The following is a 144179-nucleotide window of genomic DNA, read 5'->3' as shown; positions in this document are numbered from 1 at the left end:
TTCCTCAAAAATCAGCCGAACTACGAATTCCGATTTACTCACCTGTAATCAGGAGCGACCTCGGTGCTGCATCTTTCAGCCCACAATTGATCCTGAAACATAATTCTAATCCCAGTTACAGTAACTTGAATTTCCTTCACAGGCTGACTGGTTTTACTTGGAAGTTCTTCTGAGTGTGGAGTTTTAAACTTAAAAAAATTCCTCAAAAATCAGCCGAACTACGAATTCCAATTTACTCACCTGTTATCAGGAGAGACCTCAGTGCTGCATCTTTCAGCCCACTACTGATCCTGAGAAGTAATTCTAACCATACTTACAGTAACTTGAATTTCCTTCCATAGGTTAACATTGACTGGTTTACTTGGAAATGTTTCTAAGTGTGGAGTTGTGGATCATTAAAAAATTCCTCAAAAATCAGCCAAACTGCGAATTCTGATTTACTCACCTGTTATCAGGAGAGACCTCAGTGCTGCATCTTTCAGCCCACTGTTGATCCTGAAAAGTAATTCTAACCATACTTACAGTAACTTGAATTTCCTTACATAGGCTAACATTGACTGGTTTCACTTGGAAATGTTTCTAAGTGTGGAGTTTTGGAACTTTAAAAAATTCCTTAAAAATCAGCCGAAGTACGAATTCTGATTTACTCACCTGTAATCAGGAGCAACCTCATTGCTGCATCTTTCAGCCCACTACTGATCCTGAAAAGTAATTCTAACCGTAGTTATAGTAACTTGAATTTCCTTCCACAGGCTAACATTGAATGGTTTCACTTGGAAATTCTTCTAAGTGTGGAATTTTAAACCTAAAATTTTTTTAAAAAATCAGCCGAACTACGAATTCCGATTTACTCACCTGTTATCAGGAGAGACCTCAGTGCTGCATCTTTCAGCCCACTACTGATCCTGAAAAGTAATTCTAACCATACTTACAGTAACTTGAATTTCCTTCCATAGGATACCATCGACTGGTTTCACTTGGAAATGTTTCTAGGTGTGGAGTTTTGGATCATCAAAAAACTCCTCATAAAACAACCGAACTACGAATTCCGATTTACTCACCTGTTATCAGGAGAGACCTCAGTGCTGCATCTTTCAGCCCACTACTGATCCTGAAAAGTAATTCTAACCATACTTACAGTAACTTGAATTTCCTTCCATAGACTAACATTGACATGTTTTAATTGGAAATTCTTCTAAGTGTGGAGTTTTGGAACGTTAAAAAATTCCTCAAAAATCAGCCGAACTACGAATTCCCATTTGCTCATCTATTATCAGGAGAGACCTCAGTGATGCATATTTCAGCCCACTACTGATCCTGAAAAGTAATTCTAACCATACTTACAGTAACTTGAATTTCCTTCCATAGGTTAACATTGACTGGTTTCACTTGGAAATGTTTCTAAGTGTGGAGTTTTGGAACTTTAAAAAATTCCTCAAAAATCAGCCGAACTACGAATTCCGATTTACTCACCTGTTATCAGGAGAGACCTCAGTGTTGCATCTTTCAGCCCACTACTGATCCTGAAAAGTAATTCTAACCGTAGGTACAGTACCTTGAATTTCCTTCCATAGACTAACATTGACATGTTTTACTTGGAAATTCTTCTAAGTGTGGAGTTTTGGATCTTTAAAAAATTCCTCAAAAGTCAGTCGAACTACGAATTCCGATTTACTCACCTGTTATCAGGAGAGACCTCAGTGCTGCATCTTTCAGCCTACTACTGATCCTGTAAAGTAATGCTAATCATACTTACAGTAACTTGAATTTCCTTCCATAGGATAACATCGACTGGTTTCACTTGGAAATGTTTCTAAGTGTGGAGTTTTGAATCATTAAAAAATTCCTAAAAAATCAGCCAAACTACGAATTCCGATTTACTCACCTGTTATCAGGAGAGATCTCAGTGCTGCATCTTTCAGCCCACTGTTGATCCTGAAAAGTAATTCTAACCATACTTACAGTAACTTGAATTTCCTTCTATAGGCTAACATTGACTGGTTTCACTTGGAAATTCTTCTAAGTGTGGAGTTTTGGATCTTTAAAAAATTCCTCAAAAATCAGCTGAACTACGAATTCCGATTTACTCACCTGTATTCAGGAGCGACCTCAGTGCTGCATCTTTCAGCCCACTACTGATCCTGAAAAGTAATTCTAACCATAGTTATAGTAACTTGAATTTCCTTCCACAGGCTAACATTGACTGGTTTCACTTGGAAATGCTTCTATGTGTGGAATTTTAAACCTAAACAATTTCTAAAAAATCAGCCGAACTACGAATTCCGATTTACTCACCTGTTATCAGGAGAGACGTCAGTGCTGCATCTTTCAGCCCAGTACTGATCCTGAAAAGTATATCTAACCATACTTACAGTAACTTGAATTTCCTTCCATAGGATACCATCGACTGGTTTCACTTGGAAATGTTTCTAGGTGTGGAGTTTTGGATCATTAAAAAACTCCTCAAAAATCAACCGAACTACGAATTCCGATTTACTCACCTGTTATCAGGAGAGACCTCAGTGCTCATCTTTCAGCCCACTACTGATCCTGAAAAGTAATTCTACCCGCAGTTACATTCACTTGAATTTCCTTCTTTAGGCTAACATTGACTGGTTTCACTTGGAAATTCTTCTAAGTGTGGAGATTTGGACTTTTAAAAAATTCCTCAAAAATCAGCCGAACTACGAATTCCCATTTACTCACCTGTAATCAGGAGCGACCTCTGTGCTGCATCTTTCAGCCCACAATTGATCCTGAAACGTAATTCTAATCCCAGTTACAGTAACTTGAATTTTCTTCACAGGCTGACTGGTTTCACTTGGAAGTTCTCCTAAGTGTGGAGTTTTAAACTTAAAAAAATTCCTCAAAAATCAGCCGAACTACGAATTCCGATTTACTCACCCGTTATCAGGAGAGACCTCAGTTCTGCATCTTTCAGCCCACTACTGATCCTGAGAAGTAATTCTAACCATACTTACAGTAACTTGAATTTCCTTCCATAGGATAACATCGACTGGTTTCACTTGGAAATGTTTCTAAGTGTAGAGTTGTGGATCATTAAAAAATTCCTTTAAAATCAGCCGAAGTACGAATTCCGATTTACTCACCTGTTATCGGGAGATACCTCAGTGCTGCATCTTTCAGCCCTTTACTGATCTACTACTATTACTATTGGGCGTACTATTGGGCGTCGCACCTGCGCTTCATACCGGAATGGGCGGCGTGGGAAAGCGTGAAGGTGTAGTTCCATATGGATAGAGCGGTCACCTGTCATCCTCTCTGTCACCTGTCGTCCTCTCTGGGTCCACGCATGGCTGCCACGCGAAGCGCACCATCGTAGCGCGTACATGGAGAGTTCCTACTAAAACTGTCCTCGAAATTTTGGATAAGGTGGCGGTTCGCAGAGGACTCACTACCTTCCCGTCTACGCACACTCCAATCGCTCGCAACCCGCAGTTCCCTCCTTCGTGTCATCCGCCTTACTTTGCAAACTGGACAGACAAGGACTGCAGAATGATTCGAGACCTATTTATCGGGGAAGACCTCAAAACGTTCGCCCAGTGTAAAGAATAATTCCGGTTAATTGAGAAGGACAGGTTTCAGTATATACAACTTTGGCATTGGGTGCAGGGGTCCAACCTAACATCAGCGGCCACAAGACCTTTTACGCCATTTAAACGGCTAGCACGTACCTTTAGCTCCTCCAGGGGGTTAATATCTAGCATATACCAGATTCTCCAACACTCGCACCGCTCGGACCTCCATCCCTACCACCGGCAATGGCAATCTGTCTCGGATGCCGACATCACTCGCTCTCAGTGGGCGCTCATTTGGCGTGATATTCCCAAAACATTTCATAGCATTCCCCAGCATGAATCCGCACTACAAGGTGATGACCCAATGGTACTATACTCACTCTCTGCTCCAAAAGATGTTCCCTAAAGCATCGTCTCTGTGTTGGCACTGTACATAAGCAGTCGGGGATTTCATACACATTTGGTGGGCGTGTCCTCTCCTTGCTACATACTGGAAAGAGGTTCTCAGCCATATCAAACAGGTGTTAGGCCACCCGTTACCTGAGTGTCCGCTTGTCATCATCCAGGGCCTTAAGCCAGTGTAACCTGCGAGCAATGACCTGCCAAGATCGGCCCCTCAGCCTACACATGCTGGGAGCTGCGAAGCAAACTGTTGCGCTGTTTCGGAAGAAACCAGAAACACCTTCCATCAATGTATGGTTCACTCGCCTATGGCACACGGTGGCCATGGAACTGCACATGGCGTGACTGCAGCTGCGGGAAACTAAATTCACGAAGCTGTGGAAGCCACTGCTAGACCACCTGGGATGTCTGGAAAACACCAGACTGCAACCGCCAAGACTCCGGGCCCTACAGCTCTTTGATGACGCAGTATCCCCCACGGATCCGGAGGTTTTTGGGAATTCTGACACCTAACTATACACTGCACTGTCCCACGATATGCCTTCAATTCAGACATCCTCCCCAATAGTGCGCAGGTCAATACTGTTATTCACGAACCCCCAACTCACGCACATTCAGAGGCACTGTTGGCGGGTGCTGGAATGGTGGTCCCGTGTGGTGTGAATGGACATGGAACTAACATCAAAGCGCTCCTGCCCCCCGCTGCCTGCTATCCCTTCTCTCCCATTTTCAATATCCCACTCTTTCTATGTGCATTCTTGTCAGGTACTTGTACTTTCTTTCCTTTTTGTCTTCCTTCATACATCTTTTGTTCATGATGTGCAGCGTATAGATACAGTGCTGCAATATACCTCAATCTAGGCATGTCTATTCGGAGCAGAATACTCACTTGCTGGAGGGTCTTATTGTCTTGTAGCCTCTTGACACCGCCCCTCAACAGTTGTAGCTCCGTGCAGTCAGTTGTAGACGCAAGTGCAGCTGTTTCAGACGTATACCACTGGTAGGACACGTTCGGAACATGCATGGCGGGGATGCCAGACTGCTTTGGTCCACTACACTGACATTTTCTGAAACATCATTGGGCTCAAGGGCCTTGGCTATCATTTCCCTGCTTGTGATGCTTTGAAATGTCCACACAGTAGTGCGCTGAATGTCATGATGTATTTGCATTTTCTTGCTTTATGCATATAAATAAAAAACGTTTTGAGAAAAAAAAGAGCCAACACGAAAAATTAATTCATCATCTCTTAGAGCAATCACCATCCCATAAGCTGCCTTACAGTTGATTTTGCATGAAGCCTTAAAATAAGGAATCAAGAATCTTTAGGTAAAAATTAAATAATAAGAACAAAAGAATAAAAAGTGCACATCGACTGTTTGTGTTGGTTATTGCACGGACAGATTAACAGTTCGAGATTAGTGGAAAAAACCCACACGAAATGAGAGCATAAATTTCATTGTGTCAGTCCTCAGCTGAAAGAGAAAACCCCTTTCCCAACGGCCAATTGGTTTTAACAAATACCTTGATACCGCGGGAAGGACAGTCTCAATATGCATCTGTCTGGCGACTGACAATTTTTTCCGCTCTGTGGCCAATCTAGCACTTTTGTATGATGCATAAAGGGTTCTTTGGAGGGATTTACTACTGATGGAGCCAAGGTTTGAGGTATTTACAAATACAAGTTCATAGTTCACACTAGCTGAGCTTTGGCGGACGGCAGCCAGCCATGGTATGTCCACCCCCCTGTCTCATTTCAGACAATCTAAGATTATCTCTCTGGTGAGTTGGGCAGTGGGGTTTTTCAAGTTTCTCAACCAGAATAGGGCTGGGCGAGCCTTAATGTAGTCTTCAAAGTACGGCAAATTTAAATCACAATGACTAGCATTTTTGGATGATGAAATGGGTGCACCGAGGATTTTACGTCAAAATCTATTCTCTTCACCCTGGAGGGTAGCACTATTAATGTGCCCCCAGACTTCAGCACCGTAGGTTGCAACTGGTATACATTGAAGTCTGAAGATCTTAAAAATTGCGGGCACCACCTCTATGTTCCTTGGCCTAGGAATCCCAAGTATAGTTTTAATAGAGTTAATGGAGTTTATAAACTTCCTCCTACAGTAGGCCACATGATCAATCCACGACCCGTTAGATGCAAATACCAAACCAAGGTATGGGAAAGTGCGAGTGTTCAGTAAACAGTTGGAATTTAAAACTATGGATGAGTTAAAATGCTCCTTAGACCCACGCGCCATTAAAAAAGATGTTTTAAAATTGGTGCATAAATCCAGGGCTCCCATAAACTCTACAAAGCCATGGACCAAGGAGCGGAGATCTTTAGGGGTATGCCCCATCAGCACTGCATTGTCGGCATATAGCAATGCAGGGAGTTTATTACCATTGATAAATGGGACATCCTGAGTTAGTGTTGCCAGAGACTTATTTAAATCGTTAATGTATAAAATAAATAGGAGGGGGGCCAGGACGCATCCCTGCCTGACCCCCCTTCCTAACTCAATGGCTTTGGAGATCTCACCATCCCTGCTAATGCGCACCTGGGCATGTAGATCTTTGTGCAAATAAGCTAAAAAAGAAACGAGGGACTCGACCAGTCCATAGTTTAAAAGAGTGGCCCAAAGCCGAGATCTGTTAACAAAGTCAAAGGCCGATGTAAGGTCCATGAATGCCAAATATACAGGTGTTTTCTTGGCTATGTTATATTTGCTGATAAGCAAGTTGAGGTTAAGGCATTGTTCCACAGTAACAATGTTACTCCTAAACCCCAGCTGACACGGGCCTAAAATCTGGCGTTCTTCGGCCCAAATATTGATTTTGTTATACAGTACCCTCCCCAGAATTTTCAAAGTATTATCAATCAGGGCGATCGTCCTGTAGCAACCCGGGTTTGAACGGTCCCACTTTTAAAAAATAGGCACTATAATACTGGATGACCAAGTATGAGGTATGGGATAATTAGTTAAGTTGTTAAAAACATTTAGCAATAGTGGGTGACTTTTGATGAGATCGATAGGCAAACCATCAGTCCCGGGAGCTTTACATCCTAGGCTCTGATCAATGGCCTCCTCTACCTCCGATAAATCAATCTGGACCATAGTAATTGGTATCATCTCTTCAACAGGAGTAGGGGGAATCAGGGCAGCATAGATCTTACTGAGATGAGCCTCCCAGGACTCACTGCAAATATTGCAGCTGATTGACGACATACAGTTACCCAGAGACCTCATGCCTTTCACAGCCAACCAAAACTCCTTACCATTTTTTAGAGTATTGGCCCACATGAGGTTATCCCAATGCTCTTTTATAATCTCCTCCTTTCTAATTGCAATGGCTCTCTTGTAATTCTTCCTAAGTGATTTAATAAGAGAGCTATCTCTAGGTTTATTAGCAAGCGCCCTGCGAAGGGCTCTATTAGCTGAGGAGCAGTCTGCATTAAACCAGCCTAGATCCAAATGAGTTTTCTTATTGGGCCTAGCAATAGGGATTTAATACTGGTACAGAGCTCTGAGAAAGCGCAGACTACATCAGGGTTAAACTCTCTGAACGTCAAACAGGTGTTAATCAGGTCGAGGTAAGATCTTACCATCCTGTAGAATACCGCTTTGTTATCTATACCACGCCAAACCAGTCTAAGGTTGTCAATGGTGGGAGTCAAATCACTGCACCCTGCATATTTCATAGGTTGGTCTAGGCGTAGGGCTCAGAGTCAAATTGATCGGGTTGTGGTCACCCTAGTGTGTTGGAATTACCACTGCTTTTAACACACAGTTTCCCAGACATGCAGTAATGAAAATGTAATCAAGGGTAGAGTTTGAACCACTGCCTCTATAGGTGAGTTCTATGTAGCCATCTCTAGTGGGCACAGCTACAAGCTCAAGTCAAGTCAAGCCAAATGATCTTTATTCGGAGTAAAAAAACGTCCATAAAAGTACAGTATACATAAAAATCATCATAGTTAAAACAACAGGTACATCATATTAGTGCAATTAATAAACGAATAATGATTTGTACAAGAGTTATATTAGGGTAAAAAATATCATTTCATATAGAGGAGAGCTTACACATATACAATCATAAACATACTCCCTTCGAAAATGTGCAAAAATAGATTTGTGCAAAAGATGCGATTTCACTCTTTTCGTCATACTACATCCATAGAAGCACGGGAGTGGACAGCAGCTTTAAGGAAGCTGCTTGCACAGAATGTCTCCTCGTCTGACTTTAACATTTGAAAAGTTTTTATTGCCAGATTAAGGTCTCTAAGTTCATGTCTGCGGCAATACGGCATTAAGTAACGAGTGGTGTACAACCTGTAAAAGTTACAAAAAAAGAGAAAGTGCACCAAGCTTTGTTTAGCACCCAGCAAACATGGACAATCCAGCTTATCAAGATGTTTGTTGTATCCCAAGGGAAAATTTTACAGATTCACGATACTACCATCCCGGAAACGGAACAAAAGACTCCTATTCCATCTACCTAATGTGGTAAGGAGATATCTCTGTGGTGTCACTGATAGACCAACATTAGAATCACAGAGGGTAAGATACTTAATAACAGATGGCTTTAGATATTCGAGTCTTGTCTGCTCCATGTTATACAAGTTGTACAGAGCCCCTTTGATTTTATTCTTATGGGAATGGTCTATGTTATTAGGGGAAGTAAATAAAGAACCATACCCCACGCTGGTCAGACTCTTTTCGACCGTGTTCAACCATGGGATATGGTGGGACCTATCACTTTGTAGGCAATCCATTAGTATACTGTGTGTTAAAGTGGCCGAGGGATTAAGCCAAATTTTTAGCCAAAAAAGTGCTGGTCTTGATCGGATAAAGTCTTCTATGAATGGTAGGTTAAGTTCTTTGTGGCAAACATACGTTGCAGCAAAGACAACTCCCCTCAATACCTTTCTACAAAATCTGTTTTCCTCAGTTTGAATAGGGGTGCAGTTAGAATATCCCCACACCTCTGATCCATACGTACCAGTAGGTTGGCACTGGGTACGGTAAATCTTTGTAACTGAGGAGACAACATCTGCATGTCTGGGTTGGTGAAGGGAAAGAACTGAATTAATAGATTTCCCAATCTTGTTTCTCCCATACGCAACATGTGGTTGCCAGGATCCAGAGTTTGAAAAAAGTAGACCCAAATACGGAAAAGTGCTTGTGCTTTTTAAGGTATTTTCACCAGATTTAATTGTAGTAATATTATATCTTTTGGGGCCGCAATTCATAATATATGATTTATTAAAATTGGTAGATAAACCCAAATCTGCCATAAAGGAGACAGAGCCTGAAATTAAAATGCGTAAGGCGTTTGGTGTGCGGCCCATTAGCACAGCGTTGTCCGCATATAATAGGGCGGGAATGGGGGTGCCATTAACGATAGGGACATCACTAGTAAAAGTGCATAGAGTGTTGCTCAACTCGTTCATGTACAAAATAAAAAGCAGGGGGGCGAGCACACAGCCCTGTCTAACCCCCCTGCCAATTAAAATATCCTTAGAAAGCTCTCCCTCGCTATTGATGCAAACACGGCCTTTTAAATCTCTGTGCAAATAGGAAAGAAAATAAACCAGGGAATCATCTAAACCATATTTAAGGAGTAATGACCATAACCGCGAGCGATTAACAAAATCAAAGGCAGAACTTAAATCCATGAAACCAAAATACAGGCGGGACTTTTTAACTATAGTATATTTTGCTGTTAGCAGACTTAAGTTCAAACATTGCTCAACAGTACCTATGTTGGCTCTAAAGCCGAGCTGGCATTGATGTAAAATATCATTATCGTTAGCCCAGCTATTTATCCTCTTGAGGAGCACCCTCCCGAGAACCTTTAAAGTATTGTCAATCAGTGATATCGGGCGATAGCAGCCAGGGTCAGATCTATCGCCTTTTTTAAATATCGGGACGATAACACTGTTAGACCATGAATCTGGGATGGAGTTATCAGATAAATTATTAAAAAGGTTACAAAGGAGAGGTGCCCAAAAACTTATTTCAGATTTGATTTGATCTATTGAAAGACCATCAGGGCCCGGGGCTTTATTGCCCGCGCTTTCTGATATAGCGTCCTCTACCTCATGTAACTCAATATTCAATGGCCTGACAGGGAAGGCAGTGTCAAGGAAGGGCCCTGAAACAGCATACATTTTAGAAAAGTGCCCGGCCCATGTATCCCCCGTGATGTTACAATTAATAGGGGATAAATTAGAGCCGAGTGATCTAAGGGCTTTAACCTCCCTCCAAAACCCAGTAGTATCTTTTAGGACGGCAGTGCGTACAAGAGCCTCCCAATGATCCTTCAATAATGCTTCAGAGCGGGTTTGTAATGTGGACTTGTATCTTGCCCTCAGTATTCTTACAAGTGCCAAATCTCTCGGTATGGTCTTGATGGCGTCCCTCAGATCTCTATTGGCCCGGGAGCACGACGAATCAAACCAGCATGGGTTGCTAGTTCTATTGGTTCATGCAGGTTTAGAGATCTCTCTTTTGATGGCAGAACAAAGTTCGCAAAAAGAGTCAATGATAACGTGCCCCGGTTTATCGCAGGCCTGGCAGTTCATAATTAATGTGAAGTGTTTATGAATCACATGTGCTAAAATGCCCTTATTGTCCACTCCCTTCCATACAACCCTTAACCCATCAGTTGATGCTTCCAAATGTTTTATTCCGATCGACCTATTAATATCAACTTGATTACTCCCATGGTTTTTTAGTTGTATTAATAGTGGGTAGTGGTCACTGTATGGGGAACAGACAACCTCGGCTTTTTCCAAAATGTCACACAGTGTTGGGGAGACAAATATATAGTCTACAATTGAGGGAATCCCCTGGCCAATATATGTAGGGGTAGAGACATCATTCCCCTTGGTGCCAGCAATTTCCATAACATTTAATAAAACTCGGGGGGCAAGATGGTCCCTTAATTCTTCTCCACTCCTACACGTATAATTGCTTCGGTACATATGGGCGTTAAAGTCTCCACCAATACAAATGCCATCAAAAATTCCATGTTTTTGCCCGACAATCACATCATCAATAAATTTAAACAATATTAAAAAAAATTCATTTGGGTGGGATATAAAATCATTATTATAAATATTGATTAAACATAACTTTAACCTGTTGGTGTATATCAAGGCCATAAAACACTTTGCATTGCTCTTAATCAACTTAGTTTGCACTTCAGCTTTTATCTTTACCCAGATTGAAAGACCCCCGCTTGGTCGACCCTTAGGCGGGGCATTTACAGTTTGATTATGGCAGCAGAACCCTTCTAGTGTGAGTGGGGTGGTACACCAGGTCTCCTGCATCATTAATATGTCAAAGTTTTTTATCCAGTCTGTCCATTCTTTGATTTTTAATTTGGACTTAAGGCCAGCTATGTTCCAGCTCATAAGGGACAGGTCAGAGTTCTGCCCTGACGTTTCTATTGTGCATGACAATTTATTTTTAACAATAGGTAAAGTGGTCACGGAGGTCACTTTACTAAATCTTGGTTAGCTGGCACTAATAACTGATCAGTCACTATAATGGATGCTGACTTGACTACTGGTGGTCAGTCTAGAGTATCTAGGTCTGATAGGGGTGCAAACCTATTAAATAACCCAAAGGGAGAGAGTACTGGATATAGTGGCCTTTGTGGGGGTCTATAAAAATAACTTAGGGGGAATGGAATTACAACAGTGGACGGGCCTGGACATGCCGGGTTTGTATTAAGCAAAAATCTGGCTGTGCCGGGATTCCTAAAATGAATGACAATGCAGTCACCTTGGATGTCTTTAAATAGGGGGCCTACCCACGATACCCTGCGGGCTGAGACGATCTCATTTGATATATCGTAGCCTACCCCTTTATGCTTTGTCAGCCAGTCAATGCATTTGTTGTTTAACTGGACCCATGATTCGCCTTGTCCCTCTCTGAGTGATGGAACGCCTGCCAGGACCAGGACATAAGGGCAGGCATCAGGGGGCAAGTGCAAAGCGGGTCCCTGATGTTTTATAGGTCTACTGTCACTAGCCCGACCCGTTGTACTGGTACTGGCCAGATTAGGCCCTAATCTTGCTGGTATCTGAGAGTCTTTCAGATTATTAGTGGTAGGGCCGGCACGTTGTGAAGTGCTCGAAACATTAGGTGTGTTAATTTTAGGTTGCAAACTAGTTGTGGTCTTATTCTGTCCAACACTGTTAGTTGTAACAGGAGGGGGGGTGGGTGGTTGACTAGGTGTCTGGGTGCCACCAATGGTGAGTGCATTGACAGATTTAGTACTAGTAGTACAGCGAATAACAGACCCCCCAGTAGATAGGGTGTTGCTTAGTGACTCCAGGTCTTTCAGTAAACGATCGCCCCTGATCTGGTCAAGAGCAACAGTTCCCTTTCTTTTGGCTTCCTCATTTTTTACCAGGTTTTCCAGCCTATCCAATCTCTTAAAAACATTCTTAAACTGTACGATCATTTGACTCTCTAAACGTTTAAAAATAGTGTCCACAATTGTCTCTATTAGATTCCCATTATGCTTAGTTAAGGGGTTATTGTCCCCTACTGGGGCAGTCTGTGTCCATATTGTATTGTTGTTGCCAATAGGGATATCAATAGGAGTAGAAGTAACCTCGAGATTAACAAGTCCTGAATCAACTGTGGAAATTAATGGCCCAGTCAAAGTTTGTTGTTTCTGCTTGGTCCACATACTCTGCGGTGTGGGTTGATTCTTATTACAAGTGGGTTGTCTCCTTTTGTTGGCAGAAGGTTTAGTGGTGGCCCTTTTACGTTTTTCCCCTGCTGGTTTGTTACTTCCATTCTCCAGATTAGATGTAATGGTATCGGACTGAGAATCAATAATTATGGCAGAGCCAGTTTCGTTCAGGACGGGCTCCACAGGGGAAATAGGGACAATGGAGGTATGTGGTTCCTTAGAGGTTATGTTGGAATTGCTCATTGACATTTTCCTTTCTGTGTTGGCAATTTCATTGGACACCATATTTAAAGCATTTTCTAATAGGGTTTCGAAAGAGGGGGGAGGAAATGGGAAGTCATCTAGGTCAGGCGTGATAGCAGTACTTGCCATGTTCGATGGGACTTCACTCACCTAAGATGAAATGTCAGATGGGTGGGCCGGCCGGCCGCTGAAGTCCACTGACGGCCCTGCCCTTGTCCCGGGCTTCTCCCGCGCGCGACTCGTGGGGCGAGAGGCGTACCTCTGTTCTTTAGCGCCTCCGGGCGCTCTCCTGTGACGGGCTGCGTCCGCGACCGCCGGGGCACCTGGGGCTTGGAGTCCGGCCCTCTTGGCGGTTGCGGTGGAGATAGTGACTGCAGCGCTCCTGCCCTGGGTCTGATCAAAGCAGTGTTGCCGTTTCCCTCACGGCTCGTTTCTTCCGATTTTGCCCCCAATGTGCGCTCGGCGCACCTCTGTTCTTATCGCGCCTCCGGGCGCTCTTCTGTGACGGGCTGCGTCCGCGACCGCCGGGGCACCTGGGGCTTGGAGTCCGGCCCTCTCGGCGGTTGCGGTGGAGATAGTGACTGCAGCGCTCCTGCCCTGGGTCTGATCAAAGCAGTGTTGCTGTTTCCCTCACGGCTCGTTTCTTCCAATTTTGCCCCCAATGTGCGCTCGGCGCACCTCTGTTCTTATCGCGCCTCCGGGCGCTCTCCTGTGACGGGCTGCGTCCGCGACCGCCGGGGCACCTGGGGCTTGGAGTCCGGCCCTCTCGGCGGTTGCGGTGGAGATAGTGACTGCAGCGCTCCTGCCCTGGGTCTGATCAAAGCAGTGTTGCCGTTTCCCTCACGGCTCGTTTCTTTCGATTTCGCCGCTAATGTGCGCTCGGCGCACCTCTGTTCTTATCGCGCCTCCGCGCGCTTTCCTGTGATGGGCTGCGTCCGCGACCGCCGGGGCACCTGGGGCTTGGAGTCCGGCCCTCTCGGTGGTTGCGGTGGAGATAGTGACTGCAGCGCTCCTGCCCTGGGTCTGATCAAAGCAGTGTTGCCGTTTCCCTCACGGCTCGTTTCTTCCGATTTTGCCCCCCTACAAAATCCATAACAAGCTCCGTAACATCTAAGAGGGTATAGGCACTTAGGAGATCTAGCAGCTGCTCTCCTCTACAACACAACCGTGTTGTGTCAGTGTGGTCAATTGCTAAGTGGATACCCTTTGGGATTTTTACATTAAAGTCTCCACCTAAGCAGATGCTCTTCACTTTGACACCATAATTAACTGCTTGTAAATTAGAAATAAAATTAAACAGATTGATAAAGTTCATATTGGGTTCATTTTTAAAACCGTTATTATAGAAAATAATAAACTAAAGGGGAGTCCCTCCAGTATAGATTGTGACCTGGAAATTTTCATTATTAGCGTCTAGAGCTCTAGCACGTCCCCAGGCCCTGATATTGACCCACATCGAAAGGCCACCAACTGGCTGTCCTGAGTCTGGGGTAGGGGATATGATCTTAAAACACCCCTCCAAGAATAAGTCTCGGTTTGCCCAGGTCTCTTGAAGCATTAATATGTCTTGGCTGTAAATCAAGTCCAACCAATCAGGTGAATCTAATTTAGAAGCCAAACCCGCAACATTCCAGCTCAATATTTTGAGAGTAGACTCATCATTAAATACAGTTGAGATGTTGGGTTCACAAGACAGGGGGCAAGTTTGGTCGGGTACAGGCTCTTCTACCTCCGTTGGCACTGAGTTTTTAAGAGGAGTGGGTAGTCAATCTTGACAATCTAAACCTGATAAAGGCATACATCTATTAAGTAGGGAGAAAGGCTGGGGAGTACAAGACAGGTCAGAGCGGAGTGCCTCTTTTAAGGGCTTATAGAAATAGCCCAATGGTAAGTCCCAGATACTGGTAGTTGAATTAGCTTGCTCCTCCTGTAGTGATAGTATTGATTTTGCCACAGATGTTCTTCGGAAATTAATGACTATACAATCACCCTTGAACATTTTGGGGACGTACCCACCCATCCTACTCTCCGTACCATGATGATATTCTCAATTAGTGACGCCCTAAACTTTTATGTTTGGAGAGCCAGTCCAAACTCTTATAGCGTAATTGCTCCCATGATTCTGTCTGGTTAACCCTTAGAGGGGGGACACCTGCTAAAACCACAACATATGGGCACGCTTTTGGGGGTAGATTTAATACCTCCCTATTGCCCCTATGGTCTGACAAACAGGTGGGGTCAGTAACGCCCTCCCGCAGTATGTTACCTACAGCCTGAGTATTAATTGGGGCCGCAGGGGATATAGAAATAGTTGGCGTGATTTGTGTGGCATTACCTTCAAAAATTCGGATTGTCCCACCATTCGCAATATTCATATTTGACCCACCAGCACCCCCAGGTTCAAAACACAACCGAATTTTGTTACACATATCACACTGAGTATACCTTGACCCTGAGTTCAAATTGGAACATCAATCGGGGCCTGTTGGTGGATTGGGGCATTATTAAGCGGCTTAGCTGACATTCCCAAATCGGAGGACACAATCATACTGGGATTTGCGGTCGGAACAGTGTTGGAAATCACAGGCTGAGGCATAGATGGCACAGATTGTGGGACAAGCAAACGATCCCTCAGAGTAACAAGGAAACTATCAAGTGCAGTCTTTATACTATCAGTGAAGGTGTCCACAGTATAGCTTTTGGCCATGTCGCTCATGTTGCTACTATCAGTAAAGGACAAATAAATCTCAGTCCGAGTTCAAATTGAGCGACTGGGGGAATTAATAGCTGGTGTGTGTACCTGGGCCGTGGCTGTTATGTGATTAGAAGGAGGGCGTATCCAAGAGTTCAGTGTTATGTGTGATGAACAGGGACGAGTCGGTTGCTTCCTCTTGACGCTTACTGGTTTAGCTGGTTTCCTTTTACGTTTTGCTCCAATAGGTGCGTCAATGTTCTTTAGGGTTGCTTATGTGTTAATGTCTGATGCAGGAGCATGAGATATGGTGTCACCTCTGGGGTTCGCATAAGTAATGGTGGGATAGTCTAGATTGCTGGCATTCAAGTTAATGCTCTCCACTTTTGGAATTGAAGATGGCAATGATACCCCCAAGCCAAGAAGGAGGCCCCTCTCGGTCAGTTCAATCTCATTGCTGACAATGCTGACTGCTCTTTCAAGCATACTATCAATGCTTGTTGTGGCAGGCCGAGATGCCGGTTGTCCCACGCGCTTCCCCATTATCACGTGCACTTGTGAGTATAAAAGTGAATGTAGGCTCACCTAGGGGATTGAAATCAGCAGAACACCGATAAAAGGGGGGTGTCACAGCCCGGCCTCCTCCGGACTCTGACGGGCACGGACGGGCACGCCCTTGGCCCAGGCTTCGCCAGGGCATGCCCGCGCGCATCCCACGCTGTGGGAGCCCTGCGTTGTTTTTAAGCGCCTCCTGGCTCTTTGCTGTGATGAGCGTGGCGTGGGCGGCGTTTGCTGCCGCTGAGGGTGCTGGGATATGTGGTCCCGGCCGGCACTCTCCACTCCCAGCCGGAACCGGGACAACAGGACTGCCCAACTGACTCAACTGACGCCACAGACATTGTGAACTTTGAATTTGTAGTTGGGACAATACCTGCATCATCGTCCGCATTCCTTTTGCTGCCGGCGGTATAGCTGTGCTGCAAGGGTGAGTCAATCTGCTAAGTGTGCCTCTAGTCATCTGCGGACCACAGGCTGCCCGACTACAACATCCAGTGGGCAGCGCGGTCTCGCGTGAGGTGCCTGATCGAAGCCCCACCCCCCCCCGGGGACCTTTAAAAGAAGAGCGGGCCAACGTGCCGCGGGATGCCACAGACATTGTGAACTTTGAATTTGTAGTTGGAACAATACCTGCATCATCATCCGCATTCCTTATGCTGTCGGGGGTATAGCTGTGCTGCGAGGGTGACTCAATCTGCTAAGTGCGCCTCTAGTCATCTGCGGACCGCGCGCTGCCCGACCACAACATCCAGTGGGCAGCGCGGTCTCGCGTGAGGTGCCTGAAAGAACCCCAGCCCCCCCGGGGACCTTTAAAAGCAGAGCCGGCCAAGGGCGGGCCCGTCCTTGCCCGTCACTGGCCAGAAGAGGCTAGGCTGGGCCTAACCCCTTGGCTTTCTGTACCATTTTTACATCTATGGAGGTTCGTATGATCTAAGCCGCTACTTCCTTGAAAAACGGACAGACTTAGATCACATAGCCTGTCCCTATATTGAAAGATGGGAAAAAGGAAATTAGCAAGCCCCAAGAGGAACAAGCCCACCCCTGAAACTCAGCAAACGTTATTAAGCTATTTAACTGGGGCTGTGGATGTTTTGGAAAAAAAGATTCACTCAGTGGAGGAATCCATTGCGAGTTCCTCCTCTGGGCTGAGTCAACCACTACTCTTGAGCGAAGATCCAAACAAATCTACCACAGAGGGGGATAACATCACTTCAGCAAATTGCTGTATCCAAGTACTTACTGTTAATATTCATTCAATCGACAGTGAGTTTCTTACCCAACCTCCCCAGAAAAAGCAACGAAAACGAAGAGCAAGAGTGTCAGGGGCTCGAAATTCTCAAAAAGAACTCAATTCAGTCACAGTGCACGCCCGCCCAGCCGATTCCATTGACCAGCAGAATGTACCTCCCAAAAGGAAACAAGTAGAACCCCTTAAATAATAAACTAAGCAAAAAACTACTAATCAAGGTAACAGACCCACTCAGTCACAGTCTGACATTGAGAAATTAACAGCACTAGTGGAAAGATTAGACTTGTATCTAAGAGTCAGATTAGATCAACTAACCACTAGGGTGGCGGGTATAGAAACTCTCCTTTTGACCAAATCTAGTGTATCAAATACAACCCATGACACATGTCCAAATACGGCCATAATTACCCAAGTAAAAAGTCAAAACATGTTGATAAATGACAGGCCAGGGACAAGAAGATCTACATTAGCAGATCCCCTGAACATCCCCCCGGCGAACATAGTATCGTCGAATTTAAACCAGCCCCGCAAAGGAGACCTATACACGTCATCAATGGATATTAACAATCACCCAAACCCGTTTTCACGGGGAAAAACATCACAAACGTTAATCCCTTTGCAAGCTTGTACTCAAGACCACATTACTACAACTTCCACCAGGGAACAAAGGCCAGCAGACGCACATTTACATCTACCACCAGAGGCTACCCCATATGTTGTTATATAGGAAATGTCCCTTCGAACCATCATCCCAAAGAAGAATCTTGGATAGCATTAAAGAAGAAATCGTTGCATTGGCTAAGCAATAGAACAGGGCTGTATGGTCAACTTTTCCATGAGTTTAAGATGGTCAGACGAGTTCAATGGGTAGGGACAAGGGAGAAGGACATGAAAGGGGACTGGATCGTTATTACATTGAGAACACCAAGTCTAGTAAGGGAAATCCTAAATACTGCGCGAACCCATATTACAACTGTGGCTGGGATCAGTATTCTTCCACTAGGCTATTTATACCCCCCTCCAAATACGAACCATGGCCCCAATCACCGGCAAAACTCCCATAATCTACACTGGCCATCCCAAATAGTTCCCTCTTACAATAGGTTTAGTCCACTGTCAGGCTTAGATGACAACGAATGACTGGATGCAGTCCCAGCAGACATAAGAGTAGAGAGTCCAACAAACGCCCTCTTAAAACTGACAACAGAAGGGACCCACAATGATCTAGCTGTAGTCCTCCAACCTCCTCTTACTTACAATGATACAATTAGTATGACATCTGAAGTAGACTTGGGCTCCCCCACTGAGAGTATTGAAGTTGGACATGTCAACCCAGTTTCAGAATTACAGAAAGATAATCTTTTTCAGAATCCCAAACTTACATTAAAGACAGGCAGTAAGCCCCAAATATTAGACTTTATTTTCTGGAACGTGGCAGGCCTACAGACCAAAATTACAAATAGTAATTGGAGAGCATTAGTCACTAGATATAATATCATAGGATTACAGGAAACATGGCTTCGCAACCCAGTTCATATCATGGGTTATAAAACTTATTTTTCAGAAGCTGTTCCCTCTCCCTCTGGACGGTCAAAAGGAGGACTTATAATATACATATCTAACACCTTGTCAACTACTAAAATCGAAGTTCTGAGACTAGAATCTAACTATCAGGCACTTATGATAGTTTGTAATAAGGCGTCTATCTATTTAGTGATACACTAGCAGCCCGCCCCAGCGTTGCCTGGGGCAGAAGGGGGCTGGGGGAAGCATTTCAGGCTTGCGTGCACTCCCGCCCTGGCCCCCGGCCGCCACGACATTTCCACTCCTCCCCACGCTTCACTCAGCCGCACACGTTCCACCTTGCGTGCACTCCTGCCCCGTCCCCCACGACATTTCCACTCCTCCCCGCGCTTCACTCAGCCGCACACATTCCGCCTCCTCCCATCGCTCCCGCGCTTCACCTACCTCAGCCCGACTTCACCGCTCCTCGTTCCGCCTCCTCATATCAGCCCGACTTCACCGCTCCTCGTTCCGCCTCCTCATATCAGCCCGACTTCACCGCTCCTCGTTACGCCTCCTCCCATCACTTCTCTGAGCCGCACACGTTTCGCTCCTGCCCGCGCTTCATGTTTCTCAGCCCGACTTCACCGCTGCTGTCCACCGCTCCTCCCCACTCTAGTTGATGTCAGCACGCACGTCCACGTTGTTAGCGCACACGGCCGGCACTACTTCTTAGGGACTACTTTTTTTTATTGTTTATTTTTTAAATAACGTTTATTTTTATATTTTTTATAGCCTATGTCCATCTACAGGACCCCCCCTTTCCAACGCTGATTTGGGTGTTGCAATTGGTGGTGTACTTTTCGAGTTTACCTGGCTCAAAGGATACAGTTCTCTCTTTATAATAGTAGTATAGGTTTTTATAACAATTTGAAGTCAGTAGATTTAACTGATGTTTTAAACAAGGTTACGAGGTTAATCCAAGATGTACGTGCACAGCATACTAATACGTTTGTATCATTAATTTGGGGCAGCAATTTTAATTTGTCATTGTGCAAAGGAAATAGCACCAACAATTGTGGTATTCATGATGAAAATGGGAATAACTCAACACATTTTGTACATACGTCTACTCGGGACCGCATGAACGAAATAATGACTCTTGCAGACTTGGGATTCGCAAATGAACTGGTTAGCTCCCTAGTCCCTTTTTCCAGCACCTTCAATGGGAGAGGTTTAAATTGTATAATTGATTTCATACTAGTCTCCCAGTGTTCTGCACCAAGATTAAGTAAATTTGAAACAATCATAAACACAGTCAGTGACCACTACCCTAATAGTCTTCAGATTAACATCCCCTCGACTATGGCTGAGAAAGTATTTTGGAGCCTTTTGGACCAGTAATCTCTAAATTTAGAAAGGCTTAACGGTTTCATACTAAAATGGGGCAAGGTAGATCAAGACCTAGTAATGGCCAACGTAATAAAGAAAGCTTTGCCTGCTCTTTACATCTGCTTAGATATAAATACCAGCCCCAAGCAAGTACTCTCTAGCTATGATACCATCACTAAATTAATAAGGGAAGAGCTATTCTGTACTAAGAAACCGAAAAGGCCCATTACGAGGGGATTGTTTAATACAAACTGCACAAAATCATACACTAGATTAAAGGTAGCTTTAACTAAGAAAATAAGGGACAGAAATGAGGTAGTAGAATTAAGAAAAGCTTATAATTTAGCATTAAAAAATTGCAAAAACCAGATTAAAGACTCCTTATGGAATCAATTGCAACAGAGCTGCTCTATGAAAGATTGCACCACTTTCTGGAGAATAGTGAAATCCCGCTTTCTTTGTGTTGATAGTAACCTCCCAAAGTTAGAAGTGGCGGTGACGCCAATGCGTGGGTTGATCATTTCTCAGCTATCTTCAGACAAAATTAACATAGTACCTTGGGTCTAGCTGAACCCCCCAAGCAAACAAACTATGCAATACACTTGAAATTTAACCACAATGAAGTCATCAGGGCCCTTAAAACATCAAAATCTGGTAAAGCCCCTGGCCCGGATGGGGTTCAAGTTGACCTGTTTATGCAGAATTTAGATTTGTGGTCCCCCAATTTGAAGAGAGTCCTGGAAGCAGCTACCATGACCGGTTTACTCGAGTCTTGGTCTACCTCAATCCTTTGACCGATCTTTAAGAAAGGCGACCGCCATAGTACGGCCTGTTATCGGCTCATATCGCCCCTGGACTCTTTAGGGAAGGTGGCTGGCCGCATTCTTTTCGACCGCCTCCATGATTGGGCAGCTGATAACAACATACTATCAGACCTGCAATATGGCTTCCGAGAAGAGTTGGGCACAGTAGATCAAGTCCTCAATCTCTCACTTTTAATGGGAAAATATGTTTCAGCAAAGGGAGGATCCCTGTACATGGTTTACGTTGACTTGACAGCAGCGTTCAACTGCGTTAGTCACTCCAAACTGTGGGCAATAGTTTTAGATATGGGGGTTCCACCCCCACTGGTAAATCTCTTGAGAGAATTATATTCTGATGCAACGGCGAGGGTGAGGTACAGGGTTGACGGGGAGCTAACCAAGCCCTTTAGGATAGAGAGGGGGGTCAGACAGGGGTGCGTTCTGGCCCCCTTCCTATTTACACTATATACCAACAGGCTGGAATTTGATATGGTAAAAGAGAGCCAAGACTTACCAGCAATCGGACGTCGAACAATACCGGCATTACTTTATGCCGACGATGCAGTTATTCTGTCAAAAACCTCAGTTCAACTCCAGCGATCACTAAATAGATATTGTAACTATATGAGCTCCCTGAATTTAAAAGTTAACATAAAAAAGACCATTACTATGCACGCTGGTCCAAGACAAAAAAAAATCAAAGAAATACACGTCAACAACTCAAGCTTAGCTTACATAACACACTATCCCTATTTAGGGATTGTGATAGATAACAACTTAAAGTGGACAAAAGCCATCCATGCTAGGAAGCTCGCTTTTCTAAGGGCAACATCAGCACTGACGGCATTTGCACAAAAACTAGGAAAGAGACCAGAAGAAGAGATGATACAGATTTTTAAAGCAAAATGCGTCAGTGTTGCTAGTTATGGTGCTGGTCTATGGGGGTTATTAAATACAGATGACCTACAGAGAGTAGAGAAATCTTTCCTTCGTTATCTCCTCGCTGTCCCCCAAAGTACCACGACTTATGGGTGTCACTTAGAATTAGGGCTGGATCATATTTCGGACATCTTAAAGATCCAACCAATATTATTATGGCAACGTATTTGGACAAACGACCAGTGCATGTTAACTCGTGCCCTCATAGAGGATTGCATGACACTTGATAAAACCCAAAAGATAAGATGGCTTGAGTATGTAAAGACCTTTTTTTAACGATCTAGGTCTCTTGAGATATTACACCCAACCATCCACGATCTCTAAAGTGCCAAGAAGGGAGCTAAAGAAGCTGTGTATCCTCCATTTGGGTGATCTCCGACTGACTCAAGCAGTGGGAAAAAGCACAGTTCAGCATCTGCTGGCCATTCAAACTACCTTCTTAATACAACCATATCTAAAATACAATCTAAACCAATATGAAAAATTCGTACTTACAAGATTTAGATTAGATAATTTCTACCGGCTGATTTCTTTTCCAAAACAGAATGACTGGACGAGTACTCTTTTACAATGTCCATGTGATTCTAATTCGAAGCAATCCTCTATTCATATAGTATAGTTCTGCAAGTTCTTAGCACTGCAAATGTTGGATAACGAATTATATGCAAAATCAATTGTTTTTTTTTTTAATTTTGTATTAACCACCGCCCTGATCCTAATCTTAATTAATTTGCCATCTTTATTGAATTTTGTGTCTAAATTATGTCATTTCAAAAGATTTTACTGAAAATGTGTTTTACATGTGCTTTTATGGTTTTCGATGAATTATGGAAATCGAATAAAGATGGTTTTGACTCAACTGGTGGTGGTCGGAAAAGGAGCAGCGTTTCCCCAGGCAGGTTGCACAAATTGGAAGGGACTCCCACGCTGCGGGAGCCCTGCATTGTTTTAAGCACCTCCTGGCGCTTTGCTTTGACGAGCGTGGCGTGGGTGGCGTTTCCTGCCGCTGAGGGTGCTGGGATATGTGGTCCCGGCTGGCGCTCTCCGCTCCCAGCCGGAACCGGGACAACAGGACTGCCAAACTGACTCAACTTGCAGTGTATGACAAAGGAGCAGCGTTTCCCCAGGTAGGTTGCACAAATTGGAAGGGACTCCCGCACTGTGGGAGCCCTGCATTGTTTTTAAGCGCCTCCTGGTGCTTTGCTATGACAAGCCTGGTGTGGGTGGTGTTTCCAACTGCTGCCGCCGAGGGTGCTGGGATATGTGGTCATGCCTGCACTCCCTGCTCCCAGCCGGAACCGGGACAACAGGACTGCTCAACTGTCTCAACTGGCGGTGGACGACAAAGGAGCAGAGTTTCTCCAGGTAGGTTGCACAAATTGGAAGGGACTCCTGCGCTGCAAATCATGTTTTGGAGAATTTTTTGCGATATTTAAGAAATCGCTAATCATTAGCAATTTTTTAATACATCCTGTTTTGCAAATCAAAAACTGCAAATCGCAAAATCTCGCAATTTGAGATTTGCAAAACGGGATATTGATGCATATGCTCCATAGACGGGAATGTAGCAAAAAATGACATTTAATTTCAAAATAGAAAAGTTACATATAAAACTACCTACCCTGTACTAACCATTCTAACCTAACCTACATTATCTTACACTATCTACTAACTAAAACTACCTTGATTTAGCCTCCCTTACTCTACACATTTAGCACAACATAAAAAACATCAACCCCCTAACCACCTTAGACACGTCTTCACACAAGGCAACACGAACTACAACTAAACATCAACTAACTACACATTGAATCCTAAACAATCAAATATTATTAAAATATATGTATATGTATATACAGAATCCCCCTCTTCAGAAGTGGCCTGGAGGCTCTGGCCCTTGCTCCGGCTAATTTTCCTCATTCAAGTTATTGAATACTCCAGGTCCGCTGGCAGCTCGAGTGAATCACAGGGGTACAGTGGGGCATTTTGCCTCAGCCTGGGAGGGATGCTCTGTCTTCCAGCCCCCGTTAACTTGCAACTCGTGCCTATGGCTGATGAGGTAAAAGGAGACCCAAGGCAGCATCGCGAGTTTCCTACTGCTGGGGTCCTGAACGCTGTGCAGAGTACTTAATCATCAGCTGATTTCTTGGACTACTCCAAGCACGACCCTGAGCACTACTTACCTGGGAGCCACTGCTGTATCCTGGGAAACCAAGTCCTAACACCACCTAGGACCGGGAGAAACATCACCTGTGAAAGTAACTGTTGAGGGCCGGAGCGGACACACGCACCTATCACAGAGCGCCTGGGTACATTTAACTGCAGAACGTCAGTGGTTCCCCCAGACTCACCACAGGCGCCGATGAAGGCCAACCGGCCGAAATGCATTCGCCATTTGCAGGAAATAAACGGTGTTGCTTTGTGAATCCCCGATGTGGCTTCTGCTTCTTTCCTCAAGAGGAGATTCTTTCTGCAATTGTGTCACACGTTTTCCAGAAGCGCGCTACAGAAGCCCCCTCTTCAGAAGTGGCCTGGAGGCTCTGGCCCTTGCTCCGGCTAATTTTCCTCGTTCAAGTTATTGAATACTCAAGGCCCGCTGGCAGCTCGAGTGAATCACAGCGGTACAGCGAGGCATTTTGCCTTAGGCTGGGAGGGATGCTCTGTCTTCCAGACCCCATTAACTTGCAACTCGTGCCTATGGCTGATGAGGTAAAAGGGGACCCAAGGCAGCATCGCAAGTTTCCTACTGCAGGGGTCCTGAACGCTGTGCAGAGTACTTAATCATCCGCTGATTTCTTGGACTACTCCAAGCACGACCCTGAGCACTACTTACCTGGGAGCCACTGCTGTATCCTGGGAAACCGAGTCCTAACACCACCTAGGACCGGGAGAAACATCATCTGTGAAAGTAACTGCTGAGGGGCGGAGCGGACACACGCACCTATCACAGTGCGGCTGGGTACATTTAACTGCAGAACGTCAGTAGTTTCCCCAGACTCACCGCAGGCGCTGATTTGTATTTGTATTTGTATGTGGATTTGTAGAGCGCGATTGCTGCCCGGGGGCGTCCAAGCGCTAGGAACCAGCAGAGGTGATTGACGGAAGCAGGAGGGCTAGCTGAGAATTACTGTGGGGAATTGAAAATTAATGTTTTGAGCTGTTTCAGGAATGAGGAGAGATTGGGGTTGGCTCTCAGATGAAAGGGTAGGGCATTCCACGTCCTGGAAGCATTATGGGTGAAGGTCCTACCACCTGATCTGGCCTTTTTTATTCTGGGTGCTGTGGCCATAAAGGCCTGGTTTGAGCGGAGGTTTCTGCTTGGTTGGAGGTCAAATATATATATTCATTGAAAAAAACATAGGTTTCACACATGTTATAGTTAGCTGGACATTTCACTCATACAAAACCATTGAAATTCCTCTGTTATATTTAGTTCAGCTAAGTATAACTTGCGCGCCCGCAATGCACTGCTGATGACAACAAATATTACATCACTCATGACATGGTCAGTGACATTACTCATGACATCACTTATGACATCTCAAATCACACTAGTTTTTGAATACTTCATGTCTTTTCACACAAATAAACTCTTAAAGACCTATCCAGTACTCACCTTTTAACATAATTAGAAAGTAGGAATTCCTTATATAAGTCGAAAATACTCACAGCAACAGGTATAGAACACTGGTACAGTGGGAACCGCACCCATACCTACGGATCACACACGTAACCTGGGCTTCATCTTGGACTCCTCCCTCTCGATGACCAGACAAGCCAACGCCATCTCATCATCATGCTTCAACATCCTTCACATGCTCAAAAAAATCTTCTGTTGGATCCCTACCGAAACAAGAAAGACGGTCACCCACGCACTGATCACCAGCCGACTGGACTACGGAAACACCCTCTACGCCGGAACCACAGCCAAACTACAGAAAAAACTCCAACGCATCCAAAACGCCTCAGCCAGACTCATATTGGACATCCCTCGGCAAGCTCACATTTCCGTCCACCTGAAAGACCTCCATTGGCTCCCCGTCAACAAGAGAATAACGTTCCGTCTCCTCACCCATGCACACAAAGCCCTCTACGACCTAGGACCCGAATGCCTCAACACGCGACTGTCCTTCTACACCCCCTCCCGCCAACTACGATCGTCCAATCAAGCCCTCACCGCAATTCCGCGCATACATAGATCCACCATGGGGGGAAGATCCTTCTCCTACTTAGCGGCTAAAACCTGGAATTCCCTCCCCACCCACCTCCGCCTTACACAGAACCACCTCTCCTTCAGAAAGCAACTAAAAACTTGGATATTCGATAAGTAAAGCACCCCCCCTCCCTCAAGCGCCTTGAGACCCTCTGGGTGAGTAGTGCGCTATACAAATATCTGAACTTGAATTTGAACTCAGTATATAATTATTCGAAATGTCTTTAAAAGATACAAACCATCTTTACACACTTATGCACTCCATCCATGTTTTGTTACGTTAGCTTGGTAGAAGCACATTCCTTCGACCATTTTTAACAGTTACCTGTACTTACCGTAAGCATAATAAATAATAGAAAATATATATATTATAAAATTACCATCTGTGGAAGACACAGAAAAATACAGTTACAATATGTCTTTTACAACACAAAATAATTTGTAAAGTATTACATTTGCCTTTTTTGCTGTTCTCAGAATATATTGAATTTCACTAGAAACAGTGAGTTCAATAGTTCTCATCACATAACAGCGGGCAAAGAAAAGACAATCAATAAGATTATCTTAAAAAAACCATTAAACATTCTCAATAACAATCTAAAAAGTAGAAATAAAACATATCTTAAATGTTTTTTCTAAGAGCAATTTCTTACGTAAATATGACACATCTCAAACAATCATAAAATACCAAAACATTATGAATAATTTTCATACACTGTAAATAATGTTACTTACAAATATATGCTTACAAAATGTTACAAAAAAAACCTTCAAGCTCCTCACCCTCACTTACAAAATACTCTACAACACCAGACTAATCTACCTTAACAGCAGTAATCCTGAAAGGCCAAATTTTGTTCATAAAATTTTGGCTTTAAAAGCATTAGTTAAGAATTTGGTAATTATTTAGGCAAACATTGTTTAAAAACCAATTGACTATCATTACAATGTACCGAACCTTTCAGACACTTTAAATAAACAGTGTAATGTCCAGATGTTGTAGAAGGTCCATCATGAAAAATAATTGCAACAGCTACAAAAGTTCTTTCTGATATTGAAATTTGACCAGCTACACAATTTTTTATTAAAGTTTCCAATTTTTTTCCATCAGCTCTACAATGTTGCAGCATTAAAATTACATACTGTCCATATCTTTGTATAAATAACGTTTATGACATTTCTGATTTACATTGACTACACTCCCTGGTTTGACTTGCTCCTCTAATTAGATTGTTAAAAGACACTGATTCAGTCAGGTAAAGTCAAATATATGAATCTTTCACTGTCAATGTTACTGCTACATGTAAACAAATAATTTTCACAGTCATGTAAGAAAGGCCAAAAAGGTATTCAATATCTATACCTTCATCTTCCAATCCAACAAGCACTAATATTAGAAATTCCTGACAATCTTGCTGAATATTCTGCGTAAATTAAGTAGAACCAGAACATATGTCCAAAAGATTTCGAATATCAGAAACACTTTGTATTTTACTTTTATCACTACTACATTTCTCATAAACAGAATACAACAATGAACAAAATCTTTTTTCCGATTTTCAACAATTTGTTGTTGTAAACTTTAAAGAAAAAAAACAACATTAATATCTACATTAGCATAGCAGTTGACACCAGAACTACTTTCAAACTGATAACCAACATTCTCTTCAACACTGTCCTTTTTCTTTTTGCCTCCAACCACAACTTCATCTTGTTTTTTTCTTTCTCTACAGCTTCACTACAGATATTCTCAAACCTTCTTTTTCTACCTACCACAAGGTTTTCAAATACCTGATATTGACCTAGATTGGGTGCATATTCTCTTCTTAACCTATTATACTCTTTCACACAACTTGCATCTGCACTAATCTTTGTCTCATCAAAATCAATCAAGTACAATCCAGATAAAGTTCTCACTCGAGACAAATCAACATATGCCATACCCTCTTTAAACACAGTACTTCCAATATTCACTAAGCACTATCTACACTTTGAGATTTATGAATTTTCATCGCATGCGCCAAAGAAACAGGAAACTGTTTTCTGTGAACATACAAATCTTTTACAAGCAAAAACCGAGCTGAACAACGACTAAGTTGTTGTACTTCTTCAATTTCATCAAATTTGATTTTCAAAAACTCTATACCATCTCTATTTACATAATTAACAAAATAAACAATTTTACCCATTGCTCCATTTACTAGACCTCTTTCCACATGCAAATTACGTCGTAAAATTACCCTACAGGTTACAAATGCACATAAATTATTTTCTAAACCAGCAGTTTTACTTATCGATTTCTCTAGAGAATCCAATTTCCTCTTCAACTTTTCAGTCAAAATAATAGTGATTCATGTTCTATTTTATCAATAGCTTCCAATTTTATAATTTCTTGATTTTCCAACTTCAACATTTCTTCATTGAATATAAAACATTCATGCAGTGTTGGCATTAAGCAGATTACAGATTTTTTTCTGCAAATCTCATGTATATTTTCTCTGGGACAATATTTTCATTTGGAAACAAATTGGAAAGTAATCATCTCTGTAAAGCTTGTTTGCCATGTTCAGTCACTTTTCCAATTCTTATATCTTGAAGAATAGTTTAATAATCAGCATCATTTGCCTGTCGCATATTTGTAATAAGTTCCTTATATTCAAAATATGACCAAATGTTTTACATTTCCAATGCTCCCCAAAGACTTTTCTGGTATCTTAATGTGCCAGTGTTTTAAACACTGGTTGTCCTTTTACAGGAGTGAGTTGTAGAAGATCTCCAAAAACGATGATGTGTTTTCCTCCGAATAATACGCCATACTCTGTTTTAAGAATTTGCTGCATTCTTAAATGCACAAAGGCAAGCATTACATTTGATACCATGCTTACCTTATCAATAATGAGAAGTTTCATTTTCCTCAAGACTCTTGAAACTTCACAACTAGCTTCTCCAGATAGCTTGTGGTATTCTAATTTGTTTTCATGCTCTACTGGTAGCATTAATAAAAGATGTAAAGTAATTCCTTTAATATTGTGGGCTGCTTATCCAGTTGGAGCAGTGACAACACAAGAAAAATGTGACTCAGTTGTTTTCTGTAGAAAAGTTGTGATTACTTTAATTAAAAAACGTTTGCCTGTTCCAGCATGTCCACTCACGTACATTCGGATAGGTTCATTTTTTTTTTTTTTTTTTTTTAAGTTTTATTGTTTTATTGCAAGGAAATACAGCAAGGCGTTATACTAAGCAACATAGACAGAAAAAAAAACCATGTAAATAAAAGGGCAAATTATTTTCAAGAAAAAAAGCAAGTTATATGGCAGAATTTTGGCAGAAAACAAAATTAGAATAGCGACTGTAAAATACATAGATTTAAATTAAATCCAATCAGCAATTGGTGCCCATATTTTTTCTCCCATAGTTCTTTTTTTAACCCCCATGAGCTTGTAGATAGCCGATTCCATATTAAACATAAATAATAATTTTTCCTTCCACATAAAAAACGTAGGGGGATCTTGGCTAATCCATTCTTTGGTGATACAAGATCTAATTGCAGCCATACACAGAAAAAGAAAATAAGAGATTGGTGTAGGCCAAGTTACAGTATGATCTATACCAAGCAGTACTAATTCATTAGTTATCTTTATGTTACATTTCAGAATAGTAAATAAAAAAGTTTCAATTTCTTGAAACAGTGATGATAACTTAGGACAAAAGAAAAACATATGTAATTCGTCAGCTGCATACAGTCCACATCGGCTACAATTCGTGCCTGCCATCGTACTCCATTTAACTACTTTTTTAGGAGTATAATAAAGGTTGTGGATACACATAAAGTGTTGGGATTTCATCATCCCGGTTATAAGACATTCTGCAGCCATTCTAATTGACAATAAAACATCAACATTTGCTATGCCTAGACTATTGGCCCATTTAGTCTGGCATTGGCCTAGATCATCACCAAATTCCTGCATTAAGCTTAAATATATAGGACCTATTCGAGGTTTTCTTTGTAAAAGCTCTAATAAAGAATTTTTAATCGGTGGCATAAGAGGGTGGCCCTGTAGAAAACTGCGAAGTTGTAGGTATTTAAAAAAATCATTTCTACCCACGGAAAAGTTGGTTATTAAGTCCTGAAACGAGATCATTTGCCCATTACAAAATAAATCCCCCAAGTGCTTTATTCCTTTCTGCTGCCACCTGTGCATAATTAAATCAAAGAAAACTTCTGGAAATAGCTCAGTTGATATAAGAGGAGTATAGAAATTTAATTTTGCTAGTTTAATATGTTTTCGAATTTTCTGCCAGATTCCAAAAGCAGATTTCAAAGTCTTATATTTAGTTTTTTTATAGTAACTGGGTTCTACTATTCTCAAGAAGCTACCCTTAGCTTTCTCGCCCAAAAGCAGTTGATAAATTGATGGGGTCTGGCATTCTGCAAGTTCAGTTCTTTCACCCAAAATGAGGGGACCAATATATTGTAAAACAGCAGAAAAGTAATAAAAAAGAAAATACAGTACATTCCAACCGCCACATTCCTTACTAAGAATCATTTTTTTAGCTGCTTTTCTATGGCGTTTATAGCCCCAAAGGAAACGAAATGTGGTTCTTCTAAAATTTTGAGAGAATGTAATGAGAAATCCAGAGGAATTGTGCGAAATAAATATAAAACCTTCGGTAGGACCAGCATTTTTAAAATGTTAGAACAGCCGAAGAGGGACAATCGCAGATGATCAAGACGCTGTAATAGGGTGTTAATTTGAGCAATAATAGGGTTTAAGTTACGCTCTGGAATTTTTTCTATAGGTAGCGAGATTTTAATACCTAAATAAGTGACTTCAGAAGAAGTGGGAATATTAGCAGGTAGGTTTTCTCCAGGACACAAAACTTGGGTCTTTTCTAGATTAAGTTTGTACCCCGAAAAGTATCCGAATTGTTTGGCAATTTGATCAATAATGGGTATAGCTGTTTGAACGTCTGTAGTGGAAATCACGATGTCATCGGCGTAAGCAAGGACTCGGTAATTAGTATTGGCTAAATGTATGGGTCTAATATCCATTTCCAAAAAAAACTGATTAATTAAGGGATCAATATAAAAAGCAAAAAGTAAAGGAGAACAGGGACATCCTTGACGGGTACCTCTAGAAATTAATAAGGGTGAAGATAATTGTCCATTAATTCGAATAAATGCTTTAGGGGTAATATACAAAGTTTGCAAAGCTTTAACAATCCCCCGACCTAGTCCCTTCCTAAGCAAAATTTCCCAAAGATAATCCCAAGAAACCCGGTCAAAAGCTTTTTCAGCATCTAAAAATACTAGTCCAATATTAGACCGAGTTGCTTGGGACCAATCCAAGAAAGAAATCACCCGTCGAATATGATCAGCGGTATCTCTAGCTGGGATAAACCCATGTTGGTATTTAGAGACTAAAGGGGAAATAATATTGGAAAGTCTACCCGCTAGGATTTTAGAAAAGATTTTACTGTCAGAGTTTATAAGTGAAATAGGGCGAAAAGAAGAGGGCGATAAAGGAGGTTTACCTTTTTTAAGGAACACCGTAATGATAGAATCATGCCAAGATTGTGGGGAGTTACCTTGCTGTGCATTTAAACATAAATCTAATAATTCTGTTTTTAATGCATTCCTGAAGTGTTTGTAAAATTCTAGCGGAATGGCGTCGGGTCCTGCAGCTTTTCCTGAGGCTAGGGACATTAACGAGAGTTCTATCTCCTCCCAAGTAAATGGCAAATCTAGTTTCTCCTTCTCTTCAATAGAAAGAATAGTATTCAATACTGGATTAACAAATTGATTAATCTGGTCTAAGCACTCAGGACGAGCTTCATCCGTATACAATTGAGAATAAAAATCTCTAAAAACTCCCAGAATGTCTTCAGCTCTGCTGACTGTTATCCCTAAATGATTATCTATTTTATTGATACAAGCATAAGCTGCCTCCTGCCTTGCCCTCTTTGCCAAAATGTTGCCTGAATTTTCACCCACTTCATATAGTTCTGTCCTATATGCAGAGATCTGTTGAGCAAGTTTCATAGCATGTCGTTGGTAAATCGTATTTTTTAGAGCTACTAATTTCTTTGTAGTATTTTCCGTAGGTAACCCTTGCTTACATAGTTGCATAAGTTGAATCTCTAAAACTCTAAGATTTTTAAGTTCAGAAGTTACCTGGTTTCGGGTCTCTTTTTGTTTACTCAAAGAATAACTAAGTGTTTCACCCCGAACCCCACATTTAAAAGTATCCCAAACTATTTCTGATGATGTAGTATCTTTATTGTTATGAAAAAATTCTGGGATCCAGACGTTAATGCGCTCAACATAGCCTGGGTCATACAGTAATTTACGGTCAAAAGACCATGCGCGTGTTGTATTAACCATATTTAGGGCAAGCTTAAATATTAGAGGATTGTGGTCTGAGATGACTTTTGGGAGAACCTCAAATTCAATTTGTGCTAGATCAACGTATAGTCCCTTATAAACAAAAAAGTAATCTAATCTAAAAAATCTTTGATGCGGTGCAGAGAAAAAAGTGTGCCAAAATATGTTTCCTCGCTTCTCATGCCCTACATCAATTAATCTATACTCTTCGATGATCCCTTTAAGTGCTAAAAATACCTTCTTCTTGCTCCCCTTGTACGAAGCCCTACTATTAATGTCAAAAGTTTCTTCCAGATACAGATTAAAGTCTCCACAAAAGATAATATTGGGTGACCATTGTGCCAGCTCTATATTTAAAAAATATGTTCAAATGATGAGCAAGAGCACTCTTTTTTCTCATGAAGTAATCCATGGTCAATCTTTTCTCTCACTTGCTCATATATTTCTTTCTGCTCAAGATTTAGTTGTTCTTCCAAGTTTCCTAAGTTTGGTGCATCTTCTTGAGCTTGATACATGCTGTTTCCACCTCTTCCATAGCAGTTGCTGCTGGGCACAAGACTGAGGTGTTACTGATTGGAAGAACTCCCTCTGCGTGGTCATCAGCTTGGTGGCCGGTAGAACTAGGTCAGACTCCTGTCCCCAAAGAATCAGCTAAGAACTTGGGAATCCTGCTAGATGCTAGATGCAGAACTCTCGTTTGGAAAGCACATTGCAAAAGTAACCGGCAAATGTTACGCAATTCTTAAAACCCTGCGTAAGGTACTGGACCTTTGACCTATTAGCTCTAGGAAATCCCTTATTAACGCCTTAGTTACTCCTCACCTAGACTACGGCAATGCTCTTTTCATTGGCCTCAGTCAGAAAGGCCTAAAGCAACTTCAAAGAGTTCAAAGCATGGCTGCCCGCTTAGTCCTAATTCTTCCTCGGAGAGCATCTGGGAAGCACGCTCTTGCAAAGTTACACTGGCTGCCCATCAAAGAGCGCATTCTTTTTAAAGCTATGTGCTTCGCCCATCGAATTGCCCAAGGGAAAGGACCACCCTACCTAAAAAAGCTTCTTGCTATCCATCGCCCCAAACGCAATCTGAGGTCCTTGGGGAGCATGATGTTCTCAGTGCCCCGCATCTTTAAAGCAAGAATGGGAGGCCGTTCATTTTGCTATCTGGCGGCCATTCACTGGAACAAACTCCCCTTAGAATTGCGTATGGAACTCTCCGAAAGGAGGTTTCGCCTAAGGCTAAAAACACATCTCTTCCCCAGAAGTTAGGAGACGGTGCTTGGCTGTCCAGTTTAATTGTTCTTGTGGTGGGCTTGTTTTTAGAACAGAATGCATCCACAGCGCAGGGACACACTGTCTTGAGTGTAACCAAGCGCTCTATAAATGGTTTTATTATTATTATTATTATTATTATTTTGAACAATTGGTTCTCCTAGTGGGTCCGACTCAACGGAGCAGAAGTTTGACTCTCTTGAGAACTGTCTCTAGCAATTTCAGCTACAATTGTAGCTTCTTGCTCAATTTCGTCATTCAACATTTTTACATAATTAGCAAAAACAGGACATTCTATATTATCTTTACTTGCGTTGCGTTGAACGAATCTTCATAGCTCTGAAAATCTACAAGTAATTCCAATTCTGAACGCCACGACTTGAAAAGTTGCAAAAAAGCTAAACAGTAAAATTCCCTTTTGTCAGGAGTTCGCAACTCAGTTTACGGTGATTAATCAAATGTCATTTTCTTTGTTTCACCAAACATCCTTCAGAACCAACCACGGCATATATACAATGGTCCTGTCTTAGGCTCCATACGAACAATAGCCTGAAATGGATGCACACATTGAATAAGAATAGACTCATAGGTATTTAAATCCATCAGTTCAGAAGGAATATTTACCAACTCAAGATTATTATGCACAGCTCTAGCAGGCATTTTGTTCTCATCTAATTTGTTATAAGAATATTTACAAATATGCTGATCAGAACCAAAATTAAAACAATTCTCTACCAACAAATAAGTTACAAAATCCTTCCACTCATTATTATTTTCCTTTTCAATATTTAAATACAAATCAACAGTCCTGGTCGGATTTTTATAATGAGTTTGTCGACAACAGATACAAGAATAATTTGGCCTTTCACCTGAAATCATCTTAAACTTTGTAATTTCTTGCTCAAAATTTTCTGTACTGCAAGGTTGTACTTTCTCTTCTACATTTCCTTCTATTAATATCTAAATTTCTGCACTGTCTTCCTCAGGACCAAATTAACTAACCTCAATTTCATCACAAATGTTCATTACATTTGATTCATATCCATGCAAAAGAGCACTGTTCAACGTTTTTAACATTAGTGCTGGACTTTTTGCATAATACAGTCTTCTGACTAATTTCCTCATTTCAGAATGATGTACTGCTAACATCCTGAAATGATGAAAAGCACTTTGCCATACTTTTTTAGAAAGACAAGCTAGAGAATGACCTTGCAAACCAGTATTTTCTCTCACTCTGCAAGGGTCTAGTCCTTGCAACATCTTAATCTTTTGTTTAACACTTTTCTTAGTATAGTTACATAAGAAATTGCATAAAATTCAATAGATTCTTGCCGTACACTACAAATACTACTACAATTCCAAGTGTACACTGGAGCTTTAGGATGTCTCCCTAAAACTTCATCAGCTAACACCTCTTCTGCATTTCTAGGAACACTTTTCTCTTTCTCAATAGGACAACCCTTTCTAACCTCATAAGCACGTCCACTAGTGTCAACTACATGCAACAAATCATTCATCTGAAGATAACTTTCTTCATTAAAAAAAGGCTCAGAACTTGAACTATGTTTCCATTCACCCAAAAAAAACTCACAAAAATTACTTCTGTTAATTACTCTTCTCCACTTACTTTTAGCCTTCTCTAAATGGATTGGCGTATCTAGTGATCTAATTCTATTGATTACTAAAATAAACAGTTTTGTTTTTAATTCCAAAGCTTTCTCAACTACATTTTCTATACCTTTCTTCTTCTTATAAAATACTGTTTTTTTTTACATTCCTTAATTTCTTTAAATAAATTAGAGACAAATCTATTATAAAACATTTTTCCTAATTTCCATAAATTGTTTTTTCCTCCTTTTACTATACACTATTTTTTCAGCAGCTGATTTTCCATGATTTATTCTTCTTTTTCTTTTTCATTGCAGATTCATTATTACTATTTTTGTCTTTGTGCACACTACTCTTACTCTTTAATATTTTCCTCAGAAAAGTGTTCCTTCTCTTACCAGGACTTTTTTCTTTTCGTTAACACATTGTTCTTCATGTACATCTTGTGGATGACTTCTCTTCAAATAAACACCTTTCTTTCGTTGTTTCCTCTTTTGAGTTTTCGTAGGCATGATAATTGTTTTCAGTATTGATAAACAGAATCTATTATAAAAAAGTATATATAACATTACAAAAATAAATATATGAAATATTCTATTATATTACTTATAAGAAGAGAGGGAGGATTATGAGGACAAACGTGGGACTATGAAAATAAAAGGACTTACGACATGAGAGGAAGGAGTATGAAACAAGGGAAAATATAATGAAAAAGGGAAGTATAAACAGACACTGCAATATAAGGGGATAAAGGGAGTATGAATAAACTGGAAAGTATGAATAGGTAAGGGATAGTATGAAGAGAAAGATGGAAATATGAGGAGAGAAGAAAGAGTATAAGAAGAAAAAAGAGAGTGAGAAGACAGAGGGGGCACTATTAGAAGAGAGAGAAAGACTATAAAGAAAAAAGAAGGAATAGGTGAAAAGATGCGCAACTATAAGAACAAAAAAGGAATACTAGCAAAGGACAGTGTGTATAAGGAGAGAGAGAACAGTACCAGAAGAGAGCACAGAGAATGTGAGGAAAAGTGGAGCAGAAGGAAAAAAAGGGGTGTACAAGAACAGAGTATACAGTGTGAGGAGAAAAGAAGGAGTCTAAACAGATGGAGGATTATGAAGAGTGAAAAGTGTATGACGAAAGAGGCAGAAGTATGACAAGAGAAACAAATATAAAGAGAGAGGTCAGTATGAAAAGACGGAGAATATGAGGAAAGTGCTGCAGAGTGTATGCAGGGAGTCAAGGAGGAGTAAGAGAAGAGCAAACAATATGAACAGATTTAAGAAGTATAAACAGAGAGGACAGAAAATTAAAATAGAAAAAAAATATGAAGAAAAAGATGAAAATATGGACACAGAGAGAAGGAGTATTGGACAAAATGGAATATAAGAAAAATGCAGTAGTATGAGGAGACCTGGAGAAGTAAAAGAAGAGAGAGTAGAATATAGGAACAGGGGGGAGTATAAGAACAGGGTGGAAAATGAGGAGAGGAATGTGACAATAAGAAAAGACAGCATTATTAGTAGAGAGTGCGAAGTATAAGAAAAGAGAGGAGAAATGTGAGTACAGAGACAAGAGTATGAGAAGAAAAAGGAAAGTATGAGAAAACAATAGGTAGTACCTGCAAAGAACAGCGAGAATAAGAAGAAACAGAGAATATAAGAACAGAAGAGAATATATGAAGAAAGAGGAAGGAATGTAAACAGACACAGAGACAAAAATGTTGAGACAAGACAATTATAAAGGAAGACTGAGCGTATAAGGAGAGAGGGAGTACCAAGAGAAGACAATAAGAACTATGACGACAGTGGTGAATATAAAGACAAGAGTGAATATAAAAAATAGGAGAAATATACAAAAAGAGGAGCAAGTATGAAAAAAAGTATAAAAAGAGAGCAGAATATAAGAAAAAGAAGATAGTATAATGAGAGAGGAAGGAGTAACACGGGAGAGGTGGGAGTATGACAAGAGAGTGTAGAAAATATGCAAAAAGGGGCGAATATAATTCCTTAATGTACCCAGATACACAGTGTGATATTACCCAAAAAATAATAAGACCATGCATTTTAACAAAACATATTTACTACTGTAAAACGTTTAAAAAGGGGCGACTTATTGGCCATATTATCAAGCCTGGGTGATAAAATCATCGTCGCTTTATCGGCAGGTAACTGCAGATAAAGTGGCGATAATGGGCTTGATAATATGCTCTATGGAATTCCAATCGAAGCTCATGTTAAATGTGACTGACATCTAACATGAGCTTCTATTGGAATTCCATAGAGCATATTATCAAGCCCATTATCGCCACTTTATCAGCAGTTTCCTGCCGATAAAGCGGCAATAATTTTGTTGCCCAGGCTTGATAATATGCCCCATAATTCCTTAATGTACACACATTAGTGTGATATTAGACAAACAAATATGAGACCATGCATTTTACCATTTACTACTGAAAAACGTGTAAGTGACTATACATATTCCTTGTATATAATTACTACATTTCAGTGAACAACGCTGACTCATTTTCCAAATACATATGCAATTTACTACATTATTTCTGCCAATATTACATAAAAAAACTAACACAATAAAACAACAAAGACGCACAAGGGGCTTGTAAATGTGCCCAGAGTATATACAGAGGTAGAGAAACGAGAAAGAGGACAGAACAGGGAGTATCAAGAAAAAAATAAAATATGAAGAGAGAGGGAAGAAAATGAGGAGAGAAAGGAATAAGAGGAGAGACAGGAAAATATAAAGACAAAGAAGGGCAATATGAGCACAAAGGAAAATATAATGAAAAGAGAGTAGTACCGAGAGAGAGGAAGGAATAAGAGGAGAGAGAGGGGAGTATAAAAAGAGAGGCTAGAAATTATGGAAAAAGGGACAAATATAATTCCTTAATGTACACAGACGCACAATGTGATATTAAACAAAAAAACATAACAGCATGCATTATAGCAAAACACATTTACTACTATAAAACATTTAAAAAGGGACAAATATAATTCCTTAATGTACAAAGATGCACCACATGCATTCCCATACAACTTATCAACTCACCTTTCAAATTGATTTGTAGATTAAGAAGAATGCCACTCACACAGTAGATATTCTTATACAAAATCTCTCTAGTTCACTGTTTGCAGCAGAACAACGAAATGGAACATTTTCCCTCTCATTTTACACATACATACATGTAAATGACCAATTAAAAACCTTCACACATTAATTCAAAACGAAACACACATTTCTATTGCATGAACTTTTGCAACCTTTCCAACTGACAAAACTTTCAACCCTTCCACCATTCCACATTCTGACAGTTACCATAGAAACACTTCAGGAAACACCTGACTGAGCACACAGGTGAAAAGTTCATCATACATTGTTACAAATTAAAACAGCAACTGTGCTTGACTTGACAATATACCAGCTTAACTTATGTAACGTTCTTTTCTATCAGTTTTTCTTAAGCAATAAAAATCTGGCTTTTAAAAAACAGAAACATGCATCCTAGTTCTGTGTAGAATGTTGTCAAACAACTAATCATATCTTTTCTTTTTTCAAAACTGCATGTTGTCAATCAATCAATCAAAGCATTTATATAGCGCCTACTCACCTGGAGGGTCTCAAGGCGCTGGGGGGAGGGGGGTCCGCTACTGCTCGAACAGCCAGGTCTTGAGCTGCTTCCTGAAGGCGAGGTGGTCTTGGGTCAGGCGGAGGTGGGTCGGAAGGGAGTTCCAAGTCTTGGCTGCCAGGTAGGAGAAGGACCTTCCTCCTGTGGTGGCTCTTCGGATGCGGGGGACGGCGGCGAGGGCGTGGCTGGTTGACCGAAGCTGGCGTTTGGGAGCGTAGAAGTTGAGGCAGCTGTTGAGGTATCCTGGGCCTTGGTTGTGTAGGGCTCTGTGTGCGTGGGTGAGGAGCCGGAAGGTGATTCTCATGTTGATCGGGAGCCAGTGCAGGTCTCTCAGGTGTCCGGAGATGTGGCTGCGGCGGGGGATGTCCAGGATGAGTCGTGCTGAGGTGTTCTGGATCCGTTGGAGTCTTTTCTGGAGTTTGGCGGTGGTTCCGGCATAGAGGGAGTTGCCGTAGTCTAGACAGCTGGTGACAAGGGCCTGGGTGACCGTCTTCCTGGTCTCGGTGGGGATCCAACGGAAGATCTTACGTAGCATGCGCAGGATGTTGAAGCATGATGAGGAGACGGCGTTGACTTGTCTGGTCATGGAGAGGGAGGAGTCTAGGATGAAGCCCAGGTTGCGTGCGTGGTCTGTGGTTTTGGGTGCGCTGCCCAGGGCGGGGGGCCACCAGGAGTTGTCCCAAGCGGAGGATGATGATCCCGGGATGAGGACTTCCATCTTGTCTGAGTTCAGTTTCAGGTGGCTGTTCGTCATCCACTTGGCTACGTCTGTCATCCCTTCGTGCAGGTTCGTTCTGGCGGTGGCGGGGTCGTTGGTGAGGGAGAGGATCAGCTGGGTGTCGTCGGAGTAGGAGATGATGTTGAGGTTGTGCTGGCATGCGATGGCTGCGAGGGGGCTCATGTAGACGTTGAAGAGTGTTGGGCTGAGCGAGGAGCCTTGAGGAACGCCGCAGATGACTTCGGTGGCCTCCGATCTGAACGGGGGAGGCGGACTCTCTGTGTCCTTCCGGCGAGGAAGGAGATGATCCACTCCAGTGCCTTCTCCCGGATTCCGGCGTTGCTCAGGCGCTGTACTAGGGTGCGGTGGCAGACAGTGTCGAAGGCCGCGGAGAGGTCCAGGTGGATGAGGGCCACTGTTTCTCCGTTGTCGAGCAGGGCTCGGATGTCATCGGTGGCTGCGATCAGGGCGGTCTCGGTGCTGTGGTAGGCCTGGAAGCCGGACTGCGAGAGGTCGAGGGAGCCGTTCGTCTCGAGGAAGGCGGCCAGTTGCTTGTTGACGGTCTTCTCGATGACTTTTGCCGGAAACGGGAGCAGTGAGATGGGGCGGTAGTTCTTGAGGTCGGTGGGGTCGGCTGATGGTTTCTTAAGTAGAGCGCTGAGCTCGGCATGCTTCCAGCTCTCCGGGAAGGTGGTGGTGTTGAAGGAGGTGTTGATGATGTCCCGCAGGTGGGGTGCGATGACAGCGTCGGCCTTGTTGAAGACGTGGTGAGGGCAGGGGTCTGTCGGCGATCCGGAGTGGATGGAGTTCATCGTGCGGACAGTGTCTTCGGTGCTGATCGGGGTCCAGGCGCGGAGGGTGGATGTGGGGGGCGGTGGTTCGGTCGTGGCGTGTGTCGGTTGAGTGCTGAAGCTGTTGTGTATGTACGCGATCTTGTTGTGGAAGTAGGAGGCGAGGGAGTTGCAGAGGTCTTGCGAAGGGGTGATGTCGTTGTTTCCGGCGTTGGGGTTGGAGAGCTCTTTCACGATGTTGAAGAGTTCCTTGCTGTTGTGTGCGTTGTTGTCCAGTCGTTCCTTGAATGCGGTTTTCTTGGTGGTGTGGATCAGTTGGTGGTGTTTTCGGGTGGCGAGCTTGAGGGCAGTCATGTTGTCCGGTGTTGGGTCTCTGCGCCAGGTTCTCTCTTGGGCTCAGCAGTTCTTCTTGGAGCTCTTGAGTTTGTCGGTGAACCATGGGGCTTTCTTGCTGCCTGGTCTGCTCGGCGGGGTCTTCAGAGGGGCGAGGTCGTCTGCGCAGTCACTGATCCATTTCGTGAGGTTGTTGGCGGCCTGGCTAGGGTTCGCTGGGCAGGTGGGGGGGTGCTGGTTCAGGGAAGTAGTGAGCTGGTCTGCAGTGATCTTGTTCCAGCTTCTTCGGGGAACCTGTTGCTGGTGGTGGTGGATCGTGTTCTTTCTGTAGCTGAAGTGGACGCAGCTGTGGTCCGTCCAGTGGAGTCCCGTGGTGTGGCTGAAGGCGATGTCCTTGCTGGAAGAGAAGACCGGGTCGAGTGTGTGTCCGGCGCAGTGGGTGGGGGTGGTCACCAGTTGCTTGAGTCCGAGGTTGGCGAGGTTGTCCAGCAGGGTGGTGGTGTTGCGGTCGTTGTTGTTCTCTAGGTGGAAGTTGAGGTCCCGAGGAGGATGTAGTCAGCGGGGAGGAGGGCGTGCGGACTGATGAAGTCGGTGATGTCTTTGCTGAATTGTGTGCGTGGTCCAGGGGGTCTGTAGATAAGGGTGCCTCTGAGGGTGGTCTTGGGGTTGACGTGGATCTGGAAGTCCACCATTTAAGAAAAATCTTACTTTTCAAATTGCCATTTCATTTACAGAGACCATCAGAGTGCATCGAGACCTCTCTTCAAGATGCTTACAGTGTGGATTGTGGGACACAGCTATATTTTCTGGAGCCAAAGGTACGCATAACAGAAAAGAATTCACAAAGACCTACGTTTACCAAATGTAGACATTAAATGGATTGGACAGAGAGGATTAAAGTGGTACCAATTGATGCCATTGGTGAAATCCTTTTTACATTTCCAACACCCTGACCTCATAATTGCGCACTGTGGTGGCAATGACCTAGGCACTTTGACAGAGGTAGGTTTGGAAATGCTTATGAAAGACACCTTTGCACAATTTATGACACTTTTCCCCAAAACTGCCTTTGTCTATTCTAATATATGCCAAAGGCAGAAATGGAACTGGTCCAACCACTATTGTCAACAGATTGAGAAAGCTAGGAAACATGTGAATAAATCTGTTTCTGCCTTTCTCCGAGACTATCGAATGGGGTCCATCTACCACAATAATCTACGTTTCAATATGAATGACATTTATAGGAGAGACGGTGTACATTTTACAGATGAGGGTAACAGACTCTTCCTCTTGAACTTTAGACTCTGCATTGGTACTTACTTGTAGGTACTAAAATCTCTCAACAAACACCAGGGCTCTTTGTAGAGCCACCCAACATCTAAACACATACACTTCATAAATATCTAAAAAATATTCTTTTTCTTCCTTCAGTACGCTTATGAGATGACTTCCAATCTTCCCACCGTACGTCGTCCATACTATATAAATCTACCATATAAAAAATAGCCTTTATCACTAATTTTTTATACTCCTGAGGACCCCATCCCCCGGGGCTCAAATGTAACGTTGTGGACCGTGGGAAGAGCCCCAAGGCCTCCACAGTCCCAGCCGGCTCACCACTTCCTGCGGGAGCCAGCATTGCTTTTCGTCCCAGAGAGCAGATTACATGCTTACATGCTTCTTTCAAAGATGATTTCAACAGTTATACATTTTATAAAATAATATAGTACTGCACGCTGAAGAAAAGTCAGCACAATTATGATAGAATAGAAAATAGAAATAAAAATACAAAATACGTCTACACTCAACAAACTCGGAAGCAGAGTACACAGTTTAATTTAAAAGCACCCTACCACAACTAGTTTTTGAAACCCATTGTACAATAAAATGCGTCACAAAATAGGCTACATACATGGTGACTGTATCGTAACGTCACATAGAAAAAAGAAAGCTACTCTTACGCTACCAGGAAAACACAACAACAGTACAAGGCCCAAATTTCCAGTGTAGTGATTTCTTAGTTGCAGGTCTAGTTGTCAGATCGACACACACACTCCCTCATGGCTGGTATACACCCACACCACACCCATTCAGCGTATCCGTCTCTACACACGTGACCCTATATATAAAAAAGATGGAGCGCACATGTTGTACGCCATTTTAGAGTTGTTCCCAAAGCACCGAACAAGGGGCCCTCTACTACATGCGTGGCCTCTTTGGTCACTGAGTTAGTGGTGCCCGAAGCACTGAGCGGGTGAAGAACCTGCAAAGATGATGATGATGGGAGCACAAGTATGTCGTTAGCCATAGAGATATCAAGACTCGGCATCATATATGGCACTTCTTTGTTGTAAATTGGGACTACATCATGAAGAAGGTGTCTTTTCCACGAAAAGGTGAGCAGTGAGACTTGAGTATGCATCGGAAGGAGTCAAAGGGTTCTAGCTGCGACTTAGTATTTTAGACAAATGCACTCCTATATAGTGTAATAATTTACATGCATACATTTTTTTCCCAATAGAAGTAATGTTTTTATAATCGCTGAAATGTCTGGAATATTACCAATACAAACAGTTTGTAGAAATGTGAGAATGAACGTGTATAAAAGCGCGATGTTATCTAACTCAAAATTAATAAAGTAACAATTACCAATCATAACATCTTTCTTTTAATATCTTTTAGATGTACAGCTTCACGATGGATTATGTAACAAGCATGACGGCAATAGCACAAGGTGAGTAAAGAAGCTTGTTTCTGAAACAACAACAAGTTATCTGTGAAAGGAGAGAATGTGTAGTATGCAGCAGATGTGCAAAACACACATTGGGCTAACAGGGCTTCAGCTACGATGACATAGCTTCCTCGGCCCACACACAGTCGCACCCGAGTACCTCACTGGTCTTTTAAAGACATTTTGCTTGATAATGAGGCTTTCATGTCCCCTTTCCCCCACTTACAGCCCCTGCAGCTCCACTCTTCTTTCTGCTTGAACTTAAGCCCCCCCTGATATTATTGACTGTGGTTGCGCCTCTTGCTTCAGGTACCCACCCCCCGTTGTGTGTGTCTTTCCCACGTTTTAATTTCCTTTTTTCTCTCTCACATTGTTTCTCTTTCTTTTTTAAAGTTTTGGACGCTGCTATCTCCAGTCTGCTATATACAACCTTACCTGAATTGAAGTGGTTAACTCTCTTGATTACAGTGAAGGCTTCTTCGACACGTAGAGCACCATCTTTCAATCACGCCAATGGCACTAGGTGACAAAGAATTTTGTTTCCGAAACAACAAAAAATTATTTGTGAAAGGAGAGAGTGGGTAGTGTGCAGCAGCTTGACTGTGTAGAAATATATAATTACCTCCGAGCAGTGACAACAGATAGGTTATAACAGTCTGAGAAACAGATCTACAAGCTTATTGCACCACTATTCTATCACTTTTAACATGGGAAAAGTGGAGCAAGGAGCTGGTAAATCTGCTTCTCACTTTTCAAGAAAAAATCTCAACTCCAGACTCTGCGAGACACTTTTAATGTTCTTTTCTCTCTCTTTCTCTCTCTCACTCTCTGTGACATCATTTCTCTTCTTTTTTTAAAGTTATAGACACTGCTGTCTACTTTGACCTGTAGAAGCAGACTTGATTTGAAGTTGTGAACTCCGTTGGCCGCACTGTTTATACAAGGTAAGCACAGCGGCCTAGATATACAATGCCTCCATTGCATTATATTAGAAATAAGTTGGCATATTTACAATCCTGTTGTGCAACTTTTGTGTCAGTAATGCAGTAGACACTTCCACATAGACACCACTTGAATGCGGGACTATAACAGAAGTGAAATGTACTAGACACACTGCACACGTAAAATCGTAGTGTACCTTTACTTAGATAGGTTACAGCAGTCTCAGAAACAGATCTACAAGCTTATTGCACCACTTTTGTGTCACTTTTAACATGAGAAAACTGGCACAAGGAGCTGGTAAATCTGCGTCTCATTTTACTGTGTGTTAGCCTCTGAGGGTTGGTCCTTGAAGAAACCATTGAGTTTTAATTTTCTAAAAAACTCTGCCATTTCACAATGAAGGCAGAACTTATCAAGAAGGGTTGTAGGTACGAATCCGAGGCCTTTGCTCAGTAGGTCTTTTTCTGTTGGTGTTAGAATGTGTTCAGAATAGTTAGTCACTAGGTCCTGCTGGTGCTTGTTCCTGGCTGTTGGTCCCTTGTCTTGCTCCTGGTGTTCGCTACCTAGTTCCGGTTGTCTACCCAGTGTACCCGGGCCTGTCGTCTGCACTTGCCTCTTCTTCTGGGACCGTTCTCTAAAAAAGGAAACTGCTGGCTCTGGTTCATAAATTGGGTGTGTGGTGTAGCGTATGGTTGGTCCTACCCAAACATCATGTGTTGAGGCATCTGGGCGTAAGGATTGTGGAACTGCGGGGCATATTACCAAGCAATAGTGATAATTATCATTATTGCTTGGTTAGCGTGAAAAAATTATCGCAGAGCTGCGGCGATTTTTATCACAGATAAACCTTGGTATTACCAAGGTTTATAGCAAATGCGATAAAAATCGGCCGCAATGCATGAATATCGCTGAAAAGTCAGCGATATTCATGCATTAGCGAGCTAATGCTCTTAGCCATGTTATCCACCTCCCATTGGATACCATGGCTAAGAACTGCTCAGGGCAGATGTTAGCTTTTGGAGATATTCACGCTTAGCACGAATATCTCCAAAAGTTTGTAATAGGAGGTAGCGATGTTAGCGACTGTTATCACTGACATGCAAAGTGGGGCCCAAGATGGTTGCTATCTCCTACTAGCTGTCGCTAACTGGTGTTAGCGACAGCTAGGTAATAGGGAGATAATTTTATCTCCGCTTTCTTGGCTTTTAAAGCCAAAAAGCGGAGATAAACCCCCTTGATAATATGCCCCTGCATTTGGTTTCGTGGTTGTCCTTTAGTGCCATGGTTGCTGCCTTTTGTTCTGCCTTCCTCTGCCTCTTTGTCTGTTCCTTGAGCTGTCTCTGCTAGAGCTGCTACTTACTGAGGAGTCATCTTCTGAGCCTCCTGAAGAATCTGATCTTTTTGGTTGTTGGTAATCGGTCTCTGAGTATGGATATGTTTTTGCATGAAATATTTTTTTTTTAGATCCTTTTGGAATTACTGGGTCAAATTGTCTTTATATTCTTCAATATCTTTGTTGATTTCGTCCAGCCTCTTCTTGAAGGCTGTCAGTGTGGTCCGGAATTGAATTTCAGTGACCGGGATTTCTATTAGTATTGCATCTGTCAGTCTTTTTGCTGTTTGTATAATCAATAGGATCCAATCTCTGGTACATTGCCAAGCAATCTTGACCCAATCTCTCCTAAATGAGGCATCGTCCAGAAATATCCTTGGGGCGTTGGTGACTATTATTCCTTTGGGTGCTGTATTATTCCTGAGGTATTTGGTTAGGATGACCCCATGTAATATTGTCCTGATGTGGTAACGTTTTATCTCTGTTAGTGTTTCCCAGTCAGAACTTTGTGATATTGTTTTTGAAATGTTGAGATGAGCTAACAGTGGTGCTTCTGACAGGATATCATTGACCACTTACTCCAAAAAAGTGAGACCTGGGTGTTCTGCCATGGTAGGTTTCACCAAAGATGTGTGTGAGAGAATTTGTTTGTGCTCTCGCAGCTGTACGCTGCCAAGTACTAGGATAAATAAATGGATGAGTTAGGACTTTCTGTGGGCCGCCCTTGTCGATCGGTATATATTTATAAACAACTGGGACGGACCTATCTAGCAGTATGTCTGACACTGCAGTGACTGGCACTGCAAGGGTTTTATAGAAGAACCCTCAAACACCAACCTAGTTGATGTCATGCTTCATCATCGGGTTCCCAGCTGAGTAGGTGAATGCTCCTCAGCTGTGCTGCGACACCTGATTACAGTGCAGCTGTTTTTTTTTGGTGTACGTGTGATGAAGTGGTGTGTTAAAAACACCTCTGGGTCTCTACCTGATAATTACTTTATTCTCAGTGGTCCAGGGTATATTAACAACAAGTGGATAACAAAAAAAGGCTATTAGTTGCATCTTAGTTATCAGCTAGGTCAACACGTTTCAGCCTGTGTAAAAATGTGGTAGGGCTTTCATCAGGACCTTTCTCACAGTGAATTTAAAATAGTGGTGCAAGTGAAAAGTGAGTGGCAAAAGGAGTTTACGCCACATGTGTATGCATTTTATAGCACACACGCTAAGGTGTGCTAAATTATGCTTAGTGGACTAACCGTAATTCGTGTCCACCTCTGTAAAAGTACCTGTTAAAGAAATTTACAAGGCTAGACAATACAACACGTAACATGTATAATTTAGTCAAATTGAATATATGCTTATTTCATCATTCATTATGAATGTAATGGTGATTTGTTTTAAAAACACAGTGTCATTTGGACGTGTAGTGCCAATCATACACAAGTCATGCAGGCCATATGCTATTTAAGTGAGGAAAAAGCATGCTTGTTATAGTACCAGACAAGGCGCTTGAGTCGTGATTGGTGTGGTGCAAGAAATTGGGTTAAGGCTCAGTATTATGCAGCCTACTAACGGCGATTGAAAATCCACGTGCTATCCGGTTGAAAATGCGCTGTGCGTGGTTTAGCTCTATCAATATATTCTGTGATGAGCGCGGCCCATAATTATTCATGTGGACCAGAGGGTTTATTTGTCCTCGTATTGTAGGAAAAATATATATACAATGGGGTATATTTACATTTGTTTACAGAAATACAGCATAACTCTGGTCCCGGGAGGGGGAAACCCCTATTTCACTCTCTGTTGTTGGGAGGTAAAGAAATTGCACTGTTTATCTTTCTTATGTAAATGAGGAGGAAGAAAGTGACGAAATCAGACTGTGTGCAAATGGCGTGCCCTTCCAATTCTGGTGGGGATGATTTACTTGTTACGACGTGCTCACCAGCAACTGCACCTACTCCGGTCTTCACGGGAACAGGAAGGTTCTCGAGTGGAGTCTTGGTGTTTGGATTTGTAGAGCAAATGCGTGGGGAAGCCGCTGGCCGGTAGCGCGTCACGTGTGCTGCGTGACTGGTGTGTGAAGCCTGGAACGCTAACCCCCATAGAGTGGTGTGCTCATAGTAAAGAGCAAATGCACTGCATTATCACCCGCATTAAGCGTGTGTATCAACCAGACTAAAATTATGGTTTTTGTTTTCATTGCTCAATAAAATACTAAGCTATTCTTATGAGGTCAGTGGTACGAATGAATACTAGTGACCCATTTCAAGAGGGTCCAGTGCAGCGCATTATGACTAATAATGGGTAAATGTTTAACAGCGCAGTATGACTATTAATGGATATGTGTTTACCACCCTAAGACGAGGATAAGAATATTTTAGTGTGGGAATTAAAGGAAACGTTACACACATCAGTGGAGGTTTTGTTTAGGGATCACGAGGAGTGATTAAGGTGGTTCGCTCTAAGTTGTGGGAATTATATCAAATTATAGGGCAGGTACTACCCTGTCAATGATTGCTCAAAGTAGTTAAGTCATTATAGATTTAAGCTATTTTTGAATAGTTGTGTTTTGATGGTATCTCAGTCAGTGCATGGGCAGGGTAATTTATTTAAGCTATTCCACGGAATGTTATCATTTAGCCCATGAAGATGGGTAGATAATTGATATATTCATTGCTGTTCTTTCTTTCTGATGAAGATGTAAATCTTATTAAGCGCTCAAATACCGAGGCGCCTTAGCACTGGCGTGTTTACGCAAGGCAGGGTCTAAGCTGAATCTACTCGAGAGTAAACAGCCGGGATTTCAAGGTTTTCCTGAAAGATAGAAGGTTCAGCTGCAGTCTCAATGCCACAGGCAGTTTGTTCCATAGTTGTGCTGCACAACTAGACAAAGACTTGCCACCCCATCTGGCCTGTCGAAACTTTGGGGTATATATCAGGCCAAGGTTGGCCGACCGTACGTATCGTAAGGGGGTATAGAGCCTGAACATTTCCTGATAGTCATCTGAACCCCCACCGTATTGTACCTTCTGTGAGAAGTTAGCCTGGCATATTATGCCCACTAGTTCTAGTGGGCACCTTGCACCAGTCTAATCAACTCCTATTGATGGTGGTTGTAATGCCTACCTTATAGAAAGCTATCCTAGTGGTAGCATGGACCAGCAGTCATGAGGCTAAGACTTCAGAGATCGCAGTAAGCAAGTTGTTTTACCAATTATAATTCCTTGAGTACCAAATGAAAGGACACCACACAAGGTATATATCAAATATATATGTATTTATTCTAAACACAACCCATCTGCACTCTTTATGAGGTCAGAGGTAAAAGTACAATACAAGTTACTGAATTAGCATTCGATAAGTTGCACAGTATACGTTTTGCCCTAGGGGCCTCACAAACCATATACTAAAATAGTGGCTTAAAAACCACGTGAGAATTAGAAAGCAGGCTTGGGGCCTGTGGAATCACTGGGGCTACTCTAAACAACCAAAGGTTAGGAAGTAGGAGGCCCACGGGAGACGCGTGCAGTGTCTAAACACAGACGCGGGTTACCATTGACTTTCTATGGGAAACAAGCAAGTTACAAATTTACAGTTTAAGGATACTTCCGGATGGACTACAATGAAACCCTTTTAGAGTTAGACACTAGGAGGGCCAATACCCTCGAGACTACCAGAGTACTCGTGTTACCTCACCCACGGAAGCCGGGTGTATAGGTGTCTTTTGATGTCGGATTTCAGCGTCGATTTCAATGGAGAGCTGCAAAGAAGTGCTGCAGGCGACCAGAGGAAAAGTGTCTGGGGGGATGTGAGAAGTTGGGCTGGTACTGGTATATGATGTTCACTATTCTAGTGAGCACCTTGCACCAGTCCAAACAACCCTTATGGTGATGGTTGTAAACTCAACCTTATAGACCAGCCATCCTAGTGGTAGCATGGACAAAGCAGTCTTAGGCTAAACTCAAGAGGGCATGTGAAACTAGCTGTTTTACCATATGTAACCCCTTTAAATACCAATTGAAAGGACATCACACAGTATGTATATAAAATATATATGTATGTATTTCTAGACAATCCCTCTGAATTCTTTATGAGGTCAGAGACACAAGCACATAACAAGATACTTAATTAAAATACAATAAGTTAAACAAAATAAAGTAGGGCCCTAGAGGCACGCTAAACCATATACTAAAATAGTGGTATAAGTACCACTGCTCGAAAAAGGAATAGGTCTAGGGCCTAGGGAATCGCTGGGGCTACACTGTACTATCAAGGTATAGGAAGCAGGAAGCCCACGGGAGGAGTGTGCAGAGTCTTGACTCACACGCAAGTTACCATAGAGAATGAATGGGAACGTAAGAGTTAGAAACTAGTTCTTTTAGGGCACTTCTGACTGGACTCGATGAAAGTTACTTGAAACCTAGACAGTTGGATAGTCAATACCCACAGGAGAACCAAAGTACTTGTGTTACCTGACCCACAGGAAGCGGATGCATAGGTGTCAAAGTGTGTCAGGTTTTGTCGCTGAATCCTATGGAGCCATGAAGAAAGATGCTGCAGGCGACCAAAAGAAAAGTGTCCGGGTGGATCCAACGGTGGATCGAGGATGAAGAGTACCTGAAAGCAGAGGGGACAGAGTCTGGGTCACTAGCCAGTGACCAGGAAGGAACCAGGAAGGAACCAGGCAATGCTGTGAAGCAATCAGGTGATGTTGTGAAGCTTGTCTCTGCAGCCACGTGGACCAGGAGGCGTCAACGACAACCAGGAGTCAGGAATGGACTGTCCCATGAAGGCTCTCGCTGTCAGCAGTGTCGGCTTCTGGATTGGAGTCAACAAGCCTTGGCAAAGGCAACCCATGCAGGAATCGAAGTTGGCTTCTTAATCAGAACACAGTGAAAGAAACAACCTAGGCGGAGGTCATAGATTGCCTACACAATGGTTACAGGACAAAGACTACAAAATGAACAGTTTCCAAATAATTACTTATTTTTACTTAAACAATTTATTATTGAACAAATAAAATTACATGTATCAAAAAACAAAATTAAAATTACATTCTTCAGAAGTAAATATCACAATAAAACAGCATTAATAATTCCTTTCACAATGAGGAATAAGTTGTGTGTCAAGTTGTGTGTCGACGCGTTTCGGCGGCCAGCGCCTTTCTCAAGACAAAGTACAACTTTCTAGAAATAAAAATATAGTTTAGTATAAAGTGTAACATATTCCTAGTTAGTTTAAAACATAAGCATGTACATACAATTGATTGGTTTAACATATATACTCTAAAATATAGAAAAGGACACTGTACAAGAAAAGGCTAAATCCTATTATTTTAGGCAATCAAATGCTCTATTTGATAAGAGCGAAATAAACTAACCGCCTCTACTGCAGCTCAAAGAATTCATTGAATTAAATTAGAGCATCACTATCTAGTAGTGAGGAACTTGATGAATGCAAAACATACAATATTGATAATTATTATCTTATACATGAGGCAGAGAATGGATATATAAAAAAACCTTTTTGGGTTTCTTTGTGTCTCAGAAACAAAAATTGATTCTACAGTACTGATTATCTAATACTCACTAGAGATAAACAAGAAAATACATTGTATACCATGTTTTTACCTCGACTGTTCTAAAAACCAAGATGGCTAGGGTTTAAGGATAACGAGATAGATAAAGTATGAAAAAAATACAGTATAATAGAGGTTGTAATAAAGTGATTGAATACTTAAAGCAGGATATTGAGTGCGAAAGTGCATTGTTATTTCTATTCATAATGACATTCATTTATGCAAGGTGAAATCTTATTTGTAAGAAAGGCCCTTATAGTTCTGCTTATTTGTCGTTCATATAAAGGGACTTGTATCTAATATCTAATACTAAGCTCATTAATAGCTTATTATGCTTACCTACAGCTAAAACCAACTGGTCGTGACGATGTATATCTGAAGTTTAAGGGTTTTATTCAGATCTTTAAGAGAATAGAAGGTTCACGTGCCTGATGCGATGAAATTCTGCAATATTATTATAGAGAAACACACATGAATCACTGTAATTTAGCATAGTTTTCTCAAAAGTCAAAAATTGCATAAAAAGATGACATACCTAATATAATGAATATTTATTTAGAATTGGTATTTCTGTGTATTTCACTATTTGGATCTAAACAGGATAGATAAATTAGCCTGCGCAAAATATAATATAGAGAGAATATTAGATACAGGATCAGACGGTGACTATAATACTGTGTACTCGATTCGTGCATAGAATGTCGGATCTGGGGAAACTGATTTACCTGATATTAAGCAAAGGGATGCGCCGCCTCCACAGGGTGCAGTAAATATGAGTTGAACTTCCGGTTTTTCGACAACGCCTACGCTGGAATAAATATATAGAATACTCAAATAAGCATTTTCTATGTAGGCTGAATTAGGGATCATGTATAGAGACACAGGCCAAGTCTTACCAAGCTGTTACAATGTCTCCAAATGGTGCTTACGGAGAATATTTTTGAATTTGGACAAAAACTCTTTAGACAAATCAAGGGAGTAAGCATGGGGGCCTCGGTGGCACCTTCGGTGGCAAATATCTACATGGCCGCATTTGAAGCCCGCCATATTCACAATGAAATAGCACCCTTCTATGAGTCTGTCTCCCATTGGTCTAGATATATTGACGATATCTTTTTCGTCTGGACCGATGGGAGACAGACCTTGGATGAATTTTTGGCTTGGCTTAATGCATGTGACTTGAACCTTCGATTCACTTCACATACAAGCTCTAATAAATTGGAATTCCTAGACATATGGATTTTCCATGAGGATGGCAAACTTAAAGTAGACCTTTTTGTGAAGCCAACAGCGAGAAATACCCTTCTCCACTTTCGAAGCTTTCACCCTAGAAATCAGAGACAGAGTATACCATTTTCCCAATTCTTACGAGTGAGGAGTACAAATCTTCGAGACTTCGACATACAGGCAGCAGAGATGAAAAGGAAATTTTTAGAGAGGGGCTACCCACACAGATTAGTGAGAGAATCGTACAAAAGAGCACGCTACTATGATAGAGATGCTCTCTTAAGAAATAAAACAAAGGAAGAGACCAACAAACTAGTCTGTATTACTCGACACTCAACAATAGATGTGAAAATAAAACAAGTTATCAACTCTTCCTGGCATATTCTAAACAGCAATGGTGTCGATAAGTTAGAGAAACCCCTTTTTGCACACAGGCGCAATAAGAATATTAAAGATTACATTGTCCGTTCAAGAATGAAAAACCCAGCAGACCCTAAAATATTTGTGCAGAAATCCCTAACTGGTGACAATCCTCTTAAAGGCACTTTTCCTTGCTCTAGCTGTAAATCTTGTGCCAATATCCATGAAGGAGCTTCATTTACCCATAATGGTCACAAAGCTAACGCTAAAAGTATGTTTAATTGCAAAACCTCAAATGTTGTATATTTCTTAGAATGTCCGTGCCCTTTGGGGCATGTAGGTGAGACATCCCGCACAATCCAGACCAGATTGACTGAACATCGTTCAGCAATCAGAACCAAAAAAGTAACTGCACCACTTGTGAAACATTTCCTCGATCAAGGACATGGCCCAAATGATTTCACATGGCGCATACTAGAAAAAATCAACGTGCCCGAGGACAAAGGAGGCGAAGCGATTCGAAAGAAACGTGAAGTCTTTTGGATTTTTTCTTTAAACACTTTTCGTGAGGGATTAAACAGTGAAATCCCTTGGGAGAATGCTATCATAAGGCGTGTGTATATAAGATTCTGAATAATTTTTAAATCCACTGTAAATAATTTCTTGCCCTTTGAAAATCAGAGAAGTTGTTTAAATACTTTCACTTATACAGATATAGAATGATATACATATGAATTTCATATGATATCTATATACAGCCTCTACTTTAAAAGCAACTACTTTCTACACTAGAGGTCAACCAGGTAATTTTTCTCAAAACCATACAGAAAAGATATTTTTTTGTTCTTGGTTTAAGTATCTAATAGAAAATAAACCTATAATATTATTTTGCCTTATTACAGAAACAGTGTAAAAACACTACCTGTTATAATTGGGCATTTTCCTTTATGGTCCCCTACCAAAAATAAAGTCTATCTTTTCCTTGCAAACATCGCCGTTTGTTTATAAAGGAATAAATCTCTCCTCTCAAAGGAGCCTACATCATAAACATCCATGGACTAGAGTCTTTTTTCACGCTCTTTCAAAAATGCACCCGTCATGAACAGGCCATTTGGCTTTACCTTCCAAAATAAATAAAAAGACACGCATTTGCCACCTTGTGGTCATCAGCTAATAATAAAGTTCATTTTCTTTATGTAAACTTTGTCGGTTGTTTATAAAGGAATAAATCTTTCTTCTCAAATGAGCGTGTATCATAGACATCTACGTAGTAGAGTCTTTTTTCATGTTCATTTACCAATGCAACCGTCATGAAAAGGTTAATTGGCTTCACCTGCCAAAATAAAAAGATGCGCGAAGTCTTCCGTGTCCCATTTCATCACGGAAATACGTTCGGGTTAGAAGACCGCCTCCACGCGCAACATCCAAAAGACTAACGGTACGTGGATGTGATAAACTATTAGCATATCGCTAAACGATTCTTAAGTTGTTTCGAGTCAAAAGAATTTTATATTTTTTTAAAATATCGCTCCTTTATTCTGCTGGTTTTCAGGCGCTACCTGAGTGCTCACAACCTCGGCACTTTGTTAATATTGTTAAAACGCCCCGCTGCAAACCAAGAACAGTTCAGTTTCAAGGTATGTCCACAAGCATATCACTCACGCAGAGAGTAAATGTGGTTCAGCCCTATATCTCTTCGTCCTAAGGAACCATTTAACAGAACTTACGTTTCCTTTCCGGTTTAGTACCATGCTGTGGTAATATCTTTCTATCAAATCCAGTGTATACCACGAATTTTGAAGATCTCATCATTAACTGCTTTGAGATACTCTCTATTTACTATATAGCTTGGTAAGACTTGGCCTGTGTCTCTATACATGATCCCTAATTCAGCCTACATAGAAAATGCTTATTTGAGTATTCTATATATTTATTCCAGCGTAGGCGTTGTCGAAAAACCGGAAGTTCAACTCATATTTACTGCACACTGTGGAGGCGGCGCATCCCTTTGCTTAATATCAGGTAAATCAGTTTCCCCAGATCCGACATTCTATGCACGAATTGAGTACACAGTATTATAGTTACCGTCTGATCCTGTATCTAATATTCTCTCTATATTATATTTTGCGCAGGCTAATTTATCTATCCTGTTTTGATCCAAAGAGTGAAATACACAGAAATACCAATTCTAAATAAATATTCATTATATTAGGTATGTCATCTTTTTATGCAATTTTTGACTTTTGAGAAAACTATGCTAAATTACAGTGATTCATGTGTGTTTCTCTATAATAATATTGCAGAATTTCATCGCATCAGGCACGTGAACCTTCTATTCTCTTAAAGATCTGAATAAAACCCTTAAACTTCAGATATACATTGTCACTACCAGTTGGTTTTAGCTTTAGGTAAGCATAATAAGCTATTAATGATCTTAGTATTCGATATTAGATACAAGTCCCTTTATATGAACGACAAATAAGCAGAACTATAAGGGCCTTTCCTACAAATAAGATTTCACCTTGCATAAATGAATGTCATTATGAATAGAAATAACAATGCACTTTTGCACTCAATATCCTGCTTTAAGTATTCAATCACTTTATTACAACCTCTATTATACTGTATTTTTTTCATACTTTATCTATCTCGTTATCCCTCAACCTTGGCCATCTTGGTTTTTAGAACAGTCGAGGTAAAAACATGGTATACAATGTATTTTCTTGTTTATCTCTAGTGAGTATTAGATAATCAGTACTGTAGAATCAGTTTTTGTTTCTGAGACACAAAGAAACCAAAAAAGTATTTTTATATATCCATTCTCTGCCTCATGTATAAGATAATAATTATCAATATTGTATGTTTTGCATTCATCAAGTTCCTCACTACTAGATAGTGATGCTCTAATTTAATTCAATGAATTCTTTGAGCTGCAGTAGAGGCGGTTAGTTTATTTCGCTCTTATCAAATAGAGCATTTGATTGCCTAAAATAGTAGGATTTAGCCTTTTCTTGTACAGTTTCCTTTTCTATATTTTAGAGTATATATGTTAAACCAATCAATTGTATGTACATGCTTATGTTTTAAACTAACTAGGAATATGTTACACTTTATACTAAACTATGTTTTTATTTCTAGAAAGTTGTACTTTGTCTTGAGAAAGTCGCTGGCCGCCGAAACGCGTCGACACACAACTTGACACACAACTTATTCCTCATTGTGAAAGGAATTATTAATGCTGTTTTATTGTGATATTTACTTCTGAAGAATGTAATTTTAATTTTGTTTTTTGATACATGTAATTTTATTTGTTCAATAATAAATTGTTTAAGTAAAAATAATAATTATTTGGAAACTGTTCATTTTGTAGTCTTTGTCCTGTAACCATTGTGTAGGCAATCTATGACCTCCGCCTAGGTTGTTTCTTTCACTGTGTTTTTCCCTGACCTAGGGGTACATTTTTATCTGTTCATACAGGGAACCCTTGTTTGATACAAGTTCTTAATCAGAACAGCAAGGTCTGATGGGCTGCTTCTTTTAAGGGAAGCAGGGGCCAGTCTGGAGCAACCAGACCAGCAGTGTAAATTCAAAGGTTTGTTGCCAAGATGGACACTAGCCAACGGGCAAGTGACCGGGCAGATGTGTCGAGAAGGAAAATGCAGAAGGGCTCCACGCAGAACTCGTGGAGTGTGCAGGGCTGATCTTTGGTGCAGAGGATGCTTGGAGATGGGGCTTCTCAATACCCAATGCAGAGCTTCAAGGATGCCTCAGAAGCTGCACGGTTAGCAAGTCGATGGCTTTTCAAGATGGCCGGTCCCACGTCTCGCGTCACCTCCACGGGTCTCAGTTTTGCTGGGGCTTTGGATCGGGCTGAAGAAAGTCTGGAATTCCGGCTCTTGTCAGGCTCTGGCGGGAGCGTCGACAAAGCAAGCCATTGATCGCTGGATGGTGCCTGCTTGTGCAGGGTGGTCACTCCTTGACCACAAGGGAAATTCTTCAGTTGTCTTCTTTCAAAGTAGATCGTTGAAGGTCCAGAGTTTCGTTTCAGAGTTTCAGTCAGGATAAATCTAAAGACTTGGGACTCAGCTCCTACCTATATACCAAATCTAGGGGCTGGGTTACCTGCTAGGTCCCTCCTATGGGTGGGACCAGGGAAGGGGATGGTTACACCCCTTTCCCTTTGTTCAGTTTTGCGCCAGAGCTGGGGCTGGAGTGCCCCAGCACCGGTTTGAACTGGACTTTGCATGGGACACCTTGTGTGCCCCAGGCAGTGTCTCCTTTCTTTTAGCCCTCCCTGCCCTAATACACAAGAGCCTGTCTTGGGTGGTGCTTGCACCTCCCAAGACAGGAAACCTATTGTCCAAGCCTCCCTCGCTGGAAGGACTCCCAGCAGCAGGAGGTCAGACTTGTGTCTGTGGCAGCAGCATCCATTTTGTGATGCTGAGGCTCTGGTTAACTTTAACCGGGATTAGTAGGAACAACATGCCTTCTCCCTCTAGAAGGGTGGAATGCTTCCCCATCACCAGAACTGGCAAGGGGGTAGTATTATAAAACATATGACATCTTACTCGACATGTTTTGATAAAGCCAAACCAGAGTTAGCATTTAACCGCGAGGTTCATAATGCACTTAAGAGTGTATGGTATGGCAATATCCTAGAACAGCTATAAGGACATGGTTCCGAAAGCTGCAGAAAGGCTCAGCTCATGCTAGAGCACCATCTCACATAAAACCAAGCACTCTGCCTCAAGGATTGTTAAGGCCTGCCATAGGAGTGACTTATAGGTATAGGAATACTATATCTAAGCAAGGGGTGATTACACGACCTTGCCCCAGCTGAGTCATCAGCCAGTTGTGTCAGTTTGGATGGCCAGCCAGGGGTGGCATAATACATGCTGCAGCCCCTGGTAGGCCTTGGATGCATCTATGCCCTGGGTACCTATAGTGCACTGTACAGGGGCTCATAAGGTGACCCAATATCCGATTGGAGATGTACCTAAAGTACATGGAGTCCATTTTACAGAGAGAGCCGATAGCCTGGGGTCCAGTGGAGTTCTGGACTTTTTTGTTCCGTCCAGAGGTGTCAGGGACAACACCCGAAGACCCCTGAGTTCTACCTGTCTCGGTGCACAAATAAACAGAAACACGGGCTTCTCGATGGTGGCGTCAAAGACCAAAGGTTTATTACTGCAGGGACACAGAAGTCACAGAAACTACACACGGGCAGAATCTAGGAGACTGTTCGATTTGTACAAAGTGGGTTGCTCCTTAAATACTAAATTTTCAGCTTGAGGCAACATTCTTCACATGGTAGTACATTTCTAAACCTTCATGTCCTAAACAATAAACATTTGGTGTTACACAAGAATCGTCAACAATATCTGATGTCAAAACATTACGAACGAGGGGTTCCTACTGTTCCATCATAATCCCATGTCAACTTTTCATTCAAGAGCCGGACCGCCTCATCGTAAATTTCGTTACCTCCCCCTAATAAAGGCCCAGAAGGAAAGGAGAAGAGCCAGGTGCAGAAGATAGAAAAGTAGGATAAGAGATGTTTGTGGGTCGTAAATGGGCAAGGCTACCAGCTTCGGCCGCCTAATCATGATCAGGCCAACGAACACGAGAACCAGTATAGCAGGACTGGCCTCAGGCTGGGGAGGCAGCTTCTGCCGAGTCATGCGGCCACAGCGTTTCTGTCCTAAGGTGCACGTGTCCCAAGAGAGGTGAATCGTCGGCTAAAGCCTACGTGTCCTTAATTGAAATCAAATGATCAGAGGTCACTGCATGTTCATTGACTATGTGAGGGCAAGAAAACAAGATGGATGCCATGATCTAAAATGGATGCCATCGGTGTATCGGAAATGTGGTTATTACAGGAGTGCTCTTGCTCGTAGCGTAGCGAAAACACCAGGATATACTAAATGGATCATTTGCGGTTCATCGGTACCAAAATTACGAATTTACGACGATGTTGAAAACACGGGTTCAAATCGTCATGGAACCTCAGACCCTCCTTTTGCCCTTACATAGGCAATTACTCAATCTATGTCAGAGTCTATCTCGATGTTCATTAGGTCAGTAACATGTTGTTGCATCATCATCCTTTCTCGCACCTTGTCTCTAAATACAGGCGGTTTTCTAAGACAGGTTGCAGTACAGAGACTACACAAAGCGGGACCACATTGTATAATAAGGCAGCACGAGAATAGGAATATTAAGATAATACCAACAACCATTAGAACCTTCCATCCCCACGCTGAGAGCAGAGTCCAGAGCCATTCCATTAAAGACCAGTTTCCCTTATCTACATGGATAGAGTCGGAAATCTTATGAAGCTTAGAGATCGCTTCATATACAGTCGGAGCATTATTGGGAATAAAAACACAGCAGCTCGATTGGATCATTCTGCATACCCCACCTCGATCTGCAAGTATTACGTCAAGAACCGTACGATTCTGTAACGTCATGAGACGATCCGCCTGGAGCTCAGCTGTTAAGTTACTAAGGGCACCAGCAGTTTCTGTAATAGTAGATTCAACTACCCGTGTTAGCTGTCGTATATTTCTACTATTGGCCATAGGCCCCCAGAACGGAAGGAAACCTTTGAAGAAGTCTCCGGCTTCCTGACCAGCGGTATCTTCTTTGCTGAAAACACCTCTTGCTATTCTGGTCTTGTGATAATCTGGAGAGGCAGTGTATGTCGGAGGCAGTAGTCGAGCAATATAACATGAACCTGAAAAGTCAGCAGGTAACCATGTATATGCCCTATCCTGACAAATGAAGTAGGTACCCCTAGCAGTAAGAAAGGCAGGGGAAGAGTTAGATGGATACATGTAAGTCTCAACGCACTCACTCTTCCCTAGCTGAGCTCTTGGATTTCTCCCATTTCCTTGCAAACAGACTTGACCTCGGTGAGGTACGACCCAAATTGGAGTGGAGCTCTTACGCTTGTTTTCACCCAAACTAATGCGATACTCCGTAGAATTCCAACTCAGATATACTCGTAATTCATCCCTAGGATAAGATGGGGTGTTATTGACGTCTTTAATCATGTCAATGATTCCCTTGACTAAAGCTTTATTGGCAGAGTTATATTTAGTGGAACGTGGTGGACGCGGGGGATAGGTCTCAAGGGCATAGACAAAAATAGTCTGAAAAGCCTGAAATGATCCATTATAGCTAAAAGGCAAGACTAGATAGGGAATGCCTTTATCCATAGTGTGTGGTATTAGACCACATACCCAGCAGTCTGTTGTGTTAACTACCAGTTGGTGTTGATGCAAGAGTTGTACAAAAGTGTTATTAATGAATTCTGAGCGTCGAGCTTGCTCATGTTCAGGGAACGGATGAAAGGAATGATAAGAAGCAATAGTAGAAGGAATAGGATCAAGGGGAGGTACTGTGGTTGTTACCGGTGTAAAAATTAAATGTACACCAAAGAGGATTCCACCCACCAACGTTATTAAAACAATCAAAAACGTAATTGCACATTGCATCAGAAAACATTTGTTGTAAAGTCTATTTCTGCGAACATAAATTACATTCTCTCGGTGCAGCCCAGGAAGCTCCATCTTCTACAACCGCTCGCGACCACTGATGATGTGTACGTAGCTGAAAATGCCTCTATGAGCCCTGGGAGTTCCCAGAACTAACAGAAAGACCGACCTTGTGTCTGACCCCTACAGATTCAACTAGGCACACAGCCACGACCCTACAGCTACCCAGACGGCAAGGCAATTAAAGCAACATAACATACATAGAAAAATACAAAATATTAGCAAACTTCCTGGCTGGAGGCAATGTATCAAGTTGAAATATGAAAAATAGGCAGTTTCCTGCTTTATTTGTCCTTAAATTGAGAACGTAAGTTGTATCTCAGTTTTCCTGGTGTAGTTTGATCCGGAAACAGTCTATTTTCAGCAGGGGTGGCAATGTTCAAGTTCGCAGATGGCAAATGTTCTTTTGATGCAGAGGACAAATGTTCGAAGTTCAAAGGAGCACTTTCAGAAGGGGAGTCAGAGTTCGGTGAATCAGTAATCAGTTCTGCATCACTGAAAGGAATGTATTTAGGAACTGGTTCAGTTTCGGAAGCACCAATTCCTTTTTTCACCCAGTTATCATAAGGAAGTGGAAGGGGTACACGTTTTGCGTGCGTCGCATGGATCCAGTTCTTTCTGCCAGCCACACGTATAGCAGTCCTCGTCGCCAACAGGACTTGGAATGGTCCGACGAATTTGGGTTGGAGATTTCTGGTCCGTCCAAAGTTCCTGATGACGACTTGGTCACCGGGCTTCAGCTGATGACCTGGACTCTCCGGTGGCTTTGGTAAAGCATTGAAATCCTGTTGGTGAATGAGACTCAATTTAGCAGTCAAGTCAAAAAGGTAATCAATTAGCATTGGATATTCCAGCTGCTTAAACTCCTTCGGTCTAGGTACCCCCCAAATATTTGCAGGTCGACCGAATACAATCTCATAAGGGCTAAGCCCTACTCGAGAATGTACAGTCTCTCTTGTGGATAACAAGGCCAAAGGTAAGGCGTCTGGCCAGGACAAGCCCGTGGAGGCTTGTATCTTAGCAAGTTTCAGTTTGAGGGTGCCATTGTAACCCTCAACTAAACCAGCAGACTGGGGGTGATTCGCACTGTGGAACTTTTGTTTTATCCCTAAGCCCGCACACACACTCTGCATAACTTTCCCTATGAATTCACTTCCATTATCTGACCATACAATCCGTGGCATGCCGAACCTGGGGAAGTATTCTTTGAGAAGGATTTTGGCAGTGGACAAGGCAGTATTGTCCTTTAGTGGATATGCTTTGATCCACCTTGAAAAAGCACAGACTACCACTAGAACGTACTTGAGATTATTGCAACGATCCATGTGGATGAAGTCTAACTGAATCACTTCGAAGGGGCAAGAAGGAGGAGCGAAGTGACCAGCGGGTGTGGGGATTCCCTTGCCAGGATTATGCATCAGGCATATCATGCAATTTCTCACCACTCTTTCTGCACACTTACTAATTCCATCATTCTTCCAGACTGGAGCCAACATCTTACAAATCCCTTTAGAACTGATGTGCGCTGCTCCATGCGCCATCGTTACTACCGCAAGCACATACGCATCAGGCAACATCCAACGCTGCTGTTCCGACAAATCAATCCAACATCCATTCGAGTCCAATTTACCCGTATTCTCTTTCCATGCAAGCTTTTCCTCCTCAGTCGCTTCTTCCTGAATTGCTTTCACACTTTCCACTGTATCCTCACACATTCCAGACTCAGTAATCCATCTTGCAGACGTTGCAACATACATTCTACTCATCGTATTTCTAGCTGTCTGTTTAGCGGTCTCATCAGCAAAAGCATTTCCATGACCAACATCGTCCGTGATTGCTCGATGAGCACTGCACTTCACAATCGCAACTTCCATTGGTAAGGTTAGAGATTCCAACAAGTCATTGACTAGCTGACCATGTTGGATCTTAGTCCCATGGGACGTAATAAAACCTCTTTCCTTCCACAATCGTCCAAAACTATGAGCTACGCCAAATGCGTACTGACTATCTGTGAACACATTCACTCTCTTTCCCTTAGCTAAAACACACGCTCTAGTCAACGCGATCAATTCTGCAGCTTGGGCAGAATTCTGACTCACTCTTGCAGTCTCCACAATCGTACTCAAAGTCGTTACTGCGTAAGCAGCTGTTACATCACCATTCTCCAACTTAAAACACGACCCATCAACATACAACGTGCCATCTGGATCTGACAACGGAGTGTCTTTAAGATCAATCCGTCCTTTTGTCTCTTCCTCGGTTCTAAAACAACAGCCATGTGGTTCGGAATCACTCGACTCTAGACTAGTTGGCAACAATGTTGCTGGATTCAATACATTGCATCTTTTGATCTGAATATGACTCGCTATCAGTGTCAGGTCATAGCTTGATAATCTAGCGCTGGTAAGGTGTTGCGTCTTGGTTCGGTTCATGAGTGTATCTACAGCATGAGGAACCATGACCACTAGCATGTTGTTCATGACCAAACCAGCAGATTGTCGAATCGACGCTGCAGCTGCTGCTGTGGCTCTCAAGCAGCTAGGCAACGCTCTGGCTACCGGATCTAATGTTGATGAGAAATACGCACAAGGGCGTTGTTTATCACCAAATCGTTGCGTCAGAACACTCAACGCGCAACCTTCTCTCTCGTGAACATAGAGTGTAAATGGCTTGCTGTAGTCGGGTGTACCCAATACAGGAGCTGAACACAGTGCATTTCGTAACTCAGAGAAACTTTGCTGACATTCGGCAGACCATGGCACCGGACTCGGAACACCTTTCCCAGTCAAGGCCACCAATGGTTTTGCCAAAAGAGAAAAATTTGGGATCCATTGCCTGCAGTATGAGGTAATACCTAAAAAGGCACGCACTTCTCTCCGTGTGCTGGGAACACTCATCTGCGTAATTGCTTTTATTCTCTCTGGGGTCAACTTTCTTCCCTCCTTTGACAAGAGATGACCTAGGTAGGTCACTTCTTGGCAACAGTATTGCATTTTCGAAGGTGACACCTTGTGGTTTAAATTGGATAAATGATGCAACAAGGAAAGTGTAGCTGTTTTGCAAGTTTCCTTGTCATCGGCAGCCACTAGAAGATCATCGACATATTGCACTAAAGCAGAACCAGGAGGAAGTACAAAAGAATCTAACTGACTTTTTAATGCCTGACTATAAATGGATGGACTCTCACAATAGCCTTGTGGAGCACGTTTGAACCTGAATCTTCGGCCTCCTAGAGAGAAGCCAAAAATATCTCTGCTTTCCTCGGCTATTCTCGGCATTCTTCAAGTCGATAACTGAAAACCATGTGGCTGTAGCAGGAATCAATGTTAACAATGCAGTAATGTCTGTCACCACAGGAAACTGTGGGATCACAATTTTGTTAACCTCTCTAAGATCAATTACAAACCTATATACTGGAGGCTTTGAAGGATCAGTGCGTTTCAGAATTGGCAGTACAGGACTGTTACAGACATTTCCTCTAGTTTCTTCTACTACGTCTTTCTTGATCAAATCTTGCACGATCAATAGGAGCGCACGCTCACCTTCACTAGAAATTTTGTATTGTGGGATTCGCGGAAATTTGACATTCGCTTTCAAAGTGACTACATATGGTGGAATTTCCAAAAGGCCTACATCGTTAGGACCAGTCGCCCAAAGAGTTTCAGGGAGAGAACACAGCTCTGGTGGGAGCGCATCCATTGATAAATACATTGGGGAGATGATTCTTTTACCCAATGTAAGCTGTACTCCTGAAGGAGAACAGTACAGAGTCGCGTACAGGCGTTTTAACAAGTCTAAACCAAGCAGATTTTCATTACAACCAGTCGTCAATATCAAGGGTGCTTTCAATTGACGGGGTCCAACAGAAATAGATAAAGGACCAGATACAGGGTTGTGAAGAGGGGCGCCTGAAAAACCTACAGAGACATTTGTTAAGCCAGACAAAGGTGCGCCAGGGAGTTTCGCATGTATGATAGAACTTTTTGCTGCACCAGTATCCAACAGAAACGGTTCGACTACACCTGATGTTGCTACTGCGACATAAGGCCCACTCTGATCTACTGGAACTGATACTACTCCCTCTCTTTGTCCATGGCTGTCCTAGTACTCACTTTGCTGAAATTCCTCATTAACTTCACAGTAGTCTTCAACGTGATACTGTTGAGATCTATTTGGTTGGGCAGACTGTCCATTTCGCTGATCAAAATAATTAGAAGGGCGATCATTCGTTTGTGGAGGCATAGCGCCTCGTCTTCGACCTCTGGAATTTTGCATAGAACCACCACGACCTCTCTGAGCTGCTGCAGCATTATTTTGCGCTAATACCGGACACTCATTCTTATAATGACCTTCCTTTTTGCAATAAGCACACTGATTCCATTGATATTGCGGTCTCTGAGAACCATAATCTGTCCTCTGATATGGCCCTTGCTGTGTATTCGTCTGATTTGTGCGAGGCGGATATGCTTGCTGCAAAAGGACTTTAGTTTTTAAATCTTTCATTTTTTTATCTGATTTTTCCTTCTCTTCTTTATCCCTATTTTCATAATACTGGGCAGTTGCAAGTATTTGCGCAGTCGTAGAGACAGCCCACGCACTCTCAGAATCTTTTAGTTTATTACTGAGTTCTGGCAACAGATTGTGCACAAATTTATCAACAAATAGTCTCTGTCCTCCTTCCGTGCTCATATCCTGACCACTATGATCTACGAAAGTTTCTTCAAACCTTGTGAAAAAGTCGGAGACACTTTCGTCCTTCTTCTGCCTGCATGCGGACAACTTGTCCCAGTTAACGCGCAATGCTGGCATCAGAGTCTTCATTAAATCGATTATTCTACCAGGCAAATCAGCAATTAGAGGTTCGGGTTTAGAACCACCTATTTGTTGACCATCTGCCGCTATTATAGCTGCCCAATCACCACCTAGGGCAACTGGATGGTTTTCTTTACGAATTTTAGCCCAAATTGGTTGTGGAACTACATTGCCAAATAACATGTCAATGTCCGCTAGGTTCATTACGCAAGCCTCAACTGTTTGCGTTAACTCTTTGTAGTATCCGGCTGGATTTTTACGCGGATCTGGCAAGGCCTGTTTCACTGCTAATACTTCTGCTCGCTTCCACGGAATGTGGTTCCACACTCTTTGGAATTGGGCCGGAGCGGCTGCAATACCATTCACTGCGTCAGCTTGAACGGCTTCGCGCCATATTGGAGGAACCTCCCTCATAGGATATTGTCGATCATGCTTCGTACTACGTTTTTCTAACTCTCTTGGTGAACGAAGGGAAGGATCGAATCTAAAATCTAAAATTAATTCCATTGCTTCTTTTATCTCCTGACCAACTATCATACCTGCAGCAAATTTTTGTTGAACTTGGATTAGTTCATCCGGTACCTGTACAGATTCGCTCTCTTCCCATTCTTCACGTAAAAGAGAACACATGACATCAAACACATAGCGCTGTGTCGGTTCCTTCCATTGCATGAATGTATCTAATACATCTCGCACACTATACCTTCCAACTTTCGAAATCCATCTGAGGGCAGTGGAGTCTAATATTCCACGTTCTTCACTACTAGGAAGCTGACTACGTCTCTGAACGGAGTCAGAGACAGGACCCCTAATCAGAGTTTTGTAAAAGGGAGATAGAATATTAGTGACAGAATCAGTGATTCTCCGATGAACAGAAAGCGGAGTCATATAGCTCGCAGAAGTTTGGAGGAGAGTAGTAGTAGGGACAGAAGAAACAGCAACAGTAGGGGTAGCAGGCAAGGTAACTTGTGAAACAACGGGTATCAGTGGTACAGGCATAGGCAAAGGAGCTGGCAACCCTGGAAGAGGGGGTGCCGGAGGAACATTAATATTGACCACAGGAAGTACAGGAGCTTGATTCAGGGGAACAGGAGCAGGAATACCAGGCTGTCCAGCAACCGGTAATTGAACATTCGGTAAAGGTGGAGCTGTAGCACCCTGTGCATACGGTGGGGGTGACCTCAACAGGTAAGACAACAGGGGATCCTTTTCAGGGTCCTCCACTATCTTAGCTGTACTCGATGGCAAGGCAGGATAGCACTTGTCTATTGCTAAATTACGTTCTCTATCGGCCACCTCCATCGCTTTCTCAGATTCATTGAGTTGCAGCTGCTTAGCAGACTGTTCTAAAGTCAACTCTTGCTCTTTCTGTTCTTTCTTTAATTTTTTAGTTTCTCTCTGTTTGGATTCTTTTCGCCAATAACGGAAAGAATCAAACATTGCCGGCCGGGCTTTCTTCTTAAATATTTCATTTCTAAATTATCAAGAATTTCGGGCTCAAAACTACCATGCAGTGGCCAACTAAGGACACCATCTTTCTCTGTATATCGGATCCACACCTCATTATAAGATATAGGACCCACACCATGCTTACAGTACAGATCATAAAGAGGAGTTCCAATCGGAGGAACCAGACATGAGTCCTCCAACCGGGAATCCCTGTTGCAACCAAAACACGACAACATACAATTTTTCCGACTTACCATTTTATAATCCGGAACACAGAACAGACACAAACAAAGGTGCGCACTTGAACCAAGAACTTAGGCCTACCAAAGCGAACAAAATGTATCGATACCCAAACTAAACCAAATGATTATCGTAACTAGAACAACCAGTGATAATCTTACGAAACCAAACCAAACCAAGAACTAACAGGATGATCCAAACAGGAGCAACCCTTACGAAGTAACCAAACAACTAGCAACCACTTAATACTTAACTGAGGCACTGAAGACGTCACCAAGGAGAAACCCGTCTTGTCTCGCCGTACTAAGGTCTGCACCTCGGGTCCAAGACAGGGCGACGGTCAAGGCAACGGACCACTGCAGCCGTCTGAACGGGAACCCTCGTGGAAGAGAACGTCGGGCCACTTTTGCGATATGCCGGGATCGATGAAGTGGGGCGCCTCCCTCTGGAATCTTCACACGAAGCTTCTCGAACTCTTCAGGCTTTTGGACCGGTACCGAATGACGTCGCTCCACGTTGGGCGCCAATTGGAGTTCTGGACTTTTTGGTTCCGTCCAGAGGTGTCAGGGACAACACCCGAAGACCCCTGAGTTCTACCTGTCTCTGTGCACAAATAAACAGAAACACGGGCTTCTCGATGGTGGCGTCAAAGACCAAAGGTTTATTACTGCAGGGACACAGAAGTCACAGAAACTACACACGGGCAGAATCTAGGAGACTGTTCGATTTGTACAAAGTGGGTTGCTCCTTAAATACTAAATTTTCAGCTTGAGGCAACATTCTTCACATGCTAGTACATTTCTAAACCTTCATGTCCTAAACAATAAACATTTGGTGTTACACAAGAATCGTCAACAATATCTGATGTCAAAACATTACGAACGAGGGGTTCCCACTGTTCCATCATAATCCCATGTCAACTTTTCATTCAAGAGCCGGACCGCCTCATCGTAAATTTCGTTACCTCCCCCTAATAAAGGCCCAGAAGGAAAGGAGAAGAGCCAGGTGCAGAAGATAGAAAAGTAGGATAAGAGATGTTTGTGGGTCGTAAATGGGCAAGGCTACCAGCTTCGGCCGCCTAATCATGATCAGGCCAACGAACACGAGAACCAGTATAGCAGGACTGGCCTCAGGCTGGGGAGGCAGCTTCTGCCGAGTCATGCGGCCACAGCGTTTCTGTCCTAAGGTGCACGTGTCCCAAGAGAGGTGAATCGTCGGCTAAAGCCTACGTGTCCTTAATTGAAATCAAATGATCAGAGGTCACTGCATGTTCATTGACTATGTGAGGGCAAGAAAACAAGATGGATGCCATGATCTAAAATGGATGCCATCGGTGTATCGGAAATGTGGTTATTACAGGAGTGCTCTTGCTCGTAGCGTAGCGAAAACACCAGGATATACTAAATGGATCATTTGCGGTTCATCGGTACCAAAATTACGAATTTACGACGATGTTGAAAACACGGGTTCAAATCGTCACGGAACCTCACCTGATTAGCAGAATCCCAGGCCAACTAAGTTGAAAACCAGCTAAACACTAGGCAAAAAATCTGGGGTAACCATAGTCATGTATCCACATTCCTACACAACCCCCCAAAACGAAAGGAGATAAGGCTATCCTTGACCAGGTAAGCCTATATTGCCTAAGTGGCCATATAAGGAAGTACCTGCACTAGCATGGTTACCCCCTGTCTCATGGTCCACTAAGCAATCCCTTATAGGGTCTCCACCATAGGGAATCTCTACCTGTGGTGTGTTTTGGCAAAGTAAAAGGCTGGTGTTGAGATGGAGTACTGAAGTGAGGCTCCTCTAATGTAGGGCTCAGCTTCCTCCAATCATCTTCCACGATGTATGCCTTTCTTTCCTTGACTGAATTGCACTGTGCTCTCAGGGTCAACTGTAGTGTAGTTCCTATATTCCCAATAGGCTCTGCACATTGGAATAACATAAACAGCAGTGTAGCCGTAGGACTGAGGTCATCTAGGTCTCTACTGACTATGTTAGACTTAATTAGGTTTGCCAGCTAGCTCAGAGGTCACTAGAAACATTCTCGAATGAACAGGGAGGGGTTAACTTCCCTGATTAGACAAGAAGGGATTAGCTTCTGACAACCACATAAACATGACAACTTTGCTCCCTCAGAATAAAGAGTATATCTCTAGAGTCGTGTGAAAACAATAGAGAGCTATTTCACTCAGTCAATCGTGCATGCTTAATTTCACCAGAGTGCAGAGAAATAGAGAGACAGGCGTTTTCAATAAAAGTTGTTATTTATTGAGCAGTCTTCTTTCTCATGCAAGAGAAATGAGTTGCCACAATAGCAATACTTATCATGAAGTAAAGTGCGTACAGTAAAAGGAGTATTATAAAATAATACTGTAAAAGCATTGATATGGTTTCTTAGCCATATGATACTTTAAAACGGATAAAATATATACATACATAAAACATTGACTAACGTACTCAACTGGTGCTTCTAAGATACGCCTACCCCGGTGTACCTGACCTAAGCCTAATATGTGGGAAGAAGTAAGTAAGTTGCAGTTTTAAGTTAAGTTGGTTTTTGTCAAGAATCTGAATCAAGAATTCTCTTAAGGTTTTAATCAGCTCCGTACCTTGGTTATAGAATGAAGGAGGTCTTGTATCTCGTTCTCAGGACTCGATCTCCCAGCAACCAGCAAGGGTAACTGGAAACACTGGAGCTGGAATTTCTCGGCAGGAGAAAAGGCAGCTTCTTTCCCAGTGCGTCAAATGGGAGGGACGGCTTCCTTCGGCTCTCGCATCAGCTGGGCTTCGGGCAAGTAGATAGCCGCTCTGCTACCAACCACCGTGTGTTTGCTTAAGGCAACGTTGGTATATTTATACCTGAAAGGTGCTGGGTTTTGACGTAAGGTTGGACAAAAGACGTCACTAAGAACTGTTGCTAAGAACTGGCAGTTCTTTCAGGACTCTCAGGAGTTCTAGGACACATCAAAACAAAAGCAGGGGGAATTCCCGGGCCGCTGGAGGTTTGGTTCGTTTAAAGAACGCTTTGTACTTTCTAGGAGTCCAGGGAAGTAGCCTTGCCGTATTTGGACCGCATTGGCTATGACTAAATATGGATATGATTCTTATGCCTTTATAAGGATATGAATTGTTATAACCGCATAAGGGCATGAATCGGGAATATTTAAATAGGGTCCTAGATACATTCACAACACCCACTCCACGTATAATATCCATCATTACTAAATACTAAGCAATATATAAACATATAGGTATGCATGTGTTTTCCAGCCCACCCCAAAATACAAAAAATGCATTTGAAATGGTATAGATACACGAAAATGAGTATTATACTGTACGTTCTCAAGCAGTGTTATCATTCAGGAAATGCATATATAAATATTGGCTGAATGATTTGCGAAAATTACATTTATGAAATGGCTCTGATTACAGAAAAAAAAGTCGAGACCTTTTCACCACATATTTATACAAGATTGTAAATGTGCTAGAGGCTGATTCAAAATATTGTCTCTAGAGTCTCTAAAAATAGAAGTTCTGTTCTCTAAGAATAGTTCTACTTTAAGCAGAGTACCTTGTGCCAATAAAAAAAAAAGGTAAATATTTGGGAAATTGGGAAAAAATAATTTCGCTTTCATGGGAAAAAATGGTTTCAAATCATTTCAGTAGTTTGTTTATAAAACCTGAAGGCCGAATTCAGAGTTCAGGGAACGCTGTGTGCTCGCTACTTCAAATATTATTCTTGTTGTTAGGGGAGAACATTATTACTTCAGATAGGCCGGCAAAGAATGTGTCTACAACAGTAGGTGAAAGTTGGGCCAACTCCGAAAAGGTGGAAATAGTGCATATGTGCGATGCATTGCCATCATCGATGTCAGGATCAGCAATGTTCACGGAAGGTTGAACCTGTGTGGTGCCGCTTTCATCTCGTACTTCACCGCCACCTAATCGTAATGGTGAAGTCTCAACGAATGCCGTCATCAGAATAGATAGCCGCTGGGGACAACACGTTGCATGAGTCGTTACCGGACAAAGCAAAGCATCGATATCCATTGGTACTGCTGATGGTAGTGTAAGACAGACGTCCAACACGCATTCTTTTCCGCATAGCAGACATCGAAGCACAGGTAAAATGCATTTTTGACAAATTGGTCTGAATGAAAGAAACCAGGCAGTATTCAGATCTCTTAGCCGGGCCAATCCGAGGACTTTAGTGATACGTTCTCGGTATCGTATTGCTAGGATCGTTTCTTCCATCGTAGCCAGAGTTTTGTCTGTGACTTGGCTTGCCATATCGGAGCAGAAGGAACAAAAATAAAATTCCAGCTACGAGTCCCAAAATAAGAGGCAGGCCACCGAAAAGAGAATGCACAAAATTCGGAAAGATGCCAAGAACTGCTTCGAAGGGTGTTAGCAGTCCCGAAAAAATTGTCTTAAATACATGTGCGATGCCACTGGTATCAGACATGTTTGAGATTTGACTTAACATTTCTACGAAATTCACGGGGCAATTTGTCGATAATAGGGTATGTATCTCTGCCGCTGTCCTTGCAACTTGCAGGTCATACGTCTCTTTGAACGAGGTTAAAGGCACAGTTGGCTGTAAAAGAATAGACTTCATTCTGCTTAAAGTATCAATTCGAATAGAAGAAATATTCACATAAGGCCATATTGCCGCCTCCATGTCTCGATTGCTGTTTGGATAAAATACTTGCATACAGCAAATGACCCTGGAAGTAACGGTTACGAGATAGGCTTTTCCTGTCACCATGCCACAACAGCTGTGGTCACTTATTAGAACATAACTGCCGTTGGATAGCTGTCTCAAAAAAGGGCTCTATCTGTGTTGCAGGAGTGCCGTGCAGGTGACATGAAAGGTTATGTGATGAACCCTCGCAGGCTCCATGCAAGTTAATACCTTGACACAGAAGTGTACCGTTTAGTGATTTTTTACAATTGTTACCACTAAGAAATACCTCTTTTTTTCTTTCACTATAACATTTGTGTGTATAAGGTAAATTCCAGGTTGACTTGATGTATCCTTTATCCAACCTTTCATACACGCCTGCTGGTTTATATTTTTGCCAATACTTAAACTGGAAAGTTGTTATTGGATTTGTAATTGTTCCGTGTATTATCCATTCAATGACAGGTCTCTCTGACATTGTCAATGGTAATCTCTCAAGTTTTTCAATGCTCAGAATCGTATAGAATGATCATTTTTGTGCCAAACTGATTTGTTTATCAGTAAGGTTAAAGATAGAAAATAATGACGTTATGTTTATTAGACGCAAGTTTTGTAACGTCCAGCCTAGCTGTACAATAGAACGTAATTGGGACTGGCCATGTTGTAACATTAGCAAGTCCTGCTCTATTATATCAAAAGCAGATGATACAATGCTGTCCAGTGAATATATTCTGGAGGACAGAGTCATTAACCCATTGTCCACTACAGAAAGTGATTTTTCCAAATTAAAACGATCAATTGCTCGTATTATTTCTGCAGTTTCAATTTGCGTTACTTTCCAAGCTTCGTTGTAAGCAGCGTATATACCGGCGTATATGCAACATTTTTGACGCTGTTTGTGAGGTCCCAGTATGAAATCTCGCAAGTCAGCACCGTCTTTAAGTAAAGTCAAGTGTTGCTTAATTTCAGCCAGTGTGGATTTTTGTAGCCACTCAAGGCATAGTTTCCCTACACCGTATGTTGTAACTATCCCAGGATGTTGTCTCTGGGAATATCTTGGGTCTGGCCTGGTCTGTTTGAACCCCTGTATTTTGTTCAGGAATCTATCTTGACAGTTATTTGTGTCTGTGGGCCAGATCAACCATTTTTTCCAATCAGGATTTGTCCTGTTTTGATGTAAAATATGGGATACGTCTATCTCCACATCTGTAGTGCTATTACTATCAGGTATGAGCTTTGGAATAAACGGTTTATTTAAGTCTTTTATCTTGGCCAAACCAAGACAAGTTGTTTGTTGAATGGTGTCATTCAGGAACATTATTTGTTCTGGGATCATGCAGGCTCAAAATAATACTTCTAGACCTTGTACCTGCCAGTCTTTTGTACCCCAGATGGTTTTTGTTTCAATGTTGTTTTTCCAAAATTCAAAACCAAATGTAGACATTTTATCATAAAATGTTTCTGGATCACTGTTTTTAAACCCTGAGAAGTATTGGAATTTCTCATAAAATGTTTTCGAGCTGCCTTTTGGTGGAGTTGGACAATGTTCCCATTGATTATAAGTAAAAACATTTCTAGGTTGAGCAGATTTATGCAAATAGTGATGACCAAAATGATTATAGCAATATAACTCTTCATAATTTGATGAACCCTGCAAATAATGATGTTCAATGAATTTAGCTGACATTTGTAAATCTGACATCATATTATTAATATTTTCAAAGTCCCAATCATCAGAGAAAGTACTTGGAGGCAGATTTATGTCGGACTTGCGCCACGTTTACGCCGCCGTTGCGTCACGCAATGGCGCGGAAATGTGGCGCATCCCTGCGACCTATTTACAACGTGATGCATCTAGGCAGATGAGTAATGTTGTAAAGCCCTGCGCCACATGACCACTTTATGTATGGTTGGCCTCTGTACATTGTAGGACTTGCGTCGCACTTGGGACGCTACTCCAGCAATGCGCCACCCGTATACTACAAGATGCGTCATGCATCTGCCCTTCCTTGCACCATGGTGCCGCAAGGAGGGAATTGTGTGACGCATCAGTTCTGGCGCATCCCTGCAGATTTGCAGAGATGCGCCAGAACTCATAAATCTGCCCCCTGGTGTCACAAAGTCACTTAATGAAACCTTGAACTGATGTGGATATTTCAAGTGCTCAATCGGGCCATAGATTTCATAATCAGTTTTGTCCCATGCTACCCCACCGGGTATTGGATTGGCTGTGATGTTCACTGATGACAGTTCTCTTTTCTCGATGTGAAAGGATCTGTGAGGCTTTAGGACCAAGTTGATGTTCTGACTTACTGTGTCCATTGTACTATATTTTCCTTTTTTTTTTAAAATATTTTTTTTCCAATATTAGCACATTTGGTACATTATACATTTATAACTTCACATTTCTTTGCTTCATATCAATTTTATACATACATATGCAATACATTTCCATAGATAATCCTGCCTCCTCAATTACCACTCCATTGAAGACATGAATTCATCAGTTCCTTTCCTCAACTACGATGTATTCCCAATCCCTCCTTCCACCTCTTTATGGGCTCCCAAATTCTCAAACCTAGGATCCTTCCTCTCCTGCCTTTTCGAGCATAAATATTCTTCTCAATATTATATGCAGCCAGCAGGTTAGCCAACCAGACTTGCATTACCGGCGGGTTCTTGTCTAACCACTCCCTAGCTTTGGTTAGTCTGTACACTGCCATAGCAACAAACAAAAATTCCCGATACCCCCCATTCTCTTCTGGGCCTACCCCTAGAAGAAACCAAGATGGAGTAAGTGCTATTTGGAGCCCCAGTGATCTCATAAAAAAAACCTCTATGTCCCTAACCAGTGTATGCAATTGGGGGCAGGTAGCAAATATATGCACACTATCAGCCTCCAAAGAGTTACAGCGGGGACAATTAATCCCTGCAGTACCGCCCCACTTTGCTATCCTAGCAGGGGTAAAATAAAGTGAATATAATGTTTTGTAGTGTTGGGACTGCAAGGGGGATGAACACCATATTGTTCGCCCTAAATCCAGTGGGCCTCATTTATGGAGGCCTTGCGCCACCGGTGCGTCACTTTTAACATGGGAAAAAGTGATGCACCGGTGGCGCAAGGCCTTCATAAATAAGGCCCAGTGATTCTTGAAACCTCACATTTTCCCCACCCAATTTCTCCACCCATTTGTTACTGTGTTTCTCCAAGTCATCAGTTTTTTCCTTTACCAGGCTTGCGTAAAAAGACCGGATTGTGCGGTCCCCCATAAGCCTTATTTTCTCCAAAATCTCATTCTTACCAAAACCCACTGGCCCTCCCACTTTGTTATTTAAAAACTCCTAATCTGGAGATACTTAAAGAAACCTCTATTATCAATGCCATATGCATTTCTTATGTCTGCAAACTGTACAATTCCCTCAGTGTTGAGTAGGTCACCAATTTGTTGAATCCCCCTTGCCGCCCATTCTGACATTGTTTGATCTGAAAATACTGCTGCAGGAAATGATCTATTATTATACAACCCAACATATCTGTTATATCTCCCCATTCTAGACCTCTTTAAAAAAGCATTCCAGATTTTTACAGCAGCCGCAATTGTCTTGAACCTTGTTCTCTTGAAGTACCCAAAATCAATGCAGTTTAAAAAACAATTGCCAACCTCCGCCCCACATACTACCGCATAGACCTCTGTAGAGAAATTGCTAACCCTTTGATCAAGGTTGGCCCCTCCTATCAGCCCCTGCATATATTGCAGAGCTGCTGCCATGTAATAGAGTCTGAAATCTGAGGCTCCCCACCCACCCCTCTCTCGTGGGAGTGATATAAACCTGTAAGCCCTGCGAGTCTTACCCTGTGCCCAGAAAATACTATTGCACATTGCCTGCAACGCATTAAACCAGCTGGCTTCAAAGAACAGGGGGATGGACCTAAATAAATAGAGAAACTTGGGGAGGATCACCATTTTAATAACATTAGTGCATCCCACCAGCGACAGATGTAAGTTATTCATCCTCTACAAATCTGCCTTTACACGTGATATTAAAGAGGCCATGTTGTTTCCTACCACCGTGTCTAACCTTGCTGATATCGCCACTCCCAAGTATATCACCGACCCCACAAATCGTTACAGGTGGAGTAAGCGTTTTCCACTATTTGCGTCTTAGAGTTATTCAGACTATACCCCGCAATCTGTCCAAAACATTCAGCCTCTACTTCCACCGCCCTGATCGCGACTGTGGGATTGGGTGTCAAAATGGCCACATCATCTGCGTATGACAGCGATTTTATTAAAACAACCATTTATATTCATTGCTGGAATCTCTAGGTTTCCTTCTAAACTGCGTAGATACGGGTCAAGATATAACGCAAATAACAGGGGAGATGATGGGCACCCCTGCCTGGTCCCTCTGTAGATGGTAACTGCTGCCGAGTGTCCCCTGTTTACCCTGATCTTAGCTGTCGGTTTTTATATAGAGTCTGTATGGCCTTTATAAAGCCTTCTCCTATGCCATTCCATCTCAGAACTGACCATAGATAGCCCCAGGAGACCCTGTCAAATGCCTTTTCTGCATCAAGAAAAAGCACTGCCATAGGGTCTCCCAAGGTACCTGCTGCATCAAACATCGTGATCACCTGCCTGATGTGTTGTGTTGTCCCTTTGCCTGGGATAAATCCATGTTGGGAGGGGCTGACCAAGGACTCAATCACCCGTGATAATCTTTTAGCAAGCATTTTCGAGTGTACCTTTACATCAGCATTCATCAGCGTAATCGGACGGTATGAGCCTGGGGCCGTTAGAGGTTTACCTTTCTTTGGTATTACAATTATATCCGCCCCTCCCCAGGACTCCGGAATTGAATCCCCCTTTTGTGCCAACAACATAGTATTAAACATATCTTCTACCAGCACAGCTTGAAATACCTTATAAAACTCCACTGGAATCTGATCCGGGCCTGCTGCCTTCCCTGATGGTAGGCTGCCCAGGGCCAAGACCACTTCCTCTAACTGAAATGCAGCTTCCAACCCTGCCTTGTCCTCCACTGAGAGTTCTGGGGGCCTCACCTCTCTTAAATAACTATCTATTTCCCTCTCATCGCCAGGGTTATCTTCTGAATAGAGAGCAGAGTAAAATTGTCTGAACACTTCCCTCACCTGAACTACTTCTGTAATCACACTACCGTGAACATCCGTGATTTCCTTAATATCAGACATCGCTTCCTTTTGCCTGGTCCGAATAGCTAAAATGTGACCCACTCTCTCACTAAGCTCATAGGCATTCTCCTTCTTAACCAAATACTTCTCAACTGCTTTTTTAGCCGTACCTTCCAGGGCGTCTGCTTTAAGTGCAACAACTATGAGCATACACTGTTCAATTGGGGAGTGCTGCTGAATAGCTATAGCTAAATCTTCTTCTGATTTCATGAGGTTTTTCCGCATCTCTTCTACCCTGAGCTTCTCCTTCTTTTGAGTGGATAGTACAAAACTCAATGTCTCCCTTCTAACCCCAGCCTTGAAGGTATCCCATACTACCCCTGGTGTAGCTGTCCCTCTATTTATATCCCGAAAATTGCTAATCCATTTCATCATGTAAACCCGGTATTCCTGATCCTGCAGTAGTGCTCTTTCAAAGGTCCACTGTGTATCTTCCCTCTGAACGTGTCCCATTCTTAGTGTCAGTATTAATGGACTGTGGTCCGAAATAATACGGTGTTGTTTTTCAATTCTTGACCTATCGAGCAAACTTCTTGAGATTAAAAAATAGTCGAGTCTAACCAGCACCTGGTGGGGGGCTGAGAAAAAGGTGCTTCCATCTAGATTTGGGTGCCACTTAACCAAAGGATCTTCCAGAGAGTTATGCGACGCCATATTTGAAAGGGCTCTATAAGTTTTCTTTTTCCTCCCTGAATACAGCCTCCCTGAATGCACGAAAGAACTATCAGGGTCCTGCAAGTTAAAATCGCCACAACAAATAATTGGTTCCGGCCATTGTGCTAATTCTGCATCCAAATACTGAAAAACATCCGGGTCATCATCTGTGGATCCATAAATTGAGGCTAGAGTAATAATCTCCCCTTTAAACAATATTTCCAACAAGACCCATCTCCCCCATTGATCTTCTTTTTTCCTTCTAACCAGTGCATCCCTCCGCCTCCCGAGGACTGCCACCCCTCTCGTTTTGGTCCCCTGGTTGGATTTTGCTAACACTTCAAACCCCATCTGCTCCATCAAGTATGATTTGTTACCTTCTATGTGGGTTTCCTGTAAGCAAACCAGATCCAGATGTAGTGTTTTGAGAAGTTCAGCCACTCTGAGTCTTTTATTTATCTCATTGAGCCCACAGACATTTATCGAGGCTATTCTACATGTCATGTAAATACATACTGTATCCGACAAATAATAGTACTACTAACTTGTTAGTACCTTGTGCCTTATCCTTTACCCTAGTGTGCTGTTCCTTCACCCAATCACCATGCCTTTGTGTACCATTTCCTCCCTCTCCCCCTATACCTCCCCCACCCCCCTCCTAACTCCACTCCTCCCCCCACCCCCCACCCTTTTACAGGCAAATAGGTTGTGAGACCTATGTGTGGTCGCCTTGAGTTGTGCAAATCGCTTCCCTCCCCCGCCTCCCACCATGCTGTCCTGTGTACCCCCCTGTGTGCCCCCCAATTCTAATTCCCTGATAGATAACGCTCTTTAAATCAACAACTCAACCACACCCTCGAGCTTCAGCCCCTTATCCGCCCTTCTGCTTCTTCATTTCTTCCAAAAATTGCTGGGCTTTAATTTCTGAGGAAAACATCCACACTTTCCCTTTCACTACTGCCTTAAGCCTAGCCGGAAAGAGGAGATGAGCTTCACAGCCTAGGGCCTGAAAAGGTGCTATCATCTGTCTAAGTTTCCATCTACGCTCGACGGTGACGTGACAGAAGTCAGGCCTAGCGAAGAACGCGGTACCTTCAAATGTGCGCCTGCTATCTGGCCTTGCCTTGTCCATGATCTCCTCTCTTAGTAAGAAATTCCATATATATAAAAGGATTGCCCTGGGTAGCGTGCCACCCGTACCCTGACCACGACCTTTCTTCAGAGTGAAGGGAAACCGATGCGCCCTCTGTACCTCTCTATCCCACTGCCACTGAAATTCTGGAAAGGCCCCCTTAAGCAGATTTACTACAAACTGTCTGATGTTTTGTCCCTCTGTCCCTTCTGTCACACCCAAAAATCTGAAATTGTTCCGTCTCTGCCTGTTTTCAAAATCCTCCATCTTCCAGCTGATATCCTCCGCCAATTTCTGATGCTCTGTCTTGAACGCCTGCCAATTTCCAACGTCGTCCTCCAGTTTGCCTGTGCGCTCCTCTACTTCTGTTACTATGCCCTCAACTTCTTTAAACAGCATGTTTACATTCCTCAGTGAGCCCTGGATCTTTTTTGAGGCCTGCCTTGCTCTGCGACTCTCTGTTCTCACCTCTGCTTGCATTTGTTTGAGGGTACATTATAATATTTCAAATGAATCGGGTCGGGGTAGAGGCTCTGGTGCCGGGCCCCCATTACTACCATTATCCTGGTAAACCTGTGAGGTAGCCGAATAATCCCATAGTAATCGCCTATCATGCTGGAACGGAGACCCGGACGTACACCTCCTTGTCTTTGAAGTTCTTTACCTTTGCGTGGACTCTTTACCAGATGTACTGGACCCAGAGCCTGTATCCTCCTCATCATCCTCTTCTTCTAGACTGCTTTCAGACGATAATACTGACTCTGAGTCCTCGTTGAGTGAAAAAAAACACTCCCCTTCAATTGAGCCTCCATCTCCCTTCTCCATGCAGTGCTTAGTCTTGCTCCTTTCCTTAATGCCCTTATCTGCCAGGCTTTCCCTGCTTCCCCAGGTACTTATTGGCTGTCCTTGAGCACTTTCTGCGTTCATTTCAACCTCCATTAACATCAGAGCCCCCAACATGTCAGTATCTCCCAAAGCGGTGTCTAACTGCCCCCCCTTGCCTCTTCCTACCGTCATTTGCACCGGCATGAGGTCAGCTCACGCTGTGGCCGCTGCCGCCACGTTAGTCTCTGATGCTTCTGCACATTCTGCCTCTTGGTTGAGTTCAGGCTGTTGCTTAGCAACTAGATTCTCCATGGCGTCTGCTGCTCCCGCAGCGTCCTCGAGGACGTGCTTTCCCGACTCCAGCGTCTTCGGTGAACCATCAGGCTGTCCCGGACCTTTCTCCGCGAAAACCTCTGTTAAGGTAGGCTGCCGAATCGCTGTGTCTTTGGGTTTTATCGCATCACCTCCTTTCGACGTTAGATCTGCTGCGTTAGAACTCCTCGGCACTGTACAATTCTCCGTATCAATTTTAAGAGGCACGGCTGTTTTCCTCTGGGCTCTGTCTTCTTTTTTACTGACAGTACAGACACCTTAAGGATCGCATCAAGCGGTTTACCAACACTTGTCTCCCCCGCTGCCGTTCCTTTAGCCGCCGAGTCCAACACCTCTTTCGGCTTATCCTGCCGTTGCGGGTGCGGGGGCATCTTGATTGCTGATATCTCCTCGCCGCTTATCGCTCTCAGGAGTCCGCAGAGTTTGTTCCTTAACCAGTCCCCAGTCTGCCCAAGTTCCTGTAGCTGGCTCTTAATCCGGCAATATTCTATGAGTTCTCCTTGCCACAAGCTCACAAAGGCCATTTAGGGGTAACACAGCATCCTATTTCCCAAAATCCAGTATTGAGCAGGAGAGGGAAAATGTGCGACTGCTCAGCACAACTCTACAGCGGCCATCTTGCCTCTTCAGAACTCCCATTGTACTATATTTTCCATCAATAAATTTTCCCAAACATAGAACCATGATGAGCCAAAGTAGGAGGAAAAGTACACCTAACACAATCCAAAATTCAATCCATGGTAAAATCAGATATGTTTCTTTTAGTTGATGAACGAGTTCAGTCATGTTATCTTTGAAAGTTTTTGTTGCTGGCTTGTCCTCATGTTCACTGGATCATCGGAAAAGTCATCGAAATTGATGAAGTAGCCAGATGCAGTTCTGTCAATTGTTGGAATTCCTTCCGGATTTTCATTAGTCTTTGGATCTTTCTTTGTTTCAATAGCATAGTCTGATGCTACATCATTGTAGACCGGTGTTTCATGATGAACTGTTGCAATTTGGGTTTCAAGAGGCCTAGTTCCATGGCTTTGTTGCATAGTCCTTTTTTATTCACTGCAGGTTTATCAAAAGTGATTAGTCTTTCAGTTTGAACCTCTTGGATTGTAGCAAGATTTGGTCTTCTGCTATTTCTTGGGAGTCCACTGGGCCTACTACTTATTATTGGCCACATGATTGTGGTTTTACCAGGTCGATGGATACAACTCGGTTCTCCTTTTTACCAGCAAGGGGCGTAGTACTACTGATCTTGTTCCGCTGACAGCTAAGACAGGTACTGCTTTTCTGTAAGAAGTCCCAAATTCCTTCTTAACCGCGATCTTTTCTCTGACCAGATCCCCAATCTTTGGAATCCAGACAGGTCTTGCTGGGACAGGTGGTTTTTCTTCAGTGGTCGTTGGCTTTAACTTTATGTTACTTAGACTTCTTCTTGTTTCATTCAAGTTAAGCATGGGCGAATTTTGCGGATCTCGCGTTCGTGAATTTTGCGGATTTGCGAACTCGCAATCCGCAAAATCCGCGAATTCCCGCGAATTTGCGGATTTTTTTTTTTTGTGCGTTCGCAATTGTTTCTGCCAGTTCGCGAGGATTTGGTACTAGTTCGCAATTGCGAACTTACTTGTCGGCTCGCAACGGTCGCGACTATGTTGTTTCTACGTCTGGTTCATCATCACAGCCTCCCAGCACCCTCTGTTTTACCACTGGCACCCTCTCTTTGACCCATGCCACCCTCTGTTACATCAATGCCACCCTCTGGTTCATCATCACTGTAGAAGATGGGGGGGAAAAGCAAGCCCACCTGCCCTGCTTGAACTGACATGAATTAATTTGGGGTTAGTTTATTAACAACACCTGCCCTGCCCCAACTGACAATAATGAATTAGGGGCTAATTAATGTGTCACTGAAAGAATTTAAAGTTCCAGCCTGGCACCTGCTTGTCTGCTCCTTTAGCTGTAAATCAGGACCTTTGTGGCATACAGTTAAGGTCAGAGCAGGGTCACACAAAATAGTTGCAAGCAGGCAACCGAATTCTGGAGGGCCCCCTCAGGAAGCACTACAAAGAATCGTTACAAATCATGAGGTTGACCTTTTGCACCTGCTCATTGCTTTTGCTTTTGCTGAAATCGTTTTTCGGTTTTTTTCGCGCTATTCGCGGGGCGCGGCGTCGTGCGAAACCGACCGCGGAAGCCGCCAATTCGTGCGAATGAGCATTTTATTTTTTTGCGGCTTGTTGTTTCGCGAGTTTTTTTGCAGTATTCGCGAGCCGCTTGCAGCGCAACACGCGAATTTACCCCAAGGTCGAGTACGGGCGCGGCCATTTTGTTTCCGTGACGTATTTCCGTTTCCGCCCGCTATGTATAATCTCGCGCAGTAAGCGCATTGCGAGTAGAGGTTCGCACGAGATCGCGCGGGAAATCTAGAGGTTCGCACGAGATCGCGAGGAAAATCTCGCGCGAACTTACTTTCACGCTCGTGAACGGGCGCCGGCCATATTGTTTTTCATTCATTTCCTGTGTCTGGGCATGGTGTTTAATCCTCTTGGTATCTTTGCCATCCTTTGCTTGTTTTCAGTTTTTTTTTTACGATTTTGCTTCTTATCTATCCCTCTCTTTTCCTAGCTGTATATTTTTGTCTTTTCTGCTATTTTTCTTTACTTTTAAACTACTTTTTTAAACTCTTTTCTTTTCTTCTTCCCTATCCTATTCTTTCTTAATTTTCTACTTCTTCCTACCTTACCTGCCCAGACCATGGTCAAGCCAGGCGCCGTGAAGCTGCCCAGGCACTTGAGGGCCGCAGCGGCGGCGGGGAGTAGTGCTGGACCCAGTGGCAGGACAGCATGCGGGAGATTGAGGGGGGAGCAGGTGACGCGACGGGAGATATTCAGCCCGGAGGAAGTGGGCGCGCTGGTCTACTTCGTCCAGCGCCGCCTGCCCAGGACCATCGCGGGAGGCGGCAGGATCGCGGCCGGCGGCTACAACATGCGGGAGCGCCGGAAGCGGTGGGAGAAGGTGTGCTGGGCCATATCCCACCTCTACGGGGTCCAGCGCACCTACAGCCAGGTCACCCATCGCTGGACGGACCTCCTGGACCGCGAGCGCGACCTGCTGGACCAGCTCGGCTTGGAGATCCCCGGGCTTGGCGAGTAGTAGTAGCCATTTAATCACTCACTACTATGATGTTTTCTCCTGCTCTGTGTTGTTGTATTGCAAATATTTGTTTTTTACATGGAGCAAGCCAATAATGCCGCTGATGACGATTACATTGTAGTTAAATTATATTTCAAAATCTTCTGTGCATTTCAGGTGCACTGCTCTCCTTCTCAGTGGCGTTGCAACTATGCTTATTTGTTTTCTATTTCGTGGTCTCATTGGCCTGAGTAACTATTATGTATGAGTGTACTTTACAGAACTGCGTAATGCTAGACACTAGGGGGCAGATTACATTTACAAGCCCCTTGCGCCACGTTTACGTTGCCTTGCGTGACGCAACAGCGGCGTAAACGTGCCGCATCCCTGCGAGTCATTTACAGCATGACGCATCTAGGGAGATGCGTCACGTTATAAAGCCATGGGCCTGCACCACAATGGGTGCGTTCCTAGTACGCAGGGTGGGCGGTCCAGCGGCTGTGCGCCTCGCAAAATTGCCTGCGTGAAATGTACAAGATTTAACGCAGGCACTTCTGCGACGCTGCTACGTCAATTCAATTCCTTATGTCTGCTCGAAGCAGGCGAAAGGACTGACACAGCATGTTAAGTATTGGGTGGCCCTGAGCATTACTGGAGTTGCATTGCGTTGGCGACGTGACTCCAGCGATGCGCCGCTCTTACGTGACGAGATGCGTCACGCAAGTGCCTACCCTTGCGCCAGGGCGCGCCGCATTGTAAATGAGGCACATCTGCCGTGTCGCAAGGGTAGTTTTGCGTGACGCATTTGATCTGGCGCATCTCTGGAGATGCGCCAGAACGCGTAAGTAAGTATGCCCCTAAGGGGCAGAATTGCAATTACCGTCGCATCCCTGCAAAGTAGCAGGGATGCGCCATTAATTGTGCGGCCCGCTACCACCACCAAACATGGTGCGCCGTATTTGCAATGCGGCGCACCATGGGCCCAAAACGTCACCGAAGCTTTACTGCTGGAGTTGCGTCGCAACGATGGCGCAGCTCCATCAATGCTCTGGGGTACCCTATCTCCCCAATGCTGGGTCAAGCCGTACGTCTGCTTCAAGCAGGTGCAGGGTTTGTGTGACGCATCATTGTCCTAAAGGTGACTGATTGATATTTTGTAGATTTCCCTCAGCCACTATTAGGATGTGTTCCAGCGCAGGAATGCCCTCCCTTGTGCCGGAACGCCCCCTGATGGCGCAGGGCTTTATAACGGGATGCATCTCCCAAATGCGTCACGTTGTTATAATATTATACGCCGCACCATGGCGCCCTTTTTTGTTTAGCTGCTGCGTCACAAAAGTCACGCAAGAACGGCACAAAAGAGCCGCAAGGGCTTAAATCTGCCCCTTCCTTTGTACCCCTGACAATAAGAAAAATAGTGGCGGTGGATTGATAGTTTGACTATTTAAATGACTGGTAATGTAGCAGGCAACTGTTAGTGTTGTCACTGATCTGACTGAAATCACAATGGAGTTTGTCTGTCACTTTGCGTCTTGCCTGCGGACTGCTGCCTGCCATTCCTAGGTGAACGTTTCAGTACTTTGTTTAGTGAGTTACGTGACTTTCGAAGTCACAGGTCCGCAAATAAATGAAAAGTAACCATAATCAATATAATTTCGCGGAAATATTTTGTTATTGTTCTTTTGAAATGTTTGATTTGGTTGACATTGACAAGCAACAATCATCCATGTTTTCTGTTCTTTCTTTCATGTTGTACGTCAGCTCCCCCCAGGGGCGAGAGGAGGACACAGGAGCAGCAGGCGGCGGATGCTGTTCAACAGGGCCAGGATCGGGCAGGCGAGGGCTCCTCTGCTGGCCCCAGTAAGTTGTCATTTTAGACTAGTACCTATTTTTCCTAGCGTTCCTCATTTGACTTTTTTCAAAATTGTCTTTGCTCTTCTTGTAGACTGTATCTAAATTCTTATCCTGCCTCTACTATGACTCCCTGTGGTATTACTAGATTATTCTTATTAGTCTGTCTGTGTAGCTAACTACGATTGCACGGTTGGCGAAACTCCCATGATTCTAGTGAGCAATAGCTCTATCAACTTAGTGCAGTCCTCTGGGATTGTCCATAATGTCTTTTGAAGTGTTCTATCTGGACTCATGCTTGCAAAAATTGCAAAACCTTTCGCTCAGTCACTCTAGTCTGGACCAAAAAACACAGATTGTATTTAAGTTTAAAAGCTTTATTAAAAGTAAACACATTTATTAAAATGAAGTCATAATAAAACTAAACGTTTAACTGATAATGGAAAAGTGGTTAGTGCTGACGATTAATTGAAGACATTTCTTGTGGTCGAGCCGAGCTCTCACCTGGTTTCAACTTGATCTTGTTGTTAGAAGTCCATCTTCTGTCTGTGTGGAGAAAAATGGTGCGTGTTAAAAAAACAGCCTTCATCAGTTGTGCCAAAAAGTGCAGCAAGACAACCTTCCCTGGAAAAAGGGACATTTTTTTTAACTTTAACGTAGACAGTCACAAATTACATTGTTTTCACATGTCTTCATTCCTAGACCAAAGACTAGTGACTAGTGAGTGCTTTATTCTAACATTCTTAAATGTACTTTGTAGGTGGAACATCTGGTGGCGGGGCCAGTGTGGAGGTGGTGGTGCTCGACACGGAGGCGGAGGGCGATTCTTCAGGGGAGGAGGCGGCGGCTGTGAGAGTTGAGACGGTGGTGGTGGCGGCCAGAGGTAAGCTCTTATATATTCCTTACTTATTGAGATTGAAGACTAGCTGGGAAGGCAAGAATATGAGATGCATGGCTGGGTGAATGATGAAGCAATGATGGGTGGAAGGACAACAGCCTGGGTGGGTGACACAGAAACTGTATGTGTCCATATACCTGGATCATGCTACTATCTGACTCTTAGATAGCATATGTGTATCTAGAGCAGGGGTACTCCTAGTACGGCCCGCGGGCCGGTGGTGGCCCGGCAAGCCTTCCTTGGCGGTGCGCAGACCTTGCAGACAATCACTGCTCCCCCGGCCCCCACAGAGCAGAGGCTTTTTTGTATTTCACCTGTTAGCGCCCCTGCATCTCCACTCTGACAATCACTGCTCCCCCGGCCCCCACAGAGCAGAGTGGAGATGCAAGGCCACAAAGAGGTGAAATAGAACAAAGCCTCTGCTCTGTGGGGCCGGGCAAGCAGTGATTGTCAGGGTGGAGAAGCTGGGGCGCTAAAACAAACAAAGCCTCAATAATATGTTAATGGTCTTTTAAAGACCTGTTAAGTACTTTGGTGTTGTTGTCTGTGTGTGCGCGTTGAGGAAGCGGTCTCAACCCGGGCTGAAGGCTGACACAGATAGACACACACACAGTGAGATGACAGAGGGGGAGGGAGAGGGAGGGCAGGAGGGAGAGAGAGATGGAGGGAGGGCAGGAGGGAGAGCAGGACGGAGAGAGATGTATGTAAATGCTGGGTCTGGTGGCTCAGTGGATGAGGGCATCTGCTGCAGGGACCTGTGTGCAACCTCATGGTCACAAGTTATCGTTTTGCTTTAGCCCCGCCCCCTCTGACTCCGCCCCCACCAGTGCGGCCCTCGGCCCCAAACTACACTGTAAATGTAGCCCCTGAGAGAAAGTTTGTGAGTACCCATGATCTAGAGAGAGTAGACGGTCAGTGGATGAACTAAGTGTAACTTTGAAGAGCATGTAACACTGCACCCGCACGTCCGTTCCAGTGTAGGAAAGGCAAGGAAAAGAACTTTTAATTTTGTCCAAATACTACCATAAATAGTAGCAGTAGTTTGTATTGCAAGCACTGCATAGATCCGGTTATTATGGTGGCCACTCCCTACCTCTCTTAATAAGTTTAGTAGTACTCAGTCATTCATGTGTGGATGTATCACTGGTCACTCAATAAAAAGCAAAGCACCTAAAGTCATCCCATATATAAGCAAAAACATCCCATGTGAAGTGATAGATAATCAGATTATTTATCTTCTTCAATTTTCCATTTCTAGTACTCATTTCCACTGTAGGGTGAAAGTTAAATTAATTAAGCAGTAGCCCTTGAGTTGTAACAGAGTATTCTCAGTGCCACCCGTAATAGAAAAGTAAGAGCTTCACCACCTGCATGTACTGGACGGGTACAGTAACGCAACGGCAACGCAAGTCTAGGTCACTCCTCATGGCGTGCGTCTCTTTTTCTCGGGTGCAAGTTTACTGCGCTGGCATTATGCCGGCTTGCAGAAAATAACGTACCAATTTTCCAAAACAAGAGATAAGAAGAAGAATAAGACTGGTGTACTTTCATAGTCGACTCCAATGGAAGTCTACAGTGCTCGTAGAATTTGTTCCTTAAACTCCCACTAATGTTAGAGCAAGGATGAAGAAGTGTGAGGTTAGATAGATACTGGCCTCAATAGTTATGTAATGCGCTTGCAAGTTGCTAGTTGTACTGCAACACAAATTTCTGCTGAATGATTGAGTTAATCTTAAAGAGCATTGGTTACAGACTATGTCTTTCTTTCTTCATATAGGCTCTCCTTCCAAACGAACAAGGAGGAAGGAGCTGGCTAGAGCGGCCCGGCAACGGAGGATCGAGGCCACTGTTGCGGAATATCGGCGGCTGGTGGCCCTGGAGGACGTGGAAAGTGTGCAGTCGACAACAACAACAACGTCGTCTGCATCGGCCTCCGTGGCCCCACGGGCTGCCACCCAGCACAGTGGTCCACCCAGACTGAGCCGGGCTGCCAAAGGCAAACGCCACCGCCGAGCAGCAAGGCCAACAGCTGCCTCTCACAGGCATTGCACCTGCAAGGCAGTGAAGGCACGCCTGCGCCGCACTACCCTGATGGTGTCCCGCCTTCAGCAGGAGCTCGCCTTGCTCCGCGAGGAGCATGATGCCCTGGCCCAAAAAGTTAACAGCATCCACCCATAGTGTCCCTTGCCCCTTTTTTTAGAGACTTTTGGGGGGTGGGAATTGGGAGTTGGGTTTTTGGGGACTTTTGAAGGACAATCGTTGGGGTTAGGGAGGGTCTTGCGGGAGATTATTTTGTTAGGGATATAAATATACTTTTTCAAACTTTATCTGAGCATACCTGTTTTTTACTGCTTGCCTGGTGGGTGGGGGTTTAACGTTGACTGTTTTCCTGAAAGTTTAGTTCCATTTTCTTCCTTTAAGTGTAAATGCCCAAATGTTTTCAACACTAAGTGCCTCTCACAGACTAAGTGAAGTGAATCCAAGAGTCCTAGGACTTTAGTAGTACTACCTTCAGTCTCTCGTCTCTCGTACTAATACTCCATTATACCCCCAAACCACCAAACGCTTATCTTACCTGTAATTTGTGTTTGAAAGTAGGGCTAGACCCAGGGCTGGCTCCACGGGAAACACCGAATAAGGTTGGCAATCTTGGTCGGATAAAATTTCCTCATAGCGGTGGTACTGGTGGTGTGACACAGTGGCAGTTGCATGCCTATGAAAAAAAAGAAAATGAAATCTGGTTTGTCCTCCTGAGCAATTCAAAAGTACAACTGAGAATATAGCAGAAGTACAGTAGAGCAGTGCCACATTGTAGCCTAACAAATGGTAAAGTATAACTACTAATTCGGTTGAAGTTCTTTCACATTAGCAATGGTTCTTTGTCAAGCAGAGTAAGAATATATCCTCGGATTTCTTCACCAGCCTGTTGCTATCACCTTATCCTCCCCACCCAGCAAGTGTGTGGATTTATTGCTGTAATAATAATGTAGTCACACATCAATCAAAACCACACAGCCCGGGGGAAGAGGGTTAGGGTTTGAAAAATGGATGGGTACGGGGGTTTTTGGGAAAGGTTTTGGGAGACAAGAAAAAATAGCACAGCATAGACAAACTATTGTGAACATAAACAAATCTTTGGGTACAAACCTATCCATCAATCTTTGAAAGTGCATGCACTACTGCATGCATGTCAGTGAAAAGTAAGTAGTACATTCGACAACTGTGGAAAGAAAGAATGCGACAGTACAGGGCCTGTGTGGAATTATTGATAACGATATTCAACATAAGGTCTCTGTAGCCAGATACCCGAGAGCCTTGCTGGTCACTATAAATCCATTCACAACAACACTCAATGGGGTTGGTCTGGAAGGTGTCAGGTTTACTCCCCGTGATCCAGTCGATGCAAATATGGTTCCACCTCCAAATGTCACCAACACCCAGAAGTGTAAACACAGGGTGTTCGAGCCATTAGGCGGGGGAGAAAAATAACAAACTAAAATAAAAAATGTGGGATGGGTAAAGGTAGGGTCAGCAGGGAAAGGATACCTGTAACAGAAGACAAGACAGGCATCAGTGAAGTGCTGTCCTAACATACAAGGGTACTCTCATATAGTCTCACTAAATAACCAAGGAAGTAGACAAGTACCTGAGCACCAAGAAAACATGACCTTGGATAGGAAATACTATAGCCCTTCTGCCACAATCTGTGAGGAAGGCCTAAGAAACACATAAACATATAGTTAACGAACACACTCCTGTCGCACCAAACACACTCGCGTTATACTAAGACATCAAACCCACTACTCACAACATACCACAAACATGGTAGAGGACTCAATGTACAAAGGGGGTTCCAAATAGTCAAAGCAAAGATGTATGGTCCAACAAAAAGGAAGAGGGAAACGGTAGTGTGTAGGAAGCAAGAACTACAACACTGCGCTCTCTAAGTAATGACCCAGTAGAGAATCTTTGGTGAAGGTCAAACAGAAAAACGTAGTTGCGACCACCACTGAATTCTGCCAACAACACACCCCACGGTGCACTACACAAAGAGAACTGGGGTAGCCTGTAGTTACCTCACTACATGCCCAGTTATGGAGGTCCTTTGAAATACACAGTTATACAACGGAGACGCGTAGTTGTCCTTACTACCGCGCTCCGTTTTAATAGTACAAAAACGATCCCCGATGTGAACGCTAACACGTGGTATAGACCGCCACTGTGCTCCGCCACACACAATTCAACCAAACAGGAATTCATCAAAGGTAGAATTCTGTTAGAAAACAGTCACAGAACCTCCCTTAACAATCCGTTCAGGCAGTAATCAGCTGACCGCACGGGCGGCCGAAGAGTTTAGAGCGGCTTTACCTGAAGACGCGTGAAGTCCGTCTACCGCCAAGGACAGAACACGGAAGCGCTCCCCACTGAGCCTCAGGGGGGGGGGGGGGAAGGTGATAGTCCACAAGAGACACGATAGAAAAGCATGCAGAGCGTCCGCTCTCATGCCGGTGCGGAACAGAAACCAGAATAACGCGCAACAGGAAGCGCGTCTGTTCCCCAGATAAACTTCCTGCAAGTCTCCCACCTACTCATGGGAAATGTAGTTTCATAGTACGGTAGGCGCTTAGGGGCTGCGTAACCTGACAGAAGGTATAGTAGATAGAAAAGGAGAAATTGCTTTTTTTCTAGGTGTCCCCTCACTCACCAGGGTTGCCCCTTGGTGACATGCTTCATCATTGGGGCCATCCCAGTCCTCTACGGCCTGGGGCGTGCTGAGACTGCGAATTACGTAGGAGCACTTACAAATGACTATGTGTGGTGCAGATGTGATAGTGGAGTGGACTAAGTGATGTGTTAAGGGATCAATTTAGAAGCCTAGAGAGAGCCAAGAAATGCAGTCACAGTCAGAGAAAAAGGCAAGGGATACTGTATCTATGTGGTTGTAGTGGTCCTGTTGGAAGTGGTAAGTAAGTTGCCTGCAGAAAAAAAATCCTCCTATTAGCGGCACTCCTCCATTGCAGCCGACGCTTCGTCCATCGATGTTGGTCACCAGAAGACACCCTGTAAAAAAAAAGCACAGCATAGACAAACAATTGAACATAAACAATTCTTTGGGTACAAACCTATCCATCAATCTTTGAAAGTGCATGCACTACTGCATGCATGTCAGTGAAAAGTAAGTAGTACATTCGACAACTGTGGAAGAAAGAATGCAACAGTAAAGGGCCTATGTGTAAATTATTGATAACGATATTCAACATAAGGTCTCTGTAGCCAGATACCCGAGAGCCTTGCTGGTCACTATAAATCCATTCACAACAACACTCAGTGGGGTTGGTCTGGAAGGTATAGTAGATAGAAAAGGAGAAATTGCTTTTTTTCTAGGTGTCCCCTCACTCACCAGTGTTGCCCCTTGGTGACATGCTTCATCATTAGGGCCATCCCAGTCCTCTACGGCCTGGGGCGTGCTGCGACTTGCGAATTACGTAGGAGCACTTACAAATGACTATGTGTGGTGCAGATGTGATAGTGGAGTGGACTAAGTGATGTGTTAAGGGATCAATGTAGAAGCCGAGAGAGAGCCAAGAAATGCAGTCACAGTCAGAGAAAAAGGCAAGGGATACTGTATCTATGTGGTTGTAGTGGTCCTGTTGGAAGTGGTAAGTAAGTTGCCTGCAGAAAAAAAATCCTCCTATTAGCGGCACTCCTCCATTGCAGCCGACGCTTCGTCCATCGATGTTGGTCACCAGAAGACACCCTGTCCACTGCCTGCCTGATGCTGAATTGTGGCTCGCTACTGTGAAGCCTGACTCCATCCTTTTTTCCCCATTGCAGAGACTGAAACCCGGCCTGTAATTATTCAACGAAAAACAGGAAGTGATATAATATTACAACACCACTGATAAATAAATATAAGGTATGTAGGCTGTGGAGTGCAAAAAGTCACAATTTGATTTTCCTAGTAGACAGTACAATATTTTTGAAAGTGCGTACTCTGAGTCACCTTTTGAAGGATAAATAAGTATGGGCAAATTAATGTAGCGGATCTTGCCCCTCAAGCTAGGTGTACTGTAAACTGTGTTTTAGAACAAAATTAGATCTTCCTAGCAGTGCTCCCACCCAGACCCTTACTAAAGCCAGTCGCAAAAATGTAGAAGACCCCCAATCAAATCTCAAAAAACGAGGCCTAGCAGAAAACTGGTGACAAAACTTACTTTGAAAGTAAAAGTAGGCCGAAGTACCCCCTTCCTAATTACCCAATACCCACCGTGGATTGCATTCAAACCACTTGCAAGCAACCAAGCAAAAGTAGCCATAGCCAGCATCGCTCCAAGACTCGAAATCCCCCCCACTCAAACACATGCAATAGAAATACTGCAAACCCTAACGAACCCTAAGTTAAGAATAGTGGCAAAGGCTTTCTTTAACTATGCCAAATCCCCCCTTTCCCACCATGGATTTTCTTCAAATGACTTGCAACCAAAATTACACATTCTCACGAGTGCTCTAAGACCCCAGAACTCAGTTGGAAAAATCTAGAACACCCCGAAACACATGCAATCCTGCTGCTAGGGCTAACCCTAACGAACCCTAAGTTACAAAAAGTGCCAAAACTAAAGGCTTTTCCGCGCGGATTTTGTCCCAACCACTTCTACCCGGTATTAGACCTTCCCAGGAATGCCCCAAGACCCGTCAACCCACCCGCCAAGAAGCATAACACCCCCAAACAGGCCAAAAGCAAAATCTCATACTTGCAATATTTCTGGGCCTTCGATCCAAACGCGCTGCGTAGCTAGGCCATAAGTCGGGGTTGGCACGACGGATTTCCTGAAAAGCAAATGCAATCAAGATTAGAGTGTCCCAGCAATGCTCCCAGACCACGAAACTCACCCACAAACAGACGGAACCCCCCCTAAGAGCACCTCAAAGGCAAGCAAGTCATCAAAAACACACAAAAAATTCCGCCTGGGATTTGGTCCAAAACACTTTTATCCGGTATTAGAGCTTCCCAGCAATGGCCCCAGAGCCGTCAACCCAGGAGAAAACGAGTAGAAGACCCCCAAACAGCCAAAGAGCAAAAGTACAAAAATGGGGACTTAGTCAATTTTTCACAAATTTCCCAAATCACTCCGCGCGCGCTCTGCAGCTAGGCCCTAAGTCCCCTCTGCCACCATGGATTTGCTTCAAACCTCTTGCAAAGTAAAGTATATATAGCCAGCAGTGCTCCCAGACCACGAAACTCACCCACAAACACCAGGAAGCCCCCCAAACAGGCCCCCGAAAACGCTACATAGAGCAAAATGTCAGAAATAGCCAAAAAAAAAATTGGCCTGGATTTTGTCCCAACCACTTCTACCCGGTATTAGACCTTCCCAGGAATGCCCCAAGACCCGGCAACCCACCCGCCAAGAAGCATAACACCCCCAAACAGGCCAAAAGCAAAATCTCATACTTGCAATATTTCTGGGCCTTCGGTCCAAACGCGCTGCGTAGCTAGGCCATAAGTCGGGGTTGGCACGACGGATTTCCTGAAAAGCAAATGCAATCAAGATTAGAGTGTCCCAGCAGTGCTCCCAGACCACGAAACTCACCCACAAACACCAGGAAGCCCCCCAAACAGGCCCCCGAAAACGCTACATAGAGCAAAATGTCAGAAATAGCCAAAAAAAAAATCGGCCTGGATTTTGTCCCAACCACTTCTACCCGGTATTAGACCTTCCCAGGAATGCCCCAAGACCCGTCAACCCACCCGCCAAGAAGCATAACACCCCCAAACAGGCCAAAAGCAAAATCTCATACTTGCAATATTTCTGGGCCTTCGGTCCAAACGCACTGCGTAGCTAGGCCATAAGTCGGGGTTGGCACGACGGATTTCCTGAAAAGCAAATGCAATCAAGATTAGAGTGTCCCAGCAGTGCTCCCAGACCACGAAACTCACCCGCAAACACCAGGAAGCCCCCCAAACAGGCCCCCGAAAACGCTACATAGAGCAAAATGTCAGAAATAGCAAAAAAAAATATCGGCCTGGATTTTGTCCCAACCACTTCTACCCGGTATTAGACCTTCCCAGGAATGCCCCAAGACCCGTCAACCCACCCGCCAAGAAGCATAACACCCCCAAACAGGCCAAAAGCAAAATCTCATACTTGCAATATTTCTGGGCCTTCGGTCCAAACGCACTGCGTAGCTAGGCCATAAGTCGGGGTTGCCACGACGGATTTCCTGAAAAGCAAATGCAATCAAGATTAGAGTGTCCCAGCAGTGCTCCCAGACCACGAAACTCACCCACAAACACCAGGAAGCCCCCCAAACAGGACCCCCGAAAACACTACATAGAGCAAAATGTCAGAAATAGCCACAAAAAAAATCGGCCTGGATTTTGTCCCAACCACTTCTACCCGGTATTAGACCTTCCCAGGAATGCCCCAAGACCCGGCAACCCACCCGCCAAGAAGCATAACACCCCCAAACAGGCCAAAAGCAAAATCTCATACTTGCAATATTTCTGGGCCTTCGGTCCAAACGCGCTGCGTAGCTAGGCCATAAATCGGGGTTGGCACGACGGATTTCCTGAAAAGCAAATGCAATCAAGATTAGAGTGTCCCAGCAATGCTCCCAGACCACGAAACTCACCCACAAACAGACGGAACCCCCCCTAAGAGCACCTCAAAGGCAAGCAAGTCATCAAAAACACAAAAAAATTTCCGCCTCGGATTTGGTCCAAACCACTTTTAGTGCTTCCCAGCAATGGCCCCAGACCCGTCAACTCACCTGCAAAGAGGTAGAACAACACCCCCACAAGTGCTGAGTCTTTCTTCATTGGGCGTAAACCAGCCCTCTGCTTTGATGGAAATAGGAGTCTGGAGGAGGAGGATAGAGGAGCATGTTCTTCTGAACTTGTGAACCTGAGGAATGCAGACTGCGGCACCTTCAAATAAATTAGCAAACAAGTGAAGACAGTTCTGCTGATGGGCTTGTTTTTGTGATTATCTGATTAAAGTTTGAATTATATTAACTGTGCACAACAAAGAAAGACAGACACACAGGAATAAAAGTGAATAAGGATGAAAAAGAAAGTTATTGATTCGTTGTCTCATTTTCAGGGCTCGAAGTCGGTATCACGGTCCAGGAATAAGAATAAGGCTTCGTCATCATACTCTGCGAATTCAGGCAGGGTGAGCTCAGTGTCACCTGACAGAGTAGAAATTCCCTCATCTATGTTGCTGGCCACCTCCTCTTCATCCGGCACGCTCTCTCGTACTCTGAAATCTGGTGGTATGAGGTGCTGATTCATCTTGATCATTGTTAACCTCTCCACATTTTTGGGCGAGAGGCGGCTCCGTTTGGGAGTTACAATCCCACCAGCCGCACTGAAAACCCGTTCAGAAGACACGCTTGCGAGTGGGCAAGACAAGTAGTTTAAAGCCAGGTTGGTGAGCTGTGGCCACAATTCTTTTTTCCCATGCCAATACGCCAATGGGTCAGAATTAACATAGACCTCTGTTGAGTCATTCAGATAGTCCTTCACCATCGACTCAAGGTCCTCATCCAAGGTTCCTCCACTTTGCTTAGCTCTTGCTGTGCCTCTGACCTTTTGAGAACCAAACCCACGCAGAGCTAGCCAATCCTCTTCAGCCTCCAATGTTTCTGTTGTCTTTCGTGCAGATGATCCGGTTGCCGGTGTCTTTAACGGCTGAGAGGTCACTTGTGCCACAGCCACAGGTGCAGAAGTGGATTGTTTTGACTGGGGATGGCCTGCTGATGTACTGCCATTTCCTTCAATTTCCAGCCGTTCTGTTTCAAACTTCTTGGCTGACAAGGCTAGCCAACGTTTGTACTTTGGAACATGTTCATCATCAAAAGGAAAGAATGCTTGGCCTGCCAGCGCCTTTTTGTAGCGTGGATCCAGAATAGTAGCACAAATGTAATGCTGTTCTGAGTGGATCTTTTTAAGACGTTCATCACCTTGTAGGAGCTCTAATAATTGCTCAGCCAGAAGCAAAGAGTCTTGGTTTTTATCTTTTCGAAACACAGAACACACCTCCTTCAGTTGGTCCTCCAGCATGTACAACAATGGGATAGCTTTTCCCAAATTAGAGTCCTCCTTGCTGACTGCACGCGTGAAGAACTCAAAAGGACGAAGCATGCGTGTCAGGCTTTCAACTATGTTCCATTGCGGGCCACCCATCCTCAGCTCCTCTGCTGTACCCTCTTTAAGGAAATATTGATCGAGTTCTGCTCATACAGACGCTCAAGCATGTAGAAGGTTGAGTTCCAACGTGTTACCACCTCCTGGATGAGTGCTTTCACTGGCATTTGATGTTGATATAGCAGGCTCCTCAGCTGCTTCCGGGCCTTAAAAGAATGGCTGAAATGCTTGCACATTTTTCGGCAGGTGTCCAATACACTGTACGCTGCACTGCCTTTATTACCCAAGAATTTTTGGACAACCAGGTTTATACAGTGCGCCAAACACGGCACTCTGAAATAGTAACCGTCCCTCATGGCCTTAACTATATTGGCGCCATTGTCCGTGGAAACATAACCAACCTTGCGTTTTAGTGGGGACAGCCAGTTAAGGACCTTTGTGTTAAAGACATCCAAAATGTTTTCTGCTGTGTGACGTTTCTCCAAACCAAACATGGCTAGTGTTGCATGTTTCCGAGCAGCTTTAAAAACAATGTTCGTGTCAGCACCTGCGTTTAGCTTTGATTTAGCCCCTGAAAAAGAGACCCAGTGTGCAGTGATGCACATGTAATGAGCGCCTGCGCCACTGGTCCACATGTCTGTTGTCAGATGTATAGTGTGAACAGCACTCTTCTGCAAAGCTGCCCCAATCACCTTCAGAACATCTTCATGTAGTGCTGGAACCGCAACTCGGGCAAAATAGAACCGGCTAGGAACCTTCCATTTAGGGCAGAGCGCTGTCACTAATTCTAGAAAACCAACCCCTTCTACAAAAGAAAAAGGGAGAAGGTCCAGAGCTAGCATTTTAGCCAGCTTAGTGTTATACAGACGGGTCATTGGGTGGTTGCGTTCATATTGCGCTTCTGTAAACAACATCTTTTTAATGTTGCCCTGGACCAATGATTTACGGGATGATGATGATCTCTTCGACCCAGTTACGCTCGCTGATGAACTTTTCCGCCATGATGTCTCACTCTCTCCCACACTCTTAGTGTGGCTCCCATGGGGTGTGCTGCTGACATGGGAACTGGGTGTAAGTGAAGTGTTTGAATCGTCTTCTTCTACCTCCTCGTCATCAGCAGAAGAAAAATCAACGTTTTCATTACGTGCAATTCCGGCTTTCTTGACCGCCTCTAGGTGCGGAAACCATTGGACAGCGTGCCTTCTCTCAAGATGACCTCTCTGGCCTCCGGTACCATAGTTAGAACCAAGCTTACCACGACTAAATCGAAGCTTACAAAGGCTACAAATGGCTACGTTTTCCTTTTTTGGGCAAACACTAAAGAAGTCCCAAACTGGAGACTTGAAATGTCTTCGGGGGCCGGAGGAGGCGGCGATACTGGTGGTGGTGGTCCTGCTGCTAATGCCAGATGAAGTGGAGGATGTGGATTGCCGAACTTCAGTACGTTTTGCACTTTCACCACCACGAATTGAGGTCGAGGACGAGGTGGGTACCTTCTTGCGAAGAAATATGGAAGCGGTAGGTTTTGGTGTACTACTTAACTCCAAATCTAATGATTCCATTTCCATTGCCTCCTCGCCGACATCATCATCACGCTCAGCAGCTTCTCGGGATAGGGTCAAAATGTCTCTTTGCTGCATGCCCGGTGGGGCTGCAGTGACCTTTGTGATGACTGGCTCGTCGTCATCGTGAGAGGCTTCATCACCAGCAGTATCTGTCACTTCTTGTTGAGCCTCATCACACTCTATAGGTTTGAGTTTTTGGACGACCTTCCTTTTACGCTTAGGTATCGGTGTCAGATCATGGTGTGCCTCACTGTCAGACCGCAGTTGTGGTTCCCAAGACAGATCACTTGCATCAGAACGAGGTGGACTTGAAGAAGATGTAGACACCCCCCTTGATCTTTTCCTTGCTAGGGATGTGGAAGACAATGAATGATCATCAGGAGGAGTGGCTTCCCATGATACCTCGGCTTCATTGTCGATTTCCTGATGTGCCCCTACTTCGGGAGGAACAACTATTGTGGGCACTTGTGAACCTCCATGCACCTTTGCTTGCGCATCTCCTTTTGCTGCCTCTCCTTCCACATGTACTTGGGCGTGTACTTGCACATGGTGTTGTTGTTGCGGCTGTGGTTGTTCAACACTTGTCAGATGAGTTACAACAACCTGTGTTGATTCAGGGACATTGCTGCTACTTTCTTGCGATGAGCCAACATCACTGGTCGATGGTGATTGGAGAAGTACACTGACTGCCTCTGAAGCACTCAAGGGCTTTGACTTAAGTTGGCGTGGTGGTGGAGGCACTGAACCCAATGGAGCAGGGGTGCTGCTCCCAGCTTGGTCCCCAGCAGATCCTGCTGCTGCAGGCGTACTTTTTTTTTTGCTCCCAAAAAACGTGGCGGGTGGCACACCAGCCTCCTTGGTAACTTGCTTCTTCTGCTCCTTACTAGCAACTTTCTTGCTAGAGGAGCTACGGAGAACTTTCTTTGGGGGCGGGGCCATCTTCTTCAGAGCAGGTCAGACAGCAGGCCGCAGTTGCACGAATTGTAGAGTTGTCTGAGGCCAGACGTGACGTCGCGTGACGTTATGCTGCACACACACACCGCTGCAGGACTTCTTCCTGGCACTGGTGGTTCTCTTGAGTCTTGTGCACCTAAAAAAATGGAAGACAGAGGAACATCAGTTCAGTTATAGAGCACAAAAAAATCGAAAAACACTGCAAAATCAGCACAATCCCAATCCATCCATGCCCTCCATAATGTTTAAATTCAAGACAACCCACAGAAAGACTAGGCCCATGCAAGACTCATTACCCCTGGGCATAAATAAAGGTTGAAAAGTAGGCAAAATGGTTGGAGGCCTAACAACAAAGCCTGCATTCAAAATGGCCACTTGCCTCCTAGCACATGGCCAGGGCCTGCCTGTACCAGCACTCAAAATGGCCCCCACCCACATGGCCTGTCCCCATGAACACCCCCAAAAATCGAAAAACACTGCAAAATCAGCACAATCCCATTCCATCCATGCCCTCCATGATGTTTAAATTCAAGACACCCCACAGAAAGACTAGGCCCATGCACCACTCACTAACCCTGGTCAAGGCCCCAACAACAGGTCAAAAATCGAAAAACACAGAAAAATCAGCACAATCCCATTCAATCCATGCCCTCCATGATGTTTAAGTTGAAGACAGCCCACAGAAAGACTAGGCCCATGCTAGACTCAAATACCCCTGGTGAAAAGGCCACAAGTACAGGCCCAAAAAACGAAAATCACTGAAAAATCTGCACAATCCCATTCCATCCATGGCCTCCATGATGTTTAAATTCAAGACAACCCACAGAAAGACTAGGCCCATGCAAGACTCACTACCCCTGGGCATAAATAAAGGTTGAAAAGTAGGCAAAATGGTTGGAGGCCTAACAACAAAGCCTGCATTCAAAATGGCCACTTGCCTGCCAGTGCCAGCACATGGCCAGTGCCTGTAGCTGCACTCAAAATGGCCACCAGCCACATGGCATGTCCCTCCCCATGAACACCCCCAAAAATCGAAAAACACTGAAAAATCTGCACAATCCCATTCCATCCATGCCCTCCATGATGTTTAAATTCAAGACAACCCACAGAAAGACTAGGCCCATGCAAGACTCACTACCCCTGGGCATAAATAAAGGTTGAAAAGTAGGCAAAATGGTTGGAGGCCTAACAACAAAGCCTGCATTCAAAATGGCCATTTGCCTCCTAGCACATGGCCAGGGCCTGCCTGTACCAGCACTCAAAATGGCCCCCACCCACATGGCCTGTCCCCATGAACACCCCCAAAAATCGAAAAACACTGCAAAATCAGCACAATCCCATTCCATCCATGCTGTTTAAATTCAAGACACCCCACAGAAAGACTAGGCCCATGCACCACTCACTACCCCTGGTCAAGGCCCCAAAAACAGGTCAAAAATCGAAAAACACTGCAAAATCAGCACAATCCCATTCCATCCATGGCCTCCATGATGTTTAAATTCAAGACAACCCACAGAAAGACTAGGCCCATGCAAGACTCACTACCCCTGGGCATAAATAAAGGTTGAAAAGTAGGCAAAATGGTTGGAGGCCTAACAACAAAGCCTGCATTCAAAATGGCCACTTGCCTGCCAGCACATGGCCAGTGCCTGTAGCTGCACTCAAAATGGCCACCAGCCACATGGCATGTCCCTCCCCATGAACACCCCCAAAAATCGAAAAACACTGCAAAATCAGCACAGTCCCATTCCATCCATGGCCTCCATGATGTTTAAATTCAAAACAACCCACAGAAAGACTAGGCCCATGCAAGACTCACTACCCCTGGGCATAAATAAAGGTTGAAAAGTAGGCAAAATGGTTGGAGGCCTAACAACAAAGCCTGCATTCAAAATGGCCACTTGCCTGCCAGCACATGGCCAGTGCCTGTAGCTGCACTCAAAATGGCCACCAGCCACATGGCATGTCCCTCCCCATGAACACCCCCAAAAATCGAAAAACACTGCAAAATCAGCACAATCCCATTCCATCCATGGCCTCCATGATGTTTAAATTCAAGACAACCCACAGAAAGACTAGGCCCATGCAAGACTCACTACCCCTGGGCATAAATAAAGGTTGAAAAGTAGGCAAAATGGTTGGAGGCCTAACAACAAAGCCTGCATTCAAAATGGCCACTTGCCAGCCAGCACATGGCCAGTGCCTGTAGCTGCACACAAAATGGCCACCAGCCACATGGCATGTCCCTCCCCATGAACACCCCCAAAAATCGAAAAACACTGCAAAATCAGCACAATCCCATTCCATCCATGGCCTCCATGATGTTTAAATTCAAGACAACCCACAGAAAGACTAGGCCCAATGCAAGACTCACTACCCCTGGGCATAAATAAAGGTTGAAAAGTAGGCAAAATGGTTGGAGGCCTAACAACAAAGCCTGCATTCAAAATGGCCACTTGCCTGCCAGCACATGGCCAGTGCCTGTAGCTGCACTCAAAATGGCCACCAGCCACATGGCATGTCCCTCCCCATGAACACCCCCAAAAATCGAAAAACACTGAAAAATCAGCACAATCCCATTCCATCCATGCCCTCCATGATGTTAAAGTTCAAGACAGCCCACAGAAAGACTAGGCCCATGCACCACTCACTACCCCTGGTCAAGGCCCCAACAACAGGTCAAAAAATCGAAAAACACAGAAAAATCAGCACAATCCCATTCCATCCATGCCCTCCATGATGTTTAAATTCAAGACACCCCACAGAAAGACTAGGCCCATGCAACACTCACTACCCCTGGTGAAAAGGCCACAAGTACAGCCCAAAAAAACGAAAATCACTGAAAAATAAGCACAATCCCAAGCCATCCAGCCCCTCCATGATGTTTAAATTCAAGACACCCCACAGAAAGACTCAGTCCACCCACCACTGAGTACCCCTGGGCAAAAGGCCCCAAAACAGCCCAAAAATCGAAAATTCCAAAATTTTAATTGCAGCAACTGTATTGCCCCAAACAAACTTACTTGTAAAATTTCTAATCCAACAGTGATCCAAAGAAAGTCAAAAAGGCCTCAAATCCAAATATCCAGCAGCATCCACAAAAAGTAATCCTTCCAGCTCCAGACCCAAATGAAAAGTGACCAGGAGATGGACAAAGCACTGGGAGGAGCCTGCTGAACAGGAACAGGAAGTTGAAGACTGTGGGGCACTTCCTTCCTCCCACCCCCCTGCCCCCCTCCCCAAAATGGACTCCTCGCTAAAAAAGTGCAGGCAAATGTCAAACTAAGGAGTTATTCAGATAAAAATCATCATTTCTAGAAGGTTTATGCTGCTTGCTGGTGGATTTCTTGTGCAGAATTGCAAATTTATATTTTCGCTCGCCGCATCTCAAATCTCGCAATTGCGAAGTACCGCGAGACGTGATCTCGCCGTACTCGCGTTGACAAACTATCGCTGGCAAGCCGCGATGACGTAATCGCGCTCGCCAATTCCCGCGGGATCACACAGCAAGATCCAAAATGGCGCAGCACTCGCAAACTATCGAAAAAAACAACTCGGCAAACGATGATAAACGCCGCGCGCCGCAAAAATTGTATCACCAACGCCGCGCGCCGCCAAAAAAATCCGCTGCGTGCGAATTTGCGGATTTTGCGGGAAATCCGCAAATCTCGCGGATTGCGGATTTCCCGAAAATCCGCAAAATCCGCGAGCGTAACGGATTTTCCGCCCATGCTTAATTCAAGTCCTGTAAAACAGCCAAGCGATCTTTGATATCAAAGGCTTTTTGTTTCACCACTGAAGTTTGACAATCTAAGTCCTGGATTTTCATTCTAGTACCGAACAATAGTTTGTAAGGAGTGAAACCTTTTAGAGAATTTCTTGGCAGATTGTTAAGACTACGTTGGACACTTGTTAGATGTTTGACCCACCCATCACCCGAACCTAATACCCTCGCCGTTATAGATTGCTTTACGTCACGGTTTTTTCTTTCCACTACCGCATTTCCCTCAGGATGGAAGGGAGAAGGATGGAAGGGAGAAGGATGGAAGAGAAGAGTAGCGCAATGCAATGCCCATGCTGGTCATGGCCTCTTTGTAAGCTTGAGAGCTAAACGCAGGACCCTGGTCAGAATGTAGCATGCCAATTGCGTATTTGCCGATAAAGACTCGCAAATCTTTTATAACAGTTCTGGCATCAGCCGAGCACTGGGGCCACATCCAAATGAATCTCGTGCAGGAATCCACTGTGACCATGATATATTTATAGTTGCCATCCCTTTGTAAGGGACCACAGTGATCCAGGTAAAACACATGCTAATGGTTTATCTGAGATTAGAAGGGGCGTCTGTGCTGGTCGTTTCACTGTTGATACTTTCATTCTTTGGCATATTTCACATTCTAGAACATAGTTCCTAGTTTGTTTTCTCATGCGTGGCCACCAATATCTCTGTTTTAATAATGATACTGTGGCGGAAACACCAGCGTGTGCAGAAGCGAGCCCTTTGTGTGCCGCTAAAATTATTCCTAACCTGTGTTCCATGTTTGGAATTGCCCTATCCCCCACTCCAGGGATTCGAGCAAAAGGAACATTATTTGCATCAGTTATGTATGAGTACTTTACTGGAAAGCCTTTCGGGAGTGTTTTTCTATCATCTTTTACTGAAGCACTGACGGCTTGCATTATAACGCTGTCTATTTTTGTTTTTGACCGCGTGATAGCAGCTACGGAAGCCGTTTGCACAGCTGCCTTCGCTGCTTCATCAGCCAATGAATTCCCCGCAACGTGAACGCCATCACGTTGATGACTCAGTGTATGTATCACGTGAGTCTTTTGTAGTTCTTTCTGTAAAAGAACTACTTGTTCCCAAAGCGTTTTATGCTTGATTGTGCCACCTTTTGCATCTTTGAAGCCGTTTTGAACCCAGTTCTGCAAGTATTCATTGTAAGACTGAACGCAGTAATATGAATCGCACACTATTAGTGTGGAGAATTCGCGATCGGTATTTTCAAGCGCCATCTTAAAAGCCAGTAGTTCAGCTCGCTGAGCTGTACAATCTCCCAGAGATTGAGTTTTAGTGACCAGTGGTCTAAATTTTCCTTTGTGCCAACAACCTTTAACAATCGTGCATGCAGCACTATATGCTTGTTTACCCCCAACTGCGGGTTGTGCTGATCCATCTGTATATATTATACAGCCGTAATGTTCCAGAGGCAGAATTTCGGTCGGCAGAGGACATTCATATTCATATTGGAGAAATTCTTGTGTTTTTAAATTAGGATCAAGTTCGTATACTACGTCTGATGCAGCAAGAGAATTAACCCACTGTATCCATCTCGGATGTAGTGCTTTAGCATTTGGAATGCTTGCTCTTGTTACTGCTTCTAGGGCGGGTATTGGTGTAACGATTATTATTTGTTTACCTTGTGCTAGGGCTCTTTCTTTTGCTACAGCAGTTTGAACCGCAGTCAGAATTTTTTCAGTAGAACTGAATTTCATTTTAGTTTGTGTGTACAAGTGTGATTTATATGCTATTGGTACAGTTTCTCCCTCATTAGAGGTCAGGTATGTGAATCCGCATCTTCCTGGGATGACTCGGATTACAAGGTTGCATTCGTTTGCGCGTGTTTGCAAGTTTGTTTTAGTTAACATGTCTGTTTGTAATGATCTTAAAATTTCTGTGTGTTTCTGAGTCCAATTAATTGGTTTGAAATCAGGTTTTATTAATTCGTAGACTGGTTTAACCCTCTCTGCATAATTTAGAATGTATGTTCTTCCGAAATTCAGGAAACCTAGTATTGATTGTAAATTCTTCAGCATTTGTTGTCTGCTAGGCTTTTGCCTTCACTTGATAATTCATATCCTAAAAATAGGACAGTTAGGTGAGCAATTTGTGACTTTTTAAAGTTGAATTTATACCCTTCAGCTGCGAACCCAAGTATTATGGTGTTCACTCTTTTCAAGTGTGTCTCCAGGTCGTCATCCGTTAGATAGATGTCACTGTAGTGTCTTACGTTAGATTATCGCCTTACCAAACGTTGGGCGCCATGTAGTGTAGTTCCTATATTCCCAATAGGCTCTGCGCATTGGAATAACATAAACAGCAGTGTAGACGTAGGACTGAGGTCATCTATGTCTCTACTGACTATGTTAGACTTAATTAGGTTTGCCAGCTAGCTCAGAGGTCACTAGAAACGTTCTCGAATGAACAGGGAGGGGTTAACTTCCCTGATTAGTCAAGAAGGGATTAGCTTCTGACAACCGCATAAACATGACAACTTTGCTCCCTCAGAATAAAGAGTATATCTCTAGAGTCATGTGAAAACAATAGATAGCTATTTCACTCAGTCAATCGTGCATGCTTAATTTCACCAGAGTGCAGAGAAATAGAGAGATGGGCGTTTTCAATAAAAGTTGTTATTTATTGAGCAGTCTTCTTTCTCATGCAAGAGAAATGAGTTGCCACAATAGCAATACTTATCATGAAGTAAAGTGCGTACAGTAAAAGGAATATTATAAAATAATACTGTAAAAGCATTGATATGGTTTCTCAGCCATATGATACTTTAAAACGGATAAAATATATACATACATAAAACATTGACTAACGTACTCAACTGGTGCTTCTAAGATACGCCTACCCCGGTGTACCTGACCTAAGCCTAATACGTGGGAAGGAGTAAGTAAGTTGCAGTTTTAAGTTAAGTTGGTTTTTGCCAAGAATCTGAATCAAGAATTCTCTTAAGGTTTTAATCAGCTCCGTACCTTGGTTATAGAATGAAGGAGGTCTTGTATCTCGTTCTCAGGACTCAATCTCCCAGCAACCAGCAAAGGTGACTGGAAAAACTGGAGCTGGAATTTCTCGGCAGGAGAAAAGGCAGCTTCTTTCCCAGTGCGTCAAATGGGAGGGACGGCTGCCTTCGGCTCTCGCATCAGCTGGGCTTCGGGCAAGTAGATAGCCTCTCTGCTCCCAACCACCGTGCGTTTGCTTAAGGCAACGTTGGTATATTTATACCTGAAAGGTGCCGGGTTTTGACGTAAGGAGTGGAGTGGTGTGGCTCACTGGTTAGAGGCAGACCCGAGAGCAGAGGACGGCCCGGGACCAGGGTTCAATTCCTGACGTGGCAGGGTCATGGACCAGGGTCAGCGGACTAGTTAATTCTCATCTCGGTGCCTACTTTAACCAGGGATCACACTCGGCAACTCTGGGCATTAGCTTGCCTCATCTCCACAACGGCCCCCCACATACACCAGGGATGCCTGGTTTCACCTTGGAGATACCCAGTAGGGACCACCTCACAGGGAAAGCCAGGACGGGTTCCCCAGTGGTCTACTGCGCAGAGATACTCTTTCGGGAGTCGATTCTAGCGCATTACAAACCCACAATTAAGGTTGGACATAAGACGTCACTAAGAACTGTCGCTAAGAACTGGCAGTTCTTTCAGGACTCTCAGGAGTTCTAGGACAAATCAAAACAAAACAGGGGGAATTCCTGGGCCGCTGGAGGTTTGGTTTGTTTAAAGAATGCGTTGTACTTTCTAGGAGTCCAGGGAAGTAGCCTTGCCGTATTTGGACCGCATTGGCTATGACTAAATATGGATATGATTCTTATGCCTTTATAAGGATATGAATTGTTATAACCGCATAAGGGCATTTATCGGGAATATTTAAATAGGGTCCTAGATACATTCACAACACAACCTCTGGCTGCTAACAGCTGGAGGCTGGGTCCCTTTTGTTGGCTTACTGGAGGGACAGGTCAGGTTTTGGGGCCCTTAGGTCCCAGGTTTGGCTGTGCCCAACAGAATCCATCTGGGGGAGGTTCCTAAGTAAGTGTAAGGGAGATCCCTCAGGAGTTTCCGAAATGTTCACCTTGCTAGGGCTGCTAGCTTTGGTGTCCCTAATCTGCTGATGGGGAGTTCTTGTGGACAGGGGGCCCTTTGGGGTCCACCACTGGCCTCCCTGACTTCTGCAGCCCTGGGCTGGCTGAGGCAGGTTAGAGAGGGGCAGGTTACCTGCTCCAGACTGGGTCCCACCTTGGAAGGGTCCACTGACATCAGGGGCTCTGCCAGGCTAACGCTGACTACCTCTGGGGCAGTTCCTTCACAAGGGGTAGGGTCAGTTCCCTGAGGAGGCTGACTCTCACCTAATGTCTGGTGGGAGGGAGACTTTTCTTCCTCCCCAATGCTCTCTGTCTGAGTGGAGTGATCCATAGTGTCAGGCTTCACAACACTAAAATCTGTTTGAGTTTGGGCTGTGACCATCACAGCCCTACCAACCTTTTCAGGAAGGAACTCGGTTTGGGTGTGGGCTGTGACCATCACAGCCCTGCCAACCTTTTCAGGGAAGTCTGCCTGAGCTTGGGCTGTGACCATCACAGCCCTTCCAAACTCTTTAGGAAGGAATTCTGCTTGGGCTGGGGCTGTGGCCATCACAGCCCCACTAACCTTTTCAGGAAGGCCTACCATTTTGGAATGGGTTTCTTGTTCTACCTCAGTCCAGGCTGATATCTCTAGATCATTCCCCAGTAGACAATCTACAGGCAAGTTTGTAGACACTGCCAAGCTCTTGGGGCCAGTGAAAGCTCCCCAGCTGAGATTAACTACTGCCATGGGATGATCTTTCTGCAGTCCATCAATGTTGATGACCTGATAGGTGAACCCAGGTAAAAATTGTCCTGAGGGGGACTAGACTGTCAGTCACCATAGTGATGCTAGCCCCTGTGTCTCTGTAGGCTTCAACTTTCTGGCCATTGATGTGGGGCTCCTGTCTGTACTTGCCCAACGTGTTGGGACAAGCAGTGAAGTTGGCAACCCCCATGCCATTTTCACAGACAAGAGTAGCTAAGGTAGGGGACCTGGTTAGGCCAGAGTCCCCATGAGTTCCCAAAGTAAACCCAGCCAAATTCTTGGGGGCACTCCCACCACCTGGGGGATTACTACTAATAGTAACAGGAGGTCTGGGAGTATTACTTGGGGGAATGTTTTCCTTATTGTTGGCCTTTGGGCAACTGCTGTCAGTCTTCCAGTGGCCAGGCTTTTTACAGTCATGGCAATAAGGTTTCTTTTGGTTAGAGGAAGTGTTCTGGGACCCACCCCCATCATTGGAGTTTTGGGGCCCTGGGGAAGTCTTGTATTTAGATTTATCCCCATCTTTCTCTTGAGGCTTGGTAGAATCTTTCTTCTGGTCACCACCCTGATTTCTAGGCCTAATCCTGGTTCTGACCCATTTGTCTGCCCTCTTACCCAATTCTTGGGGAGAGGTCAGATCTGAGTCCACCAGCTGCTGGTGTAGAAGCTGGTTTTGACAATTACTAAGGGTCTGCTCGCTCATAATCAAATTATACAATACTTTATAGTCATGTACTTTGCTGCCCAATAACCATCCCTCCAGAGCCTTAGTAGCACAATCTACAAAATCAGTCCAGTCCTGAGTCTGTGTCTTCTGGGTATCCCTGAACATCAACCTGTACTGTTCAGTGGTTAAGCCAAACCCATCCATCAGAGCACTCTTCAGGACTTTGTAGTTATCAGCATCCTTATCACTAACTGTGAGGAACAACCTTTTCTGAAAAGGAGAGCCACAAGATTGCTGCCCACTGACTTTTGGGTACCTGCTGTACTTTGCAGGCCCTCTCCAAAGCAGTTATCCATTTGTGGATGTCATCCCCATCTTTGTAGGGGGGCACAATCTTACTCAGGTGTCTATTGTCATAGGACCTGTCTTTATCCTTAGGGATATTGCTGCCACCAGTGGAATCTAATCCACTTAACTTTTGCTCTCTTGCAAGGGCAAGTTTTGCTTGGGCTAGGGCAAGCTCTTCCTTCTCTATTCTGAGTTGGACCTTCCTCTTCCTAGCCTTATGCTCTCTCCTTTGAGAGGAAGTCGTTCCTCTCTGAGAATGTCTAGAGGTATTGGAGCGAAGAGAGTCACCTGAGTGAGATCTGTCTCTCCTATACCTCTGGTTAACCACTTGGATGCTATGCATCTTCTGGTGCTTCAATGTAATTTCCATTGAAATCAATGGAAACTCCATGACGAGTTACCCTTGTCATTAGCGCTGAAGGGGTTAAGTTTACTAATAGGCCTGTATGCGGCTAGCCCATCTGCAGCCCGATGTAAGCTTAGGTTTAAGCATGGGCGAATTTTGCAAATCTGGCGTTCGCGAATTTGCGTATTCGCGAATTCGCAATCCGCAAAATCCGCGAACTCTCGCGAATTTGCGGATTTTTTGTTTTTTTGTGTTCGCAAGGGTTTCTGCCAGTTCGCGAGGGTTTTGTACCAGTTCGCAATTGCGAACGTACTTGTCGGCTCGCAACGGTCGCGACTATGTTGTTTCTACGTCTGGTTCATCATCACAGGTTCACAGCACCCTCTGTATCAACACTGCCACCCTCTGGTTCACCTATGCCACTCTCTGGTACATCACTGCCACCCTCTGGTTCATCACTGTACATTATGGGGGGGGAAAGCAAGCACACCTGCCCTGCTTCAACTGACATGAATTAATTTGTGGTTGATTTATTAATGTGTCACTGAATTTAAACTTCCAGTCTGGCACCTGCTTCCTTATCTGTAATTTGCTTTCTGTTGCAGTGCAATTTTTTTTCCCAGGACCTTTGTGGCCTACTTGTAGCTATTCTATGAGCCTGCTGTGAGGGTCAGAGCAGGGTCATAGAATAGTTGCAAGTAGGCAACTGAACTCTGGAGGGGCCCCTCAGGAAGCACTACAGGGAATGGTTACTAATGATGAGTTTGAACTTTTGCACCTGCTGAGTGCTTTCAGTTTTGCAAAACTCGTTTTTCTGCAGAACAGCAACTGTAATGCCCCAAACAAACGTAGGCAACTGAACTCTGGAGGGGCCCCTCAGGAAGCACTCCAGGGAATGGTTACTAATGATGAGTTTGAACTTTTGCACCTGCTGAGTGCTTTCAGTTTGGCAAAACTCGTTTTTCTGCAGAACAGCAACTGCAATGCCCCAAACAAACTTACTTGTGAAAGTTGATTTCTAATCCAAAAGTGATCCAAAGAAAGTCAAAAAGGCCTCAAATCCAAAAAAGTGCAGGCAAATGTCAACCTGAGGAGTTATTCTGAAAAAAATCATCATTTTCAGAAGGTTTATGCTGCTTGCTGGTGGATTTCTTGTGCAGAATTGCAAATTTTGTAATTTCGCGAGTGCGAGATTGTTGCTGCCCGCCGCATCTACGTGTTCGCAATTGCGAACTCCCGCGATACGTGATCACGGCATACTTGCTGTCGTAATCGAGGTCGCCAAACTCCCGCCGGATCCCGCAGTAAGATCCAAAATGGCGCAGCACTCGCAAAATATCGAGAAAAACAACTCGGCAAACGCTGAATGACGGTAAGTGAACGCCGCGCGCCGCAATATTGTATCACCAAGCAAAAAAATCCACTGCGTGCGAATTTGCGGATTTTTGTCAAATTTGCGAGAGTTCGCGGATTGCGAATTTACCGAAAATCCGCGAAATCCACAAGCGGAACGGATTTTACACCCATGCTTAGGTTAGCCTGGCTAAGTCTCCTAACTTGGACCTGGCCGTCTAGCTCTTCCTCAGACTGTTTCCCAACCTCATCCTCTTCATCATTAATGATAGGGGGGTCAGTGGCATCATCTGAAGATGGTAGGACCTCATCTGCATTCCCTGTTGGGCCTGAACCAGAGGCTTTTAGAACTTCAGATTCTTCTAAGAGTTCTAGGAGTTGCTGAAGGGTAGGGTTAGCCCCTTGTTTCAGCTTTCTTGTGGTACACAAGTGTCTCAGGGGCATATTATCAAAGGGGGTTATCTCCGCTTTTTTGGCTTTAAAAGCCAAGAAAGAGGAGATACAATTGTCTCCCTATTACCTAGCTGTCGCTAACACCAGTTAGCGACAGCTAGTAGGAGATAGCGACCATCTTGGGCCCCACTTTGCATGTCAGTGATATTTATCACTAATGACATGCAAAGTGGGCGTGCCAAGATGTTAGCGACTAAAAACAGTCGCTAACATCTCTATCTCCTATTACCAACTTTTGGAGATATTCGCGCTAAGCGCGAATATCTCCGAAAGCTAACACCTGCCCTGAGCAGTTCTTAGCCATGTTATCCAACCAATGTGAGGTGGATAACATGGCTAAGAGCATTAGCTCGGTAATGCATGAATATCGCTGACTTTTCAGCGATATTCATGCATTGCTGCGAGTTTTATCGAATTTGCGATAAACCTTGGTAATACCAAGGTTTATTTGCGGTAAAAATCGCCGCAGCTCAGCGGTAAATTTTTGTCTCTAACCAAGCAATAGCGATAATTATCGCTATTGCTTGGTAATATGCCCCTCAGTTCCTTAAAACTGAGGATAGCAAATTTGGAGGGTGCCCTGGGAGGGTCACTCACCACAGGTAGAGGTCCACTGGACTCATCTGTGCCAGACATGCTCTAGTGAGGCGTGGGTGTGTGCACCTACCTACACTAAGGGGCAGATTTATGTTAACTGGCGCATCCCCAGGGATGCACCAGTTAACATGCGCCACAGTGCGCCACAGCTCCGCCACCCATGGTGCGCCGCATTTATAATGCGGCGCACCATGGTGCAAAAACGGTACAGATGTGTGACGCATCTGTGCCGGAAATGTGGCGCATTGCTGGAGTTGCGTCGCAAGCGCGACGCAGCTCCAGCAAGGCTCGGGGGTACACCATCTGCACAATGCTGTGTCAAGACCTACGCCTGCTTCAAGCAGGCGCAGGGTTTTGACGCAGCATTGCCCTGAAAGTGACTGAGTGAAATCTCATAGATTTCCCTTAGCCACTTTCAGGAGGCGTTCCTGCACAGGAATGCCCCCCCTGCACAGGAACGCCCCCCCCTGCGCAGGAACGCCTCCTTATGGCGCAGTGCTTTACAACGTGATGCATCTCCTAGCAGTCTTAGGCTAAACTCAAGAGGGCATGTGAAGCCAGCTGTTTTACCACATGTAACCCCTTTAAATACCAATTGAAAGGACACCACACAGATATATATAAAATATATATGTATTTATTTCTAGACAATCCCTCTTAACTCTTTATGAGGTCAGAGGCACAAGCACATAACAAGATACCTAATTAAAATACAATAAGTTGCACAAAATACAGTTGGGCCCTAGGAGCACGCTAAAACATATACTAAAATAGTGGTATAAGTACCACTGCTCGAAAAAAGGAATAGGCCTAGGGCCTAGGGAATCGCTGGGGCTACGCTGTACTATCAAGGGATAGGAAGCAGGAGGCCCACGGGAGGCGTGTGCAGAGTCTTTACTCACACACAAGTTACCATAGAGAATGAATGGGAACGTAAGAGTTAGAAACTAGTTCTTTTAGGGCACTTCTGACTGGACTCAATGAAAGTTACTTGAAACCTAGACAGTTGGATAGTCAATACCCACAGGAGCACCAAAGTACACGCGTTACCTCACCCACAGGAAGCGGGTGCATAGGTGTCAAAGTGTGTCGGGTTTCGTCGCTGAATCCTATGGAGCCATGAAGAAAGATGCTGCAGGTGACCAGGAGAGAAGTGTCCGGGTGGATCCAAGGGTGGATCGAGGATGAAGAGTACCTGAAAGCAGAGGGGACAGAGTCTGGGTCACTAGCCAGTGACCAGGAAGGAACCAGGAAGGAACCAAGCGATGTCGTGAAGCTGTCAGGTGATGTTGTGAAGCTTGTCTCTGCAGCCACTTTGACCAGGAGGCGTCGACGACAACCAGGAGTCAGGCACGGACTGTCCCACAAAGGCTCTCGCTGTTGGCTGTGTCGGCTTCTGGATTGGAGTCAACAATCCTTGGCAAAGGCAACCCACGCAGGAATTGAAGTTGGCTTCTTAATCAGACCAGCAAGGTCTGATGGGCTACTTCTTTTCAGGAAAGCAGGGGCCAGTCTGGAGCAACCAGACCAGCGGTGTAAATTCAAAGGTTCGTCACCAAGATGGCCACTAGCCAAAGGGCAAGTGACCGGGCAGACGCATCGAGCAGGAAAATGCAGAAGGGCCCAGCGCAGAACTTGTGGAGTGTGCAGGGCAGATCTTCAGTGCAGATGATGCTCGGGGCTGGGGTTTCTCAATCCCCAATGCACAGCTTTGAGGATGCCTCAGAAGCTGCACGGTTAGCAAGTCGATGGCTTTTCAAGATGGCTGGTCCCACGTCTCGCGTCACCTCCACGGGTCTCAGTTTTGCTGGGGCTTTGGATCGGGTTGAAGAAAGTCTGGAATTCTGGCTCTTGTCAGGCTCTGTGCTCGGCTCTGGCGGGAGCGTCGACAAAGCAAGCCATTGATCGCTGGATGGTGCCTGCTTGTGCAGGGTGGTCACTCCTTGACCACAAGGGAAATTCTTCAGTCGTCTTCTTTCAAAGTAGATCGTCGAAGGTCCAGAGTTTCGTTTCAGAGTTTCAGTCAGGATAAATCTAAAGACTTTTCTCCTGTCGGCAAGATGGCCGCCAGTGTGGTGTAGTGGGCAGTCGCATCTATTCCCTCCCCCGACCTGGACGGTATGAATGATGCCCTGAGGAGTTCCTGGTACTGGATATGAGGCTGCTCTGGTGGCTAACAAGGGTGGCGAGCAGCGAACATAAGTACACAGAAAAGAGTTTCAGAAGAAGTGCTCTGTCAACGGCCAGAATAGTGCTTAAAAACACACAAGGTTCTGGGAAGTAATTATCACTGGGATGTCTCAGAAAGGAAAGAGAGAGAAGATCGACAAGGACAAAGACAAGGAAAAAGCAGTGTTTATGGCCGGTAATACAAATAAGTTACAGGGAACAGGCACGATCCCTAAAATACCTTGCCCTGGCAAACACGGGACTCCTGTACCAGCTGTAACTTTAACCTTGGCTCAGAAAACCCTGCAACGCAAAGCTGATAAAGAGAAGAAACTGGGTTTGAAAATCACGGCTACGAGGGACGAGTCACAATCCATTAACGTCTGGGCTAAATAAAGATGCACCCGAACAAAGAAACAGGACGATGGCTGTAAAAGAGGGTAAAGAAGCAACCCTCAGGCAGCCTACCTTGCCGGAATCCTTCTGTGCAAAGACTGCTATGAATGCAGCAATAGCGACGCCATCGGAGGAGCAATCACAGGAGAACAACGGCAGCGAGAACGCCAGCGGAAACATGAGGGAACCGGGCGCCGTCCTCGTGGACGCCAGCGTCTCGGTAGCTAAGCAACAAGGGAACCTGGACGCGGGCGGCGCGGCTTCAGCAGGCGCAGAATCAGAGCTGGAAGAGGGTGCTGGCAGCTTGAACAAACAGGAGGGCCAGGTGCCGGTGATGGTAACAGAGACAGAGGGGGTAAGAAATGTGAATAATGAAAGAATGCTAGATGCACTGCTGCAAATGGAAGAAGAACTGTCTAATAAGTTGGGACAGAGTAACTGTGCAAAGTGGGGCAGCCTGGCAAGCATAGAATCCCTGAGAGAGAGAGAGGGTGATACATTTTTCTCTGTGAATGAAGGATCAGACACTACTTCGAGCGATGAGATAGGTAAAGCTACAGACGAATCTACTACAGAAACTATTACAGACATTGAAAAGAGTGGGGGGAGAAACACAAAAAAAAGAGGAAACAGACTGTAAGACGAGGAGGCTCCCCAGATAAGACAAATAAAAACCTGCTATGGGATTACTCAGCTACTGCAAGTACCTATCAAGAAACTATAATAGGGGAAAGTGGAGCAGCAGGAGGTGGGGATCATGAAACCTCACAAAACGTTACAATGGACATGGTGTTTAGTACTTTAAAACAAATCCAGGCTGAAGCAAGAGCAGAGAGCAGAAGAGCCAGATATGATACTAGAGAAATTCAAGCCTCAATTAGGAAAATGAACAAAAAATATGAGAAAGTTGAAGAGAGAGTTGGGCTTGTAGAGGAACGGACTAGCAGAGTCGAGGATGAGATTACAGATTGGCAAGCATTCAAAATGGAACAGACTAAAGTGGCAGAAGACTTGCAGTGGAAAATTGAAGATTTTGAGAACCGGCAGAGACGGAGTAATGTGAGACTTCTTGGACTGGAGGAAGGGGTGGAGGGGCAAGACCCCAGAGGCTTTGTCATTAAGTTGCTGAAAGAGGCCTTCCCTGAGGTGCCATGGCAATGGGAATTAGAAATACAATGAGCGCATAGGTTCGCTCTGTTTAAAAAAAAGAGGAAAGATGATAGACAGGATAATTTGCCTAGGGCTATGCTAGTTTTCTGTGGCAACTATCTGGCAAGGCAAGAAATATTGGAAAAAGCCAGACCAGATGCTAGAAAAACGGCACAGGGAGTAACCTTCTTTGCTCGCCCCGATTTTTGTCATGTAACGGTAGAAGCAGCTAAGCAAACTTTTTCATTAAATATGGCAACTGTATTTAAAATGGCCGAGATTACTACTGACATTCTACTCACATGGTCTGTATCGCAACTAAAATTATTTCTTAAATGTTTTACTCCTAGGTTGAGCTTTGATCTGGACTATGCGCATAGCAATAAACTAAAAACATTTAAATCATTTACAGAACTCATAGAGTACAAACACATTCAGCCTTATATCATGTTTTCACTGACTCATAGTGCAAGGAGGGTGATCTTGATGTTACGAATAGGGATCTTACCTGTCCAATCGTATAAATCTAAATGGTCAGTTGTGGAATCTCCCTATCTCTGTTCGTTATGTCATGGAGGCGAACAGACTGTGGAGCATCTATTATTTGTTTGCCCTAATTCTAAAGTAGTAGAAGCTTGTGCTTCCTATATTGAGCCTATATATCGAACCTGCAGGTTAACTAAAGAAAAAGAATTACTAACAGTAGGTAAATTGCCTCCGAACGAATTTGTATGTTATAATTTCTACAAGTTTTTTAAAAGTATGTTGTTTTTATATTAACCTGTGATGTATTTACTTTCCTATTCTCTGTATCTGTAGTTATGTCATTTCTTATTTTATATTTGTGGTCCTCTGTCGAGTACCGAAACAAATAAATCATTTTTGACTTTTGACTTTGACTTTGACTTTTGTAGAAAGACAGTGGCGACTTAGGCAAATGATAACACCTTTTCAGCAGCAAGGGGCAGAGGCTTACCTAATGTTTCCTGCAAAATTGAAGACCATCATTGGTGGTCATGTTAAGTTGTTTTTCTCAGAGGTAAAGGCCAGTGAATACTTAACAGAGCTAACAGAGAGAAATAAGGGAAGAGGGAAAAAATAATGATTCAATTGGTAAAGCCAGGATAAAGAAGCAACACAAGGCGATGGGGCCAGAAAGGAAGGACAATGAAATGGGGAAAAAACGAGTAGGGAGAGGGAAGCGACTTTGCACCACACAGCAGTCACACATAGGTCATGTGTGACCTATTTGCCTGTGAAAGGGGTGGGGGAAGGGGGGGCGGGAGTCCTGGGGGAGGGTTGCGGGGAGGGAGGGTGGGTAAGGGGGGGGTTGAAAGATGGAGAATAAGAGCACAAATAGCGGAAAAAGGGGGAAAAAAAGAACACAATAGAGAGAAAGATGTATCAGTAAGCGCTTTGATGGCTAGAGCGAAAAGAGTATGTCACTGGAGATGGGAAATTCTACAGAAATGTAAATGGCTTTAAGGATAATCTCTATGAATGTATGCGGGTTGAACAATGGAGATAAAAGACAAAAAGTTGCTGCCATGTTGAGATCGCTTAGATTAGAGATAATATGTCTGCAGGAGACACACATCGCAGAAAAAGAAACATTTTTGTTGGAACAGATGGGGTTTGACATTCTTGCTTATACAAGGCAAGAAACGAAGAAAAGAGGGGTGGCAATATTAGCTAAAAAAGGGGCCGTAAAACTTAGAAGGAAGAAAGAAGATCAAGAGGGAAGATGGGTAATTGCGGAGGTGGAAGTACAAGGTGGATGCTATACAATGGTGTCAGTTTACGCCTCAAACGATGATGAACCAGAAATATTTGAAATGTTAGACGGAGAACTTGCATTATGGCCTGAACCTATATTATGTTGTGGAGATTTTAATATTAATGGACTAGATGGGATGAGCTGGTTGAACAGGGGAGGATATAATGGAAGAAAGAAAAAAACTCGCAAGGCCATGCAATATATGGCGCGGCATAATGCACTAGTAGACGTTTGGGTGGAAAAAAATCCAATAGGGACAGGGAGTACATTTTACTCAGCCCCACATAAGATGGTAGCCAGTTTGGACTACTTTTTTATATCTAGATCAATTATAAATGAGTCTAACCTAGTTAAATTGGCTAGAGTGGTATCGGACCATAATCCATTAGTGTTAAGTATACCATTGATTAATAGGAATGCGAGTAAAAAGAGTATATGGACATTTGAGAGAGGACTATTGAGGGAACCAGGATATATAAGACATATGCAGGAATGGATACCCCAATATTGAGAAGATAATAGGAATACAGCCACAACTAATATGACCTGGGACGCTTTTAAGCCCGGAATCAGGGGAGAAACATTAAGCTATACACTACAAAGAACTAAGAAAGAGAAGATCAAGATAGAGAACTGGATGAGGGAACTGGAGGCCTTAGAAGAAAGACTAATTATAGCGATTCATAGATGAGACCCACTAGACGAAATACTATTAGAAATAGAAGTTAACAAGGCAGAGGCAGGGACAAGTTTGGCACAGAAGGCGGCAGGGAACTACCTAGCAAAGAAGGAAAAGTGTTACGAGTTTAATGAAAGGGTCGGACACTTATTAGCAATACGCACCTGACAAAATCTATCAGCAGGGGATATAAAAGAAATTAAAGACAGGCTAGGCAATGTGGTTAGTACACCGGAGGAGATACAGGAGGTTTTTAGAACCTTCTACGGCAACCTATACGATTCAAGCATAAGAAATGTGGATGGAAAAATTACAGACTATCTGGCGGGAATACAACATGATATATGAGACACTGCATCAAAGAAGGAATTAGATCTTCCATTAACACTACAGGAGGTAAGGGAGGCCGTGAGAAACTTACCGGCGGGGAAAGCTACCGGACCAGATCAGATCCCGGCAGAATTTTATAAAACCTTTTGGGACCAAATAGGGGGAGACATGTTAGAGACTCTTAGACAGGCACAGACTGGTAGTTCGATCCCACATTCTTGGGCAGATGCAGACATAATAGTGATCCTGAAAAAAGACAAACCACCACTAGAGCCAGGGTCCTACAGACCAATCACTCTTTTAAACGCAGACACGAAATTTTTTCAAAATCACTAGCCCAAAGACTTAGTAAAATTATTGAAAGGTTAGTTAGTACCTCTCAACATGGGTTTATCCCTGGGAAAGGCACAACCCAACATACTAGACAAATGATAACGATTTTAGATGCAGGGGAGGTGTCGCGAGACCCTGTTGCAGCCATATTTCTCGACGCTGAAAAGGCCTTCGACAGGGTCTCGTGGGACTACTTATGGGTTATGAAGTGGTTCGGGATAGGCGAAGGCTACATTAAGGCGATTCAGGCTCTCTATGAAACTCCAACAGCAAGGATAAGAATAAATAGAAGTTACACAAAGGAAGTTCAGATCAAACGAGGGACTAGGCAGGGCTGTCCAGCTTCGCCCCTGCTGTTTGCTTTGTATCTAGATCCCTTCTTAAGAAAACTAGACTCCAGTAGTAAAATCCACCCGGTGACACTGCATGAGAGGGATTACAAACTATTTGCCTATGCAGATGATGTGGCCATTATAACACCAAAACCAGGGAGAGCGTTAGTTGAAATAGAGCAAGAGGCTTTGAATTTTGGAATGATTGCAGGATATTCAATTAATAAAGGTAAAACCCACATTGTTCAAAATAAATATACAATACATCAAGATAGCATGTATTCAACCGTGTGACTTCCTTTGGTTTGTTTACTTCGCCTTCTTGTTCTCCTCCGGAGATTGTTTCCCAGCTGACACTCTTGCCTCCTACCTCACTCCTCACCCCCCCCCCTCCTTTTAACCCTCAAACACCGGTATTTAGCATCTCGGCTGCCCTACTCAACACCCGGTGAGCTGTTCAACACCAGTACGAGCTATTCGACTATATCGACACGCATGAACCTGACCTCTTGTTTTTAACTGAGACCTGGTTCAGAGCGGACTCCCTGCCCAATGTTCTGGCCGCATTGCCCCCCTCACATTCTGACATCCGAGCGGATCGGCCTGAGGGCAAGATGGGCGGAGGAGTAGCCTTGATAGCTCGCGCTGATTTGCATTTTCCGATTATTCCCTCCCCCGTAATCCCAGAAGTGGACTACTTGGTAGCGCGTTCGACCTCATACCAAACTCCTTTGACCTGTGTCCTTATTTACCGCCCCTCTCACCTTACCTCATCTTTCATCCCCTGTTTCCAAGTCCTCCTTGCTATTCTGGCGATAAACAATTCGTCAGTTTTAGTCTTAGGGGACCTTAACTATTGGCCTAACGACCTCGCCGAAACCTCCCACTCTAAGGATTTCACTGATCTTATGATTAGTCTTAACTTTGTACCTTACATTCATAGCCCTACTCATATTCATGGTCATGCACTGGACCAAATTTGGGCCCTAAATGTCCCTACAACGCCCCCATTATCTCTCCCTGCCCTTGGTCGGACCATTCTCTCATCTCCTTTTCCCTTGCACTATCCCCTGAGGTTAAGCCCCCGCTCCCTAAGAACATCTGGATCAGGAAATGGGGCAAAGCCGACATGCCGTCCCTCTGCTCGTCCTTGTCCGAGACCAGTCCTGACCTCTCAGGCCTTGCAGCCACAGTTCAACTGGAATCCATCAATAATTGGCTGACTCAATCGGGCGACAAATTCGTTCCCCTGAGGCGGATTACGGTCAAGCGGGCCCATGCAGCCAATAGGTGGTTTAACTCTGACCTTAAGGCGAAAAAACTAGCTGCACGGAGAGCTGAGCGAGCTTGGAGGAGAGCCTATTGTCCTTTACTAAAATCCGCATACCATTCTGTCTTACAGACTTATAAAAAAGGCATCCTTGAGACTAAGACAGAATACTACTCAGGCAGGATTTTAGCGGCAGAGTCTCAAACCAAAGAGATCTTTGCTACCGTCCATGAATTGGCAGCATCTGACAGAGTCACAGCAACAATCCCTCCCTCTCAACATCTTTGCGACTCGCTAAATGAATTCTTCATTGAGAAGGTCGCACAGACTAAAATTAACATACCACCTCCTTCGTTAACATTTGCTAACCCTTACCCTCCCCCTTCTACCTCCAAACTGGCTAGCATCCCCTTGCTGACCAAGGACTCACTCCTCCCTTTGCTTCGGTGGGTGAAGTCGGGTTCCCCCTTGGATTTTGGTCCTGCCTATGTCTTAAGAGAGATTTTTTCGGCCTGCCCTACCCCTCCCCTTACGTTTCCTAATGACTCACTAAGCAATGGTGTTGTTCCCACCCCTCACAAATCAGCAGTCATCATCCCGATTTAAAAAAAAGCTGGCGCTGATCCCTCGTCCCCATCTAATTACCGCCCCATTTCCCTTTTGCCCTACTTGGGAAAGGTCCTAGAAACCCACGTTACGAGTACCCTGAGCACTTATGTGGAGGCAAATCATTGCCTCTCCTCCTGCCAGGCGGGCTTTCGACCTCTGCACTCCACGGAGAAGGTAGTGATCTCAGTGATGGATGGACTCCGCGAGGGTATTGACACCAACCTTCCGCAAGCCCTTATCCTTTTGGACCTGTCCGCCGGTGGATCATTCCATCCTTCTCACTCGTGTCAGGGCGGCGGGCATAGAGGGCTCTGCCCTCTCCTGGCTCAAATCCTTCCTGTGTGATAGGGCACAGGCTGTCCATCTCGCTGGTTTGGCTGCCTCTTCACAAAAGGTGGAGTGCCGCGTCCCTCAGGGCTCTTCTTTATCCCCCCTTTTGTTTAATTTATACATCTATCCCCTCATTTTTATGTTGCAGCAGCTCGAGGTCACGGTGTTTAATTACGCTGATGACCTCCAGCTTATTTTCAACCTCTCTCACTCCCCCTCTTCTGTCCAGAACTTCCAAACTGTTATGTTATTCATCCAAGATTGGATGAACTGCAACCACCTCAAACTCAACCCTGACAAGACAGAGCTGGTCTTGACAGGAGGTGGTTGCAGTCCCTGGTCCCCCTCGTTTTGGCCCCTTTCACTCGGTGTCCCCCCCCTCCCGGTCCCTAAAGTTAAAACCCTCTGGATTTTTCTTAACTCCCAACTCTCTGTAAACCCCCAGGTCAGTTCGGTGGTTTCTTCTTGCTTTTTCTCCCTCCGGACAATTAGGAAGATATCCCGCTTCTTCTCCCTTCCGGCACTGAAAATAATTGTGATGGCAATGGTGCTCTCGCGCCTTGATTATGGGAACATAATCTATAACGGCGCACCGGCCTATGCCATACACCGCTTGCAGCTAATGCAAAATCAGGCTGCCCGCCTGATCCATGGGTTGCCTAAATTCCATTGAGTCACCCCATTGCTGAAATCATTGCACTGGCTGTCTGTGAGGGAGCGGGCCTTATTTAAATTAGGCTGCCCCACCTTCCAGGCCAGGATGGGCACTGCCCCTGAGTTCATATGCTCAGCCATCAAACCTTACCTGCCGAGCAGAGAACTCCGCTCTACCCACATGGCACTCCTGGCCACACCCCGCTTTAAGAAAAAGAAAGCAGGCGGGGCGAAATTCGCGGCCCTTGCACCTGTCTTCTGGAACTCCCTCCCTATGACACTCAGATCCTCAACCTCCTATTTGGAGTTCCGGAAGAACCTGAAAACCTTCCTTTTTTCCAGAGCTTTTGCCGCCTAGCCTGTCTTTTTTTGCTGCTGCTACTGGTCGTAGTCCTCATAACGCCATGAAACCGCTGGGTATAAGCGCGCTCAATAAATGTTGTTAAATTCAAATTCAAATTCAAATAACAAAATTGTGTCCGAAGCCACATATTTAGGGATAAAGGTGACCACTGACTTAGATAAGTTAGTAGAACTCAATATGAACCCATTATTTGATAAGGTAAAAAGAAACACCGAAAAGATTCACAACCTATACCTGACGTTAATGGGGAGGATAAACGTCATTAAGATGATTACTTTCCCAAAATTGTTATATCTTTTTAGAACGATCCCATTGTTGTTTGAACAATCATGGTTCAGGAAACTGGAATTAATACTTAATAGACTAATTTGGGCCCAAGGGAAGACCAGGAGAGCGTATCGATACATGGTACTTCCGAGGGAGAAGGGAGGATGGGGAGCCCCGGATTTTAGACTTTATTATTGGGCAGCAACCTTGCAGTATACACAGGGGTTATTAGGTGGAGGGGGAAATGAGGAACAGGACACAAATGTATATAGAGCACTAGTTGGGGAAGAAGCTGAGAATGGTCTGTTGAAAACAGTTGATTACAACTATTTTAAACACACTAAATTTAAGACTTTACAACCAGCATATAAAGTTTGGAAAGTGGTGGCAAAAAAGTTGGGTATCGGCCGATATAACTACTACACACGACTATATAATAATCACTCACTAGCAGGGGATATATTCAGGGATGCAATTATGAAGGAATGGGACAACAAGGGGATTAAAAAGATAGGGGACCTAATGGACATGGAGGGGACAATTAGACAATTCCAGGATTTACAAACGAAATATAGCATAAGGGGAAACAATTTTTTTAAATACTTACAGATAAGAAGTTATCTAGCAGATAAAAGAGGTGGATTAATAGGATTTGAACATAGTAGGATTATGGAATATTTAGGGAAGACATCACTGTACAATCAGACAGCTTTACGCAGAATTGTATACATTAAAAATCGATGATAGAGATAAGTTTGCCACCAAATGGGTTGAAAAGGTGGGCGCCTCCATGGATGATCTACAGATATCCTTGGAATTAGGACACACAGTTCTATGCTCTGCGACATTACAATCACAACACTACAAAACAATATATTCCCTATATCATACGCCAGCCAGAATTGCACAGTGGGGCGGGGGCACTGGAATCACATGCCCACGCTGCGACTCACTAGAGGCGGATATTGTTCATACGTTCGCTCAATGTCCGCAACTACATACACTAGAAGGGGCAATTGAGAATTTTTTGGAAAACTCATTGGGAATCAAAAGAAAATTGACAGATGATATAATAATTTTAGGAGTCGAGGAAGAAACAGAGGATCATTACATAGAATTCTTGTTTATGGTAATGGCGGTGTATCGAATCGGAAATGCAAGAGCATGGCTCGATAAGGCCCCTCCTACTTTTGAACTCTGGATAGCAAGGCTGATTTCTACCTACAATCTGGAGAAAGCTATCTATGAAAGAAAGGGCAGGAGGGCGAGAGCATTGGGTGAAAGAATTTGGCAACCTGTAGCTCGTTGGAAGAATAGTAAAAATTAAGGAAAGGTATTCAAGACGGGAGCGAGTAGAAAGGAGGAGAAAGTTAGAAAGTAATGATATGATTACATTAAATTTGATAACAACGGTATGTAGATAATACTAAAGTGTATATGAATGTGATTCTTTTTGTTTTTTGTATTCTTATGTTTTTTCTTTACCTTTTTGTACTGAATGCGTTATGTGCTACATTGGAAAACAGTGTAAAAATGGGATAACATTTTAAATAAAGGAAAAAAAAAAAGGATAAATCTAAAGACTTAGGACTCAGCTCCTACCTATATACCAAATCTAGGGGCTGGATTACCTGCTAGGTCCCTTCTATGGGTGGGACCAGGGAAGGGGGTGGTTACACCCCTTTCCCTTTGTCCAGTTTCGCACCAGAGTTGGGGCTGGAGTGCCCCAGCACCGGTTTGAACTGGACTTTGCATGGGACACCTTGTGTGCCCCAGGCAGTGTCTCCTTTCTTTTAGCCCCTCCTGCCCTAATACACAAGAGCCTGTCTGGGGTGGTGCTAGCACCTCCCAAGACAGTAAAACTATTGTCCAAGCCTCCCTCGCTGGAAGGACTCCCTGCAGCAGGAGGTCAGACTTGTGTCTGTGGCAGCAGCATCCATTTTGTGATGCTGAGGCTCTGGTTAACTTTAACTGGGATTAGTAGGAAAAACATGTCTTCTCCCTCTAGAAGGGTGGAATGCTACCCCCTTCACCGGAACTGGCGAGGGGGTAGTATTCTAAAATGTATGACACCTTACTCGACATGTTTTGATAAAGCCAAACCAGAGTTAGCATTTAACCACGAGGTTCATAATGCACTTAAGAGTATATGGTATGGAAATATCCTAGAACAGCTATAAGGACATGGTTCCGAAAGCTGCAGACAGGCTCAGCTCATGCTAGAGCACCATCTCACATAAAACCAAGCACTCTGCCTCCAGGATTGTTAAGGCCTGCCATAGGAGTGACTTAGAGGTATATATATATGTGTCTAGATATAAGGTTAGATATAGGAATGCTATGTCTAAGCAAGGGGTGATTACATGACCTTGCCCCAGCTGAGTGATCAGCCAGTTGTGTAAGTTTGGATGGCCAGCCAGGGGTGGCATAATACATGCTGCAGCTCCTGGTAGGCCTTGGATGCACCTATGCCCTGGGTACCTATAGTACACTCTACAGGGGCTCATAAAGTGACCCAATATCCAGTTGGAGATGTACCTAAAGTACATGGAGTCCATTTTACAGAGAGAGCAGATAGCCTGGGGGTCTGATTAGCAGGATCCCAGGCAAACTAAGTTGAAAACGAGCTAAACACTAGGCAAAAAATCTGGGGTAACCATAGTCAGGTATCCACCTTCCTACAGGGGATCCAAGGGTGGATCGAAGATCTGAAGAACCTGAAAGCAGAAGGGATAGAGTCTGGGTCACTTGCCAGTGACCAGGATGGTAAAGTAAAGCTGCCAGCCAATGTCGGTTGAGTTCAGGTGAAAAGGTGAAGTTTGTCTCTTTAGCCAGGAGCTGGATTCAAACTGTCCCACAAAGGATCTAGTTGACCACGGTGTCGGTATCAGGATTGGACCCAACAGCCTTAGCAAATGCAACCCACACAGGATGTTGAGATTGGCTTCGGTGCAGACCAGCAAGGTCCGTGGCATTTCTCCTTTGTAGGGGAGCTGGAGCAAGTTAGATTCAAAATAGAGTCTTCCAGGGGCTCACTAGCCAATGGACTAGGAACCGGGAAGACGCATCAAGCTGAAAGGCAAAAGCGGGGCCCATGGAACACTCGTGGAGTGGGGTCCTCTGAGCTTCGGTGCAAATGGGGCTCCAGTCTGGGGCTTCAAGTACCCTAATGCACGACTTTCAGTTACCTCGTGAAGTGAGTGCAGATTGCAAAATGCAGGATGTCCAGGAGTTTTGGTCCCACGTCTCTCGTGTCAGCCATGAGTCTCAGATTTGTTGTGATCGAAGGTCGGGGTCAAAGATGTCTGGAAGTCCATGTCCTGTGTCACAGATTCTTCGGGATCTGGCGGGAGCCTCGAAAATGCAGGCCAGCAAAGTTGCTGTTGGTGCCTGTTTGAACAGGGTGGTACAAAAGGGGGTGGTGATGGACGGAGCATCTGAATCAATCAAACACTCATAGCCAGTCAAAAGATCTGGGTTTAATCCATCACCGTTCTTTAGCTCACTCTGCCACCCCAGTTCAGACATGGCTATATGCAAATCAGTCTGACCCTGTGCCTCATGGGAACAGTCCAGCCCGAACTGCCAAGCCATGTCTTCCCTGGACCGGAAACAAGCTTCCGAGGACCGGTTTCTGGCATTCCAGCCATCGTCAGCCCGGCTTACTTGAATCCAGTGGCAAAGTGAGCAAGGGACTCACGTCTGAGCATACACTGCCACACTTATGGCAGCCAAAAGCGGTACGAAAGGGGGTGGTGATGGACGGAACATCTGAATCAATCAAACACTAACACCCAGTCAAAAGATCTGGGTTTAATCCATCACCGTTCTTTAGCTCACTCTGCCACCCCAGTTCAGACAATGCAATATGCAAATCAGTCTGACCCTGTGCCTCATGGGAACAGTCCAGCCCGAACTGCCAAGCCATGTCTTCCCTGGCCCGGAAAAAAGCTTCCGAGGACCGGTTTCTGGTATTCCAGCTATCTTCAGCCCGGCTTGCTTGAATCCAGTGGCAAAGTGAGCAAGGGACTCACGTCTGAGCATACCCTGCCACACTTATGGCGGCCAAAAGTGGTACAGGGTCAGACTGATTTGCATATAGCCATGTCTGAACTGGGGTGGCAGAGTGGGCTAAAGAACGGTGATGGATTAAACCCAGATCTTTTGACTGGGTGTGAGTGTTTGATTGATTCAGATGCTCCGTCCATCACCACACCCTTTTGTACCACTTTTGGCTGCCATAAGTGTGGCAGGGTATGCTCAAACATGAGTCCCTTGCTCACTTTGCCACTGGATGTAAGCAAGCCGGGCAGAAGACGTCTGGAATGCCAAAAACCGGTCCTCAGAAGCTTGTTTCCGGTCCAGGAAAGACGTGGCTTGGCAGTTCGGGCTGGACTGTTCCCATGAGGCACAGGGTCAGACTGATTTGCATATAGCCATGTCTGAACTGGGGTGGCAGAGTGGGCTAAAGAACAGTGATGGATTAAACCCAGATCTTTTGACTGGCTGTGTGTGTTTGATTGATTCAGATGCTCCGTCCATCACCACTCCCTTTTGTACCGTGTTTGAACAGGGTGGTCACTTCTTGACCACAAGGGAGATGTCTTCCGTCTTCCAGTCAAAATGGAATGTTGAAGGTCCAGGATATATGTTTTAGAGTTTTGTCTTCACTACTGTAGCCTAATACCTGCTTTATACCTGGTGTCATCAGCGCGGAGATACTCCTCCGGGAGTTTATTCACAGCGCTATATAAACCTATAAATAAATAAATAAATAAATAATCTAAAGTCCTAGGTATTGGGTTCCTATACTTATACTAAGGTTAGGGGCTGGACTATCTTTCATATTGGTGGACCTGAGAAGGGAGTGGTTACACCCCTTTCCCTTTGTTCAGTTTCATGCCAGAGGTGGGGCAGAGTGCCCCAGCAACCGGTTTGAACTAGGAAATGCATGGAGCACCAAGTGTGCCCCAGGCAGTGTCTGGAAAGCATTCACTGAATGCAGCCCTCTCTGCCCCAATACAGAAAAGCCTGTCTGGGGAGGTGCCATCACCTCCTTGGACAAGAAACCTATTGTCCAGGCCTCCCCTGCCGGAGTATCATCCAGCAACAGGAGGTCAGACTTGTCTCTGTGGCAGCAGCATCCATTTTGTGATGCTGAGGCTCTGTTTAACTTTTACCGGGTAAACCAGTAACTACATGTCTTCTCCCTCTAGAAACATGGAATGCTACCCCTGCTGCCAGAACTGGCAGGGAGGGGGGGGGGGCGTAGTATTCCAAAGTGTTTGACACCTTACATGACATGTTTTGATAAAGCCAAACCAAAGTTAGCATTAACCGCGAGGATTATAATCCACTTAATAGTATATGGTATGGCTATATCATAGAACAGCTATAAGGAGATGGTTCCGAAAGCTGTAGAGGGGCTCAGGTCATGATAGGGCCCCCTCTTTCATAAAACCAAGCACTCCATCTCCACGATTGTCGAGGTCTGCCTTAGGAGTGGCTTATAGGTGTATATGCGCCTATATGTATATATAGATATAGGTATACTACCTAAGTAAGAGGTAATTACACTACCTTACCCAGGCTGTGGGAACAGACTTGTGGTGTCAGTTTGGAAGGCAACCAATCTGGTATGCACCCAAAGTACATGGTATCAATTTAGAGAGAGAACAGCTGGGCTGTGGGCCTGAGTAGCAGGTCCACAGCCACACTAAAGTTGAAAAACCAGAGAATCACAGCAAAAAGTGGGGGTAACCAAAGGAATCAGACCCTACTGACCTACACCCCCCCCCTCCAATGCAGGGACATTAAACCAGCCTTGACCAATTGAGTGTTCATGTTCTAAGTGGAAATATCTGGAGAGTCCATCTGCATTGGCATGGTTACTCCAAGGTCTATATTCCACTGTAAAGTCCACCCGCTGTATGGAAATGGACCACCTGAGCAGTTTGGGATTTTCACCCTTCATCTGTTTGAGCCACAAGAGGGGCTTATGGGCTGTCCGAACTTTGAAATGAGTACCAAACAAGCATGGCCTCAGCTTCTTCAGTGCCCAAACCATAGCAAAGGCCTCCCTCTCAATAGCTGACCAACGTTTCTTTCTAGGGGTCAGCCTTCTGCTTATAAAAGCTACTGGCTGGTCTTGACCATCTTTATTCAATTGTGATAGCACAGCCCCTACCCCCAACTCAGAAGCATCTGTTTGAACAATTAATTATTTGGAGTAGTCTGGACTTTGCAGAATTGGTGCAGTGCACATGGTCTGCTTCAGGTCATCAAATGCCTTTTGACATCTGACTGTCCACAAACTTTCTTTGGCATTTTCTTGGAAATTAAGTTATTAAGGGGTGTCACAATGGAACCATACCCCTTGAAAAATTCCCTGTAATACCCAGTCAGGCCCAAGAAAGCTCTGACCTGAGTCTGGGTGATTGGAGCAGTCCAGTCCATTATGATCTAGATTTTGCTTTGCAATGGTTGAACCTGGCCTCCACCTACAAGGTGGCCCAGGTATACAACCTGACTCTGCCCTATCTGCCACTTGGTAGCCTTGCTAGTTAGGCATGCCTTTTGCAGGGATATCATCTAGATAAGCTGCACAGTAGTCATCCAGGCCTGAGAGGACCTGGTTCACCAACCTTTGGAATGTGGAAGGTGCATTTTTCAGACCAAAGGGCATTACCAAAAATTGATAATGTCCACCAGGGGTTGACAATACTGTCTTTGGCTTTGCATCATCAGCTAGTCTGATCTGCCAGTAGCCAGCTGTCAAGGCAAATGTGTTAAAAAACTTGGCAGATGCCAATCTGTCTATGAGCTCATCTGTCCTGGGTATTGGATGGGCATATGTCCTAGTAACAGCATTGAGACCTCTGTGGTCCACACGAAACATCATCTCTCTCTTACCATCTTGGGTGTGAGGTTTAGGCACAAGGACTACTGTACTGGCCCAAGGGCTCTCAGAGGGTTAAATGACTCCCAATTCCAACATCTTCTGGACTTATGTCCTGGTACAGTACCTAACATGGTCAGGTTGCTTGTAAATCTTACTTTTACAGGCAGACTGTCCCCAGTGTCCACTTCATGAGTGCACCAGGTAGTCTGACTTGGAGGCAGTGAAAAAGTATGTCTGTAGGCCTACAGAACTTGTCTAAAGTCACTCTTGCTGATCAGTGAGGCTGCCTGCCAAGGCTACACCGTGAACTGACCCATTGTCAGGGTTCTGAGAGAGCAGGTCTGGGAGATGGTCACTCTCTCCCTCCTGTTCTTCATCAGTAGCCATGTGCAAGCCCATGTCTGCCCTGTCAACATATGGTTTCAGGCTGTTGACATGATACACCCTGTGGGGGCTCCTGGGAGTTCTAAGATCAATCAAATAGGTGACTTCTCCCTTCTGTTTAACAATAGAGTGGGGTCCACTTCATTTGTGTTGGAGAGCTGCTTCGGCCACAGGCTCCAACACCCACACTTTCTGTCCAGGCCTTTTGCAATTCCTGGCTAGCCTCAAGGTTTTTGGATGCCTTTTTTATGTACTCAGCCATCCTGGAGTGAAGACCAAGTACATGGTCCACAATGTCTTGTTTGGGAAGTTTAAGAGGTAACTCCCATCTTTCCTTCACCAGACAAAGCGGTCCTCTTGCAGGATGCCCAAACAAAATTTCAAAAGGGCTGTAGCCAACCCTCTTTTGTGGAACCTCTCTGTAGGCAATTAAAAGGCAGGGCAGCAGGATGTCCCAACTCCGCCTGAGCTTTTCAGGGAGACCCTTAATCATGCCCTGTTATGTTATGTTATGTTAAAAGAATTTGTTACCACGTACGGTCACCAATTGGTTTCATGGCCCTTTAAGGTCTTGTTGAATCTTTCAACAAGACCATTGCATTGTGGGTGATAGGGTGTGTTGAACTTATAGTTCACTCCACACTCCTTCCACATTGCAGTCAGGTAACTAGACATGAAGTTTGCACCTCTGTCTGAAACAACCTTCTTAGGGAAACCCACTCTTGAGATAACTCCCAAAAGGGCTCTTGCCACAACAGGTGCTGTAGTGGTCCTAAGGGGTATAGCTTCTGGGTATCTGGTGGCATGATCCACTACCACCAGAATATACCTGTGCCCAGAGGCTGTTTGGGGATCCATTGGTCCAACAATGTCAATCCCTACACGTTCAAAGGGAACCCCCACCACACGTAGTGGTATAAGGAGGGCCTTTGTAGTGCCACCTGATTTGCCATTGGCTTGGAAGGTGACACAGGGGCGACAAAACTCCTTGGCGTCTTCTGACATGTGAGGCCAGTGAAAGTGAGGGACAAGCCTGTCCAAAGTCTTGTTCTGGCCAAGATGTCCTGCAAGTGGAATATCATGGGCTAGAGTTAAAAGGAAGCCCCTGAATGCCAAAGGTAAGACCAAACTCCTGGAAGCTCCAGCCTTGGGGTCTCCCGCCTCTGAATACTGGAGCCCTTCATCCCAGTAAACCTTATGGGTTCCACTAGCATTCCCTGCAGCCTCAGCAGCAGCTTGCTGTCTGAGGGGTTCAAGAGAAAGGCAGTCGCCTGCCTCAGATCTGCCCTAGAAGCCCCCCCTGTCCCAAGAAACTCAACCAGATCAGGCTCCAGCTCCTCTAGGACAGTTCCTTCCTGGGTCTCACAATCAGCTTCCTCAGAAGGCTGATCCTCATCCTGAGGCAAGGGGGAAGGCACTGCCTTAACCCTACTGCTTCTCCTCCTGGTAGGCAACTGGTCCATTATTCCAGAATCCAGTGCCTGTTCAGTGTTGCAATTTTTGACCTGTGACCTAGTCACAGCAAGCACATGTGCTGAGATGCCTAGCATTTCTGCATGTGTCCTAAACTCCACTTCAGACCAGGTTGAAGTCTGTAGGTCATTGCCAAGCAAACATTCTACAGGGAGGTGGTCTGAGCTAACAACAACCTTTTTTAGGCCAGTTACCCCTCCCCAGGAGAAATTAACAACTGCCACACTGTGTGTGGTAGATCAAAACAGCTTGAGTTGGTATTATGACTAGGCCAGAATCCATCTCAGTTCCCAGGGTTAAACCTACTATACCCTTCTGTTGAGAACCACCATTTGGAGCTGAACTAGGGGGAACAGTTAGCTTAGGGGCAATGGTGGCTGGAGCTATCTCCTTCTAGGCACAATCACTGGTCCAGTGAATATTTACTTTACAAATCTTGCACCAAGGTTTCTTTGGACCTTATTTCTTTTTGGATTGTTGGGAACCCCCAACATTAGAAGCTTTTTGGGGACCTTAAGAAGACTTCTGGTCTTTTGTTTTCTCCCCACTTTTTTGGTCTTGCTTCTTCTAGTCACCGCCTTGGTATCAGTTTGGAAGGCAAACCAGGGGTTGCACAATACATGTTGCAGCCCCTGGTAGGCCTAGGGTGCACCTATGCCCTGGATACCTAGGGTACACTATACAGGGGCTCACAAGGGTGACCCAGTAACCAATCTAGTATGTACCTAAAGTACATGGTATCAATCTGGAGAGACAACAGCTGGGCTGTGGGCCTGATTAGCAGGTCCACAGCCACACTAAAGTCGAAAAACCAGAGAATCACAGCAAAAAGTGGGGGTAACCATAGGAAGCAGACCAGACTCTCCTACACCTTCTCCAGCAGTTGTTGTTGGGCATTGTTGGTAGTGATTTCCAGGTGTTCAATGATGGACCAATCCATGTCATTTGTGGTGTGGCCCCTCTCTAGGAAATGGTTTGTCATCTGCGTTGTGTTTCGCTTGCACCGAATATTACTTCTGTGTTCACGGATTCGTGTCTTCACTTTCCGACTGGTCATTACAACGTACCTTAAATTGTATGGGCATGTGATTGGGTATATTGCATTGGCAGTGTTGCAATTTGCGTGTTTGCGTATTTCCACACTTTGCCTGGTTCCTGATTCAGAGATTTCATGGGTTTTGTTAAGTGGCACATGCTCCATTTCCTGCAGGGGAAGTGGCCTGTAATTCTTGGGTGACCCCTTGCATTTTGTATGGTGTTTGTTTGTTTAATCTGTTGTTGTGGTCTGGTTGAGACTAAGATATCTTTGAGGCTCCTTGCCTTTTGGTATGAAAACAAGGGTTTTTCCCATTGTTGGTTGCCTGAATTGTGCATTTTCCAATATTTTTGGATGATATTGGATACTTTGTTGGATACGGCATTGAAAGTGGTCTCGCAGGTCAGAGGGATGGACAGTTCGGTTGGTGGTTTACACCACTATTTTAAATTCACTGTGAGAAAGGTCCTGATGAAAGCCCTACCAAATTTTTACACAGGCTGAAACATGTCGACCTAGATGATAACTAAGACGCAACTAATAGCCTTTTTTTGTTCTCCACTCGTTTTTAATATACCCTGGACCACTGGGAATAAAATAATTATCAGGTAGAGATCCAGAGGTGTTTTAACACATCACTTCATCACATGCACACCAAAAAAAACAGCTCCACTGTAATCAGGTGTCTCAGCACAGCTGAGTGGCATTCAGCTACTCAGATGGGAACCCGATGATAAAGCATGACACCAACTAGGTTGGTGTGTGAGAGTTCTTCTATAAAACCCTTGCGATGCCAGGCCCTGCAGTGTCGGACAAACTGCTAGATAGGCCCGTCCCAGTTGTTTATAAATATATACCGAGGGACAAGGACACCCCACAGAAAGTCCTAGCTCTCCCATTTGTTTATTCTATTGCCTATGTAAGCCTTCAGGTTGTAAGTGATCAAATGATACAGCTGACATGCCTGAATGATACGCATCGGTAAGGCCAGCTGAAGTGAACATACATATGAAGAACCAAAACACACACCTGTTGGATAATTTGTGGAACCAGGTCATGAACCTCATCACTACCAAATTTCACTATGGTTGCTGACTATGATGATTCTCTGCACCTACATAAATCACATACCACACTCAGCAAGGTATTACAATACCCAGGCCCTCTTAAATGCTGACACCAGGAAATGAGTATGCTATATACATCTCACTTCATTTGTACTACTTCTGTACCTGTCAGTGCTGCTGAATGTATGATATTTTTTCACATGTGTTCCATGCATCCCCAAGTTTTAAATTGCATAATTAAACAATAACACATCTGGTATAGGTTGAGATGTGCCATATTCAAGCTTGCATATCCTTGGCTACAGCACCTTGTGAGTGGGCTCCCACTCACAATTGGGACTCTCATACTAGAGGAATGTACTATGAGAGTCTCAAATATAAGGATCGCTTCAGTGGCTCTGTCCTCCAAAACACCTCCGTGAGGCCATGCAAAGGCACCATGGGATCTGCTATGCATTCAGAGATATGTAGTCAGTCAAGACAGTGCAAAGCACAGCGTAGCCATAGTGGGCATCAAGAAACCATAGCTTTTACATGGGAAATGCTGTTCAAGACTAGTGTTATGTGTTTTGCCACATTCAGAGTTTAGCTAAGCAGTGTAAACCATGGCAGTGAGGTTCCGTGACGGTTCCGTGACGACTTGAACCCGTGTTTTCAAGTTTGTCGGAAATACATAAAATTAGTATCAGCGAACCGCAAATGATCCATTTAGTATATCCTAGTGTTTTCGCTACGCTACGAGCAAGAGCACTCCTTCCACTGACACATTTCTGATACACACACGGCATCCATCTTAGATCGTGGCCGCCATTTTTGTGGTTCCTTGCCCTCACATATGCAATAGCCTCTGATCATTTCATTCACTTCACTTTGATTAAGGACACGTAGCCTTAGCCGGAGATTCACCTCTTACATGACACGTGCACCTTAAACCAGATCACGCTGAAGCTGCATGACTCGACAAAGGCTGCCTCCTCTGCCCGAGGCCAGCCCACCTGAACTGGTTTTCCTGTCCATTGTACCTGATCATGATTAGGCGGCCGAAGCCGGTAGCCTTGCCCATTTACAACCCACAAACATCTCTTATCCCGCTTTTCTATCTTCTGCACCTGGCTCTGCTCCTTTCCTTCTGGGCCTTTATTAGGGGGAGGTAACGAACTTTACGATGAGGCGGTCCGGGTCTTGAATGCAATATTGACAAGGGATTGTGATGGACTGGTGGGAACCCCTCTTCGTGATGTTTGGTATCAGATATTATCGACAGTTCCTGTGTAACGCCAAATATTTATTGTTTAGAGACACAAAGGTTTGGGAATGTACCGACATGTGAAATATTTGCCTAGAGCACAATTTTTAGTATATAAGGAGCAACCCACTTTGTACAAATCGAACAGTCTCCTAGATTCTGCCCGTGTGTAGATTCTGTGACTTCTGTGTCCCTGCAGTAATAAACCTTTGGTCTTTGACGCCACCATCGAGAAGCCCGTGTTTCTGTTCATTTGTGCACCAAGGCAGGTGGGACTCCGGGGTCTTTGGGTGTTGTACCCTGACACCTCTGGACGGAACCAAAAAGTCCAGAACTCCAATTGGCGCCCAACGTGGGGCGACGTCATTCGGTACCGGTCCAAAAGCCTGAAGAGTTCGAGAAGCTTCGTGTGAAGATTCCTGAGGGAGGCGCCCCACTTCATCGATCCCGGCATATCGCAAAAGTGGCCCTGAAGTTCTCTTCCACGAGGGTTCCCGTTCAGGACGGCTGCAGTGGGCCGTTGCCTTGACCGTCGCCCTGTCTTGGACCCGAAGTGGTGCAGTCCTTAGTACGGCGAAACGTGACGGGTTTCTCCTTGGTGACGTCTTCAGTGACTCAGTTAAGTATTTAGTGATAGCTAGCTGGTTACTTTTGTGAGGATTGTTAAAAATCCTTGATCGGTTCTTGGTTTGGTTTGGTTTCGTAAGATTATCACTAGTTGTTCTGGTTACGATAATCTATTTGGTTCAGTTTTGGGTATCGATACATCAGTTCGTTTTTGGTAGGCCTAAGTTCTTGGTTCAAGTGCACAATTTGTTCCGTGTTTGTTTGTTTTGTGTTCCGGACTGAGAATGGTAAGTCGGAAAATGTTGTCTTGTTTTAGTTGCAACAGTGACTCACAATTAGAGGATTCCTGTCTGGTTCCTCCGATTGGGACTCCCCTATATGACCTATATTGTAAGTATGGTGTGGGTCCTATAACTTATAATGAGATATGGGTCCGTTATTGTAAGAAGGATGGTGTCCTTAGTTGGCCACTGCATGGTAGTTTTGAACAAGAGATTCTCGACAATTTAGAAGCGAAATTGTTTAGGAAGAAAGCCCGGCCGGCAATGTTTGACTCTTTTCGTTATTGGCGGAAAGAATCCAAACAGAGAGAAATGAAAAGGTTGAAAAAAGAGCAAAAAGAACTAGAAGAGTTAACTCTAGAGCAAGCGACTAAGCAGTTGCAGGCTAACGAGTGTGAGAAAGCCATAGATGTAGCCATTAGAGAGCGTAACTTAGCGATTGACAAGTGCTATCCTGCCTTGCCATCGAAAATGGCTAAGATACTGGAGGATTCCGAAAACGATCCTCTGCTATCTTATCTGTTACGGTCGCCTCCACCGTACGCACAAGGTGCTGCGGCTCCACTTATACCGGATGTTCAATTACCGGTTGCTGGACAACCTGGTGTTCTTGTTCCTCAGAATCAAGTTCCTATACCTCCTGTGGTGAATGTAAATGTTCCTACAGCTCCTCCTCTTCCCGCACTACCCGCTCCTATACCTACCACTGTACCTATTGGTCCTCAAACTATTTTCCTCGATACTCCTACTGTTTCGTCATCTATTCCTACCTCTACTGCGTTCTCTATGTCTGCGAGTGTACTAACTCCACTTTCTGTTCGTCGAAGAATTACTGATTCTGTTACTAATATGCTGTCGCCTATATATAAAACCTTGATTAAGACTCCTACTCCTGACTCTGTTCAGAGACGGAGTCAGCTTCCAAGTACTGAGGAACGGGGAGTTTTAGACTCCACAGCTCTCAGATGGATTACAAAAGTTAGAAGATATAGTACGAAAGATGTGTTAGAGACATTTATGCAATGGGGAGAGCCAACGCAGCGATACGTCTTCGACGAGATGTGCTCGTTGTTGCGTGAGGAAATAGAAGAAGACGATGTCGAATCAGATTTGGAAGATTTAATTAAGATTCAAAAAGAGTTTGCTGCTGGAATGATAGTGGGCGATAATATAAAGATAGCGATGGAACTCATTTTGAGTTTTAGGATTGATCCATCTCTTCGTTCCCCGAGAGATTTAGAGAAAGGTAGAATGAAGCCAAGTCGCCAATATCCTATGAGGGAAGTTCCTCCAATTTGGCGCGAGGCAGTACAACGTGATGATAATGCGGGTATTGCAGCTGCTCCAGCACAGTTCCAAAGAGTATGGATACATATTCCGTGGAAGCGAGCAGAAGTGTTAGCAGTGAAACAGGCCTTGCCAGATCCACGTAAGAATCCAGCCGGATATTACAAGGAATTGACACAGACAGTTGAGGCTTGTATAATGAACTTAGCCGACATTGATATGTTGTTTGGTAATGTAGTTCCACAACCAGTGTGGGCTAAAATTCGTAGAGAGGATCATCAGGCTGCTTTAGGTGGTGATTGGGCAGCTATCACTGCAGCAGATGCTCAACAAACAGGTGGTGCGAAACCCGAACCCCTAATTGCTAATCTTCCTGGCAGAATAATAGATTTAATGAAGACTCTGATGCCAGCATTGCGTGTTAATTGGGATAAATTATCCGCATGCAAGCAGAAGAAAGACGAAAGTGTCTCCGACTTCTTCACGAGGTTCGAAGAGACTTTTGTAGACCATAGTGGTCAGGATATGAGCACTGAAGGAGGACAGAGATTGTTTGTCGATAAATTTGTGCATAATTTGTTACCCGAATTATGCAATAAATTGAAAGACTCAGAAAGTGCGTGGGCTGTATCTACGACAGCGCAAATACTTGCGACTGCACAGTACTATGAAAATAGGGATAAAGAGGAAAAGGAGAAATCAGAGAAGAAAACGAAAGATTTAAAGACTAAAGTTCTTTTACAGCAGGCGTATCCGCCTCGCACGAATCAGACTAATATGCAACAGAATTCGTATCAAAAGACAGATTATAATTCGACCAGGCCTCAATACCAGTGGAATCAGTGTGCGTACTGTAAGAAAGAGGGTCACTATAAAAATGATTGTCAGATTTTAGCGCAAAATAATGCGGCAGCAGCTCAGAGAGGTCGTGGTGGTTTTGCACAGAATTCTAGAGGTCGGGGACGAGGTGCTATGCCTCCACAAACTAATGATCGTCCTTCTAATCACTTTGATCAGCGAAATGTACAGTCAGCTCAACAGAATAGATCTCAGCAATATCTTGTTGAGGATTATTGTGAAGTTGAAGAGGGATTTCAACAAAATGGGTACTAGGACAGCCATGGACAGAGAGAGGGAGTAGTATCAGTTCCAGTGGATCAGAGTGGGCCTTATGTCGCAGTAGCAACATCAGGTGTAGTCGAACCGTTTCTGTTGGATACTGGTGCCGCAAAAAGTTCTATCATGCATGCGAAACTCCCTGGCGCACCTTTGTCTGGCTCAACAAATGTTTCCGTAGGTTTTTCAGGCGCCCCTGTGTACAACCCGATATCTGGTCCTTTGTCTATTTCTGTTGGACCGTGTCAATTGAAAGCACCCTTAATTTTGACGACAGGTTGTAATGAAAATCTGCTTGGTTTAGATTTGTTAAAACGACTATATGCGACATTGTACTGTTCTCCGGAAGGAGTACAGCTTACTTTGGGTAAAAGACTCACCTCTCCGATGTACTTGTCAATGGACAAACTCCCGCCGGAGCTACGTTCACTCCCTGATTCTCTTTGGGCGACTGGTCCCAATGATGTAGGTCTACTAGAGATTCCACCGTATGTAGTAACTTTGAAAGCGAATGTGAAATTTCCAAGAATTCCTCAATATAAAATATCGAATGAAGGTGAGCGTGCACTCTTATTGATTGTGCAAGATTTGATTAAAAAAGGTGTGGTTGAAGAAACGCGAGGAAATGTTTGTAATAGTCCTGTATTGCCGATTTTGAAACGAACAGATCCTACAAAGCCTCCAGTCTATAGGTTTGTCATAGACCTTAGAGAAGTTAATAAGATTGTAATTCCGCAGTTTCCTGTAGTGCCAGACATTACTGCCTTGCTAACATTGATTCCCGCTACAGCCAATTGGTTCTCAGTCATCGACTTGAAGAATGCCTTTTTCAGCATTCCGATAGCCGAGGAAAGCAGAGATATTTTTGGCTTCTGTTTAGGAGGTCGCAGTTTCAGATTTAAACGCGCTCCACAAGGCTACTGTGAAAGTCCATCTATTTACAGTCAAGCTTTAAAAAGCCAGTTAGATTCTTTTGTCCTTCCTCCAGGTTCTGCCCTAGTACAGTACGTAGACGATCTTTTGGTGGCTGCCGATGACAAGGAAACTTGCAAGGCAGCTACAATTTCACTATTGCATCATTTGTCTAATTTGAATCATAAGGTGTCACCTTCCAAAATGCAATATTGCTGCCAAGAAGTAACCTACTTAGGTCATCTCTTGTCAAAGGAGGGAAGGAAGTTGACCCCAGAAAGAATAAAAGCAATTACGCAGATGAGTGTTCCACGCACACAGAGGGAAGTACGTGCCTTTCTAGGTATTACCTCTTACTGTAGGCAATGGATCCCAAATTTTTCACTTTTAGCAAAGCCATTGGTAGCTTTGACTGGGAAAAATGTTCCGAGTCCGGTGCCATGGTCTGATGAATGTCAAGAGAGTTTTGCTGAATTACGAAAAGCTTTGTGTTCAGCTCCTGTATTGGGCACACCTGATTACAGTAAGCCATTCACGCTCTACGTTCACGAAAGAGAAGGTTGCGCGTTGAGTGTCTTGACACAGAAGTTTGGTGATAAACAACGCCCTTGTGCGTATTTCTCATCAACATTAGATCCGGTAGCTAGAGCATTGCCTAGTTGTTTGAGGGCTACAGCGGCAGCTGCAGCTTCCATTCGACAATCTGCTGGTTTGGTGATGAACAATATGCTAGTGGTCATGGTTCCTCATGCAGTGGACACACTCATGAACCGAACGAAGACACAACACCTTACTAGTGCGAGATTATCTGGTTACGAGCTGACGTTATTAGCGAGTCATATTCAGATCAAAAGATGCAATGTATTGAACCCAGCAACATTGTTGCCGACTGATCAAGAGTCGAGTGATTCTGAGCCACATGACTGTTATTTCAAAACGGAGGAAGAGACAAAAGGTCGTATCGACTTGAGAGATACTCCTCTATCCGACCCAGATGGTACGCTGTATGTGGACGGGTCATGTTTTAAATTGGAGAATGGTGATGTGACTGCTGCCTACGCGGTAACGACTTTGAAGACGATTGTGGAGACTGCAAGAGTGAGTCAGAATTCTGCCCAAGCTGCAGAGTTAATAGCTCTTACGAGAGCGTGTGTTTTAGCTGAGGGAAAGAGAGTGAATGTGTTTACAGATAGTCAGTACGCATTTGGCGTGGCCCATAGTTTTGGCCGGTTGTGGAGAGAAAGGGGTTTCATTACGTCCCATGGGACTAAGATTCAACATGGTCAGCTAGTTAACGACTTGTTAGAATCTCTAACCTTACCGACTGAAGTTGCGATTGTGAAGTGCAGTGCTCATAAAGCAATCACGGATGATGTTGGTCGGGGGAATGCCTTTGCTGATGAAACCGCTAAACAGACAGCTAGAGACATGATGAGTAGAATGTATGTTGCTACGTCTGCAAGATGGATTGCTGAGTCTGGAATGTGTGAGGACACAATGGAAAGTGTGAAAGAGATTCAGAAAGAAGCGACTGAGGAAGAGAAACGCGTATGGAGAGAAAGTACGGGCAAATTGGACTCGAATGGATGTTGGATCGATTTGACAGAACAGCAGCGTTGGATGTTGCCTGATGCGTATGTGCTTGCAGTAGTGACGATGGCGCATGGAGTGGCGCACATAAGTTCTAAAGGGATATGTAAGATGTTAGCTCCGGTTTGGAAGAATGAGGGAATCAGTAAGTGTGCAGAGAGAGTGGTGAAAAATTGTATGGTGTGCTTGATGCATAATCCTGGCAAGGGAACTCCAACTCCAGCTGGTCATTTTGCTCCTCCTTCCTGTCCCTTTGAAGTAATACAGTTAGACTTCATTCACATGGAACGCTGCAACAATTTAAAATACGTCCTGGTGGTAGTTTGTGCTTTTTCCAGGTGGATAGAAGCATACCCACTAAAGGACAACACTGCTTTATCAACTGCCAAAATTCTTCTCAAAGAATTTTTCCCTAGGTATGGAATGCCACGGATTGTATGGTCAGATAACGGAAGTGAGTTTATAGGGAAAGTTATGCAGAGTGTGTGTGCTGGTCTAGGATTGAAACAAAAATTTCATAGTGCGAACCATCCCCAGTCTGCTGGTTTAGTCGAGGGTTACAATGGCACCCTCAAGCTTAAAATAGCCAAAATTCAAGCATCCACAGGTTTGGCTTGGCCAGACGCACTTCCTTTGGCCTTGTTATCAACGAGAGCAACAGTGCATTCTAGAATAGGGCTTTCTCCATATGAGATTGTATTTGGCCGCCCGGCAAATGTCTGGGGTGTGCCAAGGCCTAAACAATTCTGCTCCATTGAATATCCTATGTTGATAGACTATCTTTACGACTTGACTGCTAAATTAAGTCTTATTCATCAACAGGTCTTTGATGCTTTGCCAAAACCTCCGGAGAGTCCAGGGCATCAGCTGAAACCCGGCGACCACGTGGTGGTCAGAAATTTTGCGAGGACAAAGAATCTTCAGCCTCGCTACATCGGCCCCTTCCAAATCCTGCTGGCGACGAGGACAGCTGTACGTGTTGCTGGTCGCAAGCACTGGATCCACGCTTCTCACGTAAAGCGTGTTCCACTGCCGCTGCCCTACGACGACTGGGTGAAGAAGGGAATTGGTGCCTCCGAATCTGAAATAACTCCAAAATTTGTCCCTTTCAGCGATGCCGATTTGATTTCTGACACTTTGAAACGTGACTCTCCTCTTGAAAAGACTGCTTTGAACATTGAAAATTTGTCTCCAGCATCAGAAGAAACTTTGCCATCTGCGAACGTAAACTCTGCAACAGCTGCTAGTGATACACTATTTTCCGATCAAACAGTACCAGCAAGGAAAAGATACAACCTTAGAAGCCATAAAACGAACTAATAAAGCAGGCAACTGCATATTGTGATTTTGATATTTATATACATTGGACTTTTTTGCTTTTCAGCCAGGAAGTTTGCTATTGTTTATTGTTTTTAAAATTGCCTTGCCGTCTGGGTAGCCGTAGGGTCGTGGCTGTGTGCCTAGTTTGAATTTGCAGGGGTCTGACACAAGGTCGATCTTTCTGTTAGTACTGGGAACTCCCAGGGCTGACAGAGGCATTTTCATCTACGTACACATCATCAGTGGTCGCGAGCGGATTGTAGAAGATGGAACTTCCTGCGCTGCAACGAGAAAATGTGATTTACGTTCGCAGAAACAGACTAAATAGAATTCTTCATAGCAAATGTTTCTTGATGCAATGTGCCATTACATTTTTGATTGTTTTAGCAACACTGGTGGGTGGAATTGTCTTTAGCATAAATTTGATTTTTGTGCCAGTATCTACAGTACCTCCCCTTGATCCTGCTATTTCTACTGTTTCTTCTATACACTCTTTTCACTCGTTTCCGGAACATGAGCAAGCTCGACGCTCAGAATTCATTAATAATACTTTTGTACAGCTCTTGCACCAACACCAACTGGTAGTTAACACGACAGACTGTTGGGTGTGTGGCTTGATACCCCACACTATGGATAAAGGTATTCCCTATCTGGTTTTGCCTTTCAGCTACAATGGATCATTTCAGGCCCTTCAAACCATCTTTGCTTATGCTCTTGAGACCTATCCTCCACGTCCACCACGCTCCACTAAATATAACTCTGCCAACAAAGCTTTAGTCCAGGGAATTATTGACATGATCAAAGACGTCAATAATACTCCATCTTACCCTAGAGACGAATTGCGAGTATATTTAAGTTGGAATACTTCAGAGTATCGCCTTAGTTTAGGAGAAAGCAAGCGTAAAAGCTCAACTCCAATCTGGGTCGTACCTCACCGAGGTCAGGTCTGTTTGCAAGGTAATGGGAGAAATCCGAGAGCTCAGCTAGGGAGGAGTGAGTGCGTAGAGACTTATGTGTTTCCGGCTAACTCTTCCCCTGCCTTTCTTACTGCTAGGGGTACCTATTTCATTTGTCGAGACAGAGCTTATACATGGTTGCCTGCCGACTTCTCAGGATCATGTTATATTGCTCGATTATTGCCTCCGACATACACTGCTTCACCGGATTACCACAGAATAAGAGTAGCTAGAGGTGTTTTCAGTAAGGAAGATACAGCTGGTCAGGAAGCTGGAGACTTCTTCAAAGGCTTCCTTCCGTTCTGGGGGCCTATGGCCAATAGTAGAAACATACGTCAGCTAACACGGGTAGTTGAATCTACTATTACCGAAACTGCTGGTGCCCTTAGCAATCTGACAGCTGAGCTTCAGGCGGATAGGCTCATGACATTGCAGAACCGTATGGTTCTAGATGTTATACTTGCAGATCGAGGTGGGGTATGCAGAATGATCCAATCGAGCTGCTGTGTCTTTATTCCTAATAATGCTCCAACAGTTTACGAGGCGATCTCTAAGTTGCACAAGATTTCGGACTCCATACATGTAGATGAGGGAAACTGGTCCTTTATGGAGTGGGTTTGGACTCTGATCTCAGCGTGGGGATGGAAGGTTCTAATGGTCATTGGTGTCATCTTAATATTACTATTCTCATGTTGTCTGATTATCCAGTGTGGTCCTGCTCTGTGTAGTCTTTGTGCTACAACCTGTTTTAGGAAACCACCTGCATTTGGAGAAAAGACACGAGAAAGGATGATGATACAACAACATGTCACTGACCTGATGAGCATAGAACTAGATTCAGACATAGATTGAGTAATTGCCTATGTAAGGGCAAAAGGAGGGTCTGAGGTTCCGTGACGGTTCCGTGACGACTTGAACCCGTGTTTTCAAGTTTGTCGGAAATACATAAAATTAGTATCAGCGAACCGCAAATGATCCATTTAGTATATCCTAGTGTTTTCGCTACGCTACGAGCAAGAGCACTCCTTCCACTGACACATTTCTGATACACACACGGCATCCATCTTAGATCGTGGCCGCCATTTTTGTGGTTCCTTGCCCTCACATATGCAATAGCCTCTGATCATTTCATTCACTTCACTTTGATTAAGGACACGTAGCCTTAGCCGGAGATTCACCTCTTACATGACACGTGCACCTTAAACCAGATCACGCTGAAGCTGCATGACTCGACAAAGGCTGCCTCCTCTGCCCGAGGCCAGCCCACCTGAACTGGTTTTCCTGTCCATTGTACCTGATCATGATTAGGCGGCCGAAGCCGGTAGCCTTGCCCATTTACAACCCACAAACATCTCTTATCCCGCTTTTCTATCTTCTGCACCTGGCTCTGCTCCTTTCCTTCTGGGCCTTTATTAGGGGGAGGTAACGAACTTTACGATGAGGCGGTCCGGGTCTTGAATGCAATATTGACAAGGGATTGTGATGGACTGGTGGGAACCCCTCTTCGTGATGTTTGGTATCAGATATTATCGACAGTTCCTGTGTAACGCCAAATATTTATTGTTTAGAGACACAAAGGTTTGGGAATGTACCGACATGTGAAATATTTGCCTAGAGCACAATTTTTAGTATATAAGGAGCAACCCACTTTGTACAAATCGAACAGTCTCCTAGATTCTGCCCGTGTGTAGATTCTGTGACTTCTGTGTCCCTGCAGTAATAAACCTTTGGTCTTTGACGCCACCATCGAGAAGCCCGTGTTTCTGTTCATTTGTGCACCAAGGCAGGTGGGACTCCGGGGTCTTTGGGTGTTGTACCCTGACACCTCTGGACGGAACCAAAAAGTCCAGAACTCCAGCAGGCCTCATTAATGCTTGATAGCATCAGGGAGGTATGCTAAGGGGGCTCATCGGCACATCACTATGGGGCTTATTTACAAAGCCCTTGCGGGTCTGGTACATCACTTTTGAGAATGTGAGAAGTGACATAACAGCAGTATGTGTAACAAATGTTCTGTAATGGCCAATTACAACTGTACCTGACAAATACCTTTTGTGAAATAAGCAGCTCTGGCGCAGATCTACACTACCTGGGCTGTGATCATATGATTTGCCGAATGGGCTATAACCATGGCCATGTACATCAGCTCAATGCTTCCCCCGGACTCATTTATATCACCTACAGGAACACGAATACTTGTGTGGCCCACAGTGCCGCAGATATTACTGGTGCACAGATTGTGTCAGTGCTAGAACCATTCAGAAAAGGGGGTGGTGATGAACAGAGCTTCTGAATCAAGCAGACCACTCTTACCCAGTCCAAAGATCAGGCCTTGATCCATCACCGTTATTTATCTCACTGCACCATCCCAGCTCAGAACCTGG

This window comes from Lissotriton vulgaris, chromosome 3_1 (genome assembly GCF_964263255.1).
Source record: "Lissotriton vulgaris chromosome 3_1, aLisVul1.2, whole genome shotgun sequence".
In the NCBI taxonomy this organism is placed as follows: domain Eukaryota; kingdom Metazoa; phylum Chordata; class Amphibia; order Caudata; family Salamandridae; genus Lissotriton; species Lissotriton vulgaris.
This window is presented reverse-complemented; position numbering follows the sequence as displayed.